A 144,179-nucleotide genomic window follows, 5' to 3' on the forward strand; every position below is an offset into this window, starting at 1 on the left:
TATTTTGTCGCCAATGCTACGAACTTTTCATCATGCGGTTAAGTATTTTTGACGATGAAATAAAATTTTTTCGTCGCTAAAATCTTTTACTACGAGGTTTTCTCTATAAACTTTTAGCAATGAAAATTTTGATCGCTAATAATTTTAATGATGAAAATTTTATCTTTAGTCATAAAAAAATTTTATCGCAAAAGATCAAATTTCTTGTAGCGACATGTTAACATCCTAACTAATAAAAAAATAATTAAATCAAAAGTCAATAGCCGCATTCATCACCATCGCTTCCATAGTTTATCACTAGTTCACTAGTTCACCGTCAACCACAATTCTAGGTCTTGCTTGAGTTCTTTGGAGTACCGCTTTATGCCAAAGATCGAAGCTTGGTTGGAATCAAGCTTTCTTCATATGAGGTGTAAGCTTGCTGTGAAACCAAGGAATCGATTCCAAATGCTCTATGTTACTTTTGGAGATGCTAAATATAGAATCTTGACCAGCATTAAAGATGCTGCATTCAGAAGACTCTCTGTCAGACTTGCACCTCATTAGGATTGGAAATTCGAATGACGAGAACAAGGACCTTTGTTTCATGGAGAAAAATTGGCAGCCTTCCTCAACATGGCCTCTGGTCAACTTCTTCTTCTTCTTCTTCTTTTTTAAATTTTAATATGACAGGATAATCACACAAAACTAGTATGAATACAATCTAAAAAAAATAGAGAACAAAATATCATGAGAAGACAGGTGCAGAGGGCAAGCCAACATCCAATATTGGAATCACCAGTTCTCTTGGAATCAGCCCAATGAACTCTCCTCCGAGAATAAATAGTGATGTAGTGATACAGTCATCGAAAGAACATATTGGGGATAAGGAGTAGAGGGTGGACCAGGAAAATAATGAGAAAAATTATCACGCTCCCGATCCAAGATTGTAAATCGAGGATCATGACAACCACCGCATACTCATAGAAAACTTTTCTCATGAGCATGCAAGGCATCTTATCATGCTATCCTAAAACAACAGCGGAATAATTAGTCAATAATTTAAATCCAAAATATAACGACCTAAATTTTTTCTTTAATGTCTCAATAAATTCAATAATGATTCATAGTCCTTACATCAAATTCAATAAGACTTTCAACCGAAAATAAAAGTATAGAGATTCTGCTTCTGATCACTCTTCCATTCATATCTTGTATCATCTTAATTCCTCAACATCTGTAAAAATAATAAAATAGGAAGTAATGAGCTAGACAGCCCAGTAAGCAATGATCACTTTTCAACAGATTTCATCAGGCATTTAAGTAAATAATCATTTATAGAAAATAAGCATATAGGGTTCATCAATTCGAAATCAATTTCAATTATGCAACATAATTCATGCCAAATTCATTTCTTTTTCGAAAATTCAAGTTTCTTTCCAGACTTCAATTTCTTTCGTTCTTAAATTCTTTTCGTCAACCATGAGCTATGACCACATTTTTCCTATGGCAAGGTCATAACACCGCGTATCTTCTTGTGGTGAGCTGCGAATCATCTGGCGGCAAAGTCCTTCGGAACCGCTAGTCTCTTTGACTGTTTGTCGCTGGTCTCTCTGGCGACGTAAACCCTCAGGACAAATCAATTGCCAACGTATATGCCCCCATTGGCGGGGTCCTTTACATAGTCAGGTTGTCAATTCATATTGTTCTTATATCAGAATTCTTCATAAATTATGTTTCATATTCTAATTTCGATAATAAAATATATAATCATGTAGTATCGAAATCAATCAATATAATGCATCATCAAATCAATATGTTCAATCATGCTTCATCATAACATTTCAAATAAGATATTTTCATAACAAAATATCATTCATCCAATTCATGCATCGTTTCACAAATCATGTCAGAAAAATACATTATAATTTGTCGATAAATCTAGAAAAAGTGAAACATTACTTACCTCGAACGCATTCCAATAAATCTACATAATTCTATAAATTTTCTTTCAAAAATTCTGTTCGTAGATCATATCGCAATATCGCATGATCAAACATCCACAATCCTATACAGAATCAATTTCAATAATTAGAAAGAATATGAATATCATATTTTAACGGTTTAGATTGGGTCCGATCATCTAATTTTATCTAATCAAAATCTAATTAGGATCTAAACGATCCAAAGTTTGACTATCAGATCAAATCGGATAAGAAGTGATAGGACCGAAGTTTCTTCATCGATTTCATAAAATCAAGTGGAGAGAGAAAATCAGAGGAGAGAGAAGAAATGAGGTACAATTCGAATTGATCAGGTGACACAATCCAACATTATGATTAGTCCAACATCTCGAGTAGTGAAATCAACATGATCAAATCATGATTAAATCAGAATCATGGATAATTAAATTGATAAATATTGGATCTGATCAAGGTAAGTACCAGTACACAGCCCGACAATCATGGATCAGGATTCTTCATTAGAATCAGATCAGGACTATTAAAAGAAATTTCTTCATTCACTAACCTTTTTAGAAAGAGAATCAATCAAGAGAGAGAAAATTCTAGAGAGAGAAAACTAATCTTGAATTCTTCAGACAATATGATTCAACAAATTAGATCAATCAGATCAAATCATGCTAAGATTATCATGTGGATAATTCAATAAAATCATGAAAAATAGAATCTTAAAAATACCTAATTTGATCAAAGTGGATGTCAGTGTACCGTCCGACGATCACAGATCAAAAATTCAACACGATAATCATTTAAATTCATCATCATTCTTCTCAAAATTCTAGAAATCTTAGGAGAGAGAAATAATCTAGAGAGAGAATTTTAGAGAGAGAAAATAGAGAGAGAAAGTCCAATTCTAGAGAGAGAAAATACTAGTTCAGGCTGAAGGGAGAGAGGGAAGAGAAAGAAACTCTCTTTCTTATATTTTATTATTTATATCATTATTTATTAATTAATTTATTTTATTTTTTCTTTCTTCTTTTCTTTCTTTTTTTTTCTTTTTCTTCATGGGAAGGGAGAGGAGAGAAAATCCTATTTATTATTATTATTTTATTATTATTATTTTATTATTTTTTTCTTTTTTTTTCTTTTTTTTTTCTTTTCTTTTCTTTTCTTTTTCTCTCGGGCTCTTTCCTGGCCGAAACAGGGGACGTGATCCCCCCTTCTTTCCCGTTCAAATCCCCCACGGGATCTCGTTGAAACGACGGGAGGGGAGGTCCAACCTGAGGCGGCGCAACCATGACACCCGATCTGGGTGCTCGCCGGCAGCGGACGGCATCGGAAAAACCCCAAAAAATTCGAAACAGAGGTTCTTGGTACCAAATTTTTTTTTCCCCAAAACAACACCGTAATAATCGGCAAAAATTCTAGTTTATAATCAAGAGGAGATTAAGGAGAGGATACCTTGCTCTTCGTGGATATTTTTAAGCCACGAAATCACCGACAAAAATCTTCAATCCAAGAGCAATGAACAACGAAAAATCGAGAGAAAAAGGAGATGAAAGGGAGATTTTAGGGTGATTCACGAAGGAGGAGGCGAGAGACTTGGGTTTTATAGAGAAAGAATCCGTTTTTTACTCGGATTCTCCTCTCTTTTTTACGGTGGGAAGAAGACTCTCAACGGGAGTCTTCTTCTTCCTGATGTCCTCTGTTTTTTTTTTTTTTTTTTTTTTTTTCTGGATGGGTTTAATGGGTTTGGACTTGGGTCTTCACAGAAACAGAGTTTGCTCTCTATTCTATTTCACTTGGTCATCCAGCACATCCAATAACTTGCCATGGAGAAGGAACAGTATTCCAACCCATTAATAATAGCATAGATTCTGGTCATGTTCCAACTTCAACAGTAGTACAAATTCTATCTGAAACTCATAAAAATCTTGTGTCTTCTACGATAGTAGCCAAAAGTGGTGGTCTATTCAGCTCATTACCAATCATTTTCTTGGATGCAGCTAGAGTCTACTCTATTGCTGTTGAAGTAGTTAGTGATTAATGGAGAATTGCTGGACTGAAAGCTACTGAATCGTAGATAAAACAATAGGTTTAGCTTCTCCCTATGATAGGTAAGATCATTCTGATCAGCTCAATTTTCACAGCTCTCTTATCATACTTCGTGTCCTTGTTCAAGATCCTTAGATGGGTTATCAACAGAACGGACCAAATGCAGTGGAATCCAGCTCCTTTGTGGTGCGTGCAATGTGCGGTGCATTATGCTGACCATCCATCACATAATGGATGGCTAGCAAATAATGCATGCATGGACACACGCACGGGCTGTGCGGTGATGCAATGGACGGTCAGTGTGATGCACTGTATGCTATGGTGTGATGCACCATAGAGGATCTGTGCTTAATCGAAAAGTGCCTTTTTATGGATAGGAAAGGAAAGGAGAATGTCACTAGCTTCCAATGATCGTCTGTTGAGACAAGAAAGAGGATCATAATCTTGATCTCAATGCTAACGTTGGACCCCTTCCCACCGGGTTAACCAGATGGGTGGTTTTGTTTAGGGGCCCAACATGTGTTGATCCGAATAGCAAACGAATTGGGATGGGCCCAAGCTTTGAGACCAAGATTGCATTATTGGATCTACACTGGATCAACCAAACCAAAGATCGCTTTGAAGGTCTAAATCTAATTTTGATGATAATTTGGAGACAGATCCTCTAAAAAAAAACAAGAAAAAGAAAAGGAGCTGGTCAATTGATTCACAATCCAAAATCATGCGCAAGATTACCAACGATATAATATGATTGAACCTCCCTAACTATATCTCTCCAATCCCCATCGATTTATATGTCCGCATGTGCATCTATGTATCTAGCTATGTGTATGTTTAATGGGAAAAATTATATACGAGTTCAGGTGCAATTCCATGAACCTAACTAGTTTAACTCGAATATGGATCCTTTCGACCCTTGTTACTTCTTTGTCTCTCTTTCCTTTATTGAGAAGGTACATATATTACATATGCCCAATACTAGTATATGTGATCCATGTTATTAAGATTGAAGCCTATGTCTTATCACTCTTCCGGATAAAGATGTCAAGCGTTTTCTTTCTTTATTAATTACGTACACTCTGTGTGCCATGTACTCCATTTTATACTGATATATGTAACAATAGATGCATGCTTGTCATGCTGCTCTTTATTTTAAAGTGTATTATATTTCAACTCTTGTGTGATCTTACCTTTAATGGGTCTACTAGATTTTAAATTAGATTCTGCTTCTTTCTTAGCAAGGTCATTGTTTATTAAGATATGGGATTTAAAGTCAAACTTGAGTCCATTGGCGTTACGCAATTGGCTGATCGTGGCCTCCATAACATCTCAAGCTACACGCTAAGGTCTTGAAAGGAAAACTCATATTTTAACGATTAAAATAAGTGATGCAACTGCATCATGCCTTCTCCTATCCGGCTGTATCTTAAAAATTTTATGGCAATATTTGTGTTGACCGTTAAACTGTCAACTTCAAGCCCAGCCTTTTCACTCTATGCTTTTCCACTAGCTCTACTGTTTCTTGTTTACCAGTTGATTTATGCTAATTGTACATCTAAATGGAATGTATAAAACATATCTTTCTCTCTCTCTTTCTTTGAAATGCCAATAAGTTGACATATCACGAAAAACTAGTCAACATAATGGTAAGATACTGGCAAATATTTGTTTTACTAGTTCATTACATTTTTATTTGAAATCTTTTAGTCAATATGTTGAGTTCAATGCGTAAAAAAATCACTTGCATCAAATTTAGTACATTAGGTAATATTTGTATATCTCAACCATTATGTATTGCCATTGAGGTGGCATCCCAGCGAAATGGGTCTTTCTTTTCAACGACGTGATCTGGGTTCGAGTCACAGCGAATATTGAGCTGCAATTAAATATAATCATGGTGGATATCGAACCCTGATTAAATGTCAGAGCATGATTCTAACCTTTTCAACCCCAATCTTGATGGAGATAAACCATGATCTAAATTCATTTTCAACCATCTAGTAAGAAGACTAGAATCTAAAGTCACAAGTCTTGTCTATGCAAAGGTTGCTACATATAATATGATAATATTGTGATCACGCTCTTGATCCAAACAAACTAAAGAGAGAAAATGAAAAAAGAAATTAGTGAGACAAAAGAGGAAAAAAAGACAAAATTTCTCTCTCTCTCTCTCCTCTTTTCTTTTTTTTTCTTCTTTTCTCTCTTTTTTTTTCTTTCTTCTTTTTCCTTCATTTGGGCAAATAAGGAATTCTTGAATCCTCTTCGTCCCAGAGCTAAAAGAGTCTTGCTTTGCCGAAAGATAGTGGTTGAGGATGCGGCCTACGACGGCATAGCTGGGGGTTCTTGGTCCGATGACCGATGGCAACAATGATGTTGGAATCAAAGAACATATGGGAAAAAAAAATAAGGGATTTACAATCTAATCTTTTATAGAAATTTTTGACAACAAGTAGCTGAAATTCAATCTTTAGAAACTAAAATGAATTGAGACGAAGATGATTCAAATGATTTACTTTACCTTTGGCAGATTTTGGTGATGATTTTCCAATGGAGCAAAATTAAGGGGGAAAGATGACAAGAGAGAGGGATCTTGATAGTGGATATTAATGGAGGGGAAGAGGATCTCCTTTTATATAGAGTTTTTTTTTTTAATCTTTTTTCAGTGCTTTAAAGGTTGAGAACAGGCCTTGTTGGGCTGTTTTCTTTTGTGGCTCGGCCCGTATGGGTTGGATTATTATAATTGCCATCCAATCACATTACAAGAAACAATAACTAGAGACGCCGTATCAAAGGATCATACCGTAGACACCTATCAAGGATTGAATTGTGTGCATAACCTCCCATCTATCTTGAACATGCCTTAATTTTGGTATCAATGTGACTAAAATATATTAAATTACCATCTCCAATTTATTCTTGATTCTAAATCCCAAAATTCAAGCAGAAACACATTGATCTAAACTAATTTATAAAGTTTTCTCTCACAAAAGGGCCAGATATATAATAATTCAATGCAAATCGAGTTCAGAAACATGCCACTAACCCAACCCAATCCGAACGAGATGAGGGTGGACCTAATGAGTGAAAATTTTGACAATGGTACACACGTAAAGCGCTTATTTCCCAAGGGGCAATTTGCAAACATATCAAACCCTAGGGCCTGGGGCTTTTTTTTTTTTTTTTTTTTGAATTGTGGGGGACTTTCCCAAAAGCTCTTGGCTGCCGTTAAAAAGTGCACTTTCCTGAAGTAGCACCCCCACCCCCTTGTTATTCCCTCATTATGTGACCTCTCTTCTCCTAGGAATCCCAACTCCCTCAGCCTCCGCATATAAATTTCTATACAGCTGCTAGATCCACCCTCCATCTTACACATTGGGGAAGCAATGAGAAATAGAACTGCATGGATAGCCAATTATGCCAATTCCTCGATACCAAATTAAATGTCCCTTTCAACTTTCAATTGCTATTAATCATATAACATTTTTTGCAAAGTTATTTCTTTTCTTTAATGATAGTTAGTAGTCATTACAATATTAAAAGACTGAAATGATAGCAATAAATACCATACAAAGTTCAAAAAAGAAAAGTTAGGAACATTTGCATTTTCACTTATTGTTATGTTGTTCTTATAATAAATTTACTTATTTTTATTTTTCTGAATGATAGTTAGTAATCATTATTATAATATAGAAAGATCAAAATAATAAAAACAAATATTGTTGAAAGTCTAAGAGATATATGTTATGGGAATCCATAACTTTATTTGTTATTATGTTCATCTTAACTTGAACTGCATTTTATCTTTCATGTCAAAAAAGAAAGGAAAACTAATGTCTATCATAAAATCATGGATTCTTCTTTTATATTTTTCTTATTTAATCTAAAATAATTTTAAAAAATAGAGAAAAAATGTATGAACTTTAAATAAAAAATATGTTACCGAAATTAATGGATCATAGCTTTGCATTTGAATGCACTCCTCTCATGAGTAAATCATTTAATAACAACTATTATTGTATGATATAATATTATTATACAATCCATCATGATATAAATATCAAGGAGATAATATTTATTTTAGTTTTATATGTTCATATTTTTCATTATTGTACTTTAATTCGACCATCAGATATAAAACTAAAAAAGAAAATGCATGCACTTGCCGAAAAAGAATATATTTACGGTCACAAAAAAAAAAAAAGCATGTCTACCATATTAATACATTGTAAATTCTTTTACATGCGTTTTTTGGTGAAAATACTTTTACATGCTTTAAAAAAATAAAACAATAGCCAATAATAAAAATATAATTATTGTTTTTAATATATATACCACCATTAACATGTGTAATTTATGCAAAAACTTGATCTAAGTTAGATTTTCATCAATAATTTTTTAATTTGAAACTCTCACGAGCCTAAGGTATTTATTTCTTCTCGAAACTCTCTGATAGTTGTAATATTCAGGTAGCTATTTCTCACCATGATATCAGATGAAATCACTGAATCAACCATTGCCTCTGTAATTCTCATTACATATTGGAGAATGGGAGATAAATAATATATAATCAGACATCTAGTCGTAATGACGGCTACAGCAGTCACAATCTCAAACATGGGTGTACGCATAAAAGACCTATGCAGCATACCTGCATATATGAACACCATTTTCTCTGTCTTCTCGACTTCTTTTAAGTCCGTACGGACGAAGGCCCGCCTTCTTGGCGTCATCTCTCTCCCTCTCTGACACGTACGCTATCTCTCTCTCTCTCTCTCTCTCTCTCACTCGCTGTCACTCTTCTCCACCGCTCTTATTCTCTCTCCTCCGCGGCTCCGCCGCGCCGCCGCCGTGAAGCGGATGGGATTCTAGGGTTTCGGTTGCGATGGGCTGTCTCCACTCCAAGACCTCCAATGTCCAGTCCCCCGACGATGACTCCCTTCCCGCCGACAAGCCAGATCTACGTAGGCTCCTCGTTTTCCTCTCCTCTTCTTTTGCCTTTTTTTTTTTTTTGGATTTTTTGCTGATTTTCTTGGGGATTTTGGATATCGGAAGCGAATGGAGACGGGGGCGAGCTGGATCAAGTGCCGGTGTTCAAGGAGTACGGGCTGGCGGAGCTCCGGGCGGCGACCAAGGGCTTCAGCCCCGAGCTGATCGTCTCCGAGAGCGGCGAGAAGGCCCTCAACGTCGTCTATCGGGGGAAGCTCGACGGCGGCCGCCTGGTCGCCGTCAAGCGCTTTTCCAGGAAGTCCTGGCCTGATGCCCAGCAGTTCGTGGTCTGATCCCTCACTCTTTCTCATCTGTTCTTTGTGCTTGCTTCTGGTTTCTGGATTTTATGGCGGAAAATTGCCTTGTTCTATGTGTTTTTTTTTTTGGGTTCTTCTTGTAGGCGGAGGCGGCCCGGGTGGGGAAGGTGAGGCACAAGAGGCTGGTGAACCTCATAGGCTGCTGTGCTGAGGGGGATGAACGGCTTCTTGTGGCAGAGTTCATGCCAAATGATACACTCTCCAAGCATCTCTTCCACTGTATGGTGATATATCCTTCTTATGAGTAGCATTTGGGCGTCCTCTTTCTTTGTCTCTTTCCTTTTAAAAAAATTTTTTTTTTTTTCTTCAACTGCTTTCATCGATAAAGTTTTTCTAGTTCCATTTCTGGGCCGTTTAATCCAAAGAGAAAGCAGGAAGGTTGGTTGGTACCTTTTTTGTTCTTTGGAAAATTAGATCATAGGTAGATGGCGAGAAAGCTTCATAACAGATAATATATGACGACATTTGTAGGTTTGCTGAGATAGGAAGAGATCCATACATGGGAGCGATGGAAGCCATGATGGATAAAGTTTTTATAGTTCCATTTCTGGGCCTTTTGGTACAAAGAGAAAACAGGAAGTTTGTTTTGTACCTTGTTTTTATCTTCGGAAAAATTAGATCACAGGTAGATGGCGAGAAAGCTTCATAACAGATAATATATGACGACATGGAAGAGATCCATACATGGAACGGATGGAAGCAATGATGTGATGAATTTTGACAAACCTTATGATCAAGATGGGGTATCAAATGAATGGAGGAGAACACAGTGGTAGGGGGGTAGGTCTACATAGTCTTCCAAATTATTGCGGCTTCAGACTTGAGAGTTGCTGCCAGGAAAGTGGCTGTGAAGTGGAATAATGTAAAATAAATATTTAGAGGAATAATTTGATTTAACTCCAAGATGTTTAACCAATAACCATTTTTCCTCTATGGGAAATTAATGTGAAAATTAATTAAATAGGGAGGACCTAAAAATGGTTTTTTAAGAGTTTTTGATAGATTTCCTATAGGACGTATTTGGTCACCAATCAAAAATAAATGCAAGAATTTGATGAATTTAATCCTGTCAAATCTTCTTCGTGAAGCAATTATAATTACACGTATTGCTAATAGATTGGAAAATTCTTGGTTGCGATTGGCCTTTACTGGAGGACTTTTTTGAGGCTTCTCCCAATCATAATTTTACATATTTTGACTATTACCATCCAAAACAGGATTTCCAGCTGAATTTTACTAGGAAAAAGATATTCTCACAGACGTGGTTAGGTTTTAAGCATGGGGCTTTGTGTGTGGGTTTGGCCATGCTTGAATTGGTTGACCTGCGAATTGCAGGATGCTGCTCCTTGGGTAGCTATGTCAACATGTACAGTAACATGCACATAACACCATAACTGTGTATATCACATGTCATTTTATTGCATATGTTACTGTTACTGGTTGATAAGGCTGGGGAAGGAAGAAACAAGCACTATATTGGAAGTATGGAATTAACTTCCGAAAAGAGTTGTATAAAGGAGGTGCATCGATGGCAACTTTAGTGGGAAGTTAGGATGATTATTGATGTTGTTAGACATGAGGAATAAAAGATTTCCAAAACAAATTGCTGTCACTGTCTGGAAACTATCATAAAGAAGAATGAAGATTGAAAATATAGATGAGAATTTCTTAGGTAGGGTTGGAGTAAAGATGACGTTGAAATGCAGCTTTGAAGTGTAAGACAATCAACATAAACCATTTTGTTTTTTTTATTTATTTTTGGAAAAGGCAATTCAAGACCAACTTTACGTATAAACAAGAATAATGAGCACAATGGAGCAGTGCCCATGGGATGCATATTGCAGAGATGAGCATGGCAAGGTAGAGATTTGGTGAAACTAGTAGAGTAGGATTTAAATTTTTATAAAGGCAATGCAAGACCAACTTTGTTGTAAAAATCAGAAATTAAACAATGGTTATGCACATAAGATCAACATAGCAGAGAAAAGGTTTAGCGTGGAGAAGTTTGGTAAAGCTAGTATCATACAGTTGGAAACTAATAAATTAGAGGAAGGTTGATGATAGTGTTAGTATAGGCTAAAGTTAGGGATAACGATGTAAGATGGTCTATATACCTGAAACACAGTCTTGAACTGCTCCATTAAAGGGAGTTTGTTTATTGAGTCCTTTTTTGGCAGAGTCTTTTGCTATACCAGCATAATTTAATTAAGTTATTGCCAAATTATAATTTTGCATGGTTTTTGATGATTTTTTTTTCTTTTTTTCCCTCTCTTTTTTTTAGGGGATAAGCAGCCACTACCATGGGAAATGCGAGTTAGAGTTGCATACTACATCGCACAAGCACTTGATTATTGTAATTCTGAAAATCGGAAAATCTATCACGATTTAAATGCATATAGAGTTCTTTTTGATGAGGTATGAAAAATTGAATATTGCTTTAATTAAATTTTGGCTTGATATTTTTGTTTTCTTTGTGCTGCTTTGCAACCTACCTTACATGTAAATCCTTCTATTTCCAGCCTGTCGGTTGCTTGAAATGCTGAAATTTGCATTAAATATTGGTGTTTTGAAATACATGGATAATTGCACTCTTATTCTTTTATTTGATGCACAGTGCAAATAACTAATGTATGCTTCACTAACCTGTCTAGTAATGGTTAGGAAAGAAGTAGTGCTAAACTGAGTTGACCAGTTTCAGATATGTGTTCTTAAGCAGGAGTTTCCTCTTTCTTGGGGAACTATCTCTGTTCTTATGCATGCAACATTGAGCTACTTTGTTCCTGACAGCTTCAATTCCTACTTTCCATCTACAAAATGATGATACAGCTTTTCATCTCTTTACACTGCAAATTTAAATAGGCCTATTGACACGCCGTTTAATGAAGTGGTAGACTATCAATGAGTAGTATTTTGAAGGTCCTTCAAGTAATCTCATCCATTAAAATTCTAGATCTACCAAGCCCTTTCTTTTAACTTTTGCACACTTTTGAGATAGTTTCCTGGCACATCTGCGTTCTCAAAGATCTGCATTTGTCAATGCTGTCCAGGCATTATTTGCCTTGTGGAAGTTCTATCTCTTCAAGGAGGCAACGATTACTGATCGATAACTGTATGATTGAGATAACTTTTTGCATGGGATGATGATTTACACCCTCTTCATTTGCATCTCAATTATTTCTGATGATATGCCTTTGTATACTAATACTGATAAATTTAGAGAACATCTTCAGATTGTTTTTCACTGTACTAAAGGGTTGTTGGTTAGGTTGTCTTGGCTTGATACATAGAGAGCTCGAGTGAGAGCTCGAGTGAGAGTGAGAGAGAGAGAGAGAGAGAGAGAGAGATGTCAACATATGACATCATGAGATGAATTTTTATATGCTCATAGGTGGACTAAGTGGGAACTGTGGGCCTTGTTAAGTGGGACCATGCTCTCTCACTCAGCTTGAGGATCCCACAATGTTGACGAGTTGAGGTTCGATGTAACAATTTTAGCTTTTTAAAGTAATTTTAATTTTAGACTAATAATGTGTAAAAAATTGATGAACACAAGATTGTGGTGACAAGTTTTGGAGTTTGGGGTCAAGATTTATAAGTTATTGAATCAAAATTTCAGAAATTTGGAGCAAGCCAGTGCAAATTAGGCTTTAAGGGGTCTTACAGGATAGAGATGAGAATAGTAATGTACAAACATGGGCCAAAATATGGGGATTGCTAGGGAGAGTTTTAGATGTTGAAACAAGATCAACAGTACATTTTCGAAGAAGATCTGTTACAGATTCAATGTAAGTGCATTACTAAAGGAAAACTGGAGGCTGATTTAACAAGGACTATATATATAAAAAAGTGAGGATAAAAACAGCTGTTAAAATTGAAGAAAAAGGTCTAGCATGCGACTCAATTTTCATACAAATGGAATGTCCTGCTCACAACTACTCATTTATCAGTCTATTTTAAGTGAGAGGATTGTGTATATTTTCTTTGTCAAATTACTCTAAGAAATAAGTATGCTTCATACCTTGTTGGACTTCATACCATGTTGGATGACTGCATGTTGTTATAATTTCTCTGATGTTTATTTTATCTTTTTAAGCTGGAAGCATGATTGACAGAAATTTATAGAATGTTAAAACTAGAAAAGTTTGCTTGTGAACATGAAATTACACTTGAGGCTTCAAATGGCCCCGTTCTCCATTGAAAGGACTTGGTTTTCAGATTTGTGTGGAAGTTATTTGGTTGGCAGGACTGAGAAAAAGGATGATGATTTAATGATTAGAACTGTTTTGCTTCTTTTTTTTTTCTCCTGAAAATTATCGTTTCTTTGTTTTGTTTAATTCACTTGAATTTTAAGCCTTTTAAACTCTATGTTCACTTGTGCCAGGATGGTGATCCTCGTTTATCTAGCTTTGGTCTCATGAAAAATAGCCGGGATGGAAAAAGTTACAGTACTAATCTAGCTTACACTCCACCAGAATTTTTGCGAACTGGTCAGTCAGTTGATAAGTCCCTTTTGCTTTGATTTTCTTGTAGTTGACTGTGTATTACATTTAAGTCATGTCACATGTGTAAGCTATAGTTTATCATATGCACTTAAGGCATCCTTGAACATCCTCCTCTCCTTTTCTGTTTGCTATTTTGCATCCACTACACCATAGCTTCTTGCAAGCTTAGCTTCAGCTTATATTGCTTCTTTGTGGAACTGTTTAATTCCAAGGATCTTCTCATGTAATTATACTTAAATTTTTAATAATTATTTACACATAAAAGAAGGTATGGGATTTGAATTTCCTCCATAGTCTGGTTTTCCCATGTTTGAGATAAAGTTGTATTTATGCATCATGCCGTAAATCAGTAATATTGTTAGGGTTTGCCAATTTATTATTCATAAATTTAATCTTATTTTGCGTATTTCTCAGGCAGGGTCATTCCAGAGAGTGTAATATACAGTTATGGAACAGTTCTGCTGGATCTTTTGAGTGGCAAACATATCCCTCCAAGTCATGTATGTTAATCTTTTGTGCAGCAAGTTTTCCTGCCTCTCTGATGATATTTCTCATTATTTCTTGGATGTAGTGAAATCTGCAATTCTATCATACACATTGCTTCCTTTTACAGGTGCTGTCATCATATAAAAATTACTGACAAAAAAAAAATCCCATTTAAATATTAGTTGGTGATCTTTTAAAATACCATATCTTATAAATAACGTTATCTGCCAATGTTGAGCTACTGTAATCTCTACTAATCTTGTCTGGGGGATACATCTAATTCAACTTACAATGCAATAAAAATCTGGATGGCCAATGAATGATAGATTTATAAAAGATCATCGTGCAACTACAATTTTTAGAAGTTTCACTAGAGGTATGTAAAAATTATAAAGTTCATGACTATAAGAACTGATAATGAGTGAAGCATGCTGTGAGCTGGTTAGAGTTTGAAAATTGTGAATTGAAGGTTGTCAAAACACCTAAGTGCTCCTAGGCAGCTAGGCAGTGGGCCTCTTGAAAAGCCTAGACGGAACACCTAGGCATGCAGGTGGGTGCCTGTAGTTTAAAAAAATCCTGAATGTTAATAAAATCAATATTGTAGCTCTGTGTTATCAAATTAGCACATTACATTTGAAAACATAGGAAAAAACATCATATTCACTAACGAAGAGTTGCTAATTACTTAAACTGTTCATAATATGATCAAGCACTAGTCAGTATCTCTGAGAACACCATATAAACACCAAGTATTAAAGGATAGAATATAGTTACATAGATTAAACACATGTTTGGAAGATTGTAGAGACAACAAAATGCATAAAGCACATGTCCACATAGTCACATCAATGATGAAATACATTGAGGTGTATGCCCACATAGATGGATAAACACATGAAGGCCCATCCCTCCAAAGATGGCACATAGATAATGAAACACTTAAAGACCTATGTACACAAAGATAAAGACAAACATGTTAAATGTGCCTAGGATTACTAGATAGCAGATAAATTTTATAAAATATGTGAAAAAAGAGGGTTGGAACTTAAAGTGTTAAATAAAATCATAAATAGGTGCCCACATGGTAAAAAAGCAGCTTATAGGCAACCAGGTGCCTGGCCAGCTGCCCTGCCTGACAGCTTGAAAAGCAACAGGCGCCAGGGTAATGGGGTTACTCTGGTGGAGGTGTCCATATGCCAGTCAGACGGGGCTTTAAACAGCATTTTTATCATGTTCCAGCATAGGCCGGGACTGAAAGTTAGTCGGGTCTCTATTTTCAGGCCCAAGCATGGCTCGCATCCCTAATAACTAGGCTCCACATTTTTTTCTTTCTTGTTTAAGAAAGGGAACTTGAAGTGAGAGCATGAGAGGGAAGTGGCTGAATTTCCTAACTTTATCCAGCCTTGGTCTTCATTAGCAACCCTATTTCGAAGACTGCTTTGGCGGTGGGGCATTTGTCTGTTCTGTGTAAGCAGTTTATTGATCCTTGGCATATGGCTGAAGTCGACTTCAGGCTAGAGGAGGTGCCCTGTGGTTTTGTCTGTCTAGCGAGCCAGTTGGTGTGGCTTTATTCAGATGGTACTGAAGATGTCTTGCTTTAGAGTCTATAGGTTCAAGAACCTTCTCCCTTCGATTTTGCCAAATCGTCACCAAGACCCTGGATGACAGTCTCAAAGTAAGCCTTGCTTGTTTGGTCTTGGGAGATGTGATATGTAGTTTTTTTTTCTCAAAATCTTGCTTAGATGGCTTTATTTGTTTTCAGCAATGTTCATCAGCTATCTGCTTTGTTGTGTTGTCACTTGGCCTTATGTTGCATGGCCCGTACTTGTAGTATAGGGGCTCAAAATTTTCTAAAATAAGTTCTTGCCTGTGATCAAATGAAAGTCAATTCTTAATATTTTAAGTTTAATTCCAATAGCATTCATCATTGCCTTTGCTAATGAGCATCTATATACACTTCATCCGTATGCACTTATTTGTGCTTGTAATGCTTAGAAATATTTCATTTATGTTGTCTTTTCAGATCTTCTCATTTGACCAAAAGTTCAAACAAAATCATAATTATTTCTAGTTGGATGTATTTTTACAAATTATTTTGACCCTGTTTCTTTAATGATGCTCACCAGGCATTAGATCTGATAAGAGGGAAGAACATGTTACTGATAATGGATTCATCTCTGGAGGGGCAATATGCTAATGAAGATGCTACCAAGCTTGTTGAACTAGCTTCAAAATGCCTACAATTTGAGGCTAAGGATCGACCCAATTCTAAATATCTTGTTTCTGCTGTAGCACCCCTTCAAACACAAAAAGAGGTACTTGTGTTGATAATTTCTTCAAAATTTTAGTAGTTATTGCTATTTGCAGCAATCCGTTTCCTTATATGTATCTTTCCTGTGCTCTTTATTTGGTAACATAGGTGCAATCATATGTTCTAATGGGCCTGAGTCGCCTGACTAAAACAACAGCAGTGCTGCCAACAATGCTCTCCCCGCTTGGAAAGGCTTGTGCACGGATGGACCTTACTGCTGTACATGATATATTACTTAAAACGGGTTATAAAGATGAAGAAGGTGCGGAAAATGAGGTAAACTGAATTATGTATCGGATTTTGAGTTATAATAATTAATTTTCATGCTGACAGTTGCTGCAGTTTGAAACAGATAAGGGAGGTCTTATGTGGAATTAAAAAACTTAGCTTGGAAATATCCTTAAAGTGGGAAATGGGAAAAGGTTTGTCAAAACATGTACGGAACATGTGGGAAATGCTTGTGAAAACTCGGGGTACTGACTGAAAAATGTCCTGAACCAATCTGCAATTGTTCCCATTAATACCTCTTTAATTTTATGAACAGTGGTGTTTCTCACTTTCCCATGTGTCTTGGCTCATTTTTCCTACACACTTTGGGAAGCCAACTGAAATCAGTTTCACTAATGCATTGCCTACAGTATAGTTAGTCAAGTCTCAACTGGTAAACATGTCTCTTGTAACTAAGTTCTAAATCAGGGAAAAACTGAGAATAGCAACTCCACCTTGCTGGTGTCCTACTTGTTAACACTTAAAATAAGTGACACGATAAAGAGTGTGCATTTTAGCCTTGTCAGACCATTAGTTATAGCCAGTGATTTTCTAAGTTCACATAATCAGGGGCTATTTTCTCTCTCACTCATATTTGTGAGCACATTTAGAAGGCTGCATTCTTCATGCTTGCAGTGATGAAGCTTTCTTTCCGAAGTGGACATAGCTTATTTGATTAACAATGCTGCAAGACTTTCCTACATCAATTCTTTTTGCTGTTTCACATTGGTGATTAGATTAAAAACTAAAAGTTGTTAAGTCCTGGCAATCTCACGCATCATTCATTTTCTGCTGTGTTATGCTCTGTGTTGTGAATGAAGCTTTCCTTTCAAGAATGGACACAACAAGTGCAAGAGATGTTGAATACAAAGAAATTTGGTGATATTGCATTCAGAGACAAGGATTTCAAAAGTGCAATTGAGTACTATTCCAAGGTATATTTATTACTCTTTTTTGTTTCTCTCTCCTTGTTTAACTGTATCACTTTGAATTGTTCATTATGTTCTCTCTTGGAAAAATAAATTATATGGACTTCCTATGTTGCTGTTACTCATACCATAGATTTCTTCTTGCTAGCCTGCTGAGCTCCTTGCCATTTCCAAATTTGTACCCTCAAAAAGTAACCAGTAATGATATGGGAATCCACATGAAAAGTTCATGTATCAATATGGTAGAGAAGGTTTGATATTATCAGCTGGAATTAGTGCTCCATACATTGGGGTGTTTGTTAATTAATTTCAGTTACAGTGGGCCCAGGCAACACTTCATGTGCACATAACCAGCAGCCAAGGCATTTTTTTCAAAGTTACTTCTTTGGAGCTTGCAAAATTTCAATCACACCTTGTTAGAGCAGATTATATATGAACTGTATGATAGAAAAGATCTGATTTTGTTGATAAAAGTTGAAAGAATATAAAAATTAGAATATGTTCCTTAATACGTATTATTTTAATGAAGACTTCCAAGTTCCAACTGGCCTTGTAGGCTTTTTACAAACTAACTGGATGATGAATGCTAGCCTTTTCAAATCCTTTCCTAGAACTCCTCTGTGTTATCCAATTTTTCCTTCTCTCCACTAACCTTTTAACTTGATGCTGAAGCATTTTCCTTCCAGAGATCTCCGTAGAGATCTGTTTTTGTTACTGACAACATGCTGTTGCTTGTCCACTTCTGTTTCTAGTTGGTATAGATTCTTGGCTAATTCTGGTATGCCACTTATAAATCTTTTCTTTGCAGTTTTATTATGCTCCCTTTTTAATATTCTAATCTCTGTGATCATTTTAAATTTGCCCGGTCCTTGCTTACTTTCCAAAATCCTTGATCTTTGAGATGTTGAGGGTCTAATATCATTTCATACAAATAACCTTTAAAAGGAATGCAGTTATAAGTTATTACAGAATATATCATTGGCACTTATTTTTCTTTAAGATACATGTTGCATATTTTTGCATGCTACATGCGGGATCCACTCAGTTTTGTGTTTCTGAACCCATATTTCAAAGATGGAAGTTGAAGAGTAACAATTACTGTCGTATTTGTGGAATTGATTTGGCTTTGAGTCGTTAGCCCAATCAGTTGGTTATCATGCTTGCATACAGAGAAGTATAGACAATTTTATAATTTAAGTATGCATCCATTTCATCTTTATGCACCTTCAGAAGTCCAAATTAAATATAAAAGTTTGAGTCGGATACCCTGAAAATGACCAACTTTGAGCACTGGAATATTTTGGGGAAAAGATTATCTGATTGTATCTTTAAAAGCTATGAAATAGAAGGTTTATTGTCCATCGGAACCCTCCTTCTAAGTTTGGTATTTTTTTTCTAATGAGGGACAAAGTTTTCTGCACTTTGCCTTGGTCTTGACAAGTTCAGACCTTTGTCCAGCAGAAATTAGTTTCTTTTCCTAATGATTATTTGCATGCAAATGGAGAGGTACAAAAGGCACTTCAGTGTAGCATTGATATACTTGATATAATTGGCTAAAACATCTCTAGCTACACAGAAAAAAAAAAAAAAGGAGCACAACCTAAATTACAAACCTTATCATCTCTATCTGTGGTTGACTTTTTGGATACTAACCATTAATGGTTGGACAAAGCTTACAAAACTGGAACAATCTTAAAATCCACTCATACTTTGATACAAGCAATCTGAATAAAAAGGTTCTTTCTTCACAATTTAACAACTCAAGACCTCATCCAAAAAAACTAATCAGAAGATATTATTTGAATTTCTTAGCCCTATGTAAATATCCAAGCTTTTTATAGCAAATAACTAATGTGGGATTAAATATATGTTTGCATAGATCCTCACATATTGTACCTGTTTAAGCCCTAACATCCTCGCTAGGCTAACAGTCCAAATCCATGCAAATCTAATCATATACACTATGATCGTCTCATGGTTAGTCCCAATAAATCCGTGCCATAGTATCTCCTAGTCCACATGGTTATGGATTGGGTCAGCTCTAATACTATTTTTATAACTTAGGATCTCACCCAAAAAGATTGGTTAGAAGGTATTCTTTGGGTTTCTTGATTCTGTATAAATACTTAAGATTTCCAACGGATAACCGATATGAGACTTAATACATGCTTGCACAGGTTCTTACACACAAGATCTTGAATATATTAATATATCACTTCATGAATCCTACTTTTACCGTGACATTGAGTTTTACTCCTAAGGATTCTATTTATTACTAACTCGATTTTTTTTAAAACATAACCACACAGTGTCCTTGCAATAAATATTGTAGATAAAAATATTCAACAATCACAAGGCACCCTAAAGTTGTTTCTGTCCTTGATAGATGATGCTTTAATTCTATTTGACACATTGGTGCTTACTTGTCCATCCTTTTGTTAGAATATTACCAGATAATGGAACTCGTGGAAACCTTCTTGCTTTTTATATCCCGCTGTATTCCGATCTCTGTTCATCCTATATGCTTTTATTGGTTTTGACTGAAGTGGAATCTTTATTGTTAAGATATTCTTATGCTACTTAAGCATTTCCACTTGCTACAGTGTATCATTGGCTGATCATTTATAAGTAAGAGATTTTTGATAATGTCCTCTAGATAGAAGCAATTTATGCTTTTGTAACATGTGGACAGTTAAGGGAAACAGATTTCTTGTAAATCATGCCTGGTCCTTATCTATCTTGTTGGATTATACTGTTCCGTACCATGACCATGTGTTATTGTTATTTTATCATATGGAATAAGATGCCCTTTGGTTTGCAAAAATGCAGTTGGTGGTGATGATGTCGCTTCCTTCGGCCACTGTTTTTGCTAGACGGGGCCTGTCGTACCTGATGAACGGCCAAGCAGAGCTTGCCCTCCGAGATGCCATGCAAGCACAGGTGTGCATGCCCGAATGGCCCACAGCCTTCTATCTGCAAGCTCTTGCCCTCTCAAAACTCGGAATGGAAACCGACGCCCAGGATATGCTTAATGATGGAGCTGCCTTGGAAATGAAGAGGCAGAACAGCTGGCGCGGCTAGATATCCCCTGCAGTGGTTTGGGTCTTCTTGCCTACATGCCTGTCTTCCTCGTGCTGCTTCCACCAGCCCGTCTGTGTCATGAGTCAGCGGGAGAAACTGGAAGCTTGGTTCGGTGGGTGTCAGTGCTGTTTCTTCCAACAATGGATGTTGAGAAGTGCGATGTATAGAATGTTCAGGAAGTTTTAAGTAGGTACTGAAGTTCTCTGAGCAACTGTGCATTATATGATCAGAGGACATGCACCCGAGGGGTGGAAATTGCAAATTGTTTAATTTTACTTGATAAATTATTTTGTACAAGATAGAAGACCGTAGGCATGCAAGCACCATTGTTGATGCCAAAGAAGGTAAATATTTATTTTAGCATTTTATCTGAAGGGGACAACTTATTTCAATTTGGATGCAACTGTGTTCATAATATATTGTTCTGGAGGTGGTCTATCTGGCCAGTGTTGCATATAATTGAAGCTTTAACATTGTTTTGCATGGTACATGTCAGGATGGGAATTTTCTATTTGTTCTTAAAGGATCAATCTCAACTCAGAAGCTGGTTTTATAAGTTTATTCCGTCGTATAATGGAGCTTTCTTACCATGGTGGATCCTTTTTTGATAGGAAAAAGGCAGCAAAGGTGATGCTTGTTGGGCTGCTTTGGAAGTTTTGTCTTCAGGGGCTCAACATGTGACATCTTGGTTACGTCCCTGCTTCACCGCTATGGGAGAAATGGTATTTGATTTCGTTTTGTTTGCAGGTTGCATGTATAAAATTGATGTGTATTCAGCTCTAGCATCAAGTCCGTCCTTTTTAAAGTTGTCCACTTGCTTGCGAATAATGTAATAGAGGCATCAAATGCATCTTTTTTGAAGTTGTCAGCTAGCTTAGCAGAGGCTTAGGATCTAAACCTCAAATTTTGAAATCTCATAGTGGTTGGGCGTGTGACGTATGTTGAATTCTGCCTCTGCTAATGCTGGGAATGCTCACTTTTGGAAGCCTCTCAGGGGGCTTTTGGTTTACTACGGTCGGAAGGGGGAAGCGGATATAAATCGAATGGCCATATTTTTCGATATCTTTGATTCATGGTTGGAGACGGAGTCGGATTCGAAATAAGATTTGAATACGATTAGATTTTGGAGGATTGCAATCCTGTTCTTTCCCGAATTATAATAATATTTAAAAATAGGCATCTCTCCAGATGCTTCCAGACGTAGAGGTCACCAACACGACGCTCGAAAATAAATTATTCATGCTTATCAATTAGGGTTTAGGCTTCATTGAAACGAGAGAAGAGAGAACGCCCAACTCGCTCTGGTTCCGTTCTCAGTCACACCGACAGGTATGATTGATCGATCGATCCCATCTCTTCTCCCTTCTTACTGACGGAAAGAAGAAGAAATTTTGCCAATCGCGCCAAGTTTTCAACTCACGTCTTAAGATTGTTTATTCTGGGATCTGAATTAGAAGTTAATCTTCTTGCATGGCCGAAGCTTAATTAGCTCTTGCTCATCTTTTGAAAATATCGATTTTAACCCCAGTGGGGCGGAGATGGCTTGATTAGTGTGGAGAAATTGTGGAGAAGGAAATATATTTTGGGATTTGGGAGTGGGTTGTATTGGTTTGTTTGTTTGGATATCTGTTTGTCTGTGATTACAAGCAGCTTTGGGTGATAGAGGCCGGACCTTTACGCCAATTGGATCGGTAATAGATGTGTTCTATGGTTGATTTTGTAGTGGAACTTGGGATTTGGGCTCTGTTTTGCTCGTGTGATTAACTAAGCTCCGAGAAACATGTATAAACGATTAAATTCGAAATCATACAATTTCGAAATTGATGTTTAATCTATTTTTCTCACTTGTATTCGAATAATTCTTAACTGTTTTTAGAAGGTGACAAAACTACCTATACCCTAATATAATGTTTGAAGTTGTCCGCTGTAATTGCTCAGTTTTCCCTTAATCAACTGCTTTTCTTGTCTTAGTTTGTCTTTGTTGGATTATTTAATAAAACTATTTTAACAACAAAAATTGTAACCAGTCTATTAGATCAGTAGACCTTCCATGACTTGAGAATATATGAACTCTTAGTCCATTTGGACAATATCAGGTTAATATTTTGCGTTTTTCAAGGGAATTCGATAATAGATTAAGGATGTCCAAATTTCATTCATTACCCAGTAATTCCGTCTTGAGTTGATTCAGTATTAGGTTGATGATCTCTTGAACTATTTATAGATTTATGATTATCAAACTAGTTCGAGTGATATAAGAAAAACTTAGTTGCTTTCAAAAGACCTCCAAACTATACCTTCTTTATTCTTTTTTTCCTTGTAAAATCAACTAAAGTTTTTGTATTTATCTTTTCTTCCTCAAATATGGTTCTTTTTGTTTAAAGATTTGGCTCTGTGTAAATTGTTAGCTGTGATGAACATCAGGAAATTCTTTATATGCTTCTGTTTTTTCAGCTAATTTTGTTCTGACATATGTCAGATTGTATTTGACCATCAGTTTAGTAACCTACTTTACCTAGGCAGCTGCAAAGTATGATTAACTCCAAAAAAAAAAAAAGGTTCATAGTTAATGTGTATCTGTTGATAGCTGGAGTCTACTCTTAAATTATTAGTAGCCAGTCATGTGTGCGCACACTTGGATACCCTAAAAGCAAAGTTTACAAACTCCTTATTAATTGTTAATGGTCTTAGCTTTGCTAATTTTCCAATTTTCCAAAAGGAACCAGTTGATTATAATTGCCTACCTTAGATTGGAAATGGCTTGCACACTTACCCTTTGGCGGACAACCATACCTATCTTCTACAATTGTTGGACTCAACTCCTTAGCAGGTGTTGGTAAAATCTGAAGGTCCAAGGCTATGGCTCAGGTAAATTATGTGAAGAGGTGGAAAGCTTCACCTTGTCTCTGCCCTTTAACATTTAATCACAGATTACTGTTAAAAAGCAAAATGGAGAAATCAGTAACAATTATGTGATATATATTCTAAGTGATTTAACTATATAATGAATATGTATGACACTTATATATGTATATTTGAAAACTATTACGAGTCGGTGACCCTGATAAGCCCGAGCACAACCTTGGGTTGCGTCTCTGCAAAGCTTGGTGGAAACCATGCTGAGCCTATTGTGTTAGTCTTGCCTACTGCACCAGAAGTCACCAAAGCATCAGGAATCAGGTTAACAGGAAGAAGATGAGGCATTCCAAGTTGATGATTCCTTCTGCTATGCTTAACTCTATCACCCTTGCTCGTGTCCTCATGTATCAACAGCCGTCGGGTGGTGTTAAAATTCCATATGCAGATGGCTATTACATGGCTGTTTGCATTCATTTATTTATGGAATAATAAAGACCTTGAATGGAATCCTAGTATCTTTCATGTCAGGCTATACTCACTATAAACATGGTTGGTTGTAGATTCTATGATAACTAATTGATGTAGTCGGAATGCATTAGATATCACTACTATATTCCTGAAACCATCATCAGATAAATGACAAGGTCCTGAATTTTGCAGGCTAAATATTCTGTCTTTTTATGGAGATTGCATCTGAGAAAGTAATTTCCCTAGATCTTGCTCGGGAGTCGCTTATGGCAATCTCTCAGTGCGTTCCAGATATGATCCTTGCTTCAAATCTGTTGCCTAAGAAATCAGATGTTGCCGATGTCTCTGACATAAAAGATTGTGGTGGAGTAGAAGACTATCGGTCAAAGCTGATCTCTATTTCCTACATCCAATCTCCAGATGTTCAACCTTCGCCACCTTTAGTGGAAAACCTGGGTAGTTAGCCAGTAAAGTGTTACCTATTGTGAATGGTTTCATTGTGATGCTTGCATGTCTTGTATCTAGAATAAACCTGATTGTCTGTGCAAAGTCTTAGCTTGAAAAGAGTATTTTGTGATAACCATATGAATATGTACAGTTACTATATCATGTCACATGGAAACCTGATCTGGAACAATTAAAATAAAAAGGAAAAGGTGTTTCTTCTTCAAACTAGTTTCAGCTGATATTATTCTACTTTATTATTCTCAGAGTGCAACCTTCTGACTTCTAGCTGTGATGTTGATCCTTTCCTTGTACTAACAATGCCTGTCCTGTGCTCTTTTATTTGAAATAAATGAGTTTCATCTATTTATCTACACTTTGATTGGCACGACATATTTCAGATTCAGATTATCAACATTATGATGCAATTGTTGGAGAAAGGTGGTCTTTTGTCAGGTGGTGCAGTTCATGCATTTATCTGTGACTTAGATGGTCATACCTTTCTTTTCCCTTTCCTGGGGCCCTTCTACCACCTGTCAACTGCTACCCTTGGAATACTGATGCATGATATAGTTGTTCATTATACAGTTTCCCTGGTCCATGAAAGTGTTATCTGTTGTTTGATATGTGCAAAATTCTTGATTCAGTTCTCTACTTTGAGACATGCCTGAGCTTAAAATGTTCATTATGTGCCATTCATTGTGTTAAATGTCCTTACTCTCCCTTCTCCCTCCTATCAACTACTACTCATAGTATGTTGCTGCATGAAACAGTTCATCATAGAGTTACCATAATGAGGTGTATCTGTTGTTTGATGTTTAAAATTCTTGATTTAATTTTCTACTTTGAGATGTGCCTGAGCTCAAGATATTCTTTATGTGCCACTGATTTGTTAATGTACTTATATTTATTAGTTTAATTCTTTTTAACCTCCCTGTAGAAAGTCCGACACAAATACTTTTTGAGATAAGAAAACTAAACCAGAGTGGCATGGACAGGGACTGGTCGGCCATAGCACTTGTCTCGATCCCCTCTGCTGTACAATTAGTTTGTTTTCTCCCTCTCTCAAGGGAATCCAACTAGTTTGTTTTCATAATTGTTTTCTCCTGCACACTCCACAAGCCGGCTCCTGAAGTGTATGGATGCTGCATAAGTCTCCAAGATTGGAGAGTTCAGGTGTCTTATTCTTTCCCCAGTGGATTCCAACTCCAGTTAAGGAAAAGCACGTCAACAGCCTTTGTAGGCTATAATATTATAGATGCTTTGAACTTCTTATCTTAGGTCCATTAATCTATTGAGCAGTTCAGTACCTGCCTTTGGACAGGGAATACAAGTATCTTGGCTTCTAAACTATGGTTAAACTTTTTAAATCTTTATAGCTTGGTCTTCACTTTGTTCCCCTTTGATGCGGATACTAACTCACAGAGTGGTCCTCTCCCTTTATTCTAAGGGAAGCCGATTGCATTGTAATAGAAATTTGATCATCTTTTTCTTTGCCTTTTGGTTGGTTTTTTCGAAATAACATTCTATATTGGTTAGCTGGGGCTGCTACCAATGTTCATCTTACTGATACCTCTAGTCTTCATCTTGATTTTTATGTTGTTATTAGAAGCTGATGCTAGAGGGACTTTTTACTTTAGACCATCTTGACGTCTCTTAGATTCAGTATTAGAGCATCTTTTGGTATGCTCTATGAAGATTAGAACTAATCCGCTTTTGCTTCATGCAGCATATCATCAAGAAAAGAAGCAATTAAGATTTGGAACAATGCGTTCTCGTTAAACAGAGTTGATGAAGGAAAATTCAGAAAATTCGGCCGGTCCGGTGCCGGTGGGGGGTAGTTTATCATACCATGAAACAAAATGGATGCTTAAAATAGTGGTATCAGGAGTTGGGGACCATGTATTGGTTACAGTACACGAGTTTGGGTGATGTGGGCTGAATAAAATTTTAACATATGACAACTTATATAGTTTTTCCAAACATATATAACTTATAACATGTCATAACTTATGTTGTTGTCTTTGTTAATGTCAACTATGTTTAAACATCTATCCAGTGTAGACATGTTATGTTGGCTATAAACTACAAACCAACTGCAGTGATATGGAAATCTAACACCAACTTATGCCCTCTCAAAATTCAAACCAAATGACAATTCCTGAACAAAAGAAGATTATCAACTGCTTGAGGCTTGAGCCTGGTCAATAACACATTTTGGCCATTAACTATGTAACCATTTTTTTTTTTTTTTTTTGGGAAAACAAGGAGCAGTAGCTGTATTAATCTAAACGTAGAAAAGTTTACCGGACGCCATACAGTGGAACCCAAAAACATAGGGCCCAAACCTTGAAATATGGCCCATAAACAGAAGTGCCTAACCATTTTCAGTCATGTTTATTTAACCAGAGTGACAATTGCTAAGAAGCGAAATTCTTTGTGCCCTGCAGGTGGTGTAAAAAATCTGACATAAAGTATACCATCTCGTCTGATTGATCTACGTAATCATCACTTTTCAACGTGCATTTAATATCCATAGATCGATTTTTTCGTTCAAAAAATTTGTATGACGAAAATATCCTTATTCTTTAAAAAAATTATGATATTTTATGTCCATATTATAACATTCTACATCCATAATATGCACAGAATGTCATAATTTTTTTAAAGAATAAAAATATTTTCGTCATTCAAAATTTTCAAACAACAAAGTCAATCTACAGGTATTAAATGCGCATTGAAAAGTAGTTGAACAAAAATACCCCTCTCATATTATGATATCCGAGGTTGGGCACCATAAGATATTATAATTTTTTCTAAAAGATAGGAGTATTTTCGTCGTACAAAATTTTTAAACGAAAAAATCGACCAGTAGGCATTAAATATGCGTTGGAAAGCGATGACTATATAGATCAATCGGATGAGACGGTATACTTTATGTCGAATTTTCTACATCGCCTGCGGTGCACAAAAAATTTCTCTCACTAAAAAATATTTGTCATAAGTAATATTACAAAGTAATATTTTTTTCATGGATCACCATACCAGCAATCAAGCAAGCAAAATGCATGTTTGAGCGAAAAATTTATAAACATAAGTTTTATAACTTTTTATCACGTTAAGTATGAACTACAGATAATATAAATAAAATACATTGGATATAAATGATAATATATAAATAGACATTTATGAAGGAGGAAAAGAAAATATATATAATATAAATAAATAATTTGGATATAAATGATAATATATAAATGGATGCTTATGCCTCTTTCTTTGTTGTTTTGAAAAAGGAAAAGCATTCATTTCATAAAATTTGAAACTCTCTTTCCACTGCACTATAGATATTCTGTTTATCCTATTCCTTGTTTATCCCACCAAGCATCTCCCAATGATCTACGAGGCAGAGCTACCTGTTGGGTGTTGCCATGTAGGTGGTCCCATGCATGTAGTGGGTCTATGAATGGTCCATCTATATATAATTTTCGTAAAAAATCATGATGGTGAGGGACGCCATGATTGCACCAAAGCGAGCTCAACCATCCAATCAACATGGGGACCATGGGTGGCACCCAATCTTCGGTGCACCCCTTTTGGGGAACACGATAGCAAGTGCTTTTCCTTGCCACACGTTGAACTACCTTCACCGTGAGGGAGTGCCAAGGACGTCTCACCCAACTCCTCCACTCACAGTCCCCACCCGTTGCCAATTTCCTGCTTCTACACACACCCGCCACGTCTCCCTTAATGTGCGGTTGGGGCGGTAACCTTCTACAAACACTCAAAAAAACCCCCAACTCCTTAGCCATTGTGTGAAGTAAGAGCAATAGGCCTCTCTCCCCCTCTCTCTCTTTCAATGTGAGTGTGTGTTTGGGTTTATGCATGCAAGCTCTTTTCAAATTTTTAATCTCAATCTACTCCCTTAGGTGTTAATATTTGCATTATGGTGGAACAAGTTTAAGGGCACGTTTGGTTCACAATTAGAATTGAAATCGAATTAGAATTGGAATCGAAATAAGTATCGGAATCAAAATGAAATTTGAATATTTAGAAATTGAAACTAGAACGAGAATGAGATTTGTCCCAACTAAATGTATGAAATGAGAGTCACTCATTTCTATTTTCATTCCAGAATCCAACTTTCTCCAACCAAACATGCTCCAAGTGTCGTTGTAAGGAAAGGACAATTAAAATGAGCTAAATAGTTTGATGACAAAAACTACAAGAGAGGAGTCTGTGGTGGTAATGGAGGACAACAGGGTGCAACGAGGTGATGGTTATAGTGGTTAATTGTTTGATGGTGATGGCAGTAGCAACAAATCGAAGTAAAACTAATGGTGGAGGGTGCTAAGAAAATGAACTGGCTAGTTTATAAGATAATGAGGTTGTGATAGTCAATGTCCATTGATGATTATATCAATGATTGGTGCTAAATGAGACATGTCAGTACATTAATAAGAGAATCATTGCCGACGCCGTGTGTGGTGCTTATCACATAACCATCTCTTCAATCGGAAGCTTGATTTCATTTGACAAAAACATACATTGAGAGGGCAATTCATGCTACATTTTTACGATTTTGATTTGCATGGACTTCTAGTTGCATTGTATGTGAACTGAAGAACATAAGACGGTGGTCAATTAGATTCCATTATGACTTAGCACAGTAATATTGATTTTGAGACTTTGAATATAGCGACATGGGATAAGCATAGATTTTTTATGATGTATCATTGTATCGTAGAGTGCTATGCAATACTCAATGATTATCGTCAAGAGATGAATGGCTATTAAACAAGACGGCTTTTTGTATTATACATGGCACATTAATAATGATGACCTTCCATCTCCCGATGACGTTCATCAAACACTTCATAGCACAAACCATGCACCGCATAGGATTCCGAGTCACAAGAGAATCTGCCAGTGATATTCTCTCTACCGCTCCCTCTCCCTCTCTCCACAAAGGTATCTGGTCCATGAAAAAAAAAGCATCATCAAGGAAATACTATCATTTAACGCATGAGATGCACTGGCAACTTCATTTAAGTTAGATTTGTATTAGTAATAAGTGTAATATTTTCCCTTTTCTGGAACTTTCCCATAATCATAATAGCAGGGTAACCTTTGCTGGAACTCCTGAATTACTCAGTTGAACCTTATTTTTTTCCACATCTCATCTTGTGAGACTACTAGACCAACAACGAATGCTTAATAGTTCTGTTAAATTTATTAGAAGATTTAATTTACTATTATAATCCAAATGTTTGAGGGTAGGCTTCTGAAATGACTCTACCTCTGTGATAAATGTTAGAATTGCTATTTCATTATATTCTATTTGTTTTGGAGTGAGTTGATAATTCCTTAATTGCTACTTCATTACATCCCTTACTGTAGCTTTTTAAATAAATAAAAAAAAAAAAAAAACAGGCTAAGAGGATCGTATCTATTATCATGTGCATCACATAGGTCCCATAATTCTAGCTACTATACATGTGCATATATATGAAATATGCTTCTTAAAAGAAAATGTTAGATTGGTCATACATCTCCAAAAATTATATATCTAGGCATTTCAAAATTTGAACTTGATACTGCATCTAATGCTTACAAAACATCGTCAACACCTATTAAAGTATAAGATGAATCATATATTTACAAAATTCTGGTGGTAGTATGAAATGCTTCCAACATACTATCCTTTCGAAAACCTTATATTAGTATTGAAACTATAACCAAGCAGCCACAGCCAACTCTGGTTATGAGGGCATGGCAGGGCTATGCTCAAGTTCTTGATACCTATAATTTGGATAGAATTTATGGTTTCAACAGACACATCCTTTGTTTGAATTCTTCAAATGTGCATTATTCTTAACAGGTGTACTGTTCCAAATAAACCTAAATCACACTCAAACTTTTTTTCACTCAGAATTCTTTGAGTGTGACTTAGGTTTATTTGGAATAGTAGAGGTGTTTATGACATGCATGCAAGAAGGTTCATGAAAATGAGATTACTAGGTTGCATACAGCACCTTGTGTCCAACGTATGCTGGGGCCACTGCATCCAACCCACAGAGCTTAATTTCCAGAAAAAAGTTATATAATTGTGGATACAATGAAAGATTCAGAGAATCAATAATATAAGACAGGCAGGAGATACATTTGCAAAATTGATTGCATTGATAGTTGTGACATTAGTACCATCATCTCATATCACGCTTGTGGCTCCAAACAACCCCTAAAGCATAGAGCATCTCCATCATGTATCCCCTGTTTTTTGTTTTTCATGCAAAAGATCTTTTTCTTCCTTTTACATGAATGGTTCATTATAAGCTTTGCTCAACTACTTTGGTCCCACCATTTGTGGCACAATCCTAATTGAGTAGCTTTAAGTTGCATTATATAAAAATAGGGCCAAAGTGAATGTAGAAAGAAGGTTCTTGTTTGCATAACAAAGTAAAAACTAGTAGACTTTCTATCTGAAATTCCCAAAAGCAAGACCTCTGTTTAAGAATATTTGAATCCTGAAAGTTTTCAGTATTTTATAAATATCATTTTTTAATAAAAACTTGTAGACAATTTCATTAACATCAATGCTCAACCGAAACAATATCAAATTTCTCAAGAAAAATTAATTTCACTAATAAGGATAACGACATTCATTTCAAGCAAAGTTGTGAAAAGTAATTATGATAAGGTGTGAACAAACAAATTAGTCTATAAATAATAGTGCAAATCTCATGAAGAAAATAGAGGTAACAAAATTATTTCTTCGATAACATTATGGCATTTATCATCCAATAGAAATTATCAGAAATAACTTTATCCATTGTAAGAATAACATTACATGCTTCATGAAGTAAAAAATTTTATCTGTTGTAAAAATAATACTACATATATCACTTATAAGGAACATTACAAAAAACAACAAGCATGATAATGCATGGACAACTATATGAATTTCTTTCCAATAAAAAAAGAAAAAACTATTAATTTGTTCTTACCAACACATTATGTCATGATAGAATAATTTTTTCTTTTGAAGTCAATCTGATATAGTTCTCTTGATAATTTGTTAAAACCGGCTATGAATGGGGCACTGTTTCTATATTTTAGTGGGGAAGATTGAATGGAGGAGGTGGGAGCATTGCATGAGGGCATCCATCTCAGTGGCTACGCGACAAACACATACACTGCTCCCACATCCGGCCGGCTATTGGTAATCCCCCCCCCCTCCCTCTCTCTCTTTGCAACTAAATATAGGAAATGGCACGCTCACTTCTCTCGCTTTCTCTCTCTCTAACATTTCCGGTTTTTTTTTTCTCTCTCTCCTCTCAATCTCTCGTACCTTCTCTTCATCCTCTCTCAAGCCATCCACCTTCCACGCCCTCCTATTTATTCCCTCCCAATCCCATCCCTTGAGGTCGAAACTCTAGAGAGATAGAAGAGAGAGGACAGAGGGAGAGGAGGAGGGGGTGGAGAGAAAGAGAGAGATGGATTTGTGGGAGTTATTGATAGCGGTGGCGGCGGTGGTGGCGGGAGTGGCGGCGGTGAGCGGCGGGGCGAGGAGGGTGCAGGAGTGGGTGCACGAATGGGGGCTCGGAGAGAAGAGGAAAAGGTTGCCGCCGGGGGATCTCGGGTGGCCTCTCCTCGGCAACATGGCCGCTTTCCTCTGGGCCTTCAAATCCAACGATCCCGATTCTTTCATCAACTCCTACATCCGACGGTCAGTGTTCATCCCTTGATTCCCCCTTTCGGTTGCTCTCCCCTCTAATCTCATACATTTTGTTTGAGCATTCCGTGATTAGTTTGCGGGGATTTCGATAAGTGAGGTTTTGCTGAGAGAGTGAGGACCAGGATTAACCAAAGTGAGTTCGTTAAGGGTGGTCCGGTTCACTTGCATGGCTAAGTCTGGTTGAACCGGACTTCTCAGGTACGTGTTTGATCCTTTGTCAGCACCAAACGGCGTGCCACCGATTCCGAGAGTTTATCGTCTAACCATTTATCACTTCATTCACCCCCAGATTTCTCACTTTTTTCTCGATGCACGAGCTTTCAGCAGCTCAAAAGGGTCAGACGTACGCAGCTTCGGTAAAAATTAAAATTTATATAATTTAATGAACTAAACAGCCATAGGAAGGTTGATTTCTAACAATTTTTTTTTTTTCCATCCATCATCAGTTTTTCATGAATAGCAAATTTTGTGAGTTAAGAGTTACGATATACCGTTGAATTAGAGAGATCCAATTCTAAATCACTAAATATTTATGTATTTTTAATTAATTACAAATCATACTTATTTTTCTGACTCGCATTGCATTTCATTTTGCGTAATATTTTGATAATTGATTACAGTTCAGTTACAAATTTTTTTTTAAAAAATATATACTACATCATTTATCTTGTTAAATTTATCTAAATAAGATAATTAATATATTATATTAATTATCTTGTTAAATTTACCCAGTAATTAGTAAGGGTGAAATTGTTTAACCGTTTAATTTATTTAATTTATTCCAATCTATTGTAAATTAGGTTAGATTATTTATTATGTAAATTAGTCTGTTTGGAATCTGGATTTTGAATATTTTTAATAAATAGGTTAAATTTAAATTGATAATTTTTTGATTCATCATATATTAATTATAATGAATATATATAGATATATAATATTAAATATATATATATATATATTAAATATTAAAAATGAACAAGAGCATTGGTTTATGGGACTGAGATTGGGGCTTCCGTTCGGGGTGGGACCCGTTTGGATATGGCTGGTGGCGAGCATAAGGTGCCCCTCATTTATCCCAGTCACGCTCCAAGTCGAGTGTGGCCCACCAACACTGCGAGCAAAAAGGAAGTCCAAGTTAATGATATTATAAGAGCTGCTACACTGACAAACAGCTCTTACGGGCAAAGTTGTTGCATGCTGACGTGGCCCTGCATGGTTGGTAGAAAGCATGGTAGCGGCTAACATACGGACACGTTGTCCTCTGAAACGCAGCCGCGTCTGCAATTATATTTGCTTAAGGCTTGTTTGGTAATCCCCATGGGCTTGGGAATAACATTTCAATAGAAAACATATCAGACCCTGCCTGACCCATATCAACCTCATCTTCCCAATTTATTCCCCTTGGGAGAATCTCTCTCTACCCTATCTCTCTCTTCCTATATCTCTCTTTTTTTTCTGACCCTCTCTCTTTGATCGGGTATCCTCAACTTTATGAATCTAAATAGATTCATAGGATTATCCAAACAGACTCTTAATATTAAGTATTATGACTCTCATCGTAAATATGCGTATGTCAGACATACGCCCAAACTAACTTACTTGTCACGTAACATTTTATGAGCCCTAGTTCCTCAAAAAAAAAAAAAAAAAAAATTATGAATCCTAAAAAACATTAGACATGTCCTACTTAATCAGACATTTCATATATTAATTTTTTCTAAAACATAATGATCCAAATTAGATTTTTTTAAATATATCAAAATAATTATATTCCTGAATTGCGAGGTAATTATTCTCAAGAATCATGTTTTGGCAAGTGTTCTGCAAACTTATCACGCACTCTTGTTTGTTTCAGTGATATCAAGGATTTGTTTTGTACTTTAGTTATAATATGGCTTTTGTTTTGTATGGTATATTTTTATTTTCTTAATATTTTAAAACTAGTGAAAAATAGGGATATTTTTGTCTAAATAATTCTTAGTGACTGTGACCTGTCTAATTGATTCATCTAATTCTCTCAGAAAAATAATAATTGATCCATCCAAGTTTACCCACGAATCAACTTGGAGCGTAAAGAATCCAAAAGAGTTGAGTTTTCCGATATTCTAAATGCAAGTGGCTTTGTAGCCTTGTACGGGTAAAGCCTCTCTGTTCTAACTTATTTCATGTCTATATTCTCAGCCTCTCAACTTTATTTACAGAAGATTGGAAAAATCCAGTAGAATAATGCTATAGATCAAAACAGAATGGGAGAAAAAAATGCTACGGCAATGTTCCTTCTCTAAAGAATTAAAACATCACACGCAAGGTGATGCAATAGTCTGTACCTAGTTTAAGTCAGATAGAACACCAAATCAGATCCAAGTTGGTTCCCATTGCAATAAGCTAGACCCAAACTTATTAAAGATTTTACTAATTAGGCTTGACTCATAACCCTGTAAGTTCCGGTTGTGTCTTTTGCATGAAAGAATGGTTGATTTTTTTTTTTTTTTTTTCATGATACGGATCAATGGATGGCACTCTGCACAGCTCTTAAAGCACTCCAAACTCTTTTAAGTCATCCATCAGCACAGCTTTCAATGTAATCATTGTGCAATCCAAGATGGATGCGCACCAAAGAATAAGAAAGGTGTATCATTCTTTTGTGCGAAAGATGCGACCTGTGACCTACCCTACGGGTCAAATCATGGCTTGAACCTAGGTAATGATCCACTTGAATGAATCCAATTACGGCCATTAGTGGACTTACTTGTTTAATATTTCTTTTTTTTGGCACTGCACCTGCTAGAGTTTCATACATACCAAACTCTTGTGTTTGCAGCTCTGCACGTGAACCACCATGCCTTGCATTATATCACATAAAGTATGATGTATGCTGGGACACCCTTTGTCACTAGCATTGGTGGGAGTGCAGGGTTACCATGGAAATCTGCTTGGGTGTTGTCTTCTTGTGGTTGGGCAACTTTGTTTGCTTCTTGAGGCCTGCATGGTGCTGAGCTGCTTGTTTTCTAGGAAAATGGAGTGAGAACAAGAAGACATTATAATAGAGACCAGACAAAGGCTCAAATGGGGCTTTACTGCATCTTGAGTAGATATTTTGATGTCTATGTTGAAGATAAGCTTATGGCAACCAGTGGAATTCCCCTTTCAAACTGTTTGTTTGCAAACTAATGCGGGCTGAGAACTTGTTCTATTTAGCTTCAAAAATCTGGAATATCTGATAATTAGTCTTATAACATATTGGCCAACTTAGATTGGTGATAGATGAATACTCAGCCAGTGGGATGTAAAGATTGTTACATATACCTACTTTTCAGACACTGAATACCACACTTTTTTCAGTCACACCTGGCATGAGCCCATGACATTGAAAGGGTGAGGGTGTCGGTGATGTCAAAAGTTGGTATATGCAGGTATTGCTTAGTACCTCCGTCTCAGTTCTTTCCTTAGCAGTCACACTGCTCTGCTTAGCAGCCAGAGACTAGGTTCCAATCTTGATTTGTTTATCTCGCGTATTTATATCAGAATCTAAAAAAATCTTAATCAGAAACTTTCCATCATACAACAATTATCATACTTTACAAGGTTATCAAACATCCAACAACTCAGGGAGGACTAAAATTGTGCTTAAGGGTTATCTAATGCTCTGTATTAAACTCTAGATCTTCGGGTGACTATAGCCAAATGAAGTTCAGATGTTCTGTCTGTTTACATATTTTAGGAAGCAATATCAAATTGGTTCTTGGAATGGTTATTCCGAAAAAAAAATGACATGGTATTGTGGTCGACTGGATAATGCAACAAAAAGATACACTTGTGTGCAGCTCCAGTGGTACCATTAAATTTCTAACATGATTGGAGGTTTTAAGTTTTTCAGTGCTTAATTTCGGTTTTATAATTTCCATTATTGTCCATCTTTGCATTTTAAATTGGATTTGCCGAGGATGTTTGTGGCAATTTAAGATGTAGTTTGTCTTTTTTCACCCTCAAGCCATGTCAATGAAAGATTTGACATAAAGTATGTGCATTTTTTTCACACTCATGTTCATGCTCCACTGCTATCTGCCACAAGGGATAGCACTTTTTCTTTTTTGGTAGAAAAGGGATAGCACTTCAAACACTGAAATAAAGAGCAACTAGTGAACTTTTATGGCTTTTGAAGTTAAGATAGACCCACGGAGAAGGGTTCTCCTTTTGATTGACAGGGCACACAAAGCAAAAAGCTAAACCTAGTACCTTAGGTGTGGCAAGTGGAGAGTGGAGACAAGTGACCTGATTTCACTGCCAAGTTTACAATTTTCAAGTGTCTCCATCTGCTTCCATGATATACTTACCACCTTTTTCTACATCTTTTTCTGCATCCTTATCAGTGTCACCTGAACATTGTGCTACCTTACTTTGTCAACTTGTCTCTACCATGCCATGCCTATTTCTCTCTTCAGATTTCGCCATCTTACTTTTGAGTTTCTATTGATCATATTTTTGACTCTTAGTATACACGAAAAGATGTCAAAAATGATAGAGGAATAAAGATTTAACTCACCACATATACTAATCTATAATTGTTGATTACCCCTTAGCGTACTCGGAATGAGCACCAAATTGGGTTTTTGTATGCTATACATGGATAGATGGTTCGTGAAGATTTTATTACCCATTTTACCCCTAGTGCTTTGCAAAAATTCCGGGTGGGGTATGCAAAGAGGTACACAAAGCATTTTCCATGCTAATAATTCTAATTCTAATTCTAATTATAGGTTTAGCCGCATTGGAATATACAAGGCCTATATGTTTGGGACCCCAACAATCATGGTTACAATACCTGAGACCTGCAAGCAAGTTTTGATGGATGACGACCTGTTCGTGCCTGGTTGGCCTAAAGCCACTTGCGAGCTCATTGGGAAGAAATCATTTGTAGGCATTATTCATGAAGAACACAAGCGGCTAAGGAGACTGACAGCAGCTCCAATTAATGGTTGTGAAGCACTAACTACATATCTAGAGTTCATTGAGGATACTGTTGTATCAACTCTGGAGAAGTGGGCAGGAATGGGAGAAATTGAGTTCCTTACAGAGCTGAGGAGGTTTACATTCAAGATAATCATGAAAATATTTCTAAGCTCAGAGAGTGACAGCATAATGGAGACCTTGGAGAAAGTCTACACTGATCTGAACTATGGAATGAGGGCAATGGCCATTAACATCCCTGGATTTGCTTACCATAAAGCACTCAAGGTACATGTACTTTCTTCCCCTTTGTTTCTCTAAGAACCAATTCAACTAAAAGTATATTTTCTGACAAAGAATTTCTCTTGTTCAAATTTTCTTTTAGTTCTTTATGATATTTCTGCTTCTTTTTTTTTTTTTTTCCTTATTTTCCTTCACTTATTCTAAGAGTTCTCACTTAAATGATTTTTATTTTCCAAAATAAACTGATATGCATGAACTAATACCTTAACCCTGTGATTACATTTTAGTGTTCCAATTTTGAAAATGGGTATTTAATAGTGCTTGACAGTTGAATTAGTATAACTTGTATGCTCTTAAATTATAGGCTCGGAAAAAATTGGTGGCCATTCTGCAAGCTGCTCTGGAAGAAAGAAAAGCAGCAAGGGCAACAAATCCACCTCCAGCAGATAAGGACATGATGGATCGTCTCATGGAAGTCGAAGATGAAAATGGCAGAAAGTTAAGCAATGAGGAGATTATTGATATATTGATTATGTATCTCAATGCTGGTCATGAATCTTCTGGCCATATCACCATGTGGGCCACTGTGTTTCTACAAGAACACCCTGAATTTTTCCAAAAAGCTAAGGTAGCAGACGGTTTCATATATGACTTTAATTTCAACCCGATCTTTGAACATCGAAGACACTGGAACTGATCCTAACATGGCAATGCATTTAGGCAGAACAAGAGGAGATCAGAAGAAATAAACCACCTATGCAGAAGGGACTCACACTAAGGGAGGTCAGAAAAATGGAGTATCTTTCAAAGGTCAATCAAGATTTTCATAAGTTCTTTTTTGTTTAATGATTATGTTAGCTTAAATTATTGCATATATTATCACACCTTGGAGTTACACATTCAGAATATTGGCATCATTCTCATTTTTGAAGGTTATTGATGAGACACTACGCATAGTTAACATCTCATTTGTGGCTTTCCGGAAAGCAACTGCTGATGTCTACGTCAACGGTTAGTGTCATAGGCAACATTTCTGATTATTGAAGAAAAAGAATCTAACAATCATGAGAGACTCAAATCAGATTCAAAATAACAGGGAAAATTAGTAATGCCTGCCTGTTCACAGGTTATCTCATACCTAAAGGGTGGAGAGTTCAGACTTGGTACAGAAGTGTTCACATGGATCCTGAAGTTTACCCAGACCCTAAGAAGTTCAATCCAAGCAGATGGGATGTAAGTAGGCCAGTGATTTTTCTGTTGTTTCTTTTGTGTATTTTTTATGCTTCAAGGAGTTGGTGCTCTTATGGAATAACCATGAATAGATGGACATATATATCTGTGGAGATATCTGTTACATCTATGTTTTATCTGTCCAGGGTCTTACACCCAAATCAGGAACTTTCCTTCCCTTTGGAGGAGGAAGCAGGTTGTGCCCTGGAAATGAGCTGGCCAAAATAGAGATCTCAATTTTCCTGCACTATTTTCTTCTTAAATATCAGTAAGTTATTTTAGTATCCATTTTATGGTATTTATTCTTTCCCCTTTATGATACAACAGTAGACACATAGTTTATTCCTGTTTCTTCTTTAATTTTGTTTTATTTTTTTGGTTTACTGTTTGTGGAATCATTGAGTATACAAGTTAATTTGAAACAACAACTAGATGTTCTTTACATATTATGATGGCCAATAGATTTTAGAAAAAGAACTGTTTGTGCATTACTTTTTTTTTCTCGAGGAATTAATGGTGCAGAGCACCAGAAGAATTTTATTAAAAATCAGGAGATGAGGAGGTTACAGGAGGAAGGAATGAAACAAAAGAGAGAAGACAAAGATATCAGCCGAGTTTTACTTGCACTCATGAATCTTCTCAAGCTCCTAACCACAGCGACCTGGTTGTTCCTAGCAAGCAGAAAGCATTCCTCAAGCAAGCTTTCAATGCCTCTAATGGTCTGTTAGTCCTCAATGCTTTTCATCCCTGAAAATCTGACCATTCCATTCAATCCAAAATTTCCGGCAGATAGCAATGGAAATCATATTCCACCTAAGCCACACTGCTTCCTAATCTTATCCTTAATCTATCTTTCCCTTGCCACTTCGAAAGAAGAAGGTACTCCACGAACTCCTAATTTATGGAGGAAGTGCTTCCAGATTGAAGCAGCAAAACCACAACCAAGGATAAGGTGACCGGCTGGTCCATCCACTCTACCACATAGTACACAAGACTGAGGGCCTATCTAGTTTCTCTTTCTAAGATTATGTGCAGTTAGAAGCTTGTGGAATAGTTGTATATCATTTATGGAAATTACTTGAAGTACTTGTAGAAACTTAGTGATTCCAGCAACATTCATAACATATGGACTAGAAAGTGTTTCACCAAACTATAACTAAGATGATGTAGTATATCTAAGATCAAATTGTTGCTGATCTCTTCATTGTCTGGTGATGTGCAGCTTTATTTTCTGATGCTAGTGAAAACCTGATTCAGGGAAAAACAAAAATTGAGGAAAATAAAGATAACCAGACAAACAATAAAGTTTACTCCCATTACAGAGTTTCAAATTAGCTTGAGTTAATTCATAAGGTTCTTGACTGACAATGTACTTAACCATTTTTGTGCTCGATGACAGTGACAGCCACCCATATATAGATTTTTGTTATTTATATATCATTGTATTTGATTGATAAGATTTTGTTGTGGATAATGAGCTCTAATATACTAGTAATAATTTAAAAGTAGCCTCACAAAATGAGTGTGTAGTCATAGGGTGAGGGAGACCCCATATAAAAAATTCATATAAAGATTCACCAAAGGATTTGATGGAATTTTCCAAGATGTAGGATTTGATGGAACCAAAACTAGGTTGATGAGTATCATATATGGGCTCCAAAGCAAGCATTAGAAATCTGATTTTGTGCATATTCTTTTGGACTCCATTTGTTCTCTTTGATTATTTAAATTAATGCTGGGCTTTGGATCTGGTTGGGCCACCCATGATGGGCCAGCCCAACCAAGATCACCTAAACATTTAAATATTAGAGGGAATAGTTGGAGAAGAGAAGAAACCACTGAGTAGTTTCTCCTTCTCCTTCCCTTATCTTATCTGAGTTTTTTCAGAATAAGATTCACATAAAGAAGAACTCCAGAGAGAGACATCTGAAGTTGTTTTTTCAAGAGGGAAAGAAACAACAAGAAATAACATTTTTCTTTCACCTTAGTCTTGCATCAAAAGCACTTGAACAGTGAATTTGTTTGTGCTTTCCATCATGAATGCGCATATGACTTGAAGAGTCTTATAGAAGTAGGAAAACACATGATTCAACCCTTGAGATCCTAGGAGTTCAATTTTTTTTGGATTTTTCAAGGTAACTCACAAAAATTTGGATATACATCAAGTTTTCTCTATCAATTAAGATGTATGAGGAGTCCTAAGGAACTAAACTGACTTGTAAAAAAGATAGGTTCCAGAAATTCTTGTATATCATGATTTACCTGAATCCAATATACGACCTGTGGGTTTATGTGTCATTTCTTTGAGTATCAATCATCTCATTCTATCCTACATGAATTATTGGAGAGCTCTATGTAGGCTACTAACATGCTCACAAGCTGTCAGCCGACTTTAGCAGTCATCAGTGGGATATTGAGACCATTGGGGGCAATAGAATTTATTGGGGTGGTGTGATCTTTTGAATTGAATGGCATCAGATTTTTGCAACAACATGGATGTCAAAAGTTCCAATATTAAGTTGGTGCTTCTGTTGCAATTATTAGGTGGGTAAGAAAGAACTTTGACCTGGAGAAAGTAATGCACCTAAAGAGTAGCAGCACACTTTCTTGCCAATTATGCATGTCACCATTCAATTGATTGGTTGGAAATTCTTATCTATTGCCTGAGCTGTTCATTTGATTGTCACCAACTAGCCACATATGGTGGTGTATCTAGGACAGAACTTTGACCTTGAGAAAGTCATGCACCTAAATACAAGGAATCCGGTTGAAAAAATATAAACATGAAGCCAACAGAATAGCACACTTTCTTGCCAATAATGCATGCCACCACCCAATTTTATTGGTTTGAATTTCTCATCCATTGCCCAAGCTCTTCACATGATTGCCAATTACCCATTTTTGGCACTTGGTGCATTCCTATCCCATCTTTTGTGCTCAAAGCTCTTCAGTCCTCTTAGAAGTCTACTTTGTTTCAAGCCAAGCAAGTCCTTAGAGGTCCCTTGGGCATCTTAGAGTTAAAGCTATCATGTTGTATTGCTCTACACTCGTTTTTGAATATTGAGTATTGTGAAAAAAATGCACTACCACACGATGTTGATTATTGTAAAAAAAATGCACTACCATACATTTTATATGTTAATTTGAGATGCATAATGGTTTTATATTACAGGAACACATTACATGACTTAATTTGTCCATATGCAGGCTGACAAGGCTGAACCCAAAATGTCCAGTGAGATATTTACCTCATCCGCGTCCAACAGACAATTGCCTGGCAAAAATCACAAAGATCCCAACAACATCAATGTAAGCAGAATGCAGATGTGAAAAGCTCTCCATGTTTTATCAAATAATTGTAAGAAAATTATGTTTCAATGTGGCTGATTTTGTCCCAATTTTCAGTCTATTGATATAATTTACAAGATAGGCTCATTTTTGCACAAAATAAAGGAAAAGAACTTTTATATCCAGTGAGGAGATCACCAATGTAATAAGTGTCTTAATTTACATTTCTGATGATGGCATATCTTACAACCATTGGACAACAGCATAAGCCTTCCATGGTAATGAGTCAATCAACAGTGACAAGCTAAAGAGATAGCAATAGCGAAGATAAAATATACAAGTGGAAATAAACATGGCCTTAGTTGCATGAAGTTACAGAGAGTGATTACCCTTGAAGCATCTGCTACCAAAGTTAAAGAAGTAAGGGTAGGCAGACTATAGCAACAAAGAAACTGGTTGAAAGTAAAGAAAATAGAATTAACTGAATGGCTTTAACCTTTAACCATTGACATGAGATGCTCTTCACAGACTCAACTGACTGAATGATACCTTTACTCTTGGGATGAAGCACAAAGCCAGTTAGCAGAACTAGTGCCCATGCATTTCTTGCCCTAATGGTGAGCATCTTCGTCCTCACAAAATTTCGTATATTCCTTTGGACCCATTAGTGAGTCCAGTTCCGATGGACTGCCGGGTCGAACCTTGATCATCCATCCATCATCATAAGGGCTTGAGTTGATCTAAACAAGAGAAAAACATAGGAGACCTCAATCAGTTAACATTCAACTCTTTGTTAATATGCATCATTAAGCTGCATTCTTAACACGCATCACTTAGAGAGCTAAAACTTTTCAAAATATGGGAGGTATTTGGAAATAAAAGGTGGGTTTGATTTGCTGAATTACCAGACCAGGCACTTCAGTTAGCTTGGTATTCACTTCAACAACTTCACCAGAAACAGGGGAGTTAACATCACTAGTTGCTTTGACACTCTCCACTGCTCCAAAGCTGCCTCCTTTGGAAATTGAACTCCCAGCTTCTGGCAATTCCACAAACACCACCTCTCCCAGGTGACCCTGTCCCCAATGCAACAAATTTATATTGCAAAGAATTATTGGTTGGACAAGAAGCTATTAATAATTGATGTTGTAAAAGTTCCCAGAAAAAAAAAAATAATAATAAAAATAAAGTATAAGGCAATAGCATAATAATGATGAGAGTTTTCTACATTAAAATGTCATCTTTTATTTGAATTTAGATGCTTTGCATAACTTTATAATTTTTCCTGAATGAGTAGTAAAGGAGAAGTTATAAAAAGTTACAAGAAGTATTTTCAATGGGGAAAAAAGGTTGTCGTGTGTCGCTATATGTACAGCAAATTTATAAATTTCTAGAATCTAAACATACAGACAGAACCAAAACAACTATAGATTCAATGTCTACAATGTTAAGGCTATTGCAAATTTCTTGGTTTCTGCGAGTACTAGGTATTATTCTACCCTGAACCAGTTGAATATGAATCTAGACTGACTTCTACTTTGGAAAGATTTGATTGGATCATCGAAAAATTTTTTCAGAGTAGATTGGTTGACTTAATTAAGGTGCTGTTAATCCTGTTGATTCGAGGAAGATTATTGTTGGGGAATACCGACCGATTCCACCCATGCCGACTCATCGTCGGGCCGACCGACCGACGGGTGCCGTTGCCGACCGACCGACGGCGATCGACCGACCGACTCCGACCGACGACTCCGACAGACGGCTGCCGACAATATCCGACCGAAGGTGTGTCAGCCGAACCGACCCATACTGTTTCCGACCGATCGAGCGGCCGAACCCATATTACCGACTCACTGTCGGGGGTGGCAGCCGACGTCCGACTTAAGCAAGACACCAGATCAGCCGACGGTGCCTCCAGGTCATCATCCGACATCTCGGCAGTCGAATACCGACGTATGATCGGCCAGCCCTCCCAAACGCCGTACGACTGCCAAAAACTGTCAGTCCTGACAACGGCATGCGGCACTGCCGCCTAGGGGCATTATCCCGCCTAAGGCATGGTCAACTCTAGCGATTTGACAGCCCCACGGCGATTTGACACCTTTACGGTGATTCTGACAGTCTACAGTGAGTTGACAATTCTTCAATTGTCTGCGCCATTAATGACGGCGCCATACTACGCTCCACTATATATATCGGGGAAGGCTATAGTGCTAGAGGCCCTTCGAAACTCACAGGCTTGCCCCCTCTCTCTCATTGAGTTTTTTGCTTTCTTCTCAATGTTGCCTAGTCTCCTCTCTGACTTGACCGTCGGAGGGTCCCCGTCGGAGCCGCCTCCGGTCAGTGCGGACTTTCTTTTGCAGGCGCTCGTTCCTGGCGATCTGGCGACGAGGGGATTGGCCGCAACAGATTGGCGCGCCAGGTAGGGGGGATAGACACTAATGACAAAGACAAGAGCTTAACGATCGAGAGTCACCGGATCGACGAGGCGCTCTTCCCGCCGGGAAGAGGCCTCTCCTCCACCCTCTGCAGCGGAACCTAGCTCTCCGCACCCCGCGGTGACCATGGAGACGCAGATCACGGCGATCGTATGGCAGATGACCGTGCTGACGGACGCGGTCAAAAGCCTCCAGCAACAGCCGGTACGGTTGCCGCCATCACCGGTCGGGCAACCGGCGGCACGTCCGATGCCCTCCAGGAGCAGCCGCCGACGCCCGCGTCGATCTCCGTCGCCTCCGCGGGAGCGCCTGCCACAGCGCTCCCACAGAGAGGAGGAGGGGCGGCCGTGGCGCGATGCCCATCGGTCCCAACAGCTTTCTCCCTCCCAGCTGGAACGAGCGAGGAAGGAGAAGCGACCGCGGACACCATCCGCCTCCCTCTCGGAATCTTCCGGAGACTCCGCTCCTGGGGTCTCCCAGCACCGACGGACGGACGACTACGAACGCAGGTTCGAGAAAATCGACCGTCGGCTTGCACAGTTGCAGGTGGACGGGCAGAAGTCTTCAAACGACGTCGACTTCCAGACCGCCCAACCTCTCTCCCGACTCATTCTCGACGAACCGATCTCCAGTCGGTTCAAGATGCCGCACGTGGAGCCCTACGACGGCTCCACCGACCCAATCGACCACCTGGAGAGCTACAAAGCTCTCATGATGATTCAGGGGGCAACCGACGCTCTCTTTTGCATCGGCTTCCCCATCACGCTTCGCAAGGCTGCCAGGGCCTGGTACTTCGATCTTTGATCGGGAAGTATCCACTCTTTCGGGCAGCTCGAGTACTCTTTCGTGGCTCACTTCAGCACCAGTCGGAAGCCGCCGCGAACGTCGGACAGCCTTTTCTCCCTCAAACAAGGAGAAAACGAGATGCTCCGACACTTCGTGACGCGATTCAACACGGCCACGCTTGAGGTCCGGGACCTCAACGAAGACATGGCCATCTCGATCATGAAACGGGGGCTAAGGGCATCTCGGTTCACCTACTCCCTGGATAAAATCCTCCCCCGAACATACGCCGAACTGCTAGAGCGCGCATACAAGTACATGCGCGCGGACGAAGGAGCTTCCGATCGGCGCCTGACTTAAGGCATGGGCCGAAAGGAAAAACGGAAGAAAGGTCGGGCCCATGCTGAACCCAGCAGGCCCTCCACCGATAGACGGGTCTTGCCCCGACGACGGAGTCTGAGACCGACGCATCACAGGTATGACTCCTACACCCCTCTCCCCGCTCCTCGTGCGCAGATCCTGATAGAGATCGAAGGAGCAGAGAATCTACGACGGCCTCGACCTCTGAAGATAAAAGGTCCCGACCAACACGGTCGATCGTCGAATCAACGGCTCGATCATCGATCGTCGAACCGACGGCCTCGGCCTCTGAAGGCAAAAGGCCCCGACCAACACGGTCGATCATCGATCACCGATCGCCGAACCGACGGCCTCGGCCTCTGAAGGCAAAAGGCCCCGACCAACACGGCCGATCGTCGATCGCCGAATCAACGGCTCGATCACCGATCGTCGAACCGACGGCCTCGACCTCTGAAGGCAAAAGGCCCCGACCAACACAGTCGATCGTCGATCGTCGAATCAACGGCTCGATCACCGATCGTCGAACCGACGGCCTCGACCTCTGAAGGCAAAAGGCCCCGACCAACACGGCCGATCATCGATCGCCGAATCAACGGCTCGATCATTGATCGCCGAACCGACGGCCTCGGCCTCTGAAGGCAAAAGGCCCCGACCAACACGGCCGATCGTCGATCGCCGAATCAACGGCTCGATCACCGATCGCCGAATCGATGGCTTCGGCCTCTGAAGGCAAAAGGCCCCGACCAACATGGCTCGATCACCGATCACCGAATCAACGGCTCGATCACCTCTGAAGGCAAAGGGCTTCGACTAATGCGGCTGGCTAACTTGCCGACTTAGCTTCGACTAAGAAGGACAAAATGCCAAGACGACCGCAGTCGCATTCGCGACATACCGACTTGATCACGACCGATCGAAGGATATTCGGCTTGCCACCGTTTATCATACGTCCCGACGCGCACGCCCGACCAAGGGCCGGACAATGGATATTCGACTTGCCATCGTTATCCTATCCGAATACGTCGGACGTTACTCGACTATCGGATACGTCGGATGCTACTCGACTATCAGACTCTACGGGATGATCGTGTCATGCTACGTTCGGAGGTTGGCCGACCTCCGACCCGACGGTTCGACGCACCCATCCTCAGATTGAGCCACGTCACCTCTATCCGCTCCAACGGACCCGTCCCAATGGCCACATGCCACGTGGCACAGAGGCCGTGACGTTTCGTATCCCCGAAGGGGCGGCGGGAACGACAGTTTCTCCTCCCGATGGGACGAGACGTCTGGCGCCGACGGGACAGGACACCTGACACCGACAGGACGCCTGACACCAACAGGACATCTGATGCCGATGAGACGTCTGACACCGACAGGACGTCAGACGCCAGTGAATCACCCGACATTCATGAGGCGCCTATCATCATGTCAACCCACGGTACGGTCGTCATATCGGCCCACGGGACGGTTGGAACTTGACACGCTAGTAATCCACTCCTTTTCGCCCGACGCTGCTGCCCAAACAAAGACATTGGCCAGCGTGCCATCCGACTCAGGAGTGGAGGAGGGCAACTATTGGGGAATACCGACCGACCCCACCCATGCCGACTCATCGTCGGGCCGACCGACCGATGGGTGCCGTTGCCGACCGACCGACGGCGATCGACCTACCGACTCCGACCGACGACTCCGACAGACGGCTGCCGACAATATCCGACCGAAGGTGTGTCGGCCGAACCGACCCATGCTGTTTCTGATCGACCGAGCGGCCGAACCCATATTACCGACTCACTGTCGGGGGTGGCAGCCGACGTCCGACTTAAGCAAGACACCAGACCAGCCGACGGTGCCTCCGGGTCATCACCCGACGTCTCGACAGTCGAATACCGACGTATGATCGGCCAGCCCTCCCAAACGCCGTACGACTGTCAAAAACTGTCAGTCCTGACAACGGCATGCGGCACTGCCGCCTAGGGGCATTATCCCGCCTAAGGCATGGTCAACTCTAGCGATTTGACAGCCCCACGACGATTTGACACCTTTACGGCGATTCTGACAGTCTACAGTGAGTTGACAATTCTTCAATTGTCTGCGCCATTAATGACGGCGCCATACTACGCTCCACTATATATATCGGGGAAGGCTACAGTGCTAGAGGCCCTTCGAAACTCACAGGCTTGCCCCCTCTCTCTCGTTGAGTTCTTTGCTTTCTTCTCACTGTTGTCTAGTCTCCTCTCTGACTTGACCGTCGGAGGGTCCCCGCCAGAGCCGCTTCCGGTCAATGCGGACTTTCTTTTGCAGGCGCTCGTTCCCGGTGATCTGGCGACGAGGGGATTGGCCGCAACAATTATTATGTCCAACTGAGGGTGCAACCCTGTAAGAGAATTACAATTCACATAAGAATAAGCTCATAGGCAATGGTGAGTCACTGAAGCAGAGATATTTCTTACTTGATAGCTAAGTTGGGATCTTAAAAACTGAGTATTAAACAAGAATACTACAATTCACCAATGAAACCGCAAAGAATCAAGAAGTACACCTGCAATTATTTCGGCTAACAAGAACAAAATGTTCATTAGCTAATATAACCTTGAAGCTTGTCTTATCATGGCCTAAGAACTTGAGAACAGACAGAAATTTTTAACAATTTTGCATCATTAGGACAAGAGATTATTAGTTTTTTCTGATGAGGACAACAAATGGAGAATTCTCACCTGGGCATGGTCGGTGATGCCGACGGTAGCCACCGAGCCCTCATGCTTTACCCACTCATGGGAAGAACTGTACTTTAGTCCATCTAAAACTGCAAATATGATACAATTTTAAGCAACCAGATGACCAAAGTTCTGTCTTCCCACCACTTACCAAACCCATCTAACATACTGTAGGAATGGAAACATAGAAACCAGTCCAATGACTTAGAGAAAGCAATCTAGGGAGACCCAGTCATTATATTATTCGGCATTAGCCTCTCAATTGACAAAAACTAAAAGAGATGCTCCTTATCAGAAAAGCAAAAAAAATGAGAGCAAACTAGAGAGAACTGGTACTAGAAGAGCTCAGGATTTTTCCTTGTAAGCTGCTATCTCCATCCAATTTATTGAAAGCCAGTCACTTCTTTGATAAAAGTGTATTAACTAAAGCTTTGGGAATAGCAGTCGAGACTACTTTAACAGAAGAACCGATCTATATAAACTAGAGGATTGGAGTGTAGGGAGGGAGAATACCAGAAGAGAAGCATCTGGAGATTGAGAAGGGGAGGAAAGGTGGAGTTTTGGCGCCGCCGCAGGAGATTTTGAGTGCATTGGCTGTTGAAGAAGCCCACAGCTTTAGAGCCATGCTCTCTGTTGTCTCTCTGTTTTCCTCTCCTTTCTTTTGAGTGGAGCAGAGGTCGGGGCAGGATAGAGGAAAGGAATATAGGCCGTCATGGATTTGGTGTCTGCTTGTGGATGGGACGGATAGATGAGTCGGATGGTTGGTGGACATTCCTAACCTCATCCTCAAATTCCTTTTTCTTATGTATCTTACGGTATATATGTCTGTACTTTATATATATATATATATATATATATATATAGAGAGAGAGAGAGAGAGAGAGAGAGAGAGATGGATCGGATTTGGATCTAAATTCGATCAAATTCTTCACCATCTGATCTACCCAATCCGCATGGATCTCCATACAATAAAACAAAAGTTTACGACACTTCTCCACCTGTTTGGGTTTAATTTTTTTTTAAAGATCATTAATACGGATAGGATAGAGTTTATATTTACTCTTGAATATTTTTATTTATTTTATTTATAATTATTTTAAATTTATTTATATTTATTTTTAAAAAAATTATATTTATTTTAAAAAAATTTATATTTATTTATTTAAAAAATTTATATTTATTTTTTATTATTATTATTTATTATAGAGAGATAAAAAGTGACCAACCACATTCACATTAATGATCGCATTAATGATCCAAAAATAAAATAAAAGATAAATATAAATTTTAAATAAAGTAAATATAAATTTTTTTAGAATTAAGGATGACAGTTTTTGACACGGCATACGGGCTTGATACGAAAATGATCGAAAAAATTTGGTTATAATCGAAAATAGATCGACATGATTACAATCCATAAAATCCGTGTCATTTACGGATTAACTTGCGAATCCCAAATAGACCCATATAATTCATTTAATATTTTTATAAATTTATTAAAAAAATATTTTTATCAAGTTCATGACAATCCAAACTCTAACAACACCTAATCATTCTAATCTAAAAAAAAGAACTTATTTTAATTTATACATACTGATATTCTTTTACAGTTTAGTTGGATCACTAAAAAAATTAAATTTACTTAATTTTTTTAAAAATTTTATATTAATTTTATTAATTATATCATAAACATATTATATTTGTGTCGATCTGATTGATTTAATAATTAAATTATCCAAATGATCTATTTAATAAGTAATCCATATACGAATTGTGAATCTTCATCTATTTAATAATTATATTATATTTATATTTAGATTATACAGGTCGTATTGTAAACGGATTGATCAGTTTACGACTCGTCGACATGAATTGTCATTTTTTATTTAGAATAAATATATATTTTTTTAAAATAAATATAAATAAATTTAAAATAAATAAAAATTAAATAAATAAAAAGATTTCAACATAAACAAAACTTTGGCGTGTGTTTCCATCCCATCTGCATGGATGGTACATGAATTTTATCCCATCTACATTATCTTCTGAATTTTTTTTTATATTTTTCAAATCCAAATGGATGGATGAAATACTTGTTATCTTTTTTTTTTTTTTCTGCATAGGGCCTGTTGTGGGTCGGACATCAGGAGGCCGAACTTCGAAAGTCTCATATCGAGCACAGTCGAGAGTGTCTACTGCTTAAGAATGCGACTCCTTCTTACCCACGTGAGGCACCTTTTGCGGGACAAAATCGTGAGGGGCGAGGTTCTCAGAGATCCTTCATGTGGGGCCCACCTCATTTCGAAGTGGACAATACCTCACGTGACTTTGATAAAGGGGAAGGTCCATACTCTGGGCACGTAGCCTCAACATTGGCACGCCAGGTAGGGAAACCCGTCTCCACACTCACGCATAGACCCTCTCGGCTGGAGGGGCTATGTTGTGGGTCGGGCATCGAGAGGCTGAGCCTCGAAAGTCCCATATCGACCACAGTCGAGAGTGTCTACTGCTTAAGAGTGCGACTCTCCCTTGCCCACGTGAGGCATCTTTTGCGGGGCAAAACCGGACGGAGTTCTCAGAAATCCTCCATGTGGGGCCCGCCCCGTCTCGAAGCGGACAATACCTCACGTGACTTTGATAAAGGAGGAAGATTCATACTCTGGGTACGTAGCCCCAACAGGGCTAAATTCGATCAACTTGACCCCCCTCCTCTCTCTCTCTCTCTCTCTCTATATATATATATATATATATCAAAATAAATATATTTTATCATTTCTTTAAATTTTGAACTTTTTCTTTTTTCAAAGAAATTGTGAGGATGAATAAAATATTTTAAAATAGGCAAAAAGTCCTAAAAATGGGATATATTGAGTTCTAGTAAATGAGAAAACCATGACGTGGTTGGTCAACAATTTTCTACCATTTGGATTCTAAACTCTATATATTTACTTGAACAAGATTACATGCCATAAAACTTTTAATAATATAATTTCAAAAATATTTTTATTTTTAAAAAAATATGTGTGAATTTTGTAAAAAAATATAATTTTTATTTTACAGATTTATTTTTTTATTTCATATATTTTGGGATGGTTTTTAGAAATTACAATCAATGCATCCTGACTTTTGTTTATAGATTTGTACAAAATCCTATTTAAAATTTATATATGAAGCGTTAAAAACTTGTACAAGCTTTTCAATACGAACATAATTTTTTAATATAAAAAAAATTATTCTAAAACTCATATTATTTTCACATAATACTTATGGATTCATAATTTAAATTTCTACAATTCTGCGATGATTCTCTTTTTATATTTTGAATCATTCATTATCAAATTTCATCCAGGATCTATATAAATTTTCTATCATATTAATATTAATTATATAATAAAATCATTCATTCACAAACTAGTGCAAATTCTATTTTTCACTTATATAACCACTAAGAATGGCCCGTGCAAGCTTGTTATCATATTGTTATTTTCTTTTCTTTTTTTTTTTTTTCTCTTGCTCTTCATGAGAGGGGTCGCATTCATCAAAACTCTCAATATTTGAGTAGATGATATAGTGCAGGCAAATAAAATAATAAATAAGATCAATCATGCAAATATGAGCCATGAGGATGATAAACCAAACTCTTAGGTACCGCGTTTAAATAATTGCACAAAGTCTTCAGCACTTCATATACAAGCTTTAAACAGGCCTTACATAAAATTCAAAAAGTCTAGAGTTCAAAACATAAATATTTTATTTTTTACTCAAAAGAGCCAAGAATAATTCTATCCTTAGCTCTAAAAACTATTCTGAAATTGTAAAAAATAAAAAACAATGTTGAATTTGAAGAATAAAAGTAGGATATATATATTTACAAAATTATCAAAATAGATTTCGCATAAAACATCTACTTAATTATTAGCTTTGCAAAAAAAAAAAAAGATTAATACACATTTAAGATATCTTCCAACAATTACGTTCTTGGAGTACAAGAGGGACATTAACTTAAACAAATATATTCAAAATATATGTATCGGATATTAAATAAATGTATATAGATATTTAATTTGTGTATTGCATGCCTTGTGCTTAAACCCATGCAAAATTATCCAATAACTCTCAATTGTATATCTTTGTGCAAAAAAAAATCCAACTTTCTTTTACAAAACTAATAATCAAGTGGATTATTTGTGCAAAATTTACTCCACAAAAACAACCAGAATGCACAGAGCCAGAGGCACGTGATGTGAACTCACAAACTTGATTTGGGCCAGGGTCAGTCTACGTTTCGGTGGGCCGCCGGGGGTTTCTACCTCTCCTCTCTTTTCTTTTTTTTTTCCCTTTTTTTCTTTTTAAAATTCTCTCGGAAAATAAGGGAGGAGAGGAGATCCACCGCCGAGAACGATGGCCGGCGACCAGCGCGAGGTCGAGATCACCCTCAAAACCATCGGCCCCGCCCGCCCCACCTCAATCCGAGTATCTTCTCCCATTGAGGTCAGCGCCCTAAACCCTAATCCTAATCCCCAATCCCAACCTCTGTGATCCGAGAAAGATCTCTCAGAATTCTCTCGTGCCCCAATTGAGTCGTCGCAGGTCTGCGATCTGAGAAGATTGGTTGCTGCCGAGCGCCGGCTTCCGGCCGATAGATTGAAGCTTGTGCTGCGAGGAAAGACCCTCCATGACAAGAACGGGAATGAAGATGCGCGAATTAGACTCGAGGATGGGGGTACTTTCAGTTCTCTATTTGCTGTTTTTATTCGTTTTGGTTGTTAAAAATTGTGGGCTTTTTTAAATTTATAAGCTTTTTGAATATTAAGCCATCAAAATTGAATCTTGTTTCCTTGAATTGTTCTTTGGACGTGATGGTTCGAATCTGTGAGAAGGAATTTATTCTGTTGTTGATTTAAAATGTATCAATCCTTGACTGTCTTTATGTTTATTTAATTGTGAATCAGATTCAGCATTAGGTTACTTTTCGACAGTGGAGTTTGGACTTGGCCTTCGAGCTAGGCTGGTATCTTTAGAATATGTTTTAGAATTGTTGAGGAGAACTTATAATATGGGTGTTGGTGAAAGTTTAATTTGTTGTAATGGTGAATTCTGTTGCAATAAGATGGAAAGCGATTAAGATCTTGGTTGTGAATTCCTGGTTATAGTAAGATCAACATATGTTTGTTGAAGTTGATCAATATCATACTTGTAAATTTAACTATCTAACTTTGGCTATGCTATTTCGAGTTTACTTTATGAGATCTTACCTGCCAAAAATTTTTTATAAGCGCTATATTTGGTGTTACTATAATTTTTTTGAAATCTGTTCATTATTTCAAATGCCATCCATGTTAGCTCATATCTCCTCCTCTTCAACATATATTCAAGCAGTCCTTCAAATTGGCACCCCAATGCTTGTAATATGCTCCTGCCTCGCAATCACTGCTTAACATTGCAATCCACCACAACAATGCAGGTTGTATAACTTAAATTTTTTTGGCTCCTCGTAGTAATGTACAATCAGATATCAATAGTGTTGAATTACCCCACTAAGAATGCTGATCATCATTTTCATTCACCTTTCTTCAATACTTTCCTAACATTACTCTGGCTTTTCATTCATTAAATTCTAGGTTTTCAGAATATTATATTTTGAGAAATCTCATGTCCTAAATTCTACTAATCTACTTACACATGTAAACCCACATATAGTTCCATCATTTCTGTGTTCCACATTTGATCTGACTGATATGTTAACCCAGTGTAATCTTCACTGCTTCTCTAGTCTTATGAAACTGCACTTATTCTTTTACAAGTGAGTCAAGCCATATGATGTTTGCATGACATCTAAAGAGGTAAAGGCTTTTATTGCTCTTTTTTATTAACTGAAAATTATTTAGTTAGACAAATACGAGGAGCAATGACTATAAGCCTTTTATCACAACTTTAAGTAAGCAAGTGAATGTAGTTTGCATTTCATTTTTACCTTAAAATGCACGTGATGCATATTACTTGGTGGTTTGATTTGTTTTGTAATTTGCTAATGGTACAATGTTTTCCAGATTCTCTGATAGTAGCTGTCATGCCTAAGCCACCTGCCAAGCATCTTCATGAGGGCAGTGATGATGAAGAAGAAGAACTGGTTAGATGGCATTATTTAACCTACATTACATGAAAATTAAAATCAATTTCTTCCTTAGGATTTACGTTTCATGTCTTGGTTATCCAGAAATTTCATATCCCACAGTCGACAAGCCGGTGGAAGAGGATGATTTTCTCTTTTCTTCATGAGAAATTGAGATTGCCTGGTATATATATATATATATATGTTATATATATTTACTCATGAAAGAAAATCATATGCAGATCATGTGACTACAATCCTTATTAATTTTAACAGATATCGTGTTGATTGCAATGTTCTCTATCAGTCTAAAGGCTTGGGCTGGTGTCATTCTATGGTTTTCACTGGCACCTGTTGCTCACAGATGGGGTGTTGGACCCTTATATGTAAGTATGCCTTTTCCTCTTGAGTTTCCATTGGTACATGAAGTGGTTCATATGAACCTTCCGTGAACATTGATGACACTGTAAAAGATAGACTTGAAGAAATATGGTTGAGTATTTTTGTTTGTTGTTTTCTACAAATATAGGCACTCATGTTCATTCTTGATTCACACAAGTACTTGGCACTCTGTGCAGATAATTGGTACAGGATTCTTAATCATACTTCTGAATCTTGGAAGGAGACAGCATGGTGATCTTAGGTATGTATCATTTTTATGTAAAGCTTTTGTCTCTGAGTTTGGCCCGTCGACACTGAGGCTGGTCATTTTTAGATTTTTTGCTTTCTTATTTACACTGCAAAAATGAGGAAAAAAAAAATCCTGTTACTCCTGATAGACCTTACGCCAGCTTTCTCATAGAATTGAGAATTCTATATATTGTAACTTTGCACTATCCCATCTGCTTGCTTAAACTATTTGCTTTCTTAAATATCTCCTTCAAGGATTAATTATCTTTTGAATTCTTTCCACAGAGCATATTATTTGATGTTTACTTTTGTTTATGTGGTTGTTAATGTGATGTATGTATTAAAAATTGTAGTCCATTAGAAGGGGATGCTTGTTCTCGATGAGGAAATTAACACTGAGCTGCTAGCTCACAAGTGATTACATTGGGGCTTGTGACTCAAGAATGTAATGCAGTAGATCTCATGTTTTTTAAAACATGAAGTAGTCATTTTACATTTTCTCACTGTTGGAACTGAAAGTACAAATTAACAAGCTTGTTGCATTTATTTGAAGCTGATTATAGAAATTAAATTTTTTCTATCCTTGTTCCTGTTTAGAGTTGGATCCTCAAATAAATTGGGCTTCAAACTATCATGTCAGACTATATGGATCTGTTTTTGAGCATTTCCTACAGAGTTTGTGCTTCCAACACATGATTCTGGCAATATGGTTGATATCCAATGGAGAGATCAACTGACATAATACCTTAACCAATAAGCAACATTTCATCTATAATCAACTCGCTTGATCAATGTATCGTAGAGCTTTGAAAACATTTTGTTACCAGATGGTAATCCAATATTAACTGTCCATGTTTGGTAAGAATTTCCTGACAACAGAAGTTTTGGACTAGTGTGCACCTGGCCTGGAACCTACCAGGCCAGTTGGAGGATAGGTCACCCATCTTGAGCTACAGAACTATAGCTTGTGCAACAAGGGAGCAAGCTTTCCTGATTTTGCTACTTGTGTAGAGTCTAAGATGAGGGCAGAATTTAATATCAAGAATCAAATTCATTTCCAATGCTGAAAACCAAAGAGCCTGTTAAAGCAAAATTCCATCATTAACCAATATGTCTTGGCACTAAAAATTGATATCTTTGCACAGCATAAAAATTCCTAAGTTGGAGAAATATAGACTTTGTATAGAATATCATTGTGTTTGTCCAACAGCAGAGTTGTCATTTTCTCATAGGGAAAGGGTTAATTGTCTGAAAGAGGTTCATAAAGATTATACGTGATCGAGTGCATCTAACTCTGGCAATTGAATTTTGTATTTACCGTCTGCATTACAGTTCACGGTACTGCATATTCGTGTTAGCAGTTTGATACTGTTTGTGTTGTTCCATTATTATTCTCTAATTTCTTTTCCTCATTCTGATGCTTGCTGACTTCTGTCTTTAATTCTTATTCTAGTAGTCTATTGGTGTTTTATTGGCTTACTAGATCTTTTTTTAATACATATGCAGTGCGTATTCAATATTCAATGAAGATTTCAGGGAGCTTCCTGGTACTCTCAATGCAGAGCGTTTGGATAGAGACATTAGAGCCGGTCGGTTTTGAGCCCCTAAGCACCCTGACACCCATGTTGAATGGGTCTGTAGATGAGCAAAATTTTGGATTTGCAGCTGTACTGTGTTGGATAGTCTCTCTCTCTCTCTCATGCACGTGTGAGTGTGTGTGATGCATGTAATTTTCTCGAATAATCTTATACGTAATGAGATGAATCAGAATCAGTTGGAATTAATTTGCTGTCACTGAAAGGGCTTTGTTATACTCTGGTGAAGATTAGAATGATCATAACTAAATGGGTGCTTCTGTCTTCGTTTTTGTTGGGGGGACCCGACCCATATGTATGAAAGGGCCAAAGCCCAGAAGTTGAAAGCATACCACTAGAAACTGGAAAGATGATTGCCCAAAACATCTGATTAAGAATGGGGTGCTTCTGAAAATTTTGATAATTGTGTGTATTTTTGAAAATTCCAGTGAAAGATTCACACTGACTGTAATCTGGTGGAAGATAAAATTCAGTTAGTATACATGGATATTATGCCGGCACACATGAACTGGATGCAGATCTTGCATTGTAACAAGCATATGCCTTTATGTCGAGCCTAATGATCCTGTTAAAGTTGTCAAGGAGTAACTGCCGACTGCTAGATATTGCTGCTATGGAAGGTTGGGCTCTATGTGAACCAAAACCAAGTCACAAACTGTACATTTTGAATAAACTTGATAGCTGGTACTGGTTTGCTTGTTCATTTGATTTGAAATTTAATTTAGCTGGAATTTGTGATTCAATTAGATACAGATTAGATAGATTATATCCATATTTCTCATATGGATAAGAATGTGGATATGGATAGTAAATGAATATCGAAATTAGTATCCATATTTATTCTAAATAAATGCAGATACTAATTAAATATCAAGCGTATCTATATTTATTTTAAACAAATATAAGTTAAATATTAGTTATATCTATATTTTTTTAGTAAAATTTGGATATAAGTCAAATATTATTTAGATATATGAATCAAATTTTGAGTAATATTTAATATTAAAAATAATATAAATGATATAATTATAGAGGATGAGAGTGGAATCTATTATGCAGTTGCGTACACAATACATGCTTAAGTAGGTAGTATAGTTATTAAACCTACAAAGGGACCAACTTAGTCAAAGGTCCAAGTCATTAGTTTGACTAGATTCGCATAACAATATTAAAAGTAAAAATTAAAATATAATATATAATATAAAAATAATAATCTTTTTTATTGAATATCATTATAATTTTTTAATTGTAGCATATACGTAGAATGGTCATGAAAATCTATTTTTAGAGAGCTCGTAATATGTGTCAAAGTTATTATTATTTTTAAATATTTTAAACAACATAGCTTTGAAAATATCGTATTTAGTTTCTATTTTTATAAAGAAAAAGATGAAAATAATTAATTTTTAAATATAAAAATAATTAATTTTTAAATATGAAATATCATAATATATTGAAGGAGTTCTAAATAGGTATAATAAATAATCAAAGCTTTTGTTTTTATTCTAGATATAAGTGCTATTAGATATATATTTTTTTATCAAATATTTGGATCTAGATCTAAAGAAACTTTTTAAAATTTAGATTTGAATCTACATTCGGTAAAATTTATAAGTATATATTAGGATTAAAATGGATACTGTTGTATCCAAGGGCTTATGGCTCCGTACGTGAGGTATTATCTATTCTGATCCATGGGATTTATGATTTTATCTCTCAAAAAATTCATTACATGAGAAAAATAATCTTTTTTTATTTAAGTTAATTTTTTTTTAATTCATAATTAATATGAAACTAATGATATCCTCCTTTCTGCACCACAATGGATATAAAAATTTCTATCTGAATATGACATGATCCAAAAGACTTTTGGTCCCATCACCGGCTAGACTTGGCTAAACTAGTTTGAATCCTCCAGATAGTGGTAGCGGCAAACTTGAATTTGGGCGGTATCATCCTACTGTCGCCACCGTAATTTCTAAAAAAGAGAAAAAATAAGACACTTCATAGCTTCTTTGGTAGGCTTAGAAAATCCATCGAGGGACAACCGATTACATCTAGAATCTTCTATAATCAATTGATTTACTATACTATTGGGATAATCAGATTTGCTCCCCCTGATTCTACGTCGGCTCTCATATTCGAGATCAACCCTTTGTTCCATACCTATGTAAGAAGAGCCAAGAGATCCCAAAAAAAGAGGCTCTGAAATAGAAGAAACTTTCAGAATTCAATTCTCATAAGAGTCATCTGGCCGAAGCAGAGTCATTATGGCCGAATCAGAATCATCTGACCAAAGCAGAGTCATCATGGCTGAAGCAACATCTTCATGACCGACTGACCATCTTCATGTCATGGCCGACTGACCATTTTCATGGTCGACTTCATATATCATGGCCGACTTCATATTATTGTCAACGGACCATCTTCATGACTGACTGACCATCTTATGATCAAACCAGCATCATAATGCCCGACTGTCAAACAACCGACGGCCGACTGTCAAACGATCAACTGTCAAACAGTCGACTGCCAAATATAAAATCACGATACTACAGTCGTGGATAATAACTACATGCCACGATCATTAGTGGGTACAAATTGCTCACTAAATTTATGATTATGGCCTGATAATCAGGGTAACTATCCCTTAGTTCCACAGAAAGTGGGATCACGTGCTCGACGGTTACATCCGAATCATTTATAAAGGAGAAGTAAGGGAACAGGCAAGGGGTAAGACACTTCTGGACTGATACTCTATCAATTTTGATATAATTTTGATATTCTACTTTCTGTTCGACCACTTCCCACTGACTTACGCATAAGAGGATCCCGTCGGACACAACTCAGATCAGTGTGGACTTCTTTTGCAGATGCTCTTCACCAGCATTAGGCATTCTAGGGAATTGGCCGTAATAGATTGGCGCGTCAGGTAGGAGGGCAAACAAATTCTGAAAGATCAATGGCAAGAGGACAAGCCCAGAAGACATCCATCAACAATGGCCAGCGATTTTTCCATGGGAAGAGGTTGTCTGAGCTAGAACGTAAAGCCCCATGCTCCACAGCAACAATCAAGGGAGACCCATCATCCTCGATCGTTCCTTCAAATCGATGCCGCCAATCATTGGCTGCCTCATTTCGACATAGCCAACAATTGATGGTGGCATAATTTCGAAGACAGTCTCATCGACGGGATTGGCCACACCACTTAGCTCATCACTCTCAATGCACCGATCGCCACCTATCCCTCCCCCACAAAACTGATAAGAAGAAATGACGATGTATATTTAGAAAGCTTCTCCAAATGATGAATCGATCATGATCGATGATTCTGAAAGTTTCTCCAAACGACAAATCGATCGTGATCGATGATTCAGAAAGCTTCTTCAAACGATGAATCGATCGTGATCGATAATTCAGAAAACTTCTCCAAACGAGGAGTCGATCGTGATCAATGATATGGAAAGCTCCCTCCAAATGATTAATCGATCCTAATCGACGATTCAAAAAGTTTCTTCAAATAATGACTATGCTCCTCTATAATGGAATGACTTACGATCATGTTTCAGATCAATGGAACAATCTACAATAATATTTTTCTATGGCGGAACAATTGCCCTTCAGATATGAAATACCAACAGTCTATGATTGTATTTTCAGTAAAGTTATCCTTACGACATAATATATTTGAACGACATGTTCGATTTTCAATATATTTTCAACTGAAATATGATACAATGAGCTTTGACTCAAGATGATTCGACGACAAATATGAGCTCCAGCTGAAAGATGATTCAATGACAAATACAAGCTCCGGCTCAAGCCCCGAAGGGCCAAAGCAGAAAAATACCGATCTCTGGATCGAAATGAGTCTCAAAAGGATCAACATGTCGACTCGACTCTGGTCGGATGGAATAACTTGCCGACTCGACTACAGTCGGATGGAACAACATGCCGACAAATATGAGCTCCAGCTGAAAGATGATTCAATGACAAATACAAGCTCCGGCTCAAGCCCCGAAGGGCCAAAGCAGAAAAATACTGATCTCTGGATTGAAATGAGTCTCAAGAGGATCAACATGTCGACTCGACTCTGGTCGGATGGAATAACATGCCGACTCGACTACAGTCGGACGGAACAACATGCCAACTTGGCTATGATCGGATGGAACAATATACCGACTCGACTGCGGTCGGACGGAATAATATGCCGACTCAACTGTGGTCGGATGAAATAATATACCTACTCAATTATGGTCAGACAGAATAATATGTCGACTTGACTATAATTAGACGGAACAATATGTCGACTCGACTACGATCGATCGGAAGAATATGCCAACTCGACTTCGATATGTCAGAAAATATTTAACAGTTATCTATGACAAATGATGATCACATTCAAAGAGAACATAAAGAAAAATTTATTTCACTACGAACTGAAAGCTATAAAATCAGACTAAGATCTGGTAACAAAAAAAAATTTTCTTTCATTATCAACTAAAATGACCATAGAATCGGGACTCAAAGTCATGGCAGAAGATATGCTGACTTCCATCATCCAACACATCAAGCACTTTGAACTTGGGAGTGGAAGACAGTTATTGGCACAATCAGATTTGCTCCCTCCGATTCTACGTCGGCTTCCATATTCAAGATCGGCCCTTTATTCCATACCTATATAAGAAGAACTAAGAGATCTCAAGATGAGAGGCTCTGAAAGAGAAGAAACTTTCAGAATTCAGCACTTATGAGAGTCATCTGACCGAAGTAGAGTCATTATGGCCGAACTAGAGTCATCATGGCTGAACCTGAGTCATCATGGCTAAAGCAACATTTTCATGGCCAACTGATCATTTTCATGTCATGACCGACTGACCATCTATATGGCCGACTTCATGTCATGACCGACTGACCATCTATATGGCCGACTTCATGTCATGACCGACTGATCATTTTCATGGTCGACTAACAATCTTCATATCATGACCGACGGACCATCTTCATGACCATACCAGCATCAAAACGGCCAATTGTCAAACAACCAACTGTCGATTGTCAAATGGCCAACTGTCCAACTACCGACTGTCAAATATATAATCATGATACTACAATCGTGGATAATAACTACATGCCACAATCGTTAGTGGGCATAAATTACCCACTAACTCCATGATTATGGCCCGATAATCGGGGTAACTATCCCTTAGTATCATAAAAAATGAGACCACGTGCTCGACAGTTACATCCGAATCACCTATAAAGAGAAGATAAAGGAACAGACAAGGGGTAAGACACTTCTGGACTGATATTCTGTCAATTTTGATATAATTTTGATATTCTACTTCCTGTTCAACCACTCTTCACTGACTTAAATATCGGAGGGTCCTCGTCGGACACAACTCCGATCAGTATGAATTTCTTTTGTAGGTGTTCTTCACTGACATCAAACGCTTCAGGGGATTGACCGCAACATATGCCAATAACCTTGATATTGTCAATTATCATCCTGATGGGTAAATAAATGTGCAGCACCACGGGGTCAAATACTGTTTCCTCAATGCATACACCGGAAGAGTGCAGCCATTTCTTTCCAAATTTCTTTCAAACATAAGGTGAAAGATCCGTCTCCTCTCCAAGGGAAGTTGCAAAATCTAGAGCCTGAAGGATCAAGCCTACTTACTACTCTTTGGTAAATGGTTTTGCTACCTGAACTACCTTCAAACCTCGGAAGAATGTTAGGTCTCTGCACTCAATAATGCACAAATTGCTTGGCAATATAATGGGAAGAATACAGAGAAAGGGAACGGTCCAAGGGCCTCTCACTTATATCCTTCTCCAAAAATTCACAACCGTGCTTGTTATCACCCCAATCTTCTACTCTCTGAGGCATTGGAGCAAACACGTCAAGTTTGGCCCAATTCCACCATCCAAGGCTTCCACTAAAAAAAATATCCAATACCCTCGCCACAAACGCACACTAAGGGTAAAACGGTGAATAAAATTGGGTCAGATCTGTCGAAGCGGGTGGGACAAAAATCATACCGGACGGGCACTAAAAAAAAAAAATTTATGGGATGGATTTTATAGTTTGCTACGTGCTCTTGGCACCAATCTTAAAAAAAATAAATCTAAATATTAATTTTTTTTTTTACTTTCATGATAAAAAAAATGGTATTCTTTTTTTTTTTATATTTTCGATACATATTATTTATCGATATATAATATACATGATCATATAATATAACAAATTAATCATTAAGTAAGAAGAAATTGATATACAGTTTCTAGAATATAGATTTTACTAATATACAGTATGCGATTTATGATTTAAACTTAGTAAATTAGTCATCTAACAACCAAATATATCAAATTAATATATAATTTTTAAAATATTATATTCATCAGTATACACTATATGGCCTTGTGATATATACTCATCAATTTCGTAATACATATTGCAAGTTTTTTTAACATACACCCAATAATGATCTAATACATATCTCTAGATGAAAAGTATATTTTAAAAATTATTTATTAATTTATCTGAAGATGTATATTAAATCATTATTAGATATGTATCAAAGAAGCTTATAGTATGTATCAAAAAATTGATTAGTATATATTACCAAATCATGTAGTGTGTATTGATGAATATAATTTTTTAAGAACTATATATCAATTTATTTAAAAATATGTATTGGCTTATTAAATAACTAATTTGCTAAGTATGTATCATCTAGCCGTGTAATATGTATTGGTGAACTTCATATTCTGAAAATCATGTATCAATTTATCTAAAGATGCATATTAGATTATTATTAGATGCGTATCAAAAAAGCTTACAGTATATATCAAAAAATTGATATATATATATATATATATATTACACCATATAATGTACTGTGCTGATGAACATGATATTTTGGAAACTGTATATAATTTATTTAGAACTATGTATTAGATTGTCAAATGACTAATTATTATGTGTATATCATTTGGCCATATATTGTGTATTGATGATTCATTTGTGTACTGCTTTGCATGTTTTGAGAATTATGTATTAATTTATTTGATGATTAATTTGTTTAGTATGTATCACTGGACCAAAGAATATGTATCAATAAAAAAATATATTATGAAAATAAGAGAAAAAATATATTTTTTTCTTTTTTTGGCAATATAAGTGGTAAACTAAATGCGTGGCTTTAATCATCGCATGTGCAAAACAGAATGCCTAGTTGCTAGTCTTCACCTATACACTTTAACGAATGATTTAATTTAAAAAAAATTATAAAAATATCCTCTCAATTTTAGTCCAAATTTATTTACACCTCTATATTTTAAAAAATATCAAATTGATTCTTCTAGTTATCGATATGTTCTAATATGGTCGAGTCATTCACTTACTAACAAATGGTGTTAGCTTTTTCTTTGAATAACAAAAATACTTTTATTTCTACCTCCTCCCTACTCTCTAATTGATCCCCTCCTCCATCTCCGATGTCCCTCTTTCTCCTTTCTCCCTTTCTTTCTCATCCATTTCTTCTCCTCCATGGTGGTTCTTTCCACCTCCATTAATTTATTCACCTCTTCTCTTTCCTCCTCATCGTCCTTCTTCTCCAAGTTGTTTATAGGCCATCTCCCTCCACGATGACCCCCTCTACCTCCGCTTTTTTTTATCAGCATCCTATCCTTCTCCTTTTCCTTCCTCTCCATTCTTTTCTCCTCTCATTCTTGTTCTCTTTATCCTCCTCCAACCTATTTCTTACTGTCGGCCTCTCTCTTCTCCTCTCTTTTCTATTCATCAACTTTTTCTCTTCATCCTCTTCCTCCAAATTTATCTATGAGTCCTATCTCTCTATGATGGTTGGCTCCACATCCATTCCTTCTCATCGACAACCCATCCCTCCTCGTCACCATTTTCTTCTCCTCTGTGGTGGCTCCCTCCACCTCTATCTATTTCTCCATCATTTTTTTCCTCCTTATTTATTTCTCCTCCTCATCATCTTTCTCTTTCAAGCTACTCATAAGCCATCCCTCTCCATGGTGGCCTCTTCCTTCTCTACCTTTCTTATTGGCAACCCATCATTCTTCCTTTCCTTTCTCCCCTCTTCATTCATTCCCCTCCTTCCCATCCACTTTTTCTTATTGTTGGGTGGATGTATGGCCAGGACACCACCTTCCAGGATCTTTTCAGTACCACGCGATGCAGCAGAAAGAAAGAAGAAATAAAATAAAACAATCAAAATATGTGGATTAGCCACAAAAGGGCTCACCTCCACGAGGCATGCAAACTTCATTATGAAAAAAAAATTTTACAAGAAGAGATCTCACCCTCAACCCTCGTATATCCAATTTTTCTCTCACTAGAAGTTTTCCTCACAAAAGCTCTCTCTCTTGGAAGACCCTCCTGAACCCTTGAAGTGATCGACGTCCGCTGTCCAGAAGTTTGCTGCTCCTTCTCTCTCAACGATGCATCTCTCTCTCTCTTCTCTTGGGTTCTGATCGTCTACGCTGCGTGAAGCCTTCCCATGTCCACGAGAAATCAGGCTGCACGAAGACCACACAGACCACAATTCACTGTTCAGGCCCTTTTAAAGGGCTAAAACTTAATTAGATTAGATTTAAGAGTCCTAATCAAACCCAATTAAGGCCCCAAACCGTTGGACCATCACCGAAAACTCTCTGGGCCGTCCAATCGCGATCGGTCTATGGAATTGTACTGTGGACCGCGAGAAATGCCTGGGAAACACCCAGGCGGTCCACAGACCCGCTCGTGAACCGCCCGATCCACCGTGGACCGGGGTACAGGCCTAGGCGCAACGCCTAGGCCTGGGTCGGCCCGCGCGCGTGGGCTTGGGCCTCGCCCGCACTGGGCACCTGGGCCCGGGCCGTGCCCTGCGAGCCCGCACGCCCACCTGGGCCACACGCCTCGTGCGTTGGCCCCGCCTGGGCCACACTTCGCTGCTTGCGGCTGCGCCACCGATGCTCCGCCAGCCCACCGCCGGCCGTCCTCCACCACCTCGAGTCTCGTGCCGACTTCAAAAACTCGTATCTCCTCCATCCGAGCTCCATTTGGGGTGATCTTGATCTCGTTGGACTTCATTTTTTGCCATGGACCTCGTAGTGGGCTCAATATGGGCTGAATCTCGAGGTATCAAATCCTAACAATCTCCATCTCGACTCGATATTCGACCTTCTCCTAACTCCGAGAGCTTCTGGATCTCATCACCTCTATACCTTGGGGCAATCGCCTGCTGATCATGGATGGGCAAATATGAGAGTCGAGCCAGACCGCTCGATTCTATCTCCGTCGTATGCTGTGCTCCTCCTGACCGGAGATCTGCTCGGGGCATCATCCTGCGGTAATAGAAATCTCATATTGCGACGTCGCCTTTCGTCCTCCCGAGTCTCCTGTCTCATGCCCGATCCACCTCCACCTGGAGCTCCACCTAGCTCTGGGCTTCGCTTGGCTCCCGAAGCTCCACCTCACACTGGGCTCTCTGTCAGGTAATAATATCCTCTGCTCTCCTTCTTCACCTTCAGCACAATCCTATCGCCGCGTAGCACCCTCAGGATTCCTCCACCAGCTACCGTCCTGTAGCCTCTCGAATCCAGTATGCTAAATGAGATAAGATTCCGTCTGAAATCGGGTATGTATCGGACCTCCCCCAATCTCCTCACTGCACCATCATGTATCTTCCAGCTAACCATCCCGATGCCTCTGATCGTACAGCTCGATCCATCCGACAGATATACAGTGCCCTCACTGTTCTCCAGGAAGTCAAACTGCTCCTCTCTGCAACATACATGATAGGGGCATGCAGAATCTAATATCCACTGCTGGAAAGAAGTAGATACCTTGTCAGATATCTCCAGAACATCTCCATCTGAATTACTGTCGGCCGTCACCACAGCAGCCACCGTCCAATTTTTGAGTTGAGGACAATCTCTGGCTAGATGCCCCAGCTCCTCACACCGGTAATACTTGATTTTGCTTAAGTCCCTCCTGGACTTGGACCGCCCTTATCGCGATCTCCTGTCACTCCGTTTACCGCCTTCTGCTCTTCCAGAAGCCACCAAAGTTGAGCTACCGCCACCTGAGCTCGAAGCCGGATTCTCCCTCCTGAGAACCTCATTCTGGAGTATCGCCGCAGTGACCTCATCCATCTTAATAGTGCTCTTCCCCACTAGAAGAGTAGTCACCAAGGACTCGTACGAAGGTGGACGCGATGCTAGCAAAACTGGTCTTCTCCTCAACATTCTCGCCAACACTGAGGAGGTCGGTGAGGATCTTTTGGAAGTGACTTAGATGCTCCTGCACGCTCTGTCCCTCAGCCATCCACAGCTGGTAAAACTGCCCTCCAGAGAAAAAGAGTGTTGGTGAGAGACTTCGCCATGTACAACTTCTCGAGCTTCGATCACAGTACCGTCGGAGAAGTCTCGCTCAGCACATGGATCACCACCTCATCCGCTAGGTACATGCGGATGGTACTCACCACCTGCATGTGTCGCCATTTTCAATCTTGCACTTCCATGATGGTCGGCTTCTCATCGCATAAGAGAGCATTGATCAACTCCTGTTGAATGAGCATGTCCTTCACCCTTGCCTGCCACAAGAAAAAATTGCTCTTACCATCAAATTTGTTGATCTCCATCTTGATTGATCCTGTCTTCTCCATCTTCAATCTTGCTCACCACCGCTGCAATCTGCGTCCTTATACCGCCTTGCTCTGATACCACTTGTTGGGTAGATGTCTGGCCAGGACACTACCTCCTAGGACTTTTTCAGTACCACGCGATGCAGCAGAAAGAAAGAAGAAATAAAACAAAAACAATCAAAATACGTGGATCAGCCACAAAAGGACTCGCCTCCACGGGGCATGCAAACTTCACTATGAAAAAAAAAATTTACAAGAAGAGATCTCACTCTCAACCCTCGTATATCCAATTTCTCTCTCACTAGAAGTTTCCCTCACAAAAGCTCTCTCTCTTGAAAGATCCCCTTGAATTCCTGAAGTGATCGGCGTCTGCTATCCAGGAGCCTCCTGCTCCTCTCTCAACAATGCGGTCTCTCTCTCTTCTCTCGGATTCTGATCATCTGCACCGCACGAAGCCTTCTCACGTCCACAAAAAACCAGGCCGCATGAAGACCACATAGACCACAATTCACTGTTCAGGCCCTTTTAAAGGGCTAAAACTTAATTAGATTAGGTTTAAGAGTCCTAATCAAACCCAATTAAGGCTCCAAACTATTGGATCATCATCGGAAACTCCCTGGACCGTCCGATCGCGATCGGTCCATGGAATAATACCGTGGACCGCAAGAAACATCTGAAAAACACCCAGGCGGTCCACAGACCCGCCCGTGAACCGTTTGATCCACCGTGGACCGGGGTACAAGCCCAGGCGCTGTGCCTGGGCCTGGGTCGACCCACATGCGCAGGCCTGGGCCGTGCCCGCATCGGGTGCTGGGCCCAGGCCGCGCCTCATGGGCACGCATGTGGGCTGGGCCGCGCGCCAACCTGGGCCGCGTGCCTGGGCCCCCTGCATTGGCCCCGTCTGGGCCGCGCTCCGTCCCCTGCGGCCACACCACCGGCCGCCGGCGGTCTTTCACCACTTTGGGTCTCGTGCCGACTTCAAAAGCTCGTATCTCCTCCATCCGAGCTCCATTTGTAGTGATCTTGATCTCGTTGGACTCCATTTTTCATCAAGGACCTCGCTGTGGGCTCAATGTGGACTGAATCTCGAGGCATTAAATCCTAATAATTATCCTTTCTTTCTTCAAATCTATCAATGAGTGAAGAATATTTCTACCTATTAAAAGGAAAAGTTAATACTATTTATTGCTAAGTGAATGATCAAATTATATTGAAATATATCGATCATCAGAAGAAATAGTTTATTTTTTTAAAATATAAAAGATATAAATAAAATTAGATTAATATTGGAGAGATAATCTTATAATTTTTTATAATCATTTTTTTTTTTTTGACAGAAAAACACATACGTCTATAATTTTTAGTTTTTTTTTTATAGAAAAATATGTAGAACTGAATAACAAAGATAAAAATTATATTTTAATTGATGGATGATTGAAAGTTGAATTAAAATTATAATCAATAAAATAATCAATAAAATTAATGAGATAACCAATGAAATGCAATTCAACTTCCAACCATCCATTAATTAAAATATGAGTCCTATTTTTGTTTTTATTAGTTTGGTATACGGCATTTAGTGTGACTTAGCCTACGCAAGGATTTCTACCTTTGTGGATTGGTTTCCCGTTTCTCGTCCACGCTTTTTGCTTCCGGCGGCACTTCATCTCCCACACTAGCCATAGCTTTCGCTCCCTTTCTCTCTCTCTCTCGCCTCGATTCCACTTGCCGGGCTTCGGCTCCAGTCGCTCGCCGCCGCCAGATCTCGATATCTCGTCAGGTATTCCCTTTCCTCAAAAGTCTCTAACGCTTGCGACTTCGTTGTCTCCCTCCCGCTCTTCCTTTTCGTTATCTCCCTCCGTCTCTTTCTTTCCGAACTCAACCCCTTGGGGTGATTAATCTCGGGCAATGACCACATGAGCGTTCTTCCATCGTTGATTCATTTCATATATGAATTTGATTGCTTTTTTAGGAAAGATATATATATTTTTTACAACCTTGTTGTACGATGATGGCATAGAAATCACCATTGTTGAAGAAATACTTTTCGAAGTTATAATTTTGTTTTTGTATCACCACCCACTTGAAATCTCAATGAAAGATTTCTTTTTTTTTTTTTTTGGCAACCACGGTTTGCTTTCTTTGAAGCAAAAAAGTGCACGTTTGTGTTCTTGCTACATGATGTCATAAAAATTTAATATATACGAGGAATGCTTTTCCGCAGTATCCTTTTTGTTCACCGCTTTCTTAGAATTTTCTTTAAAGATTCCTTTTTTGGTTACTATAGTTGTTGTGTGCTTTGTTGAGCGTGTGGGATTACCTGGGAATGGCTGCGATTTCATAAATTTTAGGGTTTAACTAAGATTGTGCAGCGAAGTTGAGCAGCTTGAATTGGTTGTCTAATTTCTGTGAGTTTTTTCAGTTGGCACAACTTCTTTTAATGATCTCTTGTTGGAGAAAATATCATGAAGGTTTAGTGGCCTTGTGAATTGGCTGATGTTTCAGGAAGAAAGGAGTGAGGAAGTTTCTTAAATCTCAGTTCGTCATATGTCAGTTATTTGACATGATATCGTTGCAAGAGAGGCTGTTCTTATTGTTAATATGTGACTTGGGATGTTGCAGTGTTGGATTAGGTAGGTAACCCTGTAATTGGTGATATTTCATGTTGCAAGGGCATGTCACATTAATTCTTTTTAAAGAAGGGCAGCAATTAGAATAATGTGGGATGATAAGTTGCCTATCCTTTTGCTTCTTTTTTAAATATTTAGTGTTATGGAAAATGAATTGAGAAGGTGATACTCCTAGGCTTTAAAAGAGGGAATACCTTTCTTGGTTGTCCATGGATAAGGCTGTATTAGCCATCAAGTTTGTGCTGAGCAAACTAAACTATTTGAATACTCAACCCCAATACTGTGAGAAAGATCCCAATTCTTTATCTATTAGCACTCTAGGCTTACAACTGTGGAGGTGAATCATCATTGATTAGTATTATTTGGGCAAGGAGATAGAAGTGAGGAAATCCTTCAATAAATTCTATATTAGCTATTTGACAGGATTGCTGGGATGTCAAGCTGCTATCGATGGTGGGAATCATTTGAATTTGGAATGGCGGAGGTGATCTTTTTCAGGTCAAGGTTACAGTGTTGCAGGTCTTCAGTAGTTCATTTTGAAATTTCAAAAAAAAAAAAAAAAGGTTCAGGTTCTACATGAGTGTGTAGTGTGCTGAGTCATCAACCTATTTTTGCTTATTTTTACTTTTTTTTCAAGCAACATCCAATGCTGGAAGTTTGAGTTAATTCATATTCTGAGATAAGGATTAAGAAGGTGATGTTTCTTCTTGATTTTAAAGCGAGGATTCAAAAATTCCATGCTGGTGGTGTGCTGGCATGGAGTTGGCATGGTACATATTATGCCTTGTCATTCTGTTCCAGTTCTTGGCATGCTTGGCACACACCAACATGACAGCATGCCGTGTACTGATGCCGGTAACTTGCCAGTGCCATGTGCTGGTAAGGAACTGGGATTTTACATATCATGCCATGTCGTACCGTGTTGGTGAGCTCTTAATTCCATGTTTTAGAGAAGATTGAGTCAGCTGTGGTATTTTTTACAAGCGATTCATGGGCAAGGCTGTTACTTGCCTGGCTTTGAGCTTAATTAACTAAAAACTTTGGAATGGGATTGACCTTTGTGGCAACACAAAATAGTGCAATGTTCACAAAGACGCCCATCAGGAGGTGGAATAAAAGCAATTGATAAAGTAGGTTGCCCCCTTTTTGAAGAGGGAATATGTGTCCCTTATTTTGGATTCTTTCTTTGAAACCGAGGATTTCCTCTTGACAAGTATGCTAGTATAGTTAATTGTTTTCTGAGAAATCCTTATGTGCGATGACCTGCAAAAGTGGCTACAAATTTCCCTCATAAATTCTCTTTTGACTGCTGGTAGAAGAGATTGTTTCTGGAATAGAAACTGATATTGAAAGCACTTTGGTCTTGGCTGTGAGGTGTACACAATCTATTTCAGACTATGATTGTGCTAGATTAATTTGTACAAAATCTATGTGTAGATTAATCTGATGCTCAGAGCTTCTTCTTGTGATTACTTTTTCCAAAAGAATACTAGTGCTTCATTTTCACATTGTTGGTTTCCAGTAATAAGTTTATTTTTAGATTTTTTTGGTGCTGTCATGACATTATGATGACTTACATTAATCTGAATTTTTAATTGTATAGATAAACAGGATGCTCAGTTTGAGATATTCTTCATCACTTATGGCAGGAAGACCGGAATTGAGTAATGTATCTCAAAAGCCAAATGGTATAGTGGTGAGCTTCATTTTTTAGATTGCTGATATACATAAAAGTTTCTAAAAATTGGTAATCATGTTTGGAGTAGGATCAAAGACTTTGTATTTAATCCACATTCCAACTATTTAAATATAATTTCATCCATGCTGTAACCTATTCACTAACTATCACTATATGAGATATAATGTTTTTTTTTTTTTGGAACAAACTTTTAATGGTGTATAACTGAAAATATGGATAGTTGTTTTACCGTTGTTATTTCCTAATTTCTTATACATGAATGTATCTGAATGCACCATTGTCTAGAATATGTAGAATCATTAAACTATTTAATGCAGAGATCTTATAATGGTTTTTGAACTTAACATTAGATTTGATCTTTCTCTTCATTAGGTTCCAGTAAGAATACTTGGAATGTGCAAAAGAAAAGTTGGTATGAGAGAATACTTTTGCTAATTTTTATCTCACATTGCTTCTTTTTCTCTGTACATTTGACAGGTTTGTGGTGCAAGGGGCCCGAGACCCAGATTTCCTCGCGTATGGAAATCCCAAAAGAGAATCGGGACCATTTCCAAGTCACAAAAGTTTGTTGAATGTGTAAGATCATTATGCATTGTAATATTGCAATATATATTATATGAAGAGTCACTATGGTCCCTCCAATATGCTCTATGCCAAATCTTATCAGGGCAAAATCATTGATGAGCCTTCAAATTGGAGATCTTCACCTTTAATTATGATCTATAGCATTAAGAATTCGTAAAAACTAAATATTCATATCTCACATATTTTTACCTACATGATAAGTTTACATGGAATGAACATCACAGACAAAGAAGGTCTAATAAAATGCGTGTTCAGCCATATGAGTTGAGAATGCATACTGTTGATAATGACTAGCACATCTGTATTTTGACATAGAAACCAAAATTTATTGGTCTGAGTTCTTCTTGACCATAAATAAATTTTTAAAACATATTGTTGTCCATCTTGTGACCACCCAATGCATAAGCAATCTCTAAAAGATTTAAATTCCATCTTCAGACCTATATCATAAGCATATGTTGAATTCTGATTTCATATGGTTCATCATGTATTTTTCATTGATATCTTCTTAGCTCAAACTTGTGACTGGGACTAGGTTGCTAGCTGTTTTATCAAAGCATCCATGCTATTCTTTGAATAACTTGTGCATTGGCATGTTAGAAATAAGGATGGCCTAAACGCTAGTATGAACATCCTAATAATGAGAACGCTGGAGTTGATACATGACAGAACTAATATTATATGTTCAGCAATTGAGCTTTTAAGTTGCATCAATAAAGTGGTGAAGAGTGGAGTGCAATGACATTAGCACGTTCAACGAAGACCAGCGAAGATGATAGTAAGGACGGGCTTGGATTTGCATGAAAGGCTTAGAACAAATTAAGGAAAAAGAAGTAGTGGAAAAGTGATTTGATAAAGCTCGCCTATGGAGCTAGTGGCACTTGGACATGGTGATTTGATAAATCTGGTCATGAATGGATGGAATGCCGCTTGGCAGTTTTGCATAGGGTTATACTGTTGTGGTTATGTAATTCCATTTAAGATCATAACTTAGTATATGTAAATAGTCAAGAAAAATTCAGAACCCTGAGCCTTCATGGATGGAATAAGGTTTCTTGGTGTTGATATGATGATGTTAGAAAAAATAAACTAATGGATGGCCTATATAAGGGGAAAGGGGGAACAAGGCGATGCCTATGACAGTGCTAATAGCAGGAAAATTTTTTAGGAAACAAGTTGATCATGAAGTGAAAACCCCACAATGCTCAGTTTGGAACTTGATGCAAAACACGAAAATTGAGCATGTGCTTTCTACTGATGATACTAAGAAGTTACTTTTTTCACCCTGCATTGCCATTGTATGTGCATAATAATATTAAAAATACTCAGCTTTTGTCTTTGTTAAATTCCTAAAAATGATATTTTTATTCTCTTTCAGGTAAAGGGGTTATCAAATGTGAAGGAGGAAGTTTACGGAGCTCTTGATTCATTCATTGCCTGGGACTTAGAGTTTCCTCTGATTGCAGTGAAGAAGGCATTGAAGACACTTGAGATTGAAAAAGAGTGGAAGAGAATAATTCAGGTGCTACAAAATCATTTCATTAGACAAGCTCTTATTGAGCTAGGCTAGCTAGTTATTTTGTTTATTTTTCTTTGCTTTCTGTCTTTTATATTTTTTCCTATATTCACTAATTCATGAATTTGGGGCTGCAGGTGATTAAATGGATGTTCAGCAAAGGTCAAGGAAAGACTATGGGAAGCTATTACACTTTGTTAAATGCTTTAGCTGAGGATGGGCGATTGGAAGAGGCTGAGGAACTTTATATGAAGATATTTTCCCAATATCTGGAAAGCTTACCTCGTGTTTTCTTTATGAAAATGATCACGTTATACTACAATAAGGGCATGCATGAAAAGATGTTTGAGGTAACACAATGTGATCCCTTTTTGTTAGTTTGCCATCCTTATCATCCCAAATGTGCATGTTTGCATGTGTTATTATTCTGTATCTGAGTGTCCATCATGATGAGTGCCTATTCTAACCTGCACTACAGTGGATGTTTGGGCTGCACAGTTTGTTTCTCTGAATGCAAAAGTTAGGATGCAATTGAATTATAACATTATTTTGCATGCACATAAACTTCTAAACATTGTTTACATATTTGCATAGAACACATCAATACATCTTCTTTTTTAAGCATAGAATTTATACATTTATATTCAATAGGCAACATTTATATATTCATAAGTCATATCTTTTTCTTTAACATCTAACCTTATCAATTTGATATGTTGGTCATCAGCCAGTTCTCTAGTCCTCTAGTTGTGATATTGTAAGAAGTTGTTATATAGAGAAATAACTGACCTTGCATATAGGAAAACATTCCTTTTCCTTTAATTCTGATGATAGAGATATTAATAGAAAACTTAGTGAACTATAGCACAATCTTGTATGTGAATTAGTTGTCAGTGATCACAAGATGCCATCAACTTTGAAGATGAAGATAATTTTAACACTCTTTCTAGAGGAAGGGCGTTATAATATTATCTGCTATATGTATATATGTAACTAGTTTCAGGGATCAGTAGCTCTTGTTTGACAGACCAATAGATCATGGTGCTGACACACACACACACACACACACACACACACACACACACACACACACACACACACACGTATACAGTGGTCCTGACTAATTGTAACACATTAATCAATGATCTGATTGGAGTGTTGTTTTAGTCATTGGTCAACCAATGACCGAGTACTACATGTTAGACTAAGTTATAGGTTATGAGTTTTAAATGAGTTTAAACTATGAAGTTCTTGGCACAAATCTCCTTTTAAATGTTTGAGCTTGAGCTTACAATATTTGAAACCTGGAGGGTAGATTAAAAGTTTTCTCACAAGAAGAGGCCAGAAAACAAGTTAAAATGAAGAAGAAATGACTCAAACAATCCCTTTCTTTTTGTTAGTTATTGTCAATAATTAGTAGAGTCATCTTAGCAAAGCAATTCAGCTGATCATGAGTTACATATAATATTTGGGTTCTGTTATGATGCAGTCACAAAATTATTTATGTAAATTTTGGCATCAAATGCATCGCCAACAATATGAAAGCACATCCCTTTCTTTCTTTTCCATTTCCAGCGTTTTAGGCTGTTGATCTGACATGGTGACAATTTGTGGAATGTTCTGCTATATTTCTAGCTGTAAAAAAATATTCTTCCAAACCAGAATTTTGGCATATCTATTATCGAACTTCAAAAGGCATTCATGACACTGGGAAACTTCTTCAGATGGTTTTAGTTTAGTTGATAATTTGCTTGTTGTCGATGGTTTAGTCTTGTTATTGCATATTATGCACTGCAACGATTTTTTCCCTCCCGGTGTGGTCCTTTTCTCACTCGCTTCAGACTCATTTCCACACCCTTTGACTGAAGCGGTTAGTGTGAGTTTGGGTGTTGTTGTAGGCTGTTAAGCATTGCTCTTCCTTGTCAGAGAAAATGCTGAAACTGCCTCCTACAGAGAACTGGTTGGGTCCTTTTTCCTTCCCCCCTTGTGGTGGGCAAATTGAAGCATTTTTTATTTATTATTTCATATATTCAGTATTTAATCATGCTACTCCTTGTTTTTTCTCTAGATTTTTGCTGACATGGAAGAACTGGGCATCAGGCCTGATGGATCAATAGTGAGGATGCTTGGCGATGTATTTCAGAAATTAGGTATGTTGGACAAGTATGATAAGTTAAAGAAGAAATACCCACCTCCTACATGGGAATATCGTTATATCAAAGGGAAGCGTGTCAGGATCCGGGTGAATCGACCAGACAGATCAAATGAAGAGGCTTGTACTAGCCCTTGACAATAAGTAGATCAAAGTCCATCGCACTTTGTTTTACTCCACTGCAGCTTGGAACTTCTAAAACAAGCAGAGCACTCGTACAGAAGCTATAATCAGGCTATATGTGTCTGCAATTATTTGGATATCGGCGCAAAATCTGATCAATTGCCCTACAAGATCAAGGCAAGGGTGATGAAATAAGCTTCTAACGCAAGTAGCTGGTGGAACCCTACCTGGGAAAAATTCTAGAATGTCTTATTCTTCCAACAGTTGGGCATAAGAACCATCAGTGCATGATTCTCCAATTACGTTCTTTACTCCCGTCTGTAGTATAATTGATACTTGGTTGTTTAACCAATGATGGTTGCTTATCCAAAGAAGTGTTTAAAAGGGCAAAAAAAGGTTCTGATTATAGTGTCATATGTTGTCACCAGAAAAGAGGAGAGCTTACTATTGGTGCACTTTCTGTGAAAGACCTTTTGGCTGGAAACATCAAACCGGTTCAAGTTACTGACCGCAAAACAGATGCTCTTGGATGGCATGCCATTTAATTTACATATTGAGACTCGACGTTTATTGCAAAATTAGGGACCTTATTCGTAGAGTTTTCCAACTTTGCATTGCCCTGTGGCCGGTCAAGACTTGGCTTGTTAACATTATATATATATATATATATATATATATATATATATATATATATAATAAATTGTTGTTCCGGATGTCCCATGGGTAATTGCAAACCTGAGATACCCTACACAGAAAGTGGCACTCTATTGACATATCATTGTGACATTTCTGTTGAACAAGGTTGAGCAAAGTGGTTTTGGTCTGGAATATTGTTTTTGGTGATTGATTTAAAATAATTTTGGTTAATTACTTGGTTGGTCCGCTTGATTTGGATTTGGATCCGTAATTTACAATTTGGTTTTCCTTAATGAATTAGGCTCGCTCAAAGTAGTATGTCAAGATTCAGTTTTTGGTAATTTATATAATTATGCATCGGATTTTATTTTAGAATTCTTGAGATCTATGAGATAAATGATATGATGGAGCCATTTTTCTCTGGAGTTAAGAGTAAGTTAGAAGTAGATGCATTGGAAAAAGGCTGCATATAAGAATCGAGTAGTAAGCATTTCATTAGGAAACTCTAATTCAAACATTCTTTTTTTCATATTACGCTGAAATAATATTGTCATCAAGTTTGTTTCATACCAATTTGAAATTTGTAATTTGCTCCTAAAAGTAACCATGTTCCATAGTCCATGCGTCAATTTATGCTTGATGCTTCCTGGTGTTATGCAAACAAAGCATTTAGGGAACCGCAGCTGGGATGGAAACTTGGTGTTGGTAAATACGTTTCTTTGCTTTCCTGAGGTCCTCGTGAATCCTTTTAGGTTACAAAATATTACTCGGATAGAGCCTAAGAAGAAGTGAAGACGAGCTTTTAGTATACTGTTTGGGGCCTTGGGAGAAGATGCTGCATGCTTCATGGTGGGGATTTTAAAGCCATGGATGGCTTTTATCAGCTGTGTCGAGATCCAGTGGCAATTAGTGCTCGACCATATATCCAAATGAACTTTTAGAGCCGTTTGATCACATTAACCACCAGAGGGCACACCAAAGTTTGGGGCTGTTTGTCTTGTATTTACATGGCTAATGCTGTGCAACTTTCACTCACATTTTGCCCGGGAGGTTGCTACGGTTAGCTTGCAGATCCCGCGGTCTAGTAATTCATCTCACCTTGTACCATACCACATCAATGGTCATATCACAAACAGCTAAATAAAAGCTCTTTGAAAGTGCTGAATAATGCAAATTTATTTAAGAGTCATTAAATTTTTAATAACGTTAGACTTACAAATTCAATAACCTAGTTCTTCAATTCACCTTGTAACATACAATATATATGGCAAATAGCTGAACATGAACTCCTCGAAAGTACAGTATAATCCAAATTAATTCCATGCAGCCATTAAAAGAGCTACACTCAGTGCTTAATTCTCTTTGCAGGATCTGTATTCCAACTATGCTTGTCAAACCATTCTTAGATCACAATGATAATGCAAGGAAATTTTGAGATCCAATTAATTGTTATCGGCTAATAGATGCTTGACTTATTGTTGCAAGGGGCTTGTGGGATGACTTCAGCACCGAGTGAGGTTGAAATCTTTCTGCTATACCTCAACCCTAATGGCTATCAGAACATTTTCTTTGGCAACTGCCAAACTATATACAAATTACTTAGATAATAAACATAAAAGCAAAGAAATTTTGTTGAAGGATAATTAGTGAAGTTTGATCAATAGTCCTCACAATGTACTTGATCTTGTGACTTCTGAATGATACCACAAAGCTCCCCATCTGAATGCCTGCAGCAGCTACATATGAAGAATCTTGTGTCATTAAACAAAAATCCAATACTCCAGATGGTGCTCTGTTTCAGAAAGAAACAAAGAGCAAACATAATCCAATATGAAGAAACACATCCTTCCACCATTTCCTAACAAATCCCTCTATTTGAAACGACTGAAACAATTCAACAAATATGCAATAGCAAAGCATCAGTCAGAATATAAATCCACTCATCCCAGCCTTGGAATTAGAGGAGACCACCAAAAAAAAATGTAAATTGTCATCTGACAAGCTCTTCAAATTAGAGCAAACAGCATCCTTTCCAAAACACCCAACACCAAAATTCTTTTAAACCACAAGAACTTGATCCAAATAAAGAACTTACAAATCGTTTGCTCAAGATCGTTGGCTTAGATGAACTCTAGATTCTAAAAAGTTTGCTCAAGAAATCCACATTATAGATTGAGTGCCTACGTAGGTAGATTTAGCATAGCAATCTTGACCTAGAAATAGCTCATTAGATAATCTTTCAAGCTAAGTTTGCTATCAACGTAGCCACAGAAAGAACTCATCGAGTAAAAACCATGTCCTATCATTCCATTGCAAGATGCATCCATCCATACATAATTTATACATAGATTACGATGTTTAGCCGAGATAAACCCTGAACGTAAGAGGGGAAGAAGCCGACCATCACCAGTTGAACGATTGGCGCATCCCGTCGCGGAGGAGGGCTAAGATCTCTCTCAGCGTAGTGATGTCCTGATCGAAGGACCGCATGACCTTCGTCATCTCCGATTCCTTCTCGGAGACGAGCACCTCCGCCGCCTTCAGCATCTGCACCGCCTCCACCTTCGTCCACGGGATCCGTGTCGCCGCCGCCGCCTCCACCGCCGCGTGCAGCGCCGCCACCGTCACCGGTGCTCCTTTCTTCGCCCTGGTCTTCTTCTTCTTCTCCAGAGACTTCTTCGCCATCGACGGCTTCCAGACCTCTTCTTCGTCGCGCTCTTCGGTGACGACGGAGGAGGAGGAGGAGGAGGAGGAGGAGGAAGGAAGCGGGGCTCGGCACCTCGGAGCCATTTCCGTTTCGCCGTGGGGATATGGGAATGGGGAAGGAGGAGGTTTCCGGATCTGAGAGAAGGGGGAGCGCTTGATAAAAGAGTAGGGTTTCGTCGATTAATTTCACGATGCAAATTACCCGTTCTGATAGTTACACGTGTTTCGCTGTTCAATTGGTTTATTTATTATTATTAATGATTTTTGATTAACGGTTGTGATCCTATCTATTAATCTTTTTACTACACATATCTCCTCCTGTACGGGAGCTTTTATCTGCGGATTTTTTCCTTCCTTATAGAACCTTTATGCGCACATTCGCATATTAACAACAAATTTGAAACGATTGCGGTCGTCCGCATATAATTATCTATGCGGAGGAAAATCTGCATAGAAACATCATGAAGAACTCCGTATAGTAAATTATTTATTTTAACAAATAGGGATACATGAGAGCGGGTCAACCGGGATTTTTGTTCTGCACGCCCGCACGACTTTTGGCGTCTTCTTCTTCATCTGGGTTTATTCATTGTTATTGCATTTTTGGTTAGCGGTCGTGATTCTATCGAAAATTTTTTCTAGAGTATATATTACCGTTCTATACGGATGCCCACGTAAATGTTATATATGGTTTTTTTTTTTGGTCCGCATAGAATTTCTATTTATATATGCGGACATGGACATGCGGACGTAATCCGTACTGCAATACTATGCGGGAGTCCGTATAGAAAATTATACGTTAAAAAGATATCAATGCGGACGGGTGTCGGTGAGGCCTTTTGCTCTGCATGGAGCCATGAAGCCCCACTTCACGTGTTCCACCGGTGGGTTTATTTATTATTAATGAATTTTTTATTGCTCTTCTGTACAGTTTTTATATGCCAACTGACTTCTGGAAGGAACTTTTCTGTCTCATAGATTGCCTTCTTGTGCGGTTGTCCCCATAGTTTTTATTTATGTATTTATACAAATTTATTGATTTACAGGGTCCGGGTCAGTGAGGATTTTTATAAAAAAATTATTGTTGTCTAGTTCTCCTCCATGGACGGAAGATACCCACGAAGATTGAGTCGGATTCGGAGTTCATTACCTAAGTGATTTTAAAAAAAAAATTATTTATCAAAATAATATATTTTTTTAATTTATTTATAAAAATAATATAAATCTATAAAACGTTATTTGAAATGGCGTCCATCTAACTACTCTCGCTACTCCACGTGGATGATCAAAAAATAAAAAAATAAAGTCATCATTTAAAATGATATTTTTGAAAATGCCATTTCAAATAGTGTTTTCGAAAACGTTATTTTAAATGATAATTTTAATTATTTATTTTTTAAAAAAATGAAAAAAAAATAAAAATTATAAAAATTATAATTTTAAATTTCTAAAAAATAAAAATTTTGATTTTGATTCAAATAAAAATCATCATTTCAAATTAAAATCTCCATTTCAAATTATTTTTTTAAAAAAATATCTCAAAAAAAATTTTAAAAAATAAAAAATACCATAAAAAAGAATGAAAAAAAATAAAAATTATAATTTTAAATTTTAAAAAATAAAAATTTTAATTTTAATTCAAATAAAAATCATCATTTCCAATTACAATCCCTATTTCAAATTAATTTTTTTAAAAAAATATCCCAAAAAAAGAAAAAAAATACCTCAAAAAAATAAAAAAAATAAAAAACACCATAAAAAAGGGAAAAATTTGAAATAAATAAATAAATAATAAAAAATATAATTTTAAATTAAAAAAAAATTAATTTTAATTCAAATAAAAATCACCATTTCAAATTAGTATTCCCATTTCAAATTAATTTTTTTAAAAAAATATCCCAAAAAAAAAAACCTCCAAAAAAATAAAAAATAAAAAACACCATAAAAAAATAAAAAAATTGAAAAAAATAAAATTTATAATTTTAAATTAAAAAAATAAAAATTTTAATTTTAATTCAAATAAAAAATACCATTTAAAATTACTTTTTCCCATTTCAAATTAATTTTTTTAAAAAATATCTCAAAAAAAGAAAAAAAAACCTAAAAAACATCATAAAAATAGAAAAAAAAGGTAAAAAATGGAAAAAAATAAAAATTATAATTTTAAATTATAAAAAATTTAAATTAAATTTCAAAAAATCATCATTTCAAATTACTTTCTCCATTTCAAATTAATTTTTTTAATAAAATATCTCAAAAAAGAGAAAAAATATCTCAAAAAAAATAAAAAATATCATAAAAAAAAGAAAAAAATTAAAATTAAAATTTTAAATTTTAAAATAAATAAAAATTTTAATTCTGAGATACATGAGATACATGAGACTATGTGTATCCATGTCCGTAAAGTATAATATCCGATCACTTGAAATGATGTTTTCAAAAATGAGCTTAAATATAAAAAAATATAAAAATATAAATTTTAAATTTTAAAAATAAAAAAATAAAAATAAAAATTTTAATTTTAATTTTTTTAAAAAATAAAAATTTTAAATTTAGTTAAAATAAATTTTAATTTAAAAAAGAAAAAAATAAAATTTTAATTTTAATTTTAATTTAAATAAATTAAAAAAAAAAAAAAAGAAAACCAATTCGTATCATTTCCGTACCGATTTATAGCAGTCCAAACCGCATCGCACCGAGTGATTGGTAAAAGCACCATAATATACCGAAGCCTTACCGATCTATGCCAGTCCATATCGCACCGTACGTAGCTGTTTGTGCCCGTACCAGATCGAGATATGCCAGTGCGGTCCGATTCATCTCATTTATCAAAAAATCGGCTTGAACTTTGTTGGTTCTCCATCGGCTTGTTTGATTTAGTTTATTTTTAGATATTTCAAAAAATGTAATTAAATTATCCGACATATTATTATTATTTACGTTATAATTTCTATCGCCCTTTTAGCATAACTTTTTCTCCCCTAATGTTCTAAGACATATGAGACTATGTATATCCATGTCCACAAAGCATAATATTCGATCACTTAAAATTAAATAATATAAAATAGAATCAATAATTAATAATATAAAATAGAATAAAAATATCAAGTGTATAAAAAATAGTACAATAAAAGTTTTAAAAATACTAAATACAAATCTAAAAAATACTAAGTCCCATAAGGACGTCGTGGTACCCGTGGTCGCTTGGACCTTCTCAGAAAGGTCCTCAATGGCTGCTTCTGCTCCTGTATCTACTGTGATGGCTCATCTCCTATATCAGTGGAGGTCCGCTGGTCATGCTGCTCAGGAATAACTGATGTTGTCGGATCATCTACGGACTGAGCGACCCCCTCAACCCTCTCATCTGGATACACGGATGGGCCTGAAAAAATTGTCATACTCATGTGGCCAATTGGTACCCGATGATGTCATCTGGGTAATGTAGGAAGAAGGCATTGCCATCTGTGGATCTAAAGGTGGTGGCATCTGTGTAGCATGTAGTGATGACATCTGCGGAATATGCGGTGATGGCATATATAGAACATATGGTGACAGCGTATATCTCATATCTGATGTATCGACTGCTTCATACTAAGACGGACAGCTATATGGGTCAACACCAATCACCATCAATATTTCTGAACTTGTTCTCTCTATCTCACGCAGTATCCGAATCCGTTCGTCCTCATCAGTCGTAGATAAAGCACGACGAACGTCCAACACAAGACCCGACATAGAATCAGTTTACATAATAAAAATAAAATTAACAATATACTGTAAAATATAAAATAAAAATATAACACAAACAACATAAACTATTTTTCAATCTTAATTATTAAAAGTAAAGATATTGATATAAAATATAATTTTCGTGATCTTACCAAAAGATGCATAGCAGAACTCTCGTCCTCGTATCCTGAAACTGCATATCGAGGCTGTCCAATGACTCGCACTATAATGCTAAAAACTTAAGTCATGTAGTCTTCGGTATATGAATGGCCTCTCAAAATGGGATCACCATAAACAATGTGATCTCGACGTGCATCTCAAATATTGATGTACTCTGCATATCTGATACGTCAGTCAATACGAGCTCTCCCTCATCGATCAATATGATGAAGTCCCTGGTTGATATCAAACTGCTCTGGGATATCCTGAATCTAACCAAACTGCCGCAGGATACGATCGAAAAGATACCACTCTACCACATCAAAATAAATAAGTGGTACCCTAGCAGTCCATATATCATGTCCAATTGTACATATCTACGGTAATATAACAAATATCTCATGTGTATATGGCTCCCACAAAAACTGACAGAGTTAAAATAAAAAAAATTAGTAAGCTAAAATTTTAATAGATTATGAATACTGTAAAATGATATTTATAAATAAATAAAATTTATCCATCTATATATATCAACTAATATATCTAGCTGGCACCTATAAATCCATACCACTCTCGTCGATACATGATGAACGTTGAATGCAACATTTCATCTGCTTGACAGTCTACTCATGTTAAATAAATTTTTTGAATTTAAAACAGTATTAAATTTTAAGTAAATGAAGCAATATTTCTATATCTATATCCCAATGGTCCATCTAGTTTGAATGAAATATCAGGGTCATGCTGCTCTGGTGGCATCTCAAGCAACTGCCACCGTAATAGACTAATAGTTGGCATCCTCTCTCATGTCTAAATCTATAAATTTAAAAAAAATCATACCTGATATATCAAATCAGAGCTACAATATTAAATTTTTAAAAATATTAAAAATATAAAATTTTAATTCACATACTTGTAGTAATATAAGATAACTACCAATCTCGCTCTGGTCAGTATAAGAACCCAGACACATAGCCTTGTACAGGCAAGCTAGTACTGTACTGCCCCAACTGAGCCTACGAACGAACTCTAAATCCTCCAATAATGACAAAAATATCAACTTCATCTTGTTCGATGAAGTATCAGGTAATAGAACACCACCAAGCAACTGCAGCACCTGACCCCTGACATACTGCTGCACCATCTCCTTTGGTGCATCATCTCCAATGTGAAAATATCGATAACGATCATCCAAACACACTATTTTGAGTCGTAAATGATCAAAAAACTGGACATCGGGCTCAAACTGTAGCAATCGTAAGCATAAAGCTTGCCACTCCAGAATGGTAAGCGTGGGATCAACTCTGGTAACTGGATCACCATCAACCGGTAGTCCGGTAAGAATGTTGACATCCTGTAACGCGATAGTCACCTCACCGAATGAAAGATGAAATGTGTGTGTGTCTCTGGACACCATCGATCAAGCAAGACAGTAATAAGACCAACGTCCATCTGTATGCGATCAATCCGATACACTCCATAGAATTCAAGATATCATAAATAATCCACCACTCTAAGTGGGATATGCTCTGTCCTCCAAAAATCAGCATCGGATCATCGTAGTTTAAGGTGTTTGGGCTCTTACAATAAGATATAATAATTAGATGATGTATATAATTTTAAAAAAATATTAATAATAAGAGTAGAATTGAAATGCTTACACCGTCATCTAAAATAGTCTGTGACTGATGGTGCTCCTGCAATGTAAGAATACTCATATCTCAAAGGCCTGGATACCGCGGATCGTAAGCCATAGCATGCTAATGAATCTAAAATAATGATATTATCCTAAGTGTATTAGAGCATGAAAAATATGATAGCTATTCATTTTATAAGAAATATTTTAAACATAATATTATCATATAATACAACTTAAACACACAATATAGTTCATCTTCGGATAGAAAACAACATTAAAATTACAATCCCACATAAATACATAAAACAACATCCCACATAAATACATAAAGTAATATTGAAAATACATCTTCAGAGCTTTTAATTTCTTCCACTCTTCAGAGCTTTTAATTTCTTTCACTGCTTGAAGTTGAAGTGTGTTGAAGTATCCTAAGACAGCGGCGACGATCATGATCCTGTTCCTTATAAATGCCACAGTGATTCTTACTTCTTATTTGCCTATCATCCATTTCATTTCGTAGTCTTATTGACTGTGGTCTGCCTTTCTGCTTGGGTCTCAAATGATGATGATCAGTAATACATTTGAACATACGTATATGCATCCAATAATCTTCATCTGGTAATGGATTAAACTCGCCACTCCAAGCATTTATATATGCTGTAATTGTATATGCATCATCCACAAATCCACTAAAATGTACAATAATTTCTTGGCACACAGCTAAAACATGTGAATATGGATATTTATACATGCTCCACTTTTCATAAGAACATTTTGTTTCAATTAAAGTAACAGTATGAGAATTTTCTCCACCTCGTAACTCTACGCTTGCTCTCCTCGTAAGTACTTCATATATGCCTTTTTGAAGGTTAAATGCTGTTACTCGGTGCTGGTTAGCTTTAACTTGATCTTCAGCAATCTTAATTGCAACATGAGGAGTAAAAAAATTATTTGGATTCTCCTGTACATATCTCAAAGCTTGGGCATACCTCGTATTAAAGTATTTCACAAGACGGTAAAATATCATTTGAACACAATCTGTAATTGGCACATTTCTAGCTCCTCGTAAAATACTGTTAAAAATCTCTGACAAATTTGTAGTAAAGACACCATAGCGCAGGCCGTCATCATGTGCCAACGTCCACTTCTCCTTTTCTAACTCAGACAACCAGCTCCAAACATTTTCATTCACTGTTCTGATCCTATCCATGATAAAGTTGAACTTGCGAACTTGATGAATGCTTCTTGCTTGCCATACTGCTCTTTTCAGCTGCACATTTTTAAAATGAGTGTTGAAATTACTGTAAATATATCTTAAGCAGTATCGATGATAGGCACGTGGCGGACTCCATCCAATAGACTCATCTGCGATGGCATTTAATATACCTGGATGTCTGTCAGAAATTAAGCATATTTTATTTCTATCTTTGACGATATGTATTTTGAGCTGGAAAAGAAACCAACTCCAACTTGCAGTCATCTTCTCATCCACAATTGCATATGCTAATGAAAATATCACATTCTCTATATCAATTTCTGTTGTAATTAACATCTTACCTTTAAACTTTTTATACAAGTGCGTGCTATCAATGCTGATTATAGGACGGCAGTGCCTAAAATCCTGGATGGATAGTTTGAAAGTTCAGAAAATATAATTTAAAATTCGGACATTGAAATTCGCAGTTTGAAAAAAATTCCATGAAACAACTATACTGGGATTTTCATGTTGAAGTGCAGCCATATAATAGGATAATTTAGCATAAGACGGCTCCCATTCTCCATAAATATCAACCAATGCCTTCTGCTTTTCATACTATATTTTTCTGTATGGCACTGTATATTGAAATTGATCATTAACGGTTGCCACAATAGCTTCAACTCTAACATCGAGATCTTTCTCAATAATATGTCGGACTAGTGTGCCAATCATCCTTCCACTGATATGTTTGTGGTCTCGACTCAACCTCGGAAACAAACAAGTATGAGGACCCTCATATCTTGTGATTTGAAAATATCCATATATTTTCAACAATGCAGCACGAAGCCTCCATTTACAATTTTGAACATTATCTGATGATGCGCATTGTATGGACCACAACTTTGAATGCGACTGAACTACATTGTATGTCCGATGCTTTATAATATGATAAAGATCAACAGCTCTCCTTACATAATCTTTACTCTCAAACATTAGACCTTTAGAAAATTCAGTCATCGAGGAGTCCCAAAACTGATAGTTAGAGTTCAATCTTCGACCAGCACTAATACAACCACCATCATCTGAATTTATATCATTAAAAAATTATGAAGATTCGTGCAAACGAGGTTGAGATTATCCCACATTAATATTAGACTGAACATCTTCATCATCATCTTGATCTTCACCATCATTATCTTGACTATTACCGTCCTCATCCATCCAATAGTCTTCATCTCCGCTTTCATCTGACTCAAAGTCTAGATTATCAGAATTTATTCCACCGCCTGTCCAGTCATCATTCCCTATATGAGTGTCGTCTTCTGCACTTACCACTACTTCTATCAAAGGAGAAGTCACTATAGTAAAAGACACAGGAGAAGTCACCATAAGACTTTGAATAATTGGACAACTAGGGTTGACAGTAATAAAATGTTGTTCTGCAAATATGGCCTCAATACTGTCGGTTTGCATCATAGGAGTTACGAAAGGCGAGGAAGGCCCAACAGTATTGTCTGCTTGGGTTAAAAGGTGACTATAGTATCCAAAGCTCGGTACATCTTTCTTTTCAATATATAATTCTAAAAATCGACAGTCTGAATATTTCAAAGGAAAGATCAGCATTTCTTCGACATCTTCGTCGTCATCAATTGGAACTAAGATATACTTGCTCTGCATTAACTGTCCCGATGGATTAGGAGATCTCCATTTCAATTTTATTTCATATTTCTCTTTGTCTACATGAATACTGCTGTATAAATGGTCCAATAATTCTTGACATGATAATGATGAAGATACTCTAATCATCTGATTTGCAGGGTGACTGTACTGCATCCAGTTTCGTCATTCTGTATCATGCCATCAAATACAATAGTACACGAATCCGAGTACTAGCTATTTTCTCAGAGAAATCTATGACAAAATCAAAATCAAAAAATTTAGTACTAGAAATTATTTTATCGTTTCAAAAGATTTACATGATAAATGCATCGTATCATCAACAAATAGGTATAGATAGGTCCTATCCCATTCGAAAATTGTATTAATTCTATAAGTTAATTACATTAATCAAATGATACGCAATAGGGACCGAAAAAAATTTCGACAGTATTTTTTCTTAGTTCTCCCCACACGGCTGAAAATGTGTGAAGAGAACTAAAAAAAAATACTGTCCGAAATTTTTTTCGAACCCTCTGCATATCGTTTGAATAATATAATTACCTACATAATTAAATGCAATTCTCAAACTGTCCAAACTAGACAATCAATTGATCCATATATATATTTTACGGTATCCGTACAAAAATATATAATCAAACATATATTTTATATGGATACCATAGAATATCCTACATTGGTCAACTAACAGGTCTACGGTTTCATGAAATACAATATATTTTAAAATTCTTAAATTAGGGTCGAATCAAATTTTAAATCAAATCCGAATCTAATAAGATAAAAATAAAAAATAATAAGATAAAAATAAAAAATAAAAAATTGAAATAGGAGGTGGGGGGCGCACGGGGCCGCCGTCGGGAGGCCACCATCGGTCGGCCGCCGTAGGGCCGTTGTCGATCATCGTTGCAAGGCTGCGTCGGGCCAAGGAAAGGGGGTGGGGGGGCGCGGCGACCGTGATGCCGCCAACAGGCCAAGGATGTGGGGGCGCAGGGCCGCGCGGGGCCGCCACCGGGGGTCCATCGCCTGTCAGTCGCTGCAGGGCCACGCGAGGCCACCACCGGGGGCCGCTGTCGGTCGACCGCTGCAGGGCCGTGCTGGGCCACCGCTGGGGGCCGCTGCCGGTCGGCCGCCGTAGGGCCACGCTGGGCCGTCGCCGGGGGGCCGCTGTAGGGCCGCTGCCGGTCGGTCGCAGCAGGGCAGCATGGGGCCACCGCTGGGGGGCCTTCACAAGGCTACTGCAGGACCGCGCGGGGCCGCCGTCGGTCGGCCGCCATAGGGCCACCGTCGGTCGGCCGCCGTCTGCCGACGAGGGGGGGCAGGTGGGGAGGGAGCAGCCGCCGCCTGCCCGCCATTGAGCCAAGGATGTGGAGGGGGGGTGGCATGCGGCACCACCGCCGGGGGGCAGCCGCTGACATGCCGTCGGCCGGCCGTCGCCTGCCGAGCAAGGGGGAAGGGCGCGGGGAGGGGTGGCCAAGCAAGGGGATGGGGCGGCCGGCCAAGGGAAGGGGAGGGGTGGGGCGGTCGCCGTCGGCCCACCGATGGGCCAATGACATGTGGGGGGCATGCGGGTCCGCCGCCGGCCGGCTGTTGCCGGTGGGCCAAGGAAAAGGAGAGAAGAGGGGAGAGAAGAGGGAGAGAAGAGAGGAAGAGGAAAAAGAGAAGAGGGAGCTCATCGTAGCCACCGGAGCTTGCCACCGTGCCGTCGGAGAGGAGAAGGAAGACGCTGGAGTTCGCCGCCAAGGTGAGTTCTGGTTCTGCTTTTTTTCTTTTTTTTTGGATCTTAAGCTGGTAAAACATCATGGGAGATGATGTTTTTAAAAATGCCATGGAAAATGGCATTTTTTAAAATATCATTTTCTATGATATTTTTTATTTTTTTTGAAATATTTTTTAAAATATTTTTAAAAAAAATTAATTTGATATGGAGATAGTAATTTGAAAAGATGATTTTTTTTTGAATTAAAATTAAAATTTTTATATTTTTTAGAATTTCAAATTATATTTTTTATTTTTTTGCCATTTTTTCTCTTTTAATGGTATTTTTTAATTTTTTAATTTTTTAAGGTATTTTTTTTCTTTTTTTGAGATATTTTTTTAAAAGAATTAATTTGAAATGGGGATAGTAATTTGAAATGATGATTTTTATTTGAATTAAAATTAAATTTTTTATTTATTTTAAAATTTTAAATTATAATTTTTATTTTTTCTCATTTTTTTCTCTTTTTTATGGTATTTTTTATTTTTTTAATTTTTTTGAGATATTTTTTTGGAGATATTTAAAAAAAATAAATTTGAAATGGGGATAGTAATTTGAAATGATAATTTTTATTTGAATTAAAGTTAAAATTTTTATTTTTTTTAAATTTAAAATTATAATTTTTATTTTTTATTATTTTTTATTATTTTTTACTCATTTTTTTATTTTTTATGGTATTTTTTATTTTTTTAGGTATTTTTTATCTTATTTGAGATATTTTATTAAAAAATTAATTTGAAATGGAGAAAGTAATTTGAAATGGTGATTTTTTTTTGATTTCAAATTCAAATTTTTATTTTTTTTTTTAAATTTAAAATTTTAATTTTTTTTTAATTTTTTTCTTATTTTTTTATGGTATTTTTTAGATACTTTTCCTTTTTTTGGGTATTTTATTAAAAAAATTAATTTGAAATGAGGAAAGTAATTTGAAACGATAATTTTTTTTAAATTCAAATTCAAATTTTTATTTTTTGATAATTTAAAATTTTAATTTTAATTTTTTTTATTTTTTATCATTTTTTTCTGTTTTTATGGTGTTTTTTTATTTTTTTAGATATATTTTTTTATTTTTTTGAAAAGTTAATTTAAAATGAGAAAAGTAATTTGAAATGATGATTTTTATTTGAATCAAAATCAAAATTATTATTTTTTTATAAATTTAAAATTATAATTTTTATTTATTTTTATTTTTTTTTGAAAGTAAATAATTAAAGTCACCATTTAAAATGGTATTTTTGAAAACACCATTTTCAATGGCGTTTTCAAAGTCGCCATTTAAAATGATGTTTTCAAAAATATCATTTCAAATCGTAATTTTTTTTTTTTTTTTGAGTCATCTATGTGGAGCAGAGAAGGTGGTGATTCGAAGACTATAAAACTCTATTTCAAATGATATTTTATAGATTTATATTATTTTTATAAATAAATTAAAAAATATATTATTTTGATAAATAATTTTTTTTTTAAATTACTTAGATAATAAACTCTTTGGATTCGTATACTATCAAAAATAAAAAATAAAAAATAAAAAATAAAAAGGAAAAATCTAATGAAAAAGAGGAGAAAGAGAGCCTAAAATGAGTTTGCACGGTTGGCAGGTCATCTTGAACCTATGCCTCCCTCTGTTCTGCCAAACCAAATTTATCCACCTCTCTACCGTGCAAATCACCTACTGACGAGGATCGGTCCCTTCATTTACTGGAGATAATTAACTGGCATGATTTCCCAGTGCACTAATCAACACCTCATGACAATTGTGTCCTTCAATTAGGATTGGGTATCCCAGTGCACTAATCAACACCTCATGAAAATTGTGTCCTTCAATTAGGATTGGGTATGAGTCGGATTCGATCAAATTAAAATAAAAATTTTATTTGATAGAATCTAATTAGATGAAAAAAAATTTAATCCACTGTCGATCATTTATCATGTATAAATCATTTAAAATCGAAGTGAATGATTTATAGCGGATTTGGATGGATTGTGTCAGTTTGAACTTCAATGTTGATCCAATATTGATTTTAAATTCAATATTGATCCACTTAAGTTTATTTATTTTTTTATCAATTTAATATAAAAAAAATTAAAATCTTTAGTATGAAATCTAAACGAAGTATCGAAGTCTAAATGATGCCATCTCAAAATGAAAATGAGTTTATGAAATATTAAATCGGCTGGATTCGATTTCATACGGATTAAAAACGTAAGAACCGAATCCGATCGTAAATAATCGATTTTTTATAAACTCTAATTTGATTCTATCCGATTTATATTTTTCAACCGATCAAAATCGATGTTTATTAAATCGAATTAGATAGATTTCTTCAAATTTTGATTATTTGCTTAGTCTTACCTCCAACGATGAACTTTTGGTTTTTAAACAACGTTCCGAGGCCGGAGTTGCCCGGCTCCTGTTGCAGTTGGAGCCGAAATCTACTGTAAACAAGATTTTTGGGAGAGGAACGTATGAAGCATAGTGGCACCTGCTTTCAACTAAATTACATTGTATTTTAGGTGAAGCATAGAATGAGAATTTATATAAAAAGTAGGGCTACTAAATTTATCGAAGCTACCATTCCTTTATTACAAGCTATAACCCTTTACCTGCATTGGATATCAAGGCAAGACTTGGATTCTTTCATCAACCAACATTCACTTCATAAGTAGACCAACCGAAGACAAACCATTCCAAAATCCATTCCCACGGCAAACGTCCTCGAAGTATCATCACAAACTCAATGTGGATGATGCCTACTATAATAGTGACCGAGCCTCCAATCCTTCAAGCTTGGAGAAGATACATCGTAGAATATCTTGATCAACAAATCCGGTAAAATCAAGAGACTCTAAAAGTTTTAAGAGATAGGTATATAATGGATGGATAGAAGTAAATTCTAATAGCTGAGCTTGCTGCCCATACTTTCATTCAGTGAGAAAACATATACATAACTAGAGCAACTGATTGAAGTACAAAGATATTGCAAGATATACAATGAACCACCACATTGCAGCATCATGAACAGACCTCATTCTATACTGAAAATCTATATCCACAGCAGCCAATTTTCTATACTGTAAATGCAAAATACCGCCTAAAATGCTACATTATCCTTTGCTCCAGTTTCATTTACAAAAGCACATGTTTATTCAAAATGTAAGGACATGAAAACTATCACAAAGCAAAAGTCAATAAGGACTTTTCATATGCTGATAAGAGGGCAACCAGAAGTTTATGGCCAATATAAGAACTTACATCAAAGTTCAGATGAAATATTTCTGAAACAAAAAGCTCAATTTGCACCGTGCTGGATCATATGGCACCTGAGCAACCAATGCTTCGGCTTGATCTAAGAGCTTACACCATAAACACGTATCCTTTCATCAATCTTGGTGTTGCAGCATGGGCAGCTCCTTTTACCCTTCTCATGGTCCTCGTTGCAATTGACACATACAACCAGATGAGCACATGGTAGGAAAAGAACAGACACATCATCCTTCAAACAGATCACGCAAACCCTGTCACGGTTCAGCTTTTGAGATGACTCCTGTGGTTTATTGAATCCAGTATGCATCTTTCCATTGCCTTCTTTCAATGCCTTCATTGCATCAGCATCTCCTGAGTTCGGAGAATTGAAGGCTAGATTATTCACCTGGGTTGAAGCTGCAGTTGCTTGGAGACGGGAAAGTTCTTCTTCGAGCCTTTGAATGTCATCCTTGTGGCGCTGAAAATCTAATTCAATTTTCCGCTGCAATGCCTCTTGTCTTCTCTTGGTGTTAATCTCAGCAGCTTCTCTGGCTCTACGTGCCTCCTCAGCTTGTGCGGTGGCTTGTTCTCTAAGCTTTATTTCACGTTTCCATTTTGCCTGCAAGTCATAAATTATTTGAAAGGTGGAAATTTCGGCATCCCCAAAAAGCTGGAGTTTTTTCATCACTGCATCCATAGGAACAGGAGTAGATGCCATGCACCTACTTTTTGCACCTAGGGATGCAAATTCCATACACCAAGTATTCATATCAAAGAATGCACATATCATTTAGGTTCTGGATGAGGCCAGAGTGGCCCTTGTCAGAAACAGGAATAATTTTATGCTGGCCTGTACTCTTACTGCAAGAAGGCCTAAGAGTTTGGGAGGAAAGAACAGAACAGATAATTTGGACAGATTTTACCAAAGATGGGAAGGAAACAGCAAAATTTAGGTACCTGATTTCAAACACAGATGATTGAATAAAGTTTACTAGTTACTAGTTCAATGCAAAATAAGCATCATATATATGGTCAAATAAAAAGGTCCAATTATTAGAATGCTTCTAGCACAATCCATAATGAGTATAATCCACTATAATGAAGATAGATCCCTATTAATATGATCTTCTTGTGATGTTTGTATCAGCAGTTCAATAGAAGCTTAGTGTAGCAGCCAACGGGAAAAGGGAAAAACAAAAGCAACATTATAATTGGCATCAAGCAAGATAGCTAGGAAAAAACAAAGAACTCAAACGTGTCCTTTTCCATTTAACCATCCCTCAATCTTATTTGATAAATTGTCAGGATTTGAAATCCATAACAAAAACAAAAGCATTATTGGAAAATTTCGATCCAACTAACTATGCCACTGTAGGCCTAGGACTAGAATATTGAAAATCTATATTTTCAGATAGACCCCCAGGCCAATGTCAAAAGTTGGATCAAATCCAGCCAACTCAACTAGAAGCTAGATTAATTGAACTTGATACCCGTTGAATTTCACAAGGTTCAAACATCTTCTTCCCCACTATTTAAAGAATTAGGGCAAGTTATGTGCCAATGCTACTAAACATCAGCCAGCATCATCAGCTTACATCCTTTCAAAAGCCACATAAATATCCACCACTCATCATCGACTATTCAATCTCATTCCAAAAAGGTTGTTCTAATACTGTAAAAACAGTCTAATAGTAGGATTGCTTCCATGTACACATGCCTTTGGAAGTCCATAAATCCAATTTTGACATCCTACCTAATATCAATCTCTAACTTCCTTTGAAAAAGAACATCACAACATGATTAAAAGCACCATCTCAACAATGATAAGCAAAAGCAATTCTACAGCATGTTCATTTCATCTTGCCAGCAATCACTTGCTGAGCATGGGATAACTACAGCATGCAGAAACAATGAATTCCAGGAATACTGGATGGAGAACTAATAAATCTAGACTTGTTTCAAGAAGCAATCTGATTCAAATGGATATCTATGATAGTTGTGAACTCCCATCAGAATAGGAAATTCAATGAACATCTAATGAAGAAAAGATACACATTAGCATTCATGTCAAGTTTTTCTTTTCTTTTCTTTTTTTTTTTTTTGAGATCGGGAGGGAGTAATCCCCACCTTTTAGCAAGCATGTCAAGTCTTTTATAACAAGGTGCAACCACAAAGGAACAACGATGGCTTCAATATTTGAGATATCCAAAGTAGGAGCTGTACTCTTGCTTGGTAAACTAAAAACTAGCGCATATTGCAACATGCATCCATGTTGATGCATGCCAGTTGGCACATATCATGGTGAATGGGCATACAGCGGTATCACGGTACAGTCCCGATTTAACTTAAGTTTCATCTATACATGTTGATTGTACACTCTAGGCCTAAATTGTACACACATACACACACACACACACAGAGGTGGTGTCATGATCTTGTCACCAGCCAAATAACGTGAGTCTGAATTCCACTTAACCATTTGAACTGCATAAAAATGTATGAACCAATTATAACTCAAAAGAACCTATTTGCTACAATTGCTTCAACCACCATAATGCATGAGGATATCATTTATGCATCAAACACTCATCCACCCATGATCTTTAGAAATGGTACAACCTCCAAATAGGGATCCTAAGTGCACTTCAACAAGAATCCAGCAAGGATATTGTAGATTATAGAGAATGAAATGCCTTAATCCTTGAGCACTTCTGAAAAGACATACCAAAAATCCAGCCCAACCATCTGCATACAGAACTCATTATCCAATCGACATTTTCATAGCCTTTCCTAGATCAAGCAAATGCAGTTACAAATCCAAATACACTCATAAACAAAAAGAATAACTTTCCAAATGAATCTCGCACTAGCAGTGCCATTCTAATTCAATGGAATTGCATGCTGATGAACTTGGGAAGTAAAGGATGAGTGCACATCTGGGCATTTTGTAAATTTAATAAAAGTTTATATTAAAATTTTGAAGTTTATCAGCCGATTCTCTAAACATAAAGGTAATAAGTGTTGGGTCTAGAATGAAGTACCTAAAATATGTTTCTATCAATGATCAACCAAAGAAAAATGATAAAGAAGAAATACATTAGGCGTTGGGCTTTTCACCTTCATCCAAAAGGAGAAGTCCTTATTCTCCCAAACTCCAGCTCAGTCTTAAGATCTTGAAACCCAATGCATGATGTTTCTTTTTAACTCTAGTCCCTTGCTCTATGTCTCCAAATGCATTCTTCCATCTTCCTTCATATTAATCCCTAACACAATCCAATCTAGTTGCATGATTTACCACAGAAATCACAATCTGTAACCTTTGCAATGATGCTCCTGCAGCTCCAACTTCTATCTGAGATCATATAGAAAAGCATTCTTATGCAAAATTCTAAGACCTACATGTCTGAGCTACATGTTCATTAATCCACTTTTGTGCAATTCCAAATTAAGAATAACTATTAAATGTTTGAAAAAGAAATAACCTGAAAGAGACCGAAATAAACAAGATGGGCATCATGAGGAGAAATAAGCCTCCTTGCACTACAAAGTATAAACCTATCATTCTGAACAAAGCAGGTTCACCTGAAACTGAGCTGGGAAAATAAATTATTCACCAGATTAAAAAGGAAAACATTATTCATGCTCCCTTACAAAGGAAGATAACTTATCATCTGCATCGAGTATAATGCTCCCATCTTTGTTTCAACAGAGAAGTGAATTAGAAAAATTATTAATATCATCTCCAACATTCAAAGGTTCAATTTGAAGTTTTATAGAGTCTTTAAGGTCCATCTATGTACCTATGCTTATGCCCCCTTCTAGTCATGTGATAAATCTGTATATAACACAGTGAACACTCCAAGAACATCACACAGATCCCTGCTTGTCATATTTGACCATTTTCACTGGGCATTTTGATCTGTCCTACAATTCTTGTTTGAGTTCAGCCACCTATAAAGCATTACAAAGAAGATGATATGCTAATCAGTGAAATAGAAGTATGGATACAATACGAGAGCACAAACACCACTATTCATTGTATAGTATATTTATGAAGAAATCAAAGTTATAAGCTATATAGAAATAGAAGAAAATTTGTCCAGAGTTTAACCTTTGCTTACCTCAGTTTCTTTTGTTGCCACCCTGACTTCAGCCAATTTCCGCTCTGTTTCAGCAATCTTCCTCTTCTCCTCAGCAATCTCCTGCTGAATCTTTTCTCTCTGCTTCTCCCATGCCTGTACCTTCTTCAGCAATTTCTTCTCCTTCCTCGCCGCCTGCAGGCACATCCTTGCAGACTCCGATGCACTCAGCTCTGATGCCTCCACCTCAGCCCGTATCTCCGCATTCTCAGTCTCGAGCCTACGGACAGCAGCATTCGCAAGATCCACCTGCCCACTCGCCTTCTTCAGCGCATTCTCCATCTCAGTCAGCCGTTTCAACGTCGCATCCTCCAGCCCCTGCTTCCCCTTCTTTAGGTGCTGGTTCTCCTCGCGCTCCATCCTCAATGTCCTCAGCTCAATTAGGTCATTGCTCAGCTTCCGAGCGGCCTGCAGCCCAGTCTTCTGAGCCCACTCCTTCCGCTCCTTCACCTGACCCTCAAGTTCCCTAATCTGGCGAACAAGATCCAAAATCATCTCCTTTTTATGGTCCTCAGCCCCATCCGGTGACTTCCCCTCCTCATCAAGGCTCATCGCCTCCAATCCCTTCAGCACGGAGTCCACAAGATCCTCTCCGGCGTCATCCCCCGCCTCAACAGCAGCGGCAGATCCATCCCCCTGCGGCTGCTCTGAGGACGACGACCCCGAGGCGACCTCGGCCCTCTGCCGTGCCACCGATGCATTGGCATTCCGCCTCATGGCAGACCTCACGGAGGGTGGAAGATCGGCGCTCCCGCCGCCTCGCTCCGCCATATGGAATTCGCAGAGGCCGGTCGTTGGCGGCGCATAGTCGGCGCCGCAAGCAGCGCTGCAGCCGGTGGCGGTGACGGGGGTGGGGGCGGGGTAGGGGGGAGCGGGGATATCGATGGTACTCGCGCGACCCACGTGGAGGTCGCTCATCAGAAGGCACCACATGGCGTCCCCCCGCGTGAGATGGGGGCGAACTTGTTGGAGAAGACACACCATCCCGGCGAGGGAGTACTCCTGTAGGTGGCGGAGATCGGTGAACCCCTTCGCCGGGAGGCCGCCGGCGCCGTCGCAATGCCCGGTCGCCGCCAGCGACGAGTTGAGGTGTTCCATGGCGTTCTGGAGGATGTTTGAGAGAACATCCATGGATCCATAGCAGTGCCCACTGCAGAGCACCGCCCGGAGCGCCACCTCCTCGTCGTACCCGAGTGTGACCAGCCGGTTGAGCGCCTCCCGATAGACCAGGTCGAGATTTTTGAGGAGAAGCTCCTCGAGCTGCTCCTCCGTGCAATAGCCCCACCCGTTGTCGTCGTACGCACCGCTAGGGTTAGCGTTAGGGTTAGAGATCGGATGCCCGATCCCGGGATCGCCGTCGGCAAGGACGGGGGAAGGGGAGGGGTAGGAGAAAGAGGAGGACGCCGGCGAGGGGCCGGCGGAGGGGCCGCTGGAGGAGGAGGGCTGGTGCTTGACGGCGTGACGGGCCTTACGGCCGCTGCGGGCGGATCGGTCCCTCGCGTTGCTGCCCATCAGAGGCGGCGGCGGCGGGTAGGTGGGGGAAGGGGCGGGGGGGAGGTGGCTCTGGGGTGCGGAGGGAGAGCGAGGACGGGTTGAGATTTGAGAGCAAAGAGGCGACAGGCGGGGCGTCGCGCTAGCGAAGAGCAGGCCGAGGGGCGCTCAAAAGCTTGAGCCAACGAGTGGAGTGGCCGGAGGTTTGAGCCCAATTCGATTCAAAATACATAACGCTTAAAATTTGACTCAGAATTGATTGAACCTTGTACTTAATTTTTTTTAAATTATAAATAATATTTGAGATCAACTTGATTAGAAATGAAAGTGATATGGATAATATTCATCTAGATTTATTTTCATATTCGAAACTATCTGGATACGGATAAAATTTTGAGGATCTGATTAATATCCATATGTATATCTATATCAATAAAAAAAAAACTGAATATAGATATTGATAAGCAACTATCCAATCCATATCCAGATATCTGAATCCATTTTCAACTTTATATAATTTTATATAATATTTATTAATTTTTATAAAAAATATACAACTATATAAACATACTATTAACTGGATTTATTATCTGTTTAGTAATATTTTTGACTTTGTAGTTATAAAATTTAATTATCTAACTTATATCCATAATTATATCTATATTTTCAGTATCTAAATTGTATCATATCCATTTAAAATAAATAAAGATATAAACTTTTACATCCGAATGATATCTGTATCCATATCTGTATTTATATTCGTCAAACAAAATAAATATGGATATGGATATGCTGGTGTCTAATCTGTAATCGATATGGTTTTAGCCCCACGCTCGCCTCAACTCGAATATTAATCAAGTTATATTCGAGCTCGAGTTTGAACTTGAATTTAAATCTGGATCATAATAAAAATAAATATGATTAGTATAAAATAAAATATTACATTATATTTCTAAAATATTAAATTATGATATATATTATAAATAAAATATAATATTATTAAAAATATATATATTTGGCTAGGCTCAGAAGTTCTCGAGCCAAATATTTTGCTACTCGTGCTCTACTCAAACTCAAATAGTTTGTGAGTTGCTTGGCTCATTTACATCTTTAGGAAGAAAGGCTAATCGAGATTAATAAACCCATATAATACCCTATTATTATTATGATTATTAAATGTGGGATTATAACAATCATCTCCATCCAATCTTGGGGTGATAGTTGACTTCTACTTGAGAGAAAGGGCAGCCATAGTTCAGGTCCTATTTGATCCTATCGGATCCTTCTTAAATCCTAATATCTCTTAATGAGAGCTCTACATGATGAATGAAGGTTGTGATGTACAGTGGATGTAGTCCCTAGTACCACTTATCGTAGACTTATAGCCTAAAAGTTCAAGCTATTAAGAGGAGGATCAGTGCAGGCTAATAAACTAATGTGGCATCTCTTTTATCTGTCAACGTAGGACTTTGACATTAGAGAGGCCTCGTGGAAGCCCTATGCCGAGGGGGTGGAGACAGGATAATGATGGAGGGGCCTAGATGTTGAACCGGTCGATTTAGCTATGAAGTGGATGGATGGTGGATGATGGAGATGGTAGAGGAGCCATGTTTAGCTGGGTTTGGCAAGTATCGAAGAGTTTAGGCCTGGCCTGTTGGTTCCATTGTTGGAGGAATTGATTTGAAGCATAATAAAATGAGTTAGGTTATGGCAATGGTTGCAATAGCAGTAGGAGTGGTGGCAGTGGCTGTGGCATTTGATGGTGGCAATGAAGATAAGATGTTGTGATAGCAAGAAATTATAGTAAGATATAGATTGCAAATATGAGCAATAGTGGTCATTGAGAAAGGTGGTGGAAGGAGATTTTGTGTGCCCATGTGTGTTAGTAGACTTAGTAGAAGAGGCGACACTACTACAAAATAGGATTAGGACAGCGATTGAAAACCGTTGTCATAGTCCAAAAAACTGCTGCCATAGCCTACGGCAGCGATTAGACAACTATTGCCATTGTGTCCGTCACTGTAGGCCTATGACAATAATTTTTTAGGATACGACGGCGGTTTTGTCAACCACTGCCATAAAAAGATATGGCACCGATTTTGTAACCACTGCTATATCAACAGCTACCATAGAAGCTATGGCAGTGGTTGTCCAACCGCTACCGTATATCTATAGCAACGGTTATCCAACTGCTGCCCTAGATACTATGGCAGCGGTTGGCAAACTGTTGCCATAGCCTTTCACCGGTCAAGAAGATTGGTAGATAACGGATGGTGGCCAATCGGTGGGAGGGGTAGCCACTGACAGTTGGGCCCATCGAGGGCGGCAGTGATTGCCGACGGTTAGTGGCAGCGGTGAGCGGTGGGCGGCAAGTGATGGTGGCAGCCGATGAGCGGCTACCGACGGTCGGGGGCGGTGACGATGGGGGCGAGCAGGAGCGGTGGGTGGTTGACTAGTTAAGTCATTATATACAGGCTATTCATTTCTTCCACAATCGATATGAGATTATTACGATCAACCATAGATTGGACCTATGGTAGCGATTACCGATAACCACTGCCATAGGTCAAGCAGCGGTTACCGATAACTGCTGCCATAGGAGGCGAGCAGGAGCGGTGGATAGTTGATTACTTAAGTCATTATATACAGGCTATTCATTTTTTCCACAATCGATATGGGACTATTACGATCAACCATAGGTTGGACCTATGGCAGCGGTTACCGATAACCACTGCCATAGGTCAGGTAGCGATTATCGATAACAGCTGCCATAGGTTGACCTATGACAGCGATTATCGGTAACTGCTGTTGTAGGTCCAGTCTATGGCAGCAGTTAGTGATAACCACTGCCATAGGTAGAAATATGATAGCGGTTATACCTAACTACTACCATAAGTAGATATGGCAGCAGTTAGTAAACTACTGTCATAGATCTATAGCAGCGGTTATTAGCAACCGCTACTATAGAGATAGAATATAAATTTTTTTATATTATTCTCTAAATATGATATTATTTTAAAATTTAAAATTCATCTTCATCGTTTATTATCTAAATAATTATCGTTAGAGTATCATCATAAAAGACCGTCTCGATCCGACAGCTCTAGATATGTCAATCATTAAAAATTGATTTCGATAGTCACGAATGATCGCTGATGATTTGATAGATAGAGACTATCGATGGATCTGAAAATTTGTAACAATGATTTCAGTGATATTTATATTACACTATCAAAATTTTATTTTAATCGGATATCATTATCATGGTCAATTTAGCACGGGATGATTTGAAAATGAGTGATGAAAAGGTCAAACGGTATCCGATTATAAGATAATTTTTTAAATAAATGATCTTTGCTACTATTTTGATCGTTTGTATGGTGATGATCATAAAATTTAAATCGTGCATATATGAATGATCTAAAACTATATGTCGTTTGCTACTCATTCTTAAATTTTTTAGGTAATTATAGTTGTACTTTTATAAGATGTTCTCAAGTGGATTTCAACATATACGTATAATTTGAATTTATGATCATCATCATACAAATAATTAAAGTACTAAAAAAGATCATTTATCCAAAAAATCATCTCAATCGGATGTTGATTGGCCTTATGATCACTCGTTTTTCATTTAACGGCCAAAATCATTTCATATTAAATTGATCATGCTAATGTTGTTCGATTGAAATGAGATTTTGATAGTGTGTTACAAATATCATCGAGATCATCATCATAAATTTTCGGACCCATTGATAGTCTTTATCTATCAGATCATCATGCCATCGTTCGTGACTGTTGAAATTGAATCTTAATAATCGACAAAGCTAGGGCTATGGGATCGAGATGGTCTTTTGTGAGGATACTCTAACGATAATTATTTAGATAATGAATAGTGAAGATGCGCTTGAAATTTGATTTCACTATTACAGGTTCATGTAATCATCCAAAATTGTTATGGAATGACAAAGTTTTTACCTACCACAGCGGTTACGGATAACCACCGCCGTAGGTGACCTACGATGGTGGTTATCCATAACCATTATGGTAGGTCCGATCTACGATAGCGGTTATCCATAATCACTGCTACAGGTGGGACCTATGGTAGTGATTACGAATAATCGCTATCGTAGGTCTGCATAGGTCCTACCTACGGTAGTGGTTATCCGTAACCGTTACCGTAGGTTATGCCTACCACAGTGGTTATAGATAACCACGGTCGTAGGTCTAACCTATGGCAGTGGTTATGAGTACTGCTGTCATAGATTTTATGACAGTAGTTTTAGAATCTACTACCGTATAAGTGCTGTCATAGTCCTTTTTGGTATTAGTGATGTAGACATAATTTATATGAAAGTTATAATGGCGAGATGGTGATATCAGGTGGTAGTGGTTGAGATGGTTAAATGGTATTATATGAAAGTGGAAAAAGAAGAAAGATAGTCGGAAATAGAGTTGGTGGCACAAAAAGAAGGTGGTGGAAGAGGATGGTACTTCAGGAAGAAGGATGGAGCATAGGAGAAGGATGGTTTGGGGAAGAGAGGATGGGGTCTAGATAGGGAAGTCTTGCATATAAAGCAAATGATGGTCTATAAACATTGACACGTTGATGCCTACATATGGTAGTTAGTGTTGGGATAAATTGGCCGACCTCCGATTCAGACCAACCAACTTCTGACTCTGACTCAGAAATAGCCGAACGACTGACCATACGAATCCGACTGAGTATCGGCTGAACAGATAGTACCAACTCTTCATCAACCAATTGAATAAGCTTCACCGACTTATGGTCGATTACCGACTAGTGATCGACTGATGCTGATAAATATTGAACAACTTGGGTTGTCGGTGCAACAGAACTATTAGTCGACGGCCACACCTACTATCGATGTATGATTGGCTAATCCGCTCAATACGCCATAACTGTTACAAATGGTTATCCGTCGCATAACACGGCACAATTGGTGGGAACTAATGACCCATTACATGATTATGACCTGATAATTTAATGCCATAAAATATGGAACCACGTCTGACAGTTACAATTATCTCATCTATAAAAAGAGGGATAAGTGAACAGCATGAGGAGATCACTTTTGGTCAGAGCTCTGCTACTCTGAATATCTAAAATACTACTGTTCACTAACTTTTCTCTCTGACTTAAGCATCGGAGGGTCTCTGTCGGATACCAATCCGATTTGTGTGGATGCTATTTTGCAGGTGCTCATTACCGGCGACAGGCGATGGAGAGTTAGCCGCAACAGATTGGTGTACCATGTAGGGGGGCTAGAGGATCATTTTTGTCATGACAAAAATCAGAGCCCAACGCTCGACTGCAACTGGATCGGTGCGGCACTCTTTCCGTCGGGAAGAGGTTCCTCTCCCTCCTCCAGTGGTAGAGCCTAGTTCCTCACGTCCCGTGATCATCACGGACGTCCAGATCGCTGTACTTGTGTAGCAAATGAATGTTCTTATGGAGGTGGTCAAAAGCCTCTAGCAACAGTAAACCCAACAGCAATAGCCACCACTGAAACAATCGGTGGCACAGTCGGTGCCTTCCATGATGCGAAAATTTAGTACAGGGGCAAAATGATAATTTTAAAACTTTTTTTAAAATTGCTATTTTACAGTGGAATTATTAATTAATCTCATTAATTAATACTAATTAACCCTACACTAGGATCTAAATATGATACAACAGCATGCATTTAAATTTGAAATTCAAATTTGAATCAGTAAACGTTTTACAGTACTGTGTTCAGAACACATCATCTTTTGCGGGTAGTCGATCACCGCAATCTGATCATCGTCGGAGGGCTCTGATCGTCACGTCGCAGCCACCCAACTGTCTGGCCTCTGCGGATCGTCCAAACGAAGCTCCCGTCTGATCAGCTCCTCACGAATGCTAGTTCGTGATTTCACCCTTTTGATGGCAGATATTGATAGAACTCCTTCGATCGATGTGTGCCGACTTCTCGGATGCTCCGAATCATCTGCACAGTTACTTGAGAGGCTGATGGATCTCTCTCTGAAATTTGGTGGACTCACGACACTCGTGACACACCAATCTCACTTCCCGAACCCTAGGTAGAAACCCTAGGGTACACACCAAAAACCCTGCGCCCAATTTTCTCTCTTTTCTTTCTTTTTCTCTCGGAAGGTTTTGGACCTTCACCTTGCGCAGAAGCCTTCCTCACATCCCAAAGTTTCTCTCCTAATTTTTCTACGCACGTCCCACCTTTCTCCTCTTTTTAAAACAACGTCGAACGTGTCTTATCCGCGTGAGAGGATAAAGACAAGAGGTTACACATTTGAATTCAAATCAAATTTGAATTCAAACAAAAACCAACTTATCCCTGTCCTTTTGGGCATGAGAAGAGAAGGGGCGTGGCTCTTTGTGCGTGGAAAAGTTTCATGAGAAACCTTTTCTCGTGTAAGTAATGTGGCACACAAAATGGATAAGGATGAAAGGGCAAGTGATAAGTTATCCATTCAAATTCAAACATGCTTTGAATTTGAATGGCTAACTAATTAATTTATCCATCCATATGGCGCACAAATGAGGACGTGGAGAAGGGTTTTACGTGAGAAAAATTTCACGAGAAGTTTCTTCTCGTGAATTCAAATGGGTGCAAGGAAGTTGGGTGACGCAGGGAATTTAAAACAAGGTGGTTTGATTCAAATTGAGTCAACCTAGTTTAAAATAGGTTGAGCACAATTAGACCAAATTAAACCCAACATAATTAGGCTTAATTAGGCTTAATAAAATCCTAATCAAATCAAGAATTAACTAAACCTAACCCCTGATCAAATCAGGGACTAAACCACCTTAGCGATTAGGTCAACATTTAACCTAATCGGGTCAATCCAAACTGAATCCAATTCAATTGGACTTGATCCAAAAATAATTACTCAATCAAATTGAGTTAATTAGTGATTAAATCATTAATTAAACCTCTCATAAATATTGAGTCCAAATCCGATGGGCAATCAGGCATCAGAGACCATCGATATGAAACCCTGATCAAAGAGTTCAAATTTCAAATTCAAAATTCGAAATTCAAAATTTTGACCCCGGTACTCAAAATGTGTGGAACTCATGATTAGAGAATCCTAATTCTCAATCATAGAGTTCCAGATAGATAAGACTCATAATCAGCCATCAGATCAGAAAGGAACCTCTAATGTGTGTGACCCCGCAGGTTCGAACCTAAGCCGGTAGCACAGGAACCAATTTCTGTACTAATCGAAGTGACCATCTAGCAATGGTACCCGATGACCGGATAGGTCGAATAATCGTAATCGCAACATTCAGAACCTACGTGAATATGGTTACCGTATAATTCATCCCTTTTGACCCCTGTGTTTAGGATGACTCAGAGTTAAACTGTCAACCCTGATGATATCATCCGAATCGTGCTCAACTCAATTAGTCTTGTGACTCCTCACTAGGACTACCCTGGCCAAGGTTTTGCTAAATTGAAACACGACTGTACACAGCTCCTAAACTGGAGTGGTCAATCCCATCTTGACACACGCACCGATAAGTCAAGTACTTGACTACACCCAGCAACCTTCCGTCACTGAATTAGAAATTCAGGTAGTCCAGTGCCTAAGTGCAGTGAGTTGCTTGCAAGTCACCGTGGCGGTCTCAGGTCGGAGGGACATTTATACCCATATCCCATCGGAGCAAATCTTGACAGCAGAAATAGCTCCGGAGTTGATCACGTTCAGTGCAGATGTACCATTACATCTCACCTGTATGCCATACCAGTGTCTCCACACTCTTTGGTTATGAGGACAACCAACCCATATGGCACACAACGACCTATGCTCGATAAATGTTGTCGTCCTTGGTAACAACGTATCATTTGGTCGCGAACATGTTTAAGGACTAAACGATAAATCCTCCTTTGTCGAGTCTAAATAGTCCTAAGGACTTCACCACAACACAGGAGTTCATTAGAAGATGAAACATTTGTGATGAAAAAATATCAAAATAACTTTTATTTATTTATAATTCATGTACTAATACAAAAGGAGCACAACCGTCAACAGGCTGACGATTGGCTTTGGGACACTATTCCCAACAATCTCCCACTTGGCCTAAAGCCTATCGGTGCAGTATCTAATACCCATCTTCGACTTGTAGTCGTTGAACTCCTTCACCGCAATGGCTTTAGTGAATGGGTCGGCCAGGTTCTCCTTCCCGTCGATCTTCTGAAGGTCAACGTCACCTCGATCCACGATCTCCCGGATGAGATGGTAGCGGCGCAGAATATGCTTCGTCCGCTGGTGTGCCTTTGGTTCCTTCGCCTGAGCAATGGCTCCAGAGCTGTCGCAGTAGAGCAGAACTGGATCAATAAGGGAGGGTGCTACTCCGAGCTCGATGATGAATTTTCTCAGCCACACCGCTTCTTTGGCAGCATCTGATGTAGCAATATACTCCGCCTCGCATACTGAATCAGCCACAGTGTGCTGCTTGGAACTCTTCCAGCAGACAGCCCCACCATTAAGGGTAAAAATAAATCCTGACACACTCTTGCTATCATCTCGATCAGACTGGAAACTAGAGTCTGTAAACCCTATAAGTCTCAAGTCCGATTCACCATATATAAGCCACTGGTCCTTAGTATTTCTCAAATACTTCAGGATGGTTTTAACAACCTTCCAGTGATTCTCTCCTGGATCAGATTGGTATCTACTCACTACCCCTAGTGAGTATGCCACATCTGGTCGTGTACATGTTATGGCATACATGATAGATCCCACTGCCGAAGCATATGAAATCCTACCCATACGCTCTCTCTCTTGAGGTGTTGTCGGACAATCCCTCTTCGAGAGAGAAATTCCATGGCCTATCGGTAGATAGCCTTTCTTGGAATTTTCCATGCTGAACCTTTTCAGCATAGTATCAATGTACGTGGACTGGGATAAGCCAAGCAACTTTTTGGATCTATCCCTATAGATCCTCATCCCTAGGATGTAGGAAGCTTCTCCCAGATCCTTCATGGAGAACTGTGACGATAGCCAAATCTTTATTCCCTGTAATGCAGGGACATCATTCCCGATTAAGAGAATGTCATCCACATACAATATAAGAAATACTACTGCTGGACCATTAGCCCACTTATAAATGCAGGGTTCTTCTCCGTTCTTAACGAAGCCATACATTTTGATCGTCCTATCAAAACGTATGTTCCAACTCCGAGATGCCTGCTTAAGTCCATAAATGGACCTCTGTAGCTTGCACACCTTAGACTCATCTGTGGATGTGAACCCTTCAGGTTGTATCATATACACCTCTTCGTCCAGCTCTCCGTTTAGGAAAGCTGTCTTCACATCCATCTGCCAGATTTCATAGTCCAGATGGACAGCTATCGCAAGCATAATCCGAATGGATTTGAGCATTGCCACAGGAGAAAACGTCTCATCATAGTCTATACCATAACGTTGACGATATCCCTTGGCAACCAGACGGGCTTTATAGGTCTCCACCTTTCCGTCTGCGCCCCTCTTCCTTTTGAAGACCCACTTACACCCTATGGGTTTTACTCCTTCGGATGGGTCAACCAATGTCCACACATCGTTGACCTTCATGGACTCCATTTCGGATTTCATGGCCTCTAGCCATTTCTCAGAGTCAGGTCTCTGCATTGCATCCATGTAGGTGATCGGATCCTCATCATTTTCATCAAGTTCGATAGGATCACCATCCCGGACCAAGAAACCATAATATCTGTCCGGTTGATGTGGTACTCTACCAGACCGCCTTAAGGGTGCATAATCAATGGGCTCCGGATCTGATCTAATCAAATCCGGTTTAGGTTCAGTAACATGTGTCGGTTTTTCCACCTGTCGAACTTCGTCAAGTTCGACTTTAGAGGCAACAGTTCCTTCACTAAGGAACTTCTTTTCTAAAAAGATTGCCTTAAGGCTGACAAACACCTTTTGCTCATCAGCAAGGTAGAAATAATACCCTTTGGTCTCTTTTGGGTACCCTATAAAATTACACTTGTCAGACCTAGGTCCAAGCTTGTCTGTAATTAAACGTTTAACATAAGCCGGACACCCCCAAACCCTAAGGTGCGAGAGTACTGGCTTACGTCCTATCCATATCTCATATGGCGTTTTGGCTACAGACTTACTCGGAACTCTATTTAGAAGGTAACAAGTCGATTCGAGCGCATATCCCCAGAGAGAGATCGACAGACCAGCAAACCCCATCATGGATCGAACCATGTCTAACAGGGTCCAATTCCTCCTTTCAGACACACCATTATACTGTGGTGTTCCAGGAGGAGTCCACTGAGAGAGAATCCCATTCTCCCCTAGATACGTCAGAAACTCATTGGAAAGGTATTCACCTCCTCGATCAGATCGAAGAGTTTTAATACACTTTTCAGTTTGTTTTTCTACCTCATTTCGGAATAGTTTGAACATTTCAAATGATTCCGACTTATGCTTCATTAAATAGACATACCCATACCTAGATAGGTCGTCTGTGAAGGTTATGAAGTAGAAAAATCCACCTCTTGCACTTGAGCTCATGGGTCCACATACATCAGAATGTACCAGACCTAAGAGTTCACTGGCTCGCTCACCTTTTTCAGTAAAAGGTGACTTGGTCATCTTTCTAAGAAGACAGGACTCACAGGTTGGAAGTGATTCACAATCACTAACTTCAAGAATTCCTTCTTGAGCCAACCTGTTTATCCTGTTCTTATTGATATGACCTAGCCTACAGTACCAAAGGTAGACTTCTGACACATTATCTATTCTAGAGCGTTTACCGAATTTTTGAACCACATTAACAGGCTGTGATAGTAAGTAAATTCCATTATTTAATTGTCCAACAAATATTGTAACACCATTCAAAATGATATTGTAAATATTTTTTTTTATTAAAAAATCATAACCGTACATGGCCAAAAGGCCTACAGAAATAATATTTAATAAAAAACTTGGACAATAGTGACATTCACTCAGAATTACATTACGAGAATTGATTACAAGACTCATGATTCCTAAAGCTAGAACTGGAACTTTGCTTCCATCTCCAACATTCAGGAACCTCTCGCCTTCATCAAATCTTCTACTGACCTGCAGACCCTGCATCGAATTACAAATATGATAAGGGCTTCCGGTATCCAATACCCAGGCAGTAGTATCACAAATCGAAAAGTTGCAAGGAGTTATCATATAATTACCTTGCTTCTTCTTTGGCCTGTTCGGGTCCAGGGAGGCAATGTATTGAGGACAGTTCCTCTTCCAATGCCCGTGCTTCTTGCAAAAGAAGCACTCCGCCTGGCTCTGGTCATACTTGCGCTTCTTGGTTTGACCCCGTGCTACTGTCCCAGCATGAGATTGCACCTTCTTATTTTTTTCTTCTTGTTCTTCTTCCCCTTCCCAAAGGGTTGACGACGAGAAGAAGACCCTCCCACTACATTCACCGACTCCTTATGGAGTTGGTGATCCTTCTCAAAGTTCTGCAGCAACCCCAACAATCCGTGGTAGTTTACTGCAGGCTTTGTCATTCGAAAATGAGTAAGGAATAGGAGGAAGGACTTGGGCAAGGAATTAAGGATCGCATCCTTACCGAGCTGCTCGTGCAGAGGAAAGCCCAATTTGCTTAGGCGCTCAATCATCTCGATCATATACAGTACATGATCAGTGACTGAGGCCCCATCCCTCATCCGAGCATTGAAAATAGCACAACTAGTTTTGTGCCTTTCAATGTCGTCAGGCGTGCCAAAGGAGTCGTTCAACATTTGAAGCATCTCCTGTGGCTGGGCGTTCTCAAACCTTCGGCTGAACTCGTCATTCATTGCTGTCAGCATAATACATCGAACGGTGGTGCGGTCATTGAGCCACTTCAAGTAAGTGTCTCGGATCGCTTTACTAGCGTTCGGAGCTGGCTCCTCAGGTGCTGGATCCGTTACTACATAAAGGATCCATTCATGCTCAAGGATGATTTTCAATTTTCGATACCAGCTATCGAAATTGGGTCCCATGAGCTTGTCATTATCTAATAATGACCGGAGCGACAGGGTAGTGGCCATAGCTGCTTAAAGGAAAACGAGACCTCTATTAGTACATAAATTAATACTAAAGACTTGGACTTTAGTCTAAAGTTTTTCCCAATATTTTTACGAACTGGTAGCCTCATCCTCCAATTCGAGAAATTACTTTAATTCCTTAATGGGTACTAGAATCCATACAGACTACACACGAGCCCAACTTTGGTTGGTCAACCCATGTGCATCTATGGGTAGGTTCTTAACCAGTTGTTTCTCTAAACAACTTCTAGTAATTTATTTTGCCCCAGAACCTAATCAGTAGGCTTTGGCCTCCACTGAAAAGATCTGGTTAGATCCAACCATTAACATGACTTAATTTAGTGAATCGAACCAATAAATGATCAGGCCCGACTTTGGCCGGCCAACCTAACCACCATCAGAAAGACTCAATCAAATTATCATATTATGAATAATAATTCCATTAGCCAATGAGCACCAGGCCTTTGGGCCTCCAATCATCATTGAACTAATGGACTCATTATCATTCACTTAATGGGAGGCTATGACTTAGTTATCATTATAACTTAATCATTTTAGGGACCTAATAATTTTGAGGATTTTATTAAAGAATAGTAGAGAAGAAATCATCCAGCCAATTTCAATCCTCCCACTGACTTCACCAAGTCAGATTAAAAAGGATTTAATTAAAGCTGGCATTAGGAGCACCTAAATCAGTCATACTGATTTACCTAATGACATGGGTGAGCTCTAATCACCAAGTGATCTAATCAAAATCTAACTTACCAGATTGGCCAGGTAAGTGAGATCAGTGGTGGGGATTTGCCATTAACTCGTCAATGATCGAATCAATGCGAGTAGCTCCCGCTTAAGAACCACTGGTCAAAACTGCCGAACTTACCTTAGACACCAACCGATTCATTAGTTTTAATTTTGATCAACTTAGTAAATAGAGCTCCACCGCGTAGCCATGAATTAAGTCCATCTTGGTCTAGTTAAAGACATGGACCCATTCAACTACAACTATTGAAGTTGAGTCTAGAGTATCCTTGACCTAATCTAATTCAACTTTTGATTAGATTTGACCAATTACTCCAATTAGTCCATTTTTTTAAACTAACCTTAGGTCTAACCCAATTATGGACCTAATTCATCTAACTCATTGACCCAAAAGTTTATGCAATTGTCTTAGGTCTTAATTCACAATTCTAGACCTACTAGACAACACTTAATTCTTTTAATTAAGTACTTGGGCTGATGGGTCAGGGTTTGGCATTTCGAAAATAATTTTTAAATTTGAAAGATTTTATTTTTCTGTTCACCAAATGTGTTAACTCATTTCACAAACGGGTCAGCACATTTTATAAACAGCAATTCTATTGCTCATTTCATAACAGAAAATAACTCAAAATAAATCATAAATTTTCTTTTAGATCTAATCTAACACATTCATGATAAATTTCTTAATTAAGTCCTTTCGCTGCTTCATCGGCATAGGATATAATTGCATCGGCACCCCTACCGTCATAGGAGACCCCATCGAATGGGAAGAGAGGGCCTTTAAACCCTACTTTTCTCCTATGACCGGACGGCTATGGCAACCAACCCAATTAGATTACTTGCTACTTGGATCATGTATATCTAAATATACAAATTTCAAAATTTAAATTTTGAATTTCAAATTTCAAATTTCAAATTTCAAATTTTAAATTTCAAATTTGAGATTTCAACCAAATTTCAAATTTTCAATCTTTGAATTTTAAATTTTGAATTTTGAATTTCAAATTTCGAATTTTAAATTTTAAATTTCAAATTTGAGATTTCAACCAAATTTTAAATTTTTAATTTTGAATTTCAAATTTCAAATTTCGAATTTCAAATTTCAAATTTCAAATTTGAGATTTCAACCAAATTTCAAATTTCAAATTTTGAATTTCAAATTTGAAACTTCTAACAAATTTCAAATTTCAAATTTCAAATCTTTTTGAATTTCGAATTTTAAATTTTGAATTTCAAATTTAAACTTATAGATTACACCTTAATCTACGCATGCATATGTATATCATATTCTAGAACCTGCTCTGATACCAATTGATGCAAAAATTTAGTGCAGGGGCAAAATGGTAATTTTAAAACTTTTTTCAAAATTACTATTTTACAGCAGAATTATTAATTAATCTCATTAATTAATACTAATTAATCCTACACTAGGATCTAAATATGATACAACAGCATGCATTTAAATTTGAAATTTAAATTTGAATCAGTAAACGTTTTACAGTACTGTGTTCAGAACACATCACCTTTTGCGGATAGTCGATCACCGCAATCTGATCACCGTCGGAGGGCTCTGATCGTCACATCGCAGCCACCCAACTGTCTGGCCTCTGTGGATCATCCACACGAAGCTCCCGTCTGATCAGCTCCTTACGAATGCTAGTTCGTGATTTCACCCTTTTGATGGCAGATGTTGATAGAACTCCTTCGATCGATGTGTGCCGACTTCTCGGATGCTCCAGATCATCTGCACAGTTACTTGAGACGCTGATGGATCTCTCTCTAAAATTTGGTGGACTCACGACACTCGTGGCACACCAATCTCACTTCCCAAACCCTAGGTAGAAACCCTAGGGTACACACCAAAAACCCTGCGCCCAATTTTCTCTCTTTTCTTTCTTTTTCTCTCGAAAGGTTTTGGACCTTCACCTTGTGCAGAAGCCTTCCTCACGCCCCAAAGTTTCTCTCCTAATTTTTCTACGCACGTCCCACCTTTCTCCTCTTTTTAAAACAACGTCGAACGTGTCTTATCCGCGTGAGAGGATAAAGACAAGAGGTTACACATTTGAATTCAAATCAAATTTGAATTCAAACGAAAATCAACTTATCCCTATCCTTTTGGGCGTGAGAAGAGAAGGGGCGTGGCTCTTTGTGCGTGGAAAAGTTTCACGAGAAACCTTTTCTCGTGTAAGTAATGTGGCGCACAAAATGGATAAGGATGAAAGGGCAAGTGATAAGTTATCCATTCAAATTCAAACATGCTTTGAATTTGAATGGCTAACTAATTAATTTATCCATCCATATGGCGCACAAATGAGGACATGGGGAAGGGTTTTACGTGAGAAAAATTTCACGAGAAGTTTCTTCTCGTGAATTCAAATGGGTGCAAGGAAGTTGGGTGACGCAGGGAATTTAAAACAAGGTGGTTTGATTCAAATTGAGTCAACCTAGTTTAAAATAGGTTGAGCACAATTAGACCAAATTAAATCCAACATAATTAGGCTTAATTAGGTTTAATAAAATCTTAATCAAATCAGGAATTAACTAAACCTAACCCCTGATCAAATCAGGGACTAAACCACCTTAGCGATTAGGTCAACATTTAACCTAATCGGGTCAATCCAAACTGAATCCAATTCAATTGGACTTGATCCAAAAATAATTACTCAATCAAATTGAGTTAATTAGTAATTAAATCACTAATTAAACCTCTCATAAATGTTGAGTCCAAATCCGATGGGCAATCAGGCATCAAAGACCATCGATATGAAACCCTGATCAAAGAGTTCAAATTTCAAATTCAAAATTCGAAATTCAAAATTTTGACCCCGGTACCCAAAATGTGTGGAACTCATGATTAGAGAATCCTAATTCTCAATCATAGAGTTCTAGATAGATAAGACTCATAATCAGCCATCAGATCAGAAAGGAACCTCTAATGTGTGTGACCCCGCAGGTTCGAACCTAAGCCGGTAGCACAGGAACCAATTTCTGTACTATCGAAGTGACCATCTAGCAATGATACCCGACGATCGGATAGGTCGAATAATCGCAATCGCAACATTCAGAACCTACGTGAATATGGTTACCGTATAATTCATCCCTTTTGACCCCTGTGTTTAGGATGACTCAGAGTTAAACTGTCAACCCTGATGATATCATCCGAATCGTGCTCAACTCAATTAGTCCTGTGACTCCTCACTAGGACTACCCTGGCCAAGGTTTTGCTAAATTGAAACATGACTGTACACAGCTCCTAAACTGGAGTGGTCAATCCCATCTTGACACACGCACCGACAAGTCAAGTACTTGACTACACCCAGCAACCTTCCGTCACTGAATTAAAAATTCAGGTAGTCCAGTGCCTAAGTGCAGTGAGTTGCTTGCAAGTCACCGTGGCGGTCTCAGGTCGGAGGGACATTTATACCCATATCCCATCGGAGCAAATCTTGACAGCAGAAATAGCTCCGGAGTTGATCACGTTCAGTGCAGATGTACCATTACATCTCACCTGTATGCCATACCAGTGTCTCCACACTCTTTGGTTATGAGGACAACCAACCCATATGGCACACAACGACCTATGCTCAATAAATGTTATCGTCCTTGGTAACAACGTATCATTTGGTCGCGAACATGTTTAAGGGCTAAACGACAAATCCTCCTTTGTCGAGTCTAAATAGTCCTAAGGACTTCACCACAACACAGGAGTTCATTAGAAGATGAAACATTTGTGATGAAAAAATACCAAAATAATTTTTATTTATTTATAATTCATGTACTAATACAAAAGGAGCACAACCGTCAACAGGCTGACGATTGGCTTTGGGACACTATTCCCAACATTCCAAGCACAGCCACTGTTATCCATGATGATCACTGTCTCCTTCTCCAAATTGATTGTCTCGGCTTTTCCATCGAGGTGAGCAAGGATATTCTCGACACTCTCGACATGCCCCTCATCGTTCACGGCGTTCTCCTTCTCCTACTCATCTCAATAGTATTAGGAAGGGAAAACGGCCGTGAACACGCATCGCTTCACCTTCAAGCTCGTCGGATGGTTCTACTTCTGAAGTTTCTCAATGGCGATTCAATGATTATGAACGTAAATTTTAGAAGATCAATCACCGACTTGCTCAGCTCCAAGTGAAAGGTCGAAAGTCCTCCAACAATTATGACTTCCACACCGCTCAACCCCTTTCTCAGCACATCATGGACCAACCCATCCCATCTCAATTCAAGATGCCTCAGGTAGAGCCATACGATGACTCCACTGATCTGATCGACCATCTTGAGAGCTACAAGGCTCTCATGATGATTCAGAGAGCGACCGACGTCCTCTTATGCATCGACTTCTCAGCCACTCTTCGGAAAGCTGCTCGAGTCTGGTACTCCGGGCTTCAGTCAGAAAGTATATACTCTTTCGAGTAGTTAGAACATTCTTTCGTGGCTCATTTCGACATCAGTCGAAGACCATCATGAACCTTTGACAGTCTCTTCTCGATCAAGTAAGGAGAGATTGAGATATGTCAGAATTTCATGGCTCATTTTAATGCGGCTACGCTTGAGATCAAGGACCTCAATAAAGACATGACTATATCGGTCAAGAAAAGAGATATGAGGGGATCATGATTTATATATTTTCTAGATAAAACTCTCTCTCGAATTTATGCTGAACTTTTAGAGCGTGCATACAAATATATACGCGCAGATGAAGGAGCTTCTGACCATCGCCAAATAGAGGGCAAAGGTCAGAAGAAAAAGAAGAAACAAAAGAAGGACGGAGCTCCAGCTGAATCAAGTTGGCCACCTTCTAACAAGCGAGCTTCGCCCCAACGATGGAGTCCAAGATTGATTTATGACAAGTATGACTTCTATACTTTCTTTTCTGCTCTCTGTGCACAGATCCTCATGAAGATTGAAGGAGCAAAATATTTGCGACATCCTCCACCAATGAAAGCACCATTGAGGAGCCACGATCAGAAGAAGTATTATCGATTCCATCATGATCACGGTCACGATATCGAACAATGCATTCAACTCAGAGATGAAATAGAAGTCCTAATTCGATGAGACTACCTCAAAAAGTATCAGAAAAATCCACTGACTCAACCTCCTACTGATCGACGACCTTAGCTACAAGTTGAAGAAGCTATAAATAATCAACCGACTATAGGGGTGATCAACATGATCTTCGGATGACCGAGCTGGGGGGCAACTTTCGAGAAAGAGTCGGTAAAATGAAGATGACTGAATAATGTAATAACTTTTTTGAAAGAAGATGTTCGAAGAATTCAGACTCTCCATGATGACGCTGTTGTTGTCTCGATAATAATAGTAAATTATGATGTAAAAAGAATCCTTGTAGATAATGAAAGTTCGACTGATATTTTATTTTATTCGACTTTCTCTCGAATGTGACTATCGACTGATCGACTCAGAAGAGTCTCGATGCCATTGATCGACTTCACAAGAGATGCTGTCACAATAGAAGGAAAAATCTCTCTCCCCTTAATCGCTGGGACCAAACCATAATAGAGCATCATTTTCATAACGTTCATGGTAGTTCGATTACCTTCGGCCTATAACATCATACTCGGACGATCTGGACTTAACACTCTGAAAGCAGTGGTTTCAACATACCATTTATTAGTCCAATGTTTGATAAAAAATGAGGTTGGAGAAATACGTGAAGATCAACAACTTATCCGACGTTGCTTTCTTATCTCTACTCAAAATAATAAATCTGAAGACTCTCTGCCTGTCGACAAATTGGACCAAAGAGAGAATCAGGACAGGGGTGAACTAGCTGAACAACTGGTTCCTATCCCGTTAAGAGAAGAAGATTCCGAGAAAATGATCTAAATTAGATTGCAACTGTCCGACTTAGAGCGGCAACAACTAATAAAATTACTCAGAACCAACATCAATATTTTTGCTTGATCGACCACCGACATGTCCGAAATTTCTTCAAAAGTAATAACTCACTGACTTACATTAACCCGAACATTAAGCCAGTGAGACAGAAAAAATGACCTTTTGCCCCTGAAAGACAGAAGGTCATTGATGAAGAAGTCGATAAGCTCCTTACAGCAGGCTTCATCAGAGAAGCTACATATCCCGATTAGCTCGTTAATGTAGTAATAGTGAGAAAAGTCAATGAAAAGTGGAGAATCTGCATCGACTATATTGATCTGAACGAAGTTTGTTCGAAGGATAGCTTCTCATTGTCGAAGATTGATCAACTGGTTGATGCGATTTCTGACCATCAACTTTTGAGTTTCATGGATGCTTTCATCGGATATAATCAAATCCAGATGGTACCAAAAGACGAAGAGCATATAGCTTTTGTAACTGATAAAAGCATATACTACTACAAAGTAATGCCTTTCGATCTGAAAAATATCGGAGCTACCTATCAATGTCTCGTCAATAAAATCTTCAAGGCACAGATCGAATGAAATATGAAAGTGTATATGGACAATATGCTGGTAAAGAGTCTCTAAACTTCAGATCATATTCGGGACCTAGAGGAAGCCTTCGGCACGCTCTGGCGACATCAAATAAAATTAAACCCGACCAAGTATGCTTTCAGAGTAACCTCCAAAAATTTTTTTGAATTTCTTATTTTACAACGAGAAATTGAGGCTAATCCCGAAAAGATAAAAGTTATCATCAATATGAAGCACCTGAGCTCAAAGAAAGAAATACAGTAACTCAACGAAAGGATCGTCGCTCTTAGCCGATTCATTTCTAGGTCGGCTGAGAGATGCTTATCATTTTTTAAGACTTTACGGCAGATGAAGGACTTTTAGTGATCAGATAAATGTCGATAGTCTTTCGAAGACCTAAAAAAATACTTGGCTTCTCCACCGTTGCTTACAAAATCGAACATCGGAGAGATACTGTATCTCTACTTGGTGACTTCAACAGAGATGGTTAGTTCGATGCTCATCCAGAAGGATGAAAATCAAATCCATCGATAGATCTACTATACCAGTGAAGTACTCCACAATATCGAAGTCCGATATTCAAGAGCAGAAAAAATAATCTATACTCTAATTATATCGGTGCAATGATTTCGTCTGTACTTTCAAGCACATCCAATTATGGCCATCGACCATCTATGAAAGTGCAAGTTCTAGTCGACTTTGTCGCAGAATGTACAATATCCAACAATAAGCCAGAAGATACAGATGATAATACAATAAAGGAGGCTACAACTCCAGAACCCAACTTAGAGTCGACTTGGGTGTTGTACATCGATGGAGCATCTAACGCACAAGGTAGTAGAGCCAGCCTCATACTCACAAATTTCGAAGGGATAATCACTGAATACACCCTTCGATTCAACTTTAAAGCCTCAAATAATCAAGTCAAATATGAAGCACTCCTAACCGGCTTGAAGATAGCCAAAGAACTTAAGATCGATAGTCTGAAGGTCTTCACCAACTCACAACTGATTGCTAGATAAATCAAAGATGAATTTAAAGCCCAAGACCCTATTATGATGAAATACTTTCAGAAGGTGAAAGATCTTACCGCGAGCTTGAAATACTTTGAGATCTTTCACATATCCAGAATTGAAAATATTCGAGCCGACATACTTTCACAATTAGCAACTGCCACTTTCAACTCACTGGATCGGATATTCATTGAATGCCTCGAACAACCAAGCATTGACAAGGCCGAGGAAGTATTACAGTTTACTATTGAACCAAGCTAGATAGATCTGATGGTCTGATCTTATCCGACGGGGTCCTTCCTGCAGACCCCTCGGAAGCTAAGTGACTTCGATGGACGGCTTCTCAATATGTGGTAATGAATGGACATCTCTACAAGAGGTTGTTCTCTCTTTCCTTGTTAAAATATTTGAGACCAATAGATGCCGACTATGCACTTAAAGAGGTACACGAAAGAATTTATGAAAATCATTTGGGGGATAAATTTCTAGCTTATAAAATCCTGCGACAAAGATATTACTGGCCCACTATGAAAAAAGATGTAGCTGAACTAATCTAAAGGTGCGAACTATATCAAAAGTATATGAATATACAACATCAACCAGCTAGTCAGTTGACATCGATCGTAGCACCATGGTCCTTCGCACAATAGAGAATTGACATACTTGGCCCTTTTCTCCCGACATCTGGTCAGAAAAAATTCATAGTAATTGCTATTGACTACTTCACTAAATGGGTAGAAGCCGAATCTCTGACCCAAATCACTAAAAATAAAGTAAAGAACTTCATTCAGAAATCCATCATCTACAGATTCGATCTACTGTACACCATCATCATCGATAATTTTCGATAATTTGATAATCAAAATTTCAGAGAGTTCTGTAAGAAGTTTCATATTACACAAACTTACATCAATCGACCATCCACAATCGAATGGAGAGGTGGAGGTAACAAACTGAACAATCTTACATGGGCTCAAGACCCGACTGAATGAAGTTAAAGACCTCTGGATGGAAGAACTATATCCGATCTTATGGACATATCGAATGACTCTTCGTATATCGATTGGAGAATCTTCCTTCAATTTATCTTATGGGACAGAAGCAATGATCCCGCTCGAGATCGGACTACCATCGATCAGAGTGAAACAATACAGTGAGCCGAGCAATTTTGAATGTCAGAGAGCCGACTTAGATCTCCTTCCAGAACTCCGACATTAGGTCCAAATCCGCATGGCTACATATCGGCAAAGAATAGCCTAATAATATAATGCCAGGGTTAAGCCAAAGGTCTTTCGGCCAGAAGATTTAGTCTTGAGAAAAGTGAAAATCTCAAAATCCTTGGATCAAGAAAAGCTGTCTCCAAATTGGGAAGGACCTTACAAAATATTCGAGACATTCAGACCGGTTGCCTATCGGCTAGAAATTCTTGAAGGATCGGCAATTCTTCGAACATGGAATACCGATAATCTGAAGATGTATTATCAGTTAAACTCATTCAAGTGCACACCACTTGGAATGCAATACAGAATTTCAAAATCGTTAGTCTTAGTCAATTCCTATCAACTTCTGGCTATATGTCAGTTTTCACTGAAAAAGCCAAACAATCAACGGTACAATCCAAGATTCATTTCTGACTTTCACTGTAAAAGTCAGAAAATCCATTACCTAACTGCCAACTATATTTCGGTTTTCTCACAAAAAATCGACATCCCGAGTGCGATCTTAGACCGACATCAAATATAAAGGCTTTCACTATAAAAGCCATAGAATCGACTACATCTCGGCACTTAGTGTCGGCTTTCCACTGTAAAAGCCGACCATGGTCAAAAAATCAATACGCCGACTGATCATAAGTGGAACAAAATATCAAATGATCGAGGTCGAATTGAAATTATATCGATATGGCTATAGCCAGTCGAAGAATATTTGGCTTGCCATCGATTATCAAATGACTCGACGTATAAATCCGACCAAATGTCGAGTACTGGATATTCGACTTACCATCATTATCCTAACTATTAAGCATGTCAGAGGTTACACGACTAACAAATATTCTACAAGTCCTACTGAATGATCAGATCACCGATTAATATTCGGTGGCTACTTTACATTACAGACATTGCAAACTTAACATTCACACAATTTGAACTTGGAAGAAGAATGCTTTCATTCATTATCAAAAAGGAGTTACAAAATTGGACCGAAGTCCGATTACAAGCATCTGACTATACAAAGAGAAAAGAAAAATAAAATATACCGACTAATCTTCATCGCTGTCCCTGTTCCTTTATTTTGGTGCAGAGTCGGCGGCTCAATCAACAGGCACAGTCGATGTCCCGTCCTGAGTCGGTGCGGCCTCTTCCTCGGCATCTCCCTCTTCTGATCCAGGAGGAACGATGCTGCTCAAGTCTAGGTTTAGGAACAATTTTTCGATTGCGTCTCGGCCATCTTCATACCTGACACAATATGAAGTGAAGCCATTTTTGAGGATCTTCTCCTTGTATTCTCTTAAACCTCGGAAGTCCTCGATCGCCCGACTCAGTGCCTCCCTCAACGACTCCAGTTCTACCTTTGCCAAGTTAGTGTTGGCTCGTGCGGAGGTCGATTCCTCTTCGACCAGTGGCAGCCTTTCTAGGCAGGCCCGATGATGATCACGCTCGATTTTGAGTTCTTTTCGATGCATCCATCTCGTTTCCGTCGAAGTCGGTGAATAGAATGCTTCTTATTCTTGATCTGCGACTCAAGAGCCAAGATAGCCTCGCGAGCTGAATTAAGTTCAGCCCCCGAGGATGTTAAGTCATCAGTCAGGCGGAAAACCTCTTTCTAAAGTTTGGCTTCCCACTCCGCTGCAGACTTTAGCTGTTCAAGTGCAACCACTTTCTCAGCTTCAACGGTTGCGACCTTGTCCATCCACGACTTGCGAATGTCACCGAACTTCGAGTAGCCGGCTTCCAAGTCAATCATGTTGCGGATCAACTGCAGATAGAAGATAAATCGGTTAAAATAAAAATAGTAAAAAATTACCTCGATCACCATCGGATAAAAGGATGAGAGCATCTCAGCTACCAACCACTTCTTCCGACGCTCCCGATCAGCCATAAGAAGGGTGACTTGGCACAGTCGCCTAGCCAACATCAGATTGGTCAGGGCCAATTCGTCACCTGGTACTTGAAAGTTGAAGTAAATTGTGCGGCCCTCCGACATCGCATCTTCTGCCAAAGTCATCGGGGCCTTTCCCCGATCTCCTGTCGGCAGTCCCATGTTTGAAATGAGGAAAAGCTTGAGCTCGACTGTGCCCCGACCAAAGGAGCGACTGGTGCAGCAGCAGATTATTCGGGTTCTCTTGCCTCAACCCGAACCTCTTCAATAGAGGGAATTATCGACGGTGCTTCGGTAGTTTTCCTAGCCGTCCTATCTTCGGACGGCATAGTAGGGAGCGCTGTTGGAGCTGACAATGCCAGAACTGGCTCAGGAGCTGATGCAGGTGGAGCATCGGGCCCCTCAGTCGGCATCAAAATGGCAATCAGAGCTGGAGTCGGAGTTGCCGCCTAAGCTTGCATCGAAGCCTGACGCCTCTTCGGCAGTCACAAAAGTCCAGCCCCAGATGCTGTCCTCTTCCTAGCCGCGTGCTGACGAATTTCGATGCTAGACACTTGCACCCTCGGCTGCATGGCTGCGATTACGACAAGAGTCAGTACAACTCAAAAAATAAGTAAAATAAAAAATAATCGACTATACTATACCTAAACAAGCAGCCGAACTAAAGCCAGCATCATAAAGGGCCTGTTCAGTCACAAGCTCCTTCTACGCTGGGACCGCCATGTCCTTTAGCTTGTGGAAGTCCTCCCGATCATCGACCTCCACTCGGCTATTATCGTTGGGATCGGTTGGTGGATCGCCCCAATGGGAAGAAAAACCCCAAGGAAGAGTGGAAGAAGCAAAGAAAAATTGGTTCTTCCATCCATGAATGGACGATAGAAGTTCGGTAATAAAGGAAAGACCTTTGTGGGGGTTGAAGAACCACCACCCTCGGGCCTTAAGGTGGGGTCGAAGTATAAAGAAAGCTCGAAAAAGAGAAGGATGAGGTTTGGTTGGCAACATCCGACACAACAAGGCAAAGCTAATAATCAGTCGGATCGAGTTCGGTGCCAGTTGAGCCGGGCAAAGATTGTAATAATTCAAAATATTTCGGACGAACTTCGAAATCAAAAATCGAAGATTCGTCCGAAGATCTTCGACATAGAAGGCCACTTGGCCCGAAGGAGGGCTATTCATCCGACCATCGGCCCTAGGGATAAAAAGTGATACTGCTCCGGGATGCAATACTGCTCCCGAAGTCGTTCCACATTCGACTCCGAAAGTGAAGAAGTCTCCACCTCCAGACCTGACTGGGTTTCGTCAGTCGGATTCTCTGACTGACCATCCTGAAAAGAAAAAGTCCTAGCCATAAAGAAGAAAACCCTAGAGACTCAAAAAGGGGGGGAGAACTTAAGAATAGACAACTAAACCTGAAAAGGATAGGAATACTGGGGTGACCGTCTGACAGAGTTCCCACACCAGGAAAGACAAAATGAAAAGTAAAAGTTTGGTTGAAGGTGACCCTTTATATATAGGATCTCTCAACAGTCGAGATAAAAGTGATCAAATCGAGGACTCATCCGATGACGACACGTGGCAACATCTGAACCAACCATCGATCGGACGGTTCGACGCACCTATTCCAGATCAAGTCACATCACCTTCATCCATGTGAACAACTTCGACCCAATAACATTCATACACGTGGTAAAAATCTATTTGTCAGAATCAAACCATCCGGCATCGGCTCGCCTTCCCGAGATGACGTCTGACACTGACAACTGACTCTAAATCATCCTATTGATGTGGCGGTTTAAAGACGACAAAATAGCTAATCATCTGTATCCCGGAGAAGGTGGCTGCAAAATCGAGGTTCAATATGACAGGCAATAACTTCCTTCATCCAATGTGACAAGACACGTGGCAATATATATGCCGACCCACCATTGGACTTGAGAGTGGGGGACAACTATTGGGATAAATTGGCCGACCTCTGACTCAGGCCAACCAACTCCCGACTCTGACTCGGCAATAGCTGACCGACTGAACATATGAATCCGACTGAGCATCGGCTGAACAGATAGTACCGACTCTTCATCAATCAATTGAACAAGCTTTACCGATTTATGATCGATTACCAATTAGTGATCGACTGATGCTGATAAATATCGAACAACTTGGGCTGTCAATGCAATAGAACTATCAGCCGACGGCCACACCTACTACCGATATATAATCGGCTGATCCGCTCAACATGTCATAACCGCCACGAATGGTTACCCGCCGCATATCATGACGTAATTAGTGGGAACTAATGACCCACTACATGATTATGACTTGATAATTTAGCATCATAAAATGCGGGACTACGTCCGACGGTTATAATAATCTTATCTATAAAAAGAGGAGTAAGTGAACAGCACGAGGAGGCCACTTCTAATCAGAGCTCTGCTACTCTGAATATCCAAAATACTACTGTTCATCAACTTTCTTCTCTGACTTAAGCATCGGAGGGTCCCTATCGGACACCAATCTAATTTGTGTGGATGTTGTTTTGTAGGTGCTCTTTACCGACAATAGACAATGGAGAGTTGGCCACAACAGTTAGCATAAGATATTTGACAAGCATTTAAAGACTTGTGAGTTGCAAATTGGTGTATAACACATTGTTCAACAAAAAAAAAGGGGTTGATTTGCTAACTTCTTTTCGTTTCACTAGTTACAATGGATGAGCCTAGTATAAAAAAAAAATTATAAGAATTTGATTGTATCAATATTTGCATTGCTATGTAGCATAGAATATTTGATGTGCAATTGAGACTTTACGAGATGCATGCTAGTGCATGATAGTTGTGAAAAGAAAGAATTGGATTGTTAACCTCTTTTTTATTTCATTAGTTATTATGGATGGCTCGTATAAAAGAAAGGTTTAATTAAGAATTTGGTTGTGTTAATATTTGTATTACTATATGGTATACAAAGTTTGCAAGATGAGATTTCATGAGATACATATATACTAGTATATAAGAGCTGCACAGGAAAAAAAAAAGTCTAATTAATTAACTTATTTATCTTTGTCAGAATGAGCTTAGTGCTAAAAGATGATTAGAAAACTTAATTGTTAATACCTGTTTTGCTACCTATTATCTGATATCTAGTGCGTACTACAACAAAAATAATTTTTAGCATCAAATTATTTATGGCATTTCTTATTATATACCGCTAAAATCTCTTTTTTTACTGTATTTTGATAAAAATATCATTATCTTTCAATAAATATTTTTTATTAATGATACATTATTATAAATACCGCTATAAATTTGTATTTTACGACATATTGCTTAAAGTGCGGAAAACAAGAACTACTATTATGATATTTAACTAATATATCAATAAGTAATATCATAATTTATAGAATTTTATTAAACTATCACTAAATCTTAAATTATTAATTTTATATAAAACTTGATTTAGTCATATCGATTTCATAAAATATATTATTATACATATATATATTCTTAACATTACTTATTTAATGCACGAATATATGCTAATAAGTTAAATAAACTATACTTATCTATTAATAATATAAGTTATAGATTAATGGATAATTTTTATCGGTGATTATTGATATTTTTTAAAAATATCAATAATTAATTATCGATACCATCTAAAGACAGTACATAAGAAAATGCCAAAAAAATGCTAGCAAGACATAGGATATATAGCAGACATGGGTTTTCATCATCTTGTTGCTGATTTCCTCAAAAAAAAAAAAAAAAATCATCTTGTTGCTGATTATTCCCTATATGTGCACCAGAGCCACAATTTTGTCATTATTGTTCTCATTTATGTGGAAAACATAATGTGATTGCTCTCCAAATCTCATGGTTCACATCTCAACCATGCATTTGTTATAAATGATTTGAGCCTTACTTTTTGGACTTAAAAGTGATTGCAAACTTATATATATATATATATATTAATCTTTGATCTATAAAGTATATTATTGGTCCTTTACGAAGAGTTCAGATAGACAACTCAGATCCTCTAAATTTCCTCTTTTTTTGCGTTAATTTATCCAGATTCTGTAATGAACCATTCCATGGTATCATTGCTTAAAATGGTTGGGAGGAGCACTGTAATACCAAATTCTATAATGAACCATTTCATGATATCTCCCTTGTTACCATCATCTCTTCCAATTCATGTGTAAACCTACTTTAGCTCATTAGCAAGAAGCTAAAAAACACTTCTTGCATTACTTAAAATGACGTATAATTATAAACCCTGTTATTGTTTAGGGCTCATTCATTTGACAGCTTATTTTAGAATTCGAGTTGTATCTTTTGTCCGAAAGAATGATTGATCTTTTTTCACAACATTAACTATTGGATCGTGCCTTGCATAGATTTCAAAGCATTCTAATCTCTGTCACCTATCCGCCCTCACAGATGTCAAAGTGGATAGTGCACAATCCAATGGTTGCTTCGTGAAAGAAGGAGAACCATTCTTTCATATGAAAGATGCAACCTGAACCCTTTATTTTGATACTAATTAGGTCAGTTCTGCTAATTCCCCTAATGCTTCTGATCTACTAGTGGCTATTGTATATTTATTGGTTACAACCTCATTTCTTACTATATAAATAAACAACCTAAAAACTGAAATCGATTTTTGGTGCACATGATAATTGGTTTTGCATATATAACACCTGATGTATGTGAAAATTACATAAGTTTTCTCATGGATATCGCATTCTGAAATGGGTGACATTATTGAAATAATGTTATCAACCATTATATTAATCTCCATAGTATGTGAATATTGCATGTAACTAGAAGACCCTCAATTATGACAAGATCTGTAGCATAATTGATATCTGATATCAGTAAATTATTTACTGCAACATATCCATGCTTAACCTAACCCCATCCTTTGAACCAGGGCTCCTCCACCTAAACCTGACTTAACCTCATATTTTTTATTTTGGGCTCAAAATTGGGTCAGATCGGGCCAATTAGATTGCTACTTGACTGGTAAATACTCCTATACTGTATTAATTAATAGTATCTAAAAGTTTTACAAAATGAGCTAGATAAAGCAACATGTAGAGTGATGTTGTGCATCAAAATTTCATATAATTAGAGAAATACTAGTAAGATCTTTGAAAATGAAGCCACACCTGGCATATGTATGTTATATATTTATATGGGTTCGAGTTTGGATTGAAAATGGATCCTCTCCTAGGGTTTGTTTTTCTGCAACTAAATCAACACCAAGACATTAAAAAAAGAATCTCTTTCGAGAATTTCATTTACTTTCACTGTGATTTCCTGATCTGTTTTCTTCATAATTTATTTGACTTTTTACAGCAGGTGGGATGGTAGAATTAGAAAATTTGTCCATCTCTGTCCCCAATTCGGTTTTAATATGGTGTTAATATGACTCCCAGATGGATGCTTTGTCGAAGCTCCCCAAAAAGATGGGGTTTCTACTGAAGCTTTTGCCATGTGAACTTCTACTTTTGAGAAAGTGGAGGGTGATAGAAGTTAGGAATCCAGGGTTGTTAATGAGAAAGATCAGGTAGAAAAATACTTCAGAAATTTGGGATAACAATGTAGCATACAAGCAAGGGAAGCCTTCTTGTGTCTTTGCTGATTCTCTTTGAACCGTGTCTTTAAAACATTAATGGTGGTATCCAGAAAATTGTTCATGATAATGTTATGCTCTAACTAAACTGTCTCTATTTAACACCTGTTTGTACATCAGATTCTGTATGCTTAATGATTTTTTTTTTTAAAAAAAAAAATTGGATTGTACTAGAAATGGGTTTTCTTGGTGTATTTGTCACTTATCATTGAGTGTCATGGTATATCTATCTTAGAGAAATTTTGCAATGTTCAAATATGTTCCATGTTGGGCAAAGTTTAGAAGTGGCCAGCAATTATAAATAGGTTACTTTCAAATTCCTTTTTGCTGATATTTTATAGGACTGTCCTTTGTTTTCCAGGGTAATTATCCATATTCATCTGCCCTGTTTGTTCTACTGTTGTTCATCTGGTGGACTGTTACACCACATGATTTTTTTAAAAGAGACATTTATTTGTTAAATGGATGATTTAGTAGAAATTTCTCTTTCATTTCATTCTAAAACACAGAAGTTACTTGGAAAGCTGGGAAAGAGTGTCCTTCGAATGTATGGATATGGGAAATTGATGAGACCCTTATATTGTTAAAGTCTTTGCTGGATGGCACATTTTCTGGGGTTTTTAAAGGTTTAAAGGGCACTGCAAAAGGGGTTGAAATTGGGAAGCGTTGAGAGAATCACATTCTTCAAGTTTGTGATGTTTTTTTTTTTTTTTTTCAAAAAAAAAAAAAAAAAATGAAGAGGTATTGAAACTCCTCCTTCCTTTTGATGTTCTCATATTGGTGGCTTTTGTAAAGGTTTCAGTCAGGTGAATCATGGTCTGTTAGGGTGTTGCATCAGTGACATTAAGAACCATAATTAGACATATTAAGGACTACCCTGGTACAGCTGCAGCGTGCTGATAGGATCAGGCATTGCTATATGTTCATAAACTGGTCTAGTGCCCAAAGTTCTGTAACGTTCTGAGGTTTGCTTAAGCTAGTTTTAAGCTAAGACCAATCCAGATTTTATAAATTCTCTAAACTATCCAGCTACCACAAAGTTAGGCCTTCCATTATGACTTTGGGATGCTGGGCTTGGACCGCATATTAGGCCAATGGAGGACAAAGTTCCACTTAATTTCATAAAATGCTATAGTGGGCCATTCATGCAGATCGTGACCAGGAAATGAGGATTTTTAGGAATTATGCATATAATATGTTTCTATCAGTTACTGGTTTGGATTTATTTTTGCACCTGATGTGCAGATTTAGAACTACAATGAGCCTTTTCTTAATGCCTTAAGCGAATATAATGATTGAAGAGATCTATCGAATCAGTTTAAAGAGTGATGATTTCAGTGCTCCTCATGACGATTCCAACAATAAGAAACTTGCATTCAGCATCATTCTATTACAGAGAAGTATGTGCAGGTGTTGATCAAAATTGATTTCTTACATGTAGGTCTTGGATTTGTAAGTTATGCATCTTTTCTAGCATCAATTGGTTCTAGTGTTTTCTATGATTTTAATGTCTCTTTGTATGGTTGATTTTCATTTTACAGCCATGCCCTATGTGTCAATATTTCCATTCATTCACTGAAATTACTTATATGCTGCTGATCAGTAATTGTTAATTGAGAAGAGGAAAAAAATATTTAGAAATAACTTGTAGTACTCTTAGAGTGATTTGACTTCTATCATTAAGCATGCCTATCTTCTGATCCTTCCCCAAAGTGCTCACATGGTGGGCATATTTTTTCATAATGGTAAACCTCTTTCTATGTAAAGGTGGACCATTGGACACTTCGCTTCTGCTTATGTCTACTGTTCACCATTATAGTATCTTCTGTAATAATATAGAAATCTGCCACTCATATATAAGCCTTTGTCTAACTCTAAAAATTCTGTGCAAAGTAAAAATTTGTAATTTTATGATTTGAGGATTTTATGAAATTTTGTTGGACTGTCAAACACATATTTATCTATAATCTTATCTTGTAATATTTAAAACGAAAAGAAAAGATCCCAAATCATTATTTTTGTAATTGTGTGCATCCTGAGTTTCTGCACAGATTTTGGTTCCAAGGGATCTGAACTTGCATTTGCAATTGTTGCCATCTGTCTGTCTGTGGGGCTGCCCTGGTTTTGGAGGAGGGGGCCATAGGGTCATGCACATCCCAGAACTCTGGACTACTTGATCTACGATCAGTGGCCCAAATTTGATTTTGTGTTCATCAGGGTTGAATATTATGTCCTATTTAGGTGGACTTTTGAATTCTTGTGGTGAGTTCCTCAACCTCAATATTCTTATTTTTCCAGTAGATAGGAGAGAAGTTATGTTACAGAGGAGTGATTTAGGTTCACTACAATCTGTATGTGGAGATGAGTTCAAACTTTTAAGTGATATACTCATTGACCATAGGGGGCCTCCAATCTGTTGACATGTCTTTTATTTTCTGAGCTTTTTTTAAATGAACTCCCCTTTTGATATATTATCAACCCAATGCATGTGAACATCAAGCCTGCATGTGAAAAGATTAAAAAGAGTACCTTTAGACCAAGAGTCATGTGCATGTGTTTGAGGATGATAAGGTTTCTGATTCATCGATGCAGACTCAAGTTGTTATATTTTCCAATTGCTGAGCTTGTAGCATGAGATCCATATTTCTATAGTAAATCTTCTCCACTTTTATTTGTCAGAAAGGTGCTTGTATTCACAGGTGCTGCAGTTGGAGCAGTTATACAATATTCTGCCCCTTTTATATGAACAAGGACCCACTTGAATTCCTTGACTGCTGAAAATAACTCTGTCAAGTAGGTAATGCAGTTGGAAATTCTCTAATAACAATGTACATTTCCTGAACCTCACGATTGATGCATCAGATGTCTGTAGATTGCCTGATAAATCTTGTAAACATTAACATGATCACATAATGCAGAAAATGCTAGGGATCTTTAGCCTGTTTCTTACCATGACACATAATTATAGTTTTCCATTTTGAACTTCAACTAATGTAGAATTACTGGTCATGTAACTTGTCTTATTATTTTGAGCATTATTATATTGAATGGTCTTGCTGATATTTAAGAGTAAGCATTAGAGTTATACTCCAAAAACAAAAAAAAATGCAAAAATTTCCTGTGATTCCCTGTGCTTAAATAATGTATACATCCTTTTTTCAGTTTGCATCTCATGGGAAGTGGGAAAACTTACAGTGCTTGTGGATGAAGGAGCATTTTGATGGCCCAAATGTCCAGTTCTGTGATTGGAGATGGGTTAGAAGAAAGTGAAGCCACACAGACAATGAGGTGGCCATTCATTAAAATAGACTTCCTACCTAATGGTCCTCATAAATTTTGCTGGTATAACAATGAGAACAGTTTGGAGCATCTTGATGTGATATATGGACCTCTACATGCTGAAGCTGAAAATGATGATGACAGGTGGCAGCTAGTAAGCTATCATGTAAGTTGCATCTGTGCTTCTTCTACCAGAAGCTTGTGCACCAGCTGTTTTTTTGTATTCTCTTCAAACAGAATCTGTTCAAAAGCTCTAATGCTCTATAGAAGGGGAAATATGATGCTGCAATATATAAGCAGTGGGAGGTCAGGGTCTTTTCTGTAAAGTTTCACTGTTGGTTGTCCCTATCTGCTATTTTATATGTCATTTTGATTGTTGATCTGTAATGGCCTTTTTCTTCTTTTTTTTTACCCCTCCTCTCCCTGCCTACACATGCAGCAGCAAGAATAATTATGGGGGCTACAACTTTATTGCTATTGTAAAATAGTGCTCTTACCTTCTTTCCCTGTGTGTAATATATGATTATGGAAGGGGATGTGCAAGTCTTATAGAAGCAAACAAATTTTGTTATGATGTGGACATTGTGTGTCTCAGGCTTCTCTTGGATTTTTGTTTAGTTGGTGTCCATGAACTGGAAATGATACCCCTTTGGACAAAAGATAAGCATCTGATCAGGCATTCTTTTATTTTAGTTAAACTGGATAATGTAATATGGTTTTGCATTCTAGTTGCAAATTTGCTTCACTGCAGATAGCATCTTTTGAGCTGGCCAAATTTCCAGTGTAGAAAAGGTAGGATTGGGATTCATACAGTTCTCGGAAAGTTTGTTTTGCTTGGCAAATGGTTTTGATAGTACACTAAATTGTTTTGTAGCTTTAGCTTGGTTTACTCGACAGTTGTCATTTAATGACTGATCCAGTGATCCTTTGTTTATAATAATAATAGTATTCTAATTATTGCAAGTTTCTTGCATTATTCGTGATCTTTTTCATTGGCTTAATGATTATCTTGTGATTGAATTAATTAAGAATTACGAGCTAATTATGTTTTTTATGATCTATTCATGTGCTATTCATAAGTTATGCAGGGAACACTCATGGTTTGCAAATTAATGATACTAATTGTTGCTCCATGAATAGCTACATACATGCATATGTGTGTATGTGATTTTGTCTCATATTTCTCTATTTCCTAAATTTCTTTGTATTTTTTTCCCCTGCATTGTGAGTACTTGCCCTTGGTTGAATCTTTCTCTGGAATGTTCAAACTTGTTGCTATGCTCATGGAGTTGATATATTCTCCATACAAGTATTGAGCTTTGAACTTGTTATTTATTTTTCATATGATTATAGCCATGGAATGAGCGATGTCAGGTGGTTGTAAATTGCAGTGCAAACTTCTTGGCCAGCATAAAAGGATTATTATACAATTGTTGATAAAGGATTATTTTTCCTTTTGAGGGTACAGTAACTTTGTTTTCATGTCCAAAACCTTGCAAAGACCAGATTGATGTGGATCTCTTCAATACCTTCTTTCATTAAGAAAAGCTCGCAGGATATTTCTTTTCAAAAAGCTCTGGATGATGTGTTTGGCTTTTGGAAGGCAGATGTTCCACTTTCCTTGAAGTGGTTCTTGAAAATTATTGAACAACTTGGTGTTGCAGGTGGGATGATGGCATGATAAGTATAGTTTGTAGCATGATCAAGGCATGTTTCACAAGCATCCTCAAGTCTAGATGTAGTGCTGTTAAACATAGCATTGGTGTGGTCGGTGCAATTCGTGTGTCAAAGAATGTGGTTGGTGCTCAAAGTTGTTGGCCTTTGGCTTTCAAGAATGTCACCTCAATGGATAAGGCCGAAGTAACATTGAAATGGATGGGATGGTGTAATGAGATATTTGATCAGATCACCTAGTGGTCTATTAAGAGTCAAATTTATTACATATGTGGTGGTACTTTCCACCAGTTTGTTCAAACAAAAGAACTTATGAATTGCTTAAACACAAATTCAGCTAGCCAAAATATATGGTCCAAGATCAATCCAAACTTAGTTCAGTTTGGCCACTCCAAATTATACTAAAGATTGGCCCTCTTGTTAGGACTCAAATCTACAAGTCCCTTGTTCAGGTTATTATACTGCTTATCATCATCCAGGCTGTTTTCCTTTGTATATCAAATTGGCTGTAGAGCATAAATTAAGTTTTGAAGCTGTTCGGCAAATCAATATAACAAACAACATAGGAAATATGGTTTTCTCTCCAAGCCAATTCGTTGCTGTGAACTATTCAACCAAATAAATGAGATTTAATACTAACAATACCGACTTGAACTAAAATCAAATAATCAGGATCCTTTGTGGTGCAACACATGTATGATTGATTTATTTGATGGTAGCCAGCTACGGCTGTACAATACTACATGGTGCTATGCATGCACGGTAGAGGGTTTGTGCTTAAAATCAAATCATATGTCTTTCTCTAAGTGTAGGTCGGGCAAATTTTGAATCGAATGTAAAAAAAAAGAAAAAAAGAAAAAAAGAAAAAAAAGGAGCAATGCATTGCACAAGACTCCTGTCATTGCTGGGGCAGAATAGGGTGAGATGAATACAGCTTTATTTCTTTGTGTCAAGTGATTGTTGTTGTGTTTCAGATGTATAACACTAAAATTATATGGGAGCAATTTTACTATGGTGGCAAGGGTCACTTCAAAATTTTGAGTGGAAATAGGATGTGGGTATTGTCAGGCTAGCGCAATCAATTGGCACTCCATCCAGCAAGGGTTTAGAGTAGATGTTAACAGCTTGGGTTTAATTTGTTTGGTGGTGTTTAAAGTTGGTTCGTCCAGCATTGGATGATGGAGCCCGTTGTAGGGAAAAAAAAAAAAAATCAATCATGTCCTCATCCGACAACAAATATGTGGCGATGTTTGAAGATACGTGGATCTTCGGAAAAGGATTCATTTGGAATATCCCTGGGGATCAGCAGGATGGACGTTCGAATGCGGAAAATAGTTCCAAAAATAGACACAGTGGGCCCTCTCCGCGTTTGTTCCTCAGTCCCCACTTGTAGGCCTTTTGGATCCTTCTCTGCCTTTATTCTCTTCACACCTTTGCCTTTCATCTCTCTCTCTCTCTCTCTCTCTCTCTCTCTCTCTCTCACACACACGCACACAAAACACACATTTTGTAATTAGAGACTTTACAAAATGATTATAGAATAAAACATTTTGATTATAGAATAAGAATTAGCCATCAAAATGTTTTTCAGTGTAATTGTCTGGATATAGGAGAAGATATGTTATTTATTTTGATGGAGTTAGTTTAAATTTAGACATTATTGTGAATGTACTTTGTCCTCATTTGGCATCTAACATATGCCACTCATTTTGGATATTGTCACAAATTGGCTTGCCATATTATGTTGCAGCCATAGGCATATATAGGTAAAACAATTTAAATTGAAAATAAAAATGTAAATTTCTCACATATGACATTAGTCAAAGTTCTTGTTAATTGAACGGTCCTATGTTGTCGATGTATACTTCACTTGTTTTTTATTTAAGCTTTAAAAAAGAAAATTATAAAGACTTGCAGAAAGGGCTATGGTGATGGATTTGATATGCATGTGCCTTTCCACTTGCCAACTTGCACACCTTGTGTAAGATAACATATAATATGATGAGCTAATATTTCGACTTCTAACCAGACAAGTAGCTGTGGTCCACAGGTTATGTTGAATAGGCCACATCAAAAAGGAGATTCTAATAAATGACACTGCTTCTCTTTTTTTTTTTTTGGATGTTATACTTTAAGCTAATTGGAGATTTATGATTACCTTAGAACATTGTATTCTATTTAAGATGCATTATGAGAGAAAGAGTATCTTTAGTCCCACATCGATTGTAAGTCAAAAGGGAGTATGGCTTATATGGCTTGAAATCTTCTCTCTCATATGAGACGTCCTTTAAAGAATAAAATTGTGAGGCTCCAAATGACCATAGATTCACTGAAGTCCAAAGATGATCAGAGCAAAAGCGAATAATACCTCATGTATACTGGTGCGGCAGCATAAGCCAACCATCCGAGTCATTCGATCTCTTGATCTATGACCGTAATATTAACATCGTCTGTAGCAATGCCTCCTATCCACACATACTCCCTCTTAACTGGGGAGCCATGTTGTGGGAGAAATGGTATCTTTAGTCCCACGGTAATTGTGAGTTAAGAGAGAGTATGACTTATATAAATTGAAACCTTCTTTTCCATACGAGGCATCTTTTAAGGGACAAAATCGTGAGGTTCCAAATGGCTATAGACCCGCTGAAGCCCAAAGATGATCAGAGCTAAAGTGGACAATATCTCATGTATGCGGACGCGATTACATAAGCCAACTGTCTGAACCATTAGACCCCTTGATCCATGATTGCAATAAGATGAGATAGCTGTTCCATCAACAAAGATAAAGGCAGCTAAGTGACTCCCAATATTGTGTGTGAGAAATAATTGAAGATTTGTGATTTATACAGCTTAGAATATTATATTCTATTTAAGATGAGGCAGGTAGGTGACTCCCAATATTGTATGTGTGGGGAGATGTGGAAGAAGGTTGGCTGCACATTCTCTTGCCATCTTTGTGCCTTTTTGGGTTTTGATGTGCATACCTAAAGGTTACTACAGTATTTTAAGTATATGACTCTTGCACCATGGTTTTCTTCACATGACAGGATTATTTTTGCTTGCAGTCTACATGGACTGCAAAATTTCAGGAGGAGATTGAATTCTTAAAGGTATGATGAATGGGGGGATGATTTCATGTTTATCTTCATGTATGACGCAACCAAGACATCATGTACACCTCATCTTGCTTTTTCATCAAAAGGATAACTATACTTTATCTTGCTTTTTTCATAAAAAGGGAACACTTTTAAGTTTGACAAATCACATCTGCCATTTATTTGAGAATCTTAAGCCATATAATACAGATAAGAACAAGATAGCAAACAAGATAAAATCTAATCACCAACATGAACTTCTCTTGGGATGCGCCAGTAAACTTGACTTGTACTGAAAAGGACCTAAGGTGGACCAAGTGCTTAAAAACCAACAAGGATGTCTCTTTCCAATATTATTTGCTTTATCAACAAAAGATACACTCATTGAATGGAAGTGGTTAGAAGTGCACTTTTCTTTCCTTTGAAAGATTGCCCTCATTAATCTTCCTGCTAAAATTGGGATTGGGGTTCCATGGCTGCCTTATCCATACCATGCATTGTACATGGGCAGCAAAGTTGTTCTAGGCTGAAAAGGCCTGATCCTTCATGTTTGTAGCTATTCAAAGCACATCACTCTCGGTTCTTAATCAGCAAAGGGGCATGTCACAAGAGTTAGTATAGCTTAGTATTATATAGATTTCCTTTGAATTTTAGCTGTGGAAAAGTGAAAAACTACAGGGTATTCCAAATTGAGTGAAGAATAAATTATATGAAAAACTTAGCTACAAATATATAGACTTATACCTCTCAAAATAACTTTGCCAGTTGAAAAAATTGAAGTATATTTTTATGAATTATGTATTTACTTATTAGCAAAATAGTGATAATATGCCGTTATCAAGTTTTAACAGGATCTCTTCAAGAATGAGTTCTTAGAAGAGAGATACAAATAGCTGCACTATTGGTGCTCTTACCTATTTCCATCATTATCTCATAATAGTTTTCAAATGCATATCACTTCAACTTAATAATTATTCCTCCCTTCTACCAATACATACATGCATGCATGCATACATACATACATACATACATAAATTGCTCAAAATATTAATAATTAGATTTTATAAAAGAGATTATGGTTTTGCAAGAAATTAGTTATCCTAAGATGTTCCATTTGAAACAATACCTAGTTTGGTGAATCTCATGTATGATGGTTCAGAGATTAACCTTATATTTATTGATGAATTATTTACACAAATCCCTGTGTTCCTTCCCTGGTAAATCAAACCAGCAGTAACCTGGGTAAACATTAAGTCCCACTCTGCTATCTCTCGTTCTTAGACTGCATCATAGATTCATACTTGCCTCCATGATGCCTTTCTCTTTTACTACAAGCTACACCCTTTGGGGGTAACTTTTCAGGTGTATATAGCATTCTTTGCAAGTTTATAAGCTCTCCAAGCTTCATAGGCTATGAAATCTAGCCTATCCCCTTGCCAACAAAATTCAGGAGGGGATAAGGTTGTATGCGGTGGTGTCAAAGTAAAGCAATTGTCTTCTGTCTATATCTTTGGGCATGGATGGAGAAGTGACTTGACTATTGACTACCATCAATTTCTTTGTCTCTTATCTGTCGCTATAAATATATTATTTCCATTTGCCTTTAGTTTATCATCCGTTAGGGAATGTTTCGTCGAGGGGAGTTGGGGTCTGAAGTAAAAATGAGAATATGTGGCTCCTATTCTAGCTGTTGGTTGGAAGGAGTCACATTCACTTTCTGATTTCGGAAGAGAATGAGAATGCTCCAATCTTACAAAATTCAATTTTTACTCTCCTCTAGTATTCAAAGTCTATTCTGATTTTGATTCAATCAAAAACCAAATACGTTGAGGGATATGTTTATTGTAATCAATTTTGATTTTGATTTTAATTTCAACTCTGATTGTGAACCAAATATGTTCTTAGCAGGTTTCCTCCGGAATTTAGGAAATAAAAAAAAAGAGAAAAAGATTGAAAAGATTTAAGAGGGATGACAATTCTTTTGAGAAAACAATGAGGGCTCGCAGTTACCTTAGCAAAAATGCTTAGTGAGAAGCTTGATTGAATCTTGTCATCATTGTAAAATAAAAATTATCTTACATATTTTTGGCATACATTCACCTCGTCGATATGTCACTAAGCTCATGCTTTCCTTTTCTTTTGATATTCACTTGGTCTGTCAAGGTAGAAGTTTCACTTTCCTGAAGTAAATTTGTGCATGTAAAAGAGACTTGTGATTCAACACTCAATTTTTAAGTTCATAAAATTGTCAATAAGTGATTCATAAAAATATGCAAACCAATTATTGCAACCTTGGTTGTTGCATTGTCACACGGTCGGCTACCATCAGTGCATGCATCACTAAAATTAAGGAGTTTTTGGTAAGTTCATATACATGGTCCCCATCAACTTTCAGCCAATTAAACGAACCTGCTTGAATAGCCTATCGTTCTTAGAATTGTCCTACAAATATAGGAATTTGTCCCATCAAAAACTCTGGCACAACTCAGTTAACCGTAGCACAGGAATACCTATACGATGTAACCAAGTATCTTTACAGCTACAATCTTTGTCACTCCGGCTTATAAATGTTATATTTACCACATGAGTTGTTGCAATTGAAAAAGTTAATTATGAGTCGTAAAATCCTCGCATAAATGTTGCTAAACAAACAGATAAATAGCATGCATGTATATCTGGTTATGAAAGAATTAAAGTAATTTATATCTTTATACAATAAGTTGCAAGGGAACGAACTCCAATTGTAGGTAGACAATATACGGTTACTATACCATGAGTTCTGGGTAACAAAATAGTTTTAATTATAGCTTTACAAGAGTAACGGCTACCCAAACAGCTCGTATTCACATTTAGTTCCCGACTAAAATTGGAATCAAAAATAATTTGAATGAAAAAATTTGAATGAAAATTGAAATGATTGCATCCTTTAATATATTTGATTTATGATTGAAATTAAAATAGATTAAAATAAAATTTAAATATTTAAAAAAAATTATATTTTGAAAGATCGAAATTTTTTATTTTTTTCTAACATCGGAACGAGAATGAGGCATTTTCCTACCAACTGGCTGGTTGGAGCCACTAATCCTCATTTCCATTCGTGAGCCTAACTCCTCCAATCAAATATGGCCGAAATTCCAACTGAAGTCTGAAGACTAGGCTGGTGGACCCAGTGTTGCAGTAATGCTGTTTGTATGGCTACGATCCTCTTGTAGGAGGACACGTGGCCATAGCTCAGCAGCAAGTTCTTTGGGGCCTGGATCTCACGTGGATGCCATGGGCTGCTACAGAGCCTTGATAGCCGGGGAATGGTAGAGGAAACACCTGGGTGCAGAGCCTTGATAGCTGGGGAATGGTAGAGGAAACACCTGGGTGCAAAGGCATCATTTTTTCACCCCTGTAAACGCGCAGGTAAATATATATATATATATATATATACACACACACACAACAGTCTCTCTCTAGTCGTCCAAGATCAGTTATAAGATAGGAAAGAAGAACAAAGAAGATAAAGGAGAGAAGAGCAAGGCCAAATTGATGACATTCTGAAGGAATTCACTGTTGTGTACGCACAGTATAAATATAACAATTTACAAAGTTTCTTTGATTGTTTTCCCCCCTGTTGTATGCTTGATGATTATATGTTCTTTCTTTAGCTTCAGTTTTTTTTAAATAAAATAAAAGAAAATGAATGCTTTTTTTTTGGTACAAAATAAAATGAATGCTTCGGGGATTTGAAGTTCAGGAGTGTCTGCTGGAATTCTTGGTATGTGTAATGTTTTCTTTTCAAATTTATATTTATTTGTTGATTTATTTATGTGGATGTAGCATGAGATTTTATTTATTTATTTATTTAAAGACTGTGCTGCAGTTTTTCAAGTTTTTTGTGAGTTTGGTTCTGAATGCTGGGAATTAGCTTCAAGTCGTGGTTATTACTGAAGATTTTGGAACCGTTACTGGTCTTAATATCTATATTTTCTTTTTTATGTCTGTGTGCTCTGCGAGTATGGGGATGTGGAATTTGACTTCAAGATGTGATGACCTGTTTGAAGTGTTTGTTGGGTCTTTCTGGTATCCAAATTGATGATCTAAATGGAAACATTAGTGATGGCGGAATTACTAGTCTGTTGGATTCAATTCAGCTCCAATAGATGGTGATATTGCTATGATTTGGTTTCCAACTGTATCAATTTGCTCCATGTTTCAATTGATTTCAAATAGTTTGCTCTTCATATGCGCATACTGGTTATGGATTCTACAGTTCTCTAATCTCCTTCTTTATTTAGTGACATAGGTAGGAATGGAAGAGAAGAGAGTCCTATCCCCATCTTGGTCTTGAGGCTTGTATGATTTTGGAGTAGAGCCATCGACGTTAAACCGGCAATGCCAGTTCCTCTTGCCCCATATCCAACAGCTCCAGTACCATTTACACCACCAAATGGTATTCCCCTCCCTGAAATTCTAATTTTGAAGTATATTCAGATCATGCTTCTTTGTTCAATTATAAGAAGGCTATATATTGTAGATGGGTATTATCTTTCCTGAATAAATGGGTTACTGCCATATAATATCCTGATAGATCAGATGGGATCTCATGTATGTTATGGAAATATATGACACTAAGTTATTGATATTGGAACGGTTGGAGGCACTACCTTGTAGCCTGAGCTGATAAGTTTTGTAGAAGCAAGAGAAAACAATTAATTTCTTATGAATCTAATGACCTGAACTCCTGAAGATGACATGGTAATGAACTTGAACAGCTAGAAAGCTAATTGAAGTGCTGTTCTAATTTTGCCAGTATAGTTATAAACTCTGTGAACTTTGTTGCAGTCTTTTCTTTCTTTCTTTCTTTTTAGGAAGTCTTTGTTGCAGTGTGTACAGCTCCTTTTAAAAGGAGTCAAGTTGGTGATGCATTAGCTTGTGGATCATTTTGCTTTTAACACAATGATGGGCATAAGCAGAAAGCATTATCCTAGTCATTTTTGCATTCAGCTTCATGAATCCTTAGCTGATTCTTTTATCCTTATTAGAGGCACAAGTTGGTTTTGTTCTTTGAAGTTGGTGATACATATGCTTGTGGACCACTTTGCTTTTAACACAATGATGGGCATAAGCAGAAAGCATTATCCTCGTCATTTTGCATTCAGCTTCATGAATCGTTATCTGATTCTTTTATCCTTATTAGAGGCACAAGCTGGTTTTGTTCTTATATTCACATAACAATAACCTGCTACTGTAAACTTGATGGCTAATTCGCATGCCAATCCACATGTCATCAATACTGAATGCATGGAACTATTGTATTCACACAAGGGTTGTCCATATATTTAGTCTTCTCTTTTCTACCAGTGCTACATCACCAACTTTGGGTATATCATCAATGACACTCTATTTGACTCTCAGGTGGACAAAGCCAACTTGTTTGTTCTGGTTGCCGAAATCTCCTTCTCTATCCACTAGGGGCAACATCTGTATGTTGTGCTGTTTGCAATGCAGTGACAGCCGTACCTCCACCTGGTATTATCTAGTTAATTCACCAGTTATATTCCTCATTTTTTCTATTAGAGATGCTGTGACGTTTTGGATCCTTTCAAAGTTTCTTTGATTTTTAATTATATTATTAGAGGACATGACCTAGATAATGCAGATATATAGTTTCAGTATATATACCTGGCTTGTGCATTGCTATCCCTTTAGCACCAGTCAAATTTTGTCTATCACCAATAAGACGTGGGCACTTATTTACCTATTCCACATTTCTTGAATAATATTCAGGGAAAGAAGAAAATATTCAGTGCAGTGACTAGAAGTGGTGTTATGGTTTGTATTGAGCTGATAAGAATGGTCATGAAACCCTTCCAATTCTAGTATCGACAACATATGCAGTTATATGATGATTCTAACCCCAATTTCAATTGTTGATTCTAGCAGAAGAAATGTTTTATGAAATTAATATGGCATATGCCCCTTGTGGCTTCTAAAACATACTTGTTGGGGATTACCGACCGACCCCGCTCATGCCGACTCATAATCGGGCATACCCGACCGACCGACCGCGACCGATCGCCGGGCGCCGTTACCGACCGATTAACGGCTCTCTACCGACTGAGGATATGTCGGTCGGGCAGACCTTTTCCGCTCTCCCGACCGACCGCACCAGGGAGTCCGATGGCCGACTCCCGCAACGTGCCCGACTGACCGTCGGAGGGGTCCGAATCTCCACCCGATGCCACTCAGCCGGCCACCGACCTAAGGTCGGTGGCCTCCTCCGATCGCCATACTACTGCCAGAGGCTGTCAGTCCTGACAGCAGCATGCGGCACTGCCACCTAAGGACATCATCCCGCATAGGGCATTGCCAACCCTAGTGATTTGACAGCCCCACGACGACGTGATACTTTCACGGCGACTCTGACAGTCTACAGTGAGTTGACAATTCCTCAATTGTCTGTGCCATTAATGATGGCGCCATACTACGCTCCACTATATATATCGGGGAAGGCTACAGTGCTGGGGGCGGGGAGAAAAAACGGACAGGCTTGCCCTCTCTCTCTCTCTCGTCGAGTTCTTTGCTTTCTTCTCACTATTGCCTAGTCTCCTCTCTGACTTGACCGTCGGAGGGTCCCCGTCGGAGCCGCCTCCGGTCAGTGCGGACTTTCTTTCGCAGGCGCTCGTTCCCGACGATCAGGCGATGAGGGGATTGGCCGCAACAGATTGGCGCGCCATGTAGGGGGGCAATAGATACTAATGACAAAGACAAGAGCTCAACGATCGAGAGTCACCGGGTCGGCGAGGTGCTCTTCCCGCCGGGAAGAGGCCTCTCCGCCACCCTCCGCGGCGAAACCCAGCTCTCCGCACCCCGCGGTCACCACGGAGGCGCAGATCGCAGCAATCGTACGGCAGATGACCGTGCTGACGGACGCGGTCAAAAGCCTCCAGCAACAACTGGCACGGCTGCCGCCATCACCGGTCGGGCAACCGGCGGCACGTCCGATGCCCTCCAGGAGCAGCCGCCGACGCCCGTGTCGATCTCCGTCGTCTCCGCGGGAGCGCCCGCCACAGCGCTCCCACAGAGAGGAGGGGCGGCCGCGGCGCGATGCCCATTGGTCCCAACAGCCTTCTCCCTCCCAGCTGGAACGAGCGAGGAAGGAGAAGCGACCGCGAACGCCGTCCACCTCCCTCTCGGAATCTTCTGGAGACTCCACTCCTGGGGTCTCCCAGCACCGACGGACGGACGACTGCGAACGCAGATTCGAGGAAATCGACCGTCGGCTTGCACAGTTGCAGGTGGACGGGCAGAAGTCTTCAAACGATGTCGACTTTCAGACCGCCCAACCTCTCTCCCGACTCATCCTCGATGAACCGATCTCCAGTCGGTTCAAGATGCCATACGTGGAGCCTTGCGATGGCTCCACCGACCCAATCGACTATCTGGAGAGCTACAAAGCTCTCATGACGATTCAGAGGGCAACCGACGCTCTCTTTTGCATCGGCTTCCCCGCCACGCTCCGTAAAGCCGCCAGGGCCTGGTACTTCGATCTTCGATCGGGAAGTATCCACTCCTTCGAGCAGCTCGAACACTCTTTCGTGGCTCACTTCAGCACCAACCGGAAGCCGCCGCGAACGTCGGACAGCCTTTTCTCCCTCAAACAGGGAGAAAATGAGACGCTCCGATACTTTGTGGTGCGATTCAATACGGCCACGCTTGAGGTCCGAGACCTCAATGAAGACATGGCTATCTCGGCCATGAAACGGGGGTTGAGGGCGTCCCGGTTCACTTACTCCCTGGACAAGACCCTCCCCCGGACGTATGCCGAATTGTTGGAGCGCGCGTACAAGTATATGCGCGCGGACGAAGGAGCCTCCGACCGGCGCTCAACCGAGTTCAAAGGTCCGAAGGAAAAAAGAAGGAAGGGTCGGGACCCCGCCGAACCTAGCAGGCCCTCGACCGATGGTCGGGCCTCGCCTCCGTGATGAAACCAGAAGTCGCCCCGACGACAGACTTCAAGGCCGACACGCCCCAGGTACGACTCCTACACTCATCTCTCTGCTCCCCGTGCGCAGATTTTGATGGAGATCGAGGGGAAGGAATACCTGCGACGGCCTCCACCTCTGAAGGCAAAAGGCCTCGACCAACGGAAGTACTGCCGATTCCACCGGGGCCACGGCCACAATACCGAGCAATGCATCCAGCTTAAGGATGAGATCGAAGCTCTCATCCGCCGAGGGTATCTCGATAAATTTCGGAGAAACCCGCCGACTCGACCAGTGGCCGACCGACGACCCCAGTCGACTGAGGAAGCGACCGCTAATCAGCCGATGGCCGGGGTCATCAATATGATTTCCAAACGACTTGGCTCGGGGACGTTTGCTGGAGGGGAGCCCACGAAGAAGCTGCGCCCGGACGACGTGATTACTTTTACAGAAGAAGACGTTCGGGGCATCCAAACTCCCCACGATGACGCTGTTGTTGTCTCGGCAACAATAGCAAACTACGATGTAAAGAGAATTTTTGTAGATAATGAAAGTTCAACAAACGTTTTATTTTACTCGACCTTCTCCCGGATGCGACTATCAACCGACCGACTCAAGAGGATCCCTACGCCCCTGATAGGCTTTGCCGGGGACGCCGTCGCGACGGAAGGTGAAATTA

The 144,179-nt window shown here is 38.2% G+C and overlaps 8 protein-coding genes across 21 annotated transcripts in view; 5 read left to right on the forward strand and 3 right to left on the reverse strand.

Moving 5' to 3' along the window:
• The first annotated feature begins 8,710 nt into the window (after nt 1-8,710).
• On the forward strand, nt 8,711-24,491 carry LOC105059575 (serine/threonine-protein kinase BSK2). 2 transcript variants are annotated; one of them, XR_012137463.1, is made up of 12 exons: nt 8,711-8,956; nt 9,048-9,268; nt 9,382-9,517; nt 11,580-11,713; nt 13,680-13,785; nt 14,215-14,300; nt 16,413-16,601; nt 16,706-16,873; nt 17,686-17,799; nt 20,623-21,218; nt 21,486-21,596; nt 24,394-24,491. XR_012137463.1 is itself a non-coding variant. In XM_010942913.3 (10 exons), the coding sequence occupies exons 1-10, from the start codon at nt 8,878-8,880 to the stop codon at nt 20,872-20,874; spliced, it is 1,485 nt and encodes a 494-aa protein (XP_010941215.1). In that variant the 5' UTR covers nt 8,711-8,877; the 3' UTR covers nt 20,875-21,266. The 2 variants fall into 2 exon arrangements, 1 of the variants encoding a protein (XP_010941215.1); XM_010942913.3 differs by lacking the exons at nt 21,486-21,596; nt 24,394-24,491 and having other exon boundaries at nt 20,623-21,266.
• A 7,432-nt stretch (nt 24,492-31,923) lies between these two features.
• LOC105059578 (ent-kaurenoic acid oxidase) lies at nt 31,924-42,269 on the forward strand. Its single transcript, XM_010942916.4, has 8 exons — nt 31,924-32,371; nt 37,138-37,615; nt 37,935-38,198; nt 38,291-38,380; nt 38,503-38,581; nt 38,697-38,803; nt 38,947-39,068; nt 42,008-42,269. Exons 1-8 carry the CDS (start codon nt 32,139-32,141, stop codon nt 42,111-42,113), a joined length of 1,479 nt encoding a protein of 492 aa, XP_010941218.1. The 5' UTR covers nt 31,924-32,138; the 3' UTR covers nt 42,114-42,269.
• LOC105059577 (glycine cleavage system H protein 3, mitochondrial-like) lies at nt 41,901-49,070 on the reverse strand. Of its 2 annotated transcripts, XR_003798358.2 has the most exons (5): nt 48,900-49,070; nt 48,387-48,475; nt 42,994-43,164; nt 42,638-42,828; nt 41,901-42,074 (listed from the first exon to the last, which is right to left on the reverse strand). XR_003798358.2 is itself a non-coding variant. In XM_010942914.2 (4 exons), the coding sequence occupies exons 1-4, from the start codon at nt 49,009-49,011 to the stop codon at nt 42,700-42,702; spliced, it is 501 nt and encodes a 166-aa protein (XP_010941216.2). In that variant the 5' UTR covers nt 49,012-49,070; the 3' UTR covers nt 42,424-42,699. The 2 variants fall into 2 exon arrangements, 1 of the variants encoding a protein (XP_010941216.2); XM_010942914.2 differs by lacking the exon at nt 41,901-42,074 and having other exon boundaries at nt 42,424-42,828.
• A 3,602-nt stretch (nt 49,071-52,672) lies between these two features.
• LOC105059579 (uncharacterized) lies at nt 52,673-56,922 on the forward strand. Its single transcript, XM_010942917.4, has 7 exons — nt 52,673-52,877; nt 52,977-53,109; nt 54,437-54,516; nt 54,604-54,682; nt 54,775-54,884; nt 55,077-55,141; nt 56,635-56,922. The coding sequence occupies exons 1-7, from the start codon at nt 52,788-52,790 to the stop codon at nt 56,726-56,728; spliced, it is 651 nt and encodes a 216-aa protein (XP_010941219.1). The 5' UTR covers nt 52,673-52,787; the 3' UTR covers nt 56,729-56,922.
• A 12,086-nt stretch (nt 56,923-69,008) lies between these two features.
• On the forward strand, nt 69,009-76,699 carry LOC105059580 (pentatricopeptide repeat-containing protein At4g21190). Of its 2 annotated transcripts, none has more exons than XM_073250167.1 (6): nt 69,009-69,167; nt 71,621-71,705; nt 72,194-72,292; nt 73,680-73,823; nt 73,955-74,167; nt 75,886-76,699. In XM_073250167.1, exons 2-6 carry the CDS (start codon nt 71,685-71,687, stop codon nt 76,105-76,107), a joined length of 699 nt encoding a protein of 232 aa, XP_073106268.1. In that variant the 5' UTR covers nt 69,009-69,167; nt 71,621-71,684; the 3' UTR covers nt 76,108-76,699. The 2 variants fall into 2 exon arrangements, with proteins under 2 accessions (XP_073106268.1, XP_010941220.1); XM_010942918.3 differs by having other exon boundaries at nt 69,017-69,167; nt 71,621-71,713.
• Nucleotides 76,700-77,948: 1,249 nt separating this feature from the next.
• On the reverse strand, nt 77,949-79,599 carry LOC114912653 (uncharacterized). Of its 3 annotated transcripts, none has more exons than XM_073250280.1 (3): nt 79,136-79,599; nt 78,400-78,455; nt 77,949-78,312 (listed from the first exon to the last, which is right to left on the reverse strand). In XM_073250280.1, the coding sequence occupies exons 1-3, from the start codon at nt 79,516-79,518 to the stop codon at nt 78,284-78,286; spliced, it is 468 nt and encodes a 155-aa protein (XP_073106381.1). In that variant the 5' UTR covers nt 79,519-79,599; the 3' UTR covers nt 77,949-78,283. The 3 variants fall into 3 exon arrangements, with proteins under 3 accessions (XP_073106381.1, XP_073106380.1, XP_073106382.1); XM_073250279.1 differs by having other exon boundaries at nt 78,400-78,464; XM_073250281.1 differs by having other exon boundaries at nt 77,949-78,520; nt 79,136-79,597.
• A 13,042-nt stretch (nt 79,600-92,641) lies between these two features.
• On the reverse strand, nt 92,642-98,670 carry LOC105059582 (MND1-interacting protein 1). Of its 5 annotated transcripts, none has more exons than XR_012137440.1 (5): nt 96,958-98,670; nt 96,637-96,787; nt 96,319-96,424; nt 95,954-96,188; nt 93,319-93,455 (listed from the first exon to the last, which is right to left on the reverse strand). XR_012137440.1 is itself a non-coding variant. In XM_010942921.3 (2 exons), the coding sequence occupies exons 1-2, from the start codon at nt 98,485-98,487 to the stop codon at nt 92,940-92,942; spliced, it is 2,046 nt and encodes a 681-aa protein (XP_010941223.1). In that variant the 5' UTR covers nt 98,488-98,665; the 3' UTR covers nt 92,642-92,939. The 5 variants fall into 5 exon arrangements, 1 of the variants encoding a protein (XP_010941223.1); XR_012137441.1 differs by having other exon boundaries at nt 96,319-96,429; XR_012137439.1 differs by having other exon boundaries at nt 96,319-96,787.
• Nucleotides 98,671-138,776: 40,106 nt separating this feature from the next.
• Nucleotides 138,777-144,179, forward strand: part of LOC105059583 (protein LSD1) — a 15,776-nt gene continuing 10,373 nt past the window's right edge. For 2 of the 5 annotated variants that reach the window (XM_029260350.2, XM_010942923.4), the window contains exons 1-3: nt 138,777-138,935; nt 139,811-139,965; nt 140,931-141,044. In XM_029260350.2, coding sequence (XP_029116183.1) covers nt 139,908-139,965; nt 140,931-141,044 — 172 coding nt within the window. In that variant the 5' untranslated portion in view covers nt 138,777-138,935; nt 139,811-139,907. Of the gene's footprint in view, nt 138,936-138,972; nt 139,090-139,133; nt 139,291-139,810; nt 139,966-140,930; nt 141,045-144,179 lie in introns of those variants that run through there. The other 3 variants (XM_029260351.2, XM_010942924.4, XM_073250023.1) reach the window with 2 other exon arrangements.

This window comes from Elaeis guineensis, chromosome 16, assembly GCF_000442705.2.
Source record: "Elaeis guineensis isolate ETL-2024a chromosome 16, EG11, whole genome shotgun sequence".
NCBI lineage: Eukaryota > Viridiplantae > Streptophyta > Magnoliopsida > Arecales > Arecaceae > Elaeis > Elaeis guineensis.

What these genes read in the sequence shown, in the direction of transcription:
- LOC114912653 (XM_073250279.1), bottom strand. Translation starts at nt 79,518, where the DNA reads ATGGCTCCGAGGTGCCGAGCCCCGCTTCCTTCCTCCTCCTCCTCCTCC. An exon ending in ATGCGCCAATCGTTCAACTG is followed by an intron (nt 78,465 to 79,135) that starts GTGATGGTCGGC and finishes CTTCATATGTAG; the next exon opens with CTGCTGCAGGCATTCAGATG. An exon ending in GTCACAAGATCAAGTACATT is followed by an intron (nt 78,313 to 78,399) that starts GTGAGGACTATT and finishes ATTTGTATATAG; the next exon opens with TTTGGCAGTTGCCAAAGAAA.
- LOC105059577 (XM_010942914.2), bottom strand. Translation starts at nt 49,011, where the DNA reads ATGGCTCTAAAGCTGTGGGCTTCTTCAACAGCCAATGCACTCAAAATC. An exon ending in CTCCAGATGCTTCTCTTCTG is followed by an intron (nt 48,476 to 48,899) that starts GTATTCTCCCTC and finishes TCATATTTGCAG; the next exon opens with TTTTAGATGGACTAAAGTAC. An exon ending in GCATCACCGACCATGCCCAG is followed by an intron (nt 43,165 to 48,386) that starts GTGAGAATTCTC and finishes CATTGGGGACAG; the next exon opens with GGTCACCTGGGAGAGGTGGT.
- LOC105059579 (XM_010942917.4), top strand. Translation starts at nt 52,788, where the DNA reads ATGGCCGGCGACCAGCGCGAGGTCGAGATCACCCTCAAAACCATCGGC. An exon ending in GAGTATCTTCTCCCATTGAG is followed by an intron (nt 52,878 to 52,976) that starts GTCAGCGCCCTA and finishes GAGTCGTCGCAG; the next exon opens with GTCTGCGATCTGAGAAGATT. An exon ending in AGACAGCATGGTGATCTTAG is followed by an intron (nt 55,142 to 56,634) that starts GTATGTATCATT and finishes ATACATATGCAG; the next exon opens with TGCGTATTCAATATTCAATG.
- LOC105059578 (XM_010942916.4), top strand. Translation starts at nt 32,139, where the DNA reads ATGGATTTGTGGGAGTTATTGATAGCGGTGGCGGCGGTGGTGGCGGGA. An exon ending in TCAATCCAAGCAGATGGGAT is followed by an intron (nt 38,804 to 38,946) that starts GTAAGTAGGCCA and finishes TTATCTGTCCAG; the next exon opens with GGTCTTACACCCAAATCAGG. An exon ending in TATTTTCTTCTTAAATATCA is followed by an intron (nt 39,069 to 42,007) that starts GTAAGTTATTTT and finishes GTCCATATGCAG; the next exon opens with GCTGACAAGGCTGAACCCAA.
- LOC105059582 (XM_010942921.3), bottom strand. Translation starts at nt 98,487, where the DNA reads ATGGGCAGCAACGCGAGGGACCGATCCGCCCGCAGCGGCCGTAAGGCC. An exon ending in TGGCAACAAAAGAAACTGAG is followed by an intron (nt 93,456 to 96,957) that starts GTAAGCAAAGGT and finishes TATGACTTGCAG; the next exon opens with GCAAAATGGAAACGTGAAAT.
- LOC105059575 (XM_010942913.3), top strand. Translation starts at nt 8,878, where the DNA reads ATGGGCTGTCTCCACTCCAAGACCTCCAATGTCCAGTCCCCCGACGAT. An exon ending in AACATATCCCTCCAAGTCAT is followed by an intron (nt 14,301 to 16,412) that starts GTATGTTAATCT and finishes GATGCTCACCAG; the next exon opens with GCATTAGATCTGATAAGAGG. An exon ending in CCCTTCAAACACAAAAAGAG is followed by an intron (nt 16,602 to 16,705) that starts GTACTTGTGTTG and finishes TTGGTAACATAG; the next exon opens with GTGCAATCATATGTTCTAAT.
- LOC105059580 (XM_010942918.3), top strand. Translation starts at nt 71,630, where the DNA reads ATGCTCAGTTTGAGATATTCTTCATCACTTATGGCAGGAAGACCGGAA. An exon ending in AAAAGCCAAATGGTATAGTG is followed by an intron (nt 71,714 to 72,193) that starts GTGAGCTTCATT and finishes TACATTTGACAG; the next exon opens with GTTTGTGGTGCAAGGGGCCC. An exon ending in TGCATGAAAAGATGTTTGAG is followed by an intron (nt 74,168 to 75,885) that starts GTAACACAATGT and finishes TTTTTTCTCTAG; the next exon opens with ATTTTTGCTGACATGGAAGA.